At 36.4% G+C, this 121,896-nt stretch overlaps 5 protein-coding genes and 1 long non-coding RNA gene across 6 annotated transcripts; 3 read left to right on the forward strand and 3 right to left on the reverse strand.

The window, feature by feature from the left end:
* Positions 1 to 69,135: 69,135 nt before the first annotated feature.
* On the reverse strand, positions 69,136 to 70,699 carry LOC127967754 (growth arrest and DNA damage-inducible protein GADD45 beta). Its single transcript, XM_052568406.1, has 4 exons — positions 70,512 to 70,699; positions 70,306 to 70,407; positions 69,993 to 70,212; positions 69,136 to 69,888 (listed from the first exon to the last, which is right to left on the reverse strand). Exons 1-4 carry the CDS (start codon positions 70,553 to 70,555, stop codon positions 69,775 to 69,777), a joined length of 480 nt encoding a protein of 159 aa, XP_052424366.1. The 5' UTR covers positions 70,556 to 70,699; the 3' UTR covers positions 69,136 to 69,774.
* A 2,744-nt stretch (positions 70,700 to 73,443) lies between these two features.
* Positions 73,444 to 76,459, forward strand: LOC127967751 (la-related protein 6). Its single transcript, XM_052568403.1, has 4 exons — positions 73,444 to 73,572; positions 73,668 to 73,772; positions 73,910 to 74,123; positions 75,178 to 76,459. The coding sequence occupies exons 2-4, from the start codon at positions 73,669 to 73,671 to the stop codon at positions 76,285 to 76,287; spliced, it is 1,428 nt and encodes a 475-aa protein (XP_052424363.1). The 5' UTR covers positions 73,444 to 73,572; position 73,668; the 3' UTR covers positions 76,288 to 76,459.
* Positions 76,460 to 76,957: 498 nt separating this feature from the next.
* LOC127967753 (vimentin-type intermediate filament-associated coiled-coil protein) lies at positions 76,958 to 81,423 on the reverse strand. The gene is made up of 2 exons (XM_052568405.1): positions 80,875 to 81,423; positions 76,958 to 78,748 (listed from the first exon to the last, which is right to left on the reverse strand). The coding sequence occupies exons 1-2, from the start codon at positions 81,063 to 81,065 to the stop codon at positions 78,394 to 78,396; spliced, it is 546 nt and encodes a 181-aa protein (XP_052424365.1). The 5' UTR covers positions 81,066 to 81,423; the 3' UTR covers positions 76,958 to 78,393.
* Positions 81,424 to 82,515: 1,092 nt separating this feature from the next.
* On the forward strand, positions 82,516 to 84,633 carry LOC127967755 (NADH dehydrogenase [ubiquinone] 1 alpha subcomplex subunit 11). Its single transcript, XM_052568407.1, has 4 exons — positions 82,516 to 82,673; positions 83,042 to 83,134; positions 84,215 to 84,337; positions 84,438 to 84,633. The coding sequence occupies exons 1-4, from the start codon at positions 82,595 to 82,597 to the stop codon at positions 84,548 to 84,550; spliced, it is 408 nt and encodes a 135-aa protein (XP_052424367.1). The 5' UTR covers positions 82,516 to 82,594; the 3' UTR covers positions 84,551 to 84,633.
* Positions 84,634 to 87,949: 3,316 nt separating this feature from the next.
* On the reverse strand, positions 87,950 to 120,555 carry LOC127967758 (uncharacterized). Its single transcript, XR_008155821.1, has 3 exons — positions 120,476 to 120,555; positions 120,025 to 120,062; positions 87,950 to 88,362 (listed from the first exon to the last, which is right to left on the reverse strand). It is a non-coding gene; the product is annotated as an uncharacterized LOC127967758 (long non-coding RNA).
* nrtn (neurturin) lies at positions 100,132 to 117,296 on the forward strand. Its single transcript, XM_052568404.1, has 3 exons — positions 100,132 to 101,530; positions 115,255 to 115,525; positions 115,921 to 117,296. The coding sequence occupies exons 2-3, from the start codon at positions 115,282 to 115,284 to the stop codon at positions 116,346 to 116,348; spliced, it is 672 nt and encodes a 223-aa protein (XP_052424364.1). The 5' UTR covers positions 100,132 to 101,530; positions 115,255 to 115,281; the 3' UTR covers positions 116,349 to 117,296.
* Positions 120,556 to 121,896: the final 1,341 nt, after the last annotated feature.

Genomic DNA, 121,896 nt, shown 5'->3' on the forward strand with positions numbered 1-121,896 from the left:
GTGAAATTATGAGAATAACCCAGCAAGAATAACCCAGAATGATAAAAATGCAAACCCACAAATGGTAAAAATGACTCTATCTTGGGTTTTCTCAATAACCCAGCATGCTGGGTTAAAATGTGTAAACCAGCATGCTGGGTTACTTTAACCCAGCATGTGTTCTGTCCAATATTTACCCAGTGCTGGGTTGCCAATTGGGTTATTTTTAACCCAGCCATTTTTAGAGTGTAAGCAAATACTTCTTTGGAAAAAAAAATTAATAAAAAGCCGGACCAACTCCAAAGGTTTCAGTGTAATGTTATCTTATTAAACGCATTCTTCCTGAACTGAAAGTCTGAACATGCATTTTACCAGAACAGTAACAAAACAAGGCTTTACAGTTCTTGCAGAGCAAACAGAACCTCTTCTCCAACACTGTTTGATGGAAAATATACATAACAACAATCTCTCCAGAAACCTTCTGATTATTAGTCCACACATTAAACAATTCAGAATCCAAGTAGAGTAAGATCTAAGATTATGCACTTAGAGACTAAATGAGCAGCCGTGTCAGGTGGATTCCAGGTGTCTCAGAGCAATATTTCATCCTAGAGGCAGATTTTAATTGGCAGACGTGTCATGTGCCACAGTCTGTGTGTAGCTGTGTTGAAATATACACCATCTGACCTTGTCAGTTAATCTCTTAATGCGAGAGGTGAGAGAGACGGCTCTCCTTTGCAGGAGTCAGAGGTGAGAGCATTCACAGCAAAGCTGGTTATTTTACTGACAGCTCACCTGGAGTCACGATGACTGAAGTCTTTATCAGTGCAGTTCAGAGGTGTGAGCATTTCATGTTTTGATCACTCTAATAAGATGCTAACAGTATATATCCTTCTTCCTTTCTTCATGTGGGTCTTAAAGGGAAGAAACTGAATTTGACAACACATTTAATGCACTGAATCCCATTGGACAGGGTTATCAGGACCATCATGCAGATTCATTTGCAATAAGACTAAGCATGCTGCACTTTGCATGGCTTCTTACCAAATAAATCAATTAATCTTAATTAATTAACTAATAAATTAATTCATGTTAACTGTGAAATGTATAGCCAGATCTGAAAAGAAAACGATTGCTGCAGCTTTTTGCATTTAAAATTGTAACTAAAATTTGCAGTAATTTTAATAACTTGTTCGTATTCTAGCTTATTGAAGTACTCAAATCTGTTTTGTACATTAATACACTGACAACCACCAAAAAGTGCATTATAAGTAGCTTTCCCTCAAACTGAAGTAAATAATATATATAACGTGCACAAAATGTCTTGTACACAAACACAAAACAATGCAATTAACATTATTTTAAAAACATAAGATCCAACATAAAAGCCTAATTTACATAAATGATAAAAAAAACTAGAAAGAAATTAAGTAAAATCCCATCAAATGTGAAGTGCCAAAGAAGGAATTTTGGGAATGCTGCCAAAAACTATTTAGTGTTTTATTGTAAAATTAAAGAAATGTTAGATTTATTAGTTTTTCACGGTATTAGGAAACTCATGTAAACCAATTAAAAGTTTTTTTACTGTAGCATTCTCATACCACTAAAATTCTGATAATTTTTATGTCGGAAAATGTATGTTCATGACAATGGCCGACAATACAATTTAGCATTATTATTACACAAAATGCTCCTTACATGTACACAAAAAATAATGAATTGAGATAAGAAACAATACAATCCCTACTACAACATAATTCCACTCTTCAAAGAAGATATTTTGAACAATGTTGATAACCAAACAGTTTCAAAGACTTCCATTATGGCCCAAATAAACATTTAGAATGAATAAATTGATAATTATGTATGAAAAACTATATTTGAAAGAATCAGAATCAGGAAATTGAAGGAAAATAATGTTTAATTGCATACAAAACATCATGAATTTGGATAAGTAGTAATGCAATTCCGGCTACAATATAATTCCACATTCCTGTGGTCAAATAATGATTTGACAGGGGTTCTTGAAATGTTTTTGTGCTGGGGGAGAGGAGAGGTGTGAATGCGGGTTTTAGAGGAGACTTCACACTCCTGCAGCTGAGTGACCGGAGGGGGGCGAGAGCTCAGAGCTGCTCTAATGACACTCAAATAAACGTCTGATGCTGGGAACCAGGAGCCCCTGGGAACTGACTGGCCAGCTGAGGAGGACAATTCAGGAAGAAGCTTCACTATTATTTCTCATGGGATAATGATATGACTTTTATTTTTTGGATGAATTTCTATGTGTTAATTAGATGATTAGTTCACCCCAAAAATAAAAAATCTGTCAGCAACTCAATAATGATTTTTTTTACTTATATGAATCAATCATATGTTTTAAAGAATGTTGGTAATCAAACTTTTTTGTAAGACCATTGACTTCCATTACATTTCATAGGTGTAATGGTTTTAATACTGTACAAACTGTATATTCTGTGGCCCTTCACCAACCCTACACCTAACCCTAACCCTCACAGGAAACTTTGTGCATTTTTACTTTCTCAAAAAAACTCATTCTGTATGATTTATAAGCGTTTTAATAAAATGGGGACATGGGTTATGTCCTCATAAGTCACCCTCCCCTTGTAATACCTGTGTCATACCCATGTCTTTATACTGAGTTGTGTCCTGATATGTCACAAAAACACACATACAAACACACACACACACACTTACATAGCATTATGTGCTCTTAAAATATAATATATTTTGACAAACTGTAATAAAAAGTCTACAGAATTACTTTTCAGGAAGTGTTTACACAACACCAAAAAACATACAAGTTTGAATGCGTTTTGCCAGTTCATTTACACACCAACAACATTTTCAAAAGCATGTTTTTTAAAAACAATTTGTCTACAGCTATGTGTTTGTGCGCGGGCACATACTTTTCTGTACAAAGTGACATCGCCAACTACTGGTCTATCATGCATAATACAGCTTATTTTTTGTTTTGACAACATTGTTCTCTGAATGCAAAACTTTTCAAAAATTTAAAGAAAAAACATTTTCCTTTTTAATAGAACTGTTGTCATATGAATGCATGCTTAGACTTGATGGTTACACCACATGACATTTTATCATGGATGCTCTTGTTTATCACTGTCTCACTCAGCATGTTCTCTTCCACTGTGAACCTCAACTGCATTGAACCTGCAGAACAGGTCACACCCTGAGAGGGAGAGAGAGAGCGTGTGTGTGGGCAGACGTGTGTGTGTGAGTACGAGCAGAGGCGTCAGTGGGCAGGTCGTATGTGTACAGTAGCGAGGTGAATCAATCCACCGATCTGCTTGTACACTTATCTCCATAGCTGCGGTCTCCATGGTGACTCAGCCGTGTTTCAACTCCGCCAGCCGGAGTGACACACTCACATGACGCCGCAAGCATGCACAACCCTGCATTCAAACCCCTCTTCTCTGCACCCACACGGGTACAGGATGCTGTAAAACCACCAGCTCTCTCCTCTCCCCCTTCTCTCACTTTCACTCACTTATTACTCTCCGTTTCTGATAAACAAGACCACTGAAAATTTTTATTTTTATTTGTGTACAGCAGATGTAGAGCACTGGAAAGTATTAAAATATGCAACATTCACACAATTTTTAATGTAGAGATATATGAAAAGACTTCTTTGTTATCATTAGGCTATTTTCAGAGAATCACTAACCAGTCTTGTGTTTGCAAAGTATACACTCTTTTGACGCAATGTAACGAAAACTGCATGAAATCCCATTACCTCATGGTAAAAAAAGAAAAAGAAAAGTTTAAAAGGAGAAATGTTGTCACATTGTCAGATATAAAGGACAAGAAAAAGGTCAAAAAATGTGAGATCCCAATTCAGTTTTTAATAATTAAATAATCTTTATTTAATTGCAATAATTGCACGTTTTAATCTCACAATTGCAGCTTTAAAATTGAGATGCACAATTATAATTAAATTTGTTTTAAATATATAAATTACGTTAACGCATAACCGAAATTAATCAGCCTAGAAAAGTAGTTCAACATCAAACTGAAAATTCAAAGAACATTTTAATGTATAACTGCTTTCATACAAACACAAAAAAACAAACACCTCAGTATTGCTTCTACACCCTCAGGAACGTCCTGACCCATTGAATTTAATGTAAGTGCACTGCAGTACAAGTCATAGTTGTTTTCTGTGGTAAGTGACAGCATGCCACAGATGCTGTTGAAAGAATGCAGGTCTTATTCAACCCAGAAGTTGCTTTAAAATATTTGAATCACGCTGCATTGTTCTCAGTTTGCCTAATCTGTGGTTCCTGCTACTGAAGTTAGGTTTGGTTAAGCACCTTGTTTTTCCCTGACATTCACTGACACAACATCATAGATGACATTTTCATTATTACGGGAACTTGGGGGCCTGGTCATTTAAAACATCTCATTTCAAGAGTAAATCTGAATGCATCGCTGAGACAGAATATCACAGCCTTCAAAAAACTGAGAGTTGTAGAATTTTCAGTCTTACACATCAAAGAACCCGAGGACAGAAAAAAAAAAAAAAACGCCCATTATGTGCAGTGCTCAGGGGCTTTTCTTTATCTTGGAAAATGTTAAGTCTCAACATCACTCATTAGATTTGTAAAGGGAATTTCCAATCAGGAGGGAGAGATTTGGCTTTATTGATCTCTCTTGTATGTTATCATTGCTTTACATTCAGTGCATGAAAACAGAGATTCGGTGATAATATGACAAGAATATAAACTCATAAAGAAAACAAATGTAAAATGCACAGGTGCCAATGAATGACAGCTCTCTCTATAATTGGAATTAGATGTTATCATCACTGGGAGTGAATATATAAACAAGTATTCAAAACAGGCACTTGTTTTCACAGTACAAACCTGACCCAGTGTCCCATTTCTGCAGGTGTGTACCTAAACACTTGACAACTGGCATGTTTGCAGTTCTTTTAAGTTTACAGGTATTTAACACCGGGTGCTAAGTGAAGTAAAAGGGGCCAAATTTCGACATTTACTCAGACAGATGATCTCTTCTGTTTGCCTTGCAGGATAACTGGTAATTTTCACTTACTTCCTAATTGTTATTTTCCCTCAATCTTTCCCACCACCTGCCAGCTCATGATGGTTTTAGACTATGGTTTTAGACATATTTCTGTCCATCTGTTTCCCTCTATTTATCACTTTTTCCCTCCAAGATGCAGTTCAGGTTACCTGCCGAGTTAAACATATATTTTTTTTTAACTACCAGGCTGTTCCTTCAGAGTGATTTATTCCAATGAGATTTGAAAATATCATTCAGACCTTTGTAACAGCAATATTAGTAAACTCAGTTTATCACAGCAGGTGCATACAAGCAGAACAGTATCACTGATGATTCACGCTTATATTATTGCTAACTGGGAACTTTAAATTGGAATCTGTTCTGCCCCTCATTGACGTCTTTTCAGAGTGCCGTTAGTGATGATTCAGTGAGGGAGAGCAGTTCAGGCCGTCATTCACTCTAGGAATTAATAAAGCTTATCTTTGAAGTATTGAGTTAATGTGCAATTATTTTCCCCATGTTTGAAATTCATCTGAGTGATCATTTCAGTTTGACTAACATTTGCATATTTATATCATAATGATGCAGAAATGGCTTCCTGTGAGCTAGTAGCTCACTTCAGTCATAATTTTTAAGGGATTAGGTTCTTCAGGCAATTTTAAAACCATAAGACTAAGATAACATTATGCATACTCTTCCATAACTGTAGCGCCATATTTATGACCTTTGAAAAACGCACAGTAGTCTTTCTCTATGAACATACTGCAGCTACATACTGAAGTTTGTTTTCAATTCACATATCAGTACTTAATTATGTTCTGTACACACAGTTCAGTAATTTACACCACATTCTACGACCGAATTAAAAAATTCCAGTAGTGACCACTATATTTTCAGAATTTAAAAGCGATGTGTAGAAAACTAAATCAAACAACTAGATTTTAATGATTCATTTAAATCAGAGTTGTGTCTTTTATGCACAGTGCAAGAAATTACAGGGTATGTTTTGACTCATTAGTGTTGCCAGATCTTGCTAGGAAAAAAACTAAAAAAAATCTAAACAAAAAAACCTAGCCCGTTATAAACTCAAATCAAATGCGATATCTTGGAAATAAGCCACATACCACATTATAGCGACCCACACCGTCCCACATAATTAACTCCATAAATTAGATTGCTTTATGTGCCAATGCCCGAACAACAAGCTCAAAGATGCTTAATAAATGTCTCTTATAATAAGTGGACATGGCAACCCTTCAAGAGTGTGTGCTCTGCGAAGTAGTCTTCAGAACATAAACAAACCATGACAGCTCTAGGTTTAGTTAAAGCCATTGAACATAATGAGTCTTTGGTTGCTGTATTATTACTTTGGACAAAAGTCCCTCCCTACATTTTTGTTGCTGTTGTCCTATATCTTATATAAGATTGACTGTGTACCACTTTTACATTGACTTCATATTCTTTTGTTATTTTACTTCCGAAATTTATGTTTGTTTCTGGGAGTAGAAGTGTCCTCAGGTGTGAGTCATACTCACTGCAGGCGAACAATAAAACAAGACTCAAACACAATCACACATGCAGTGATGACATCAGAGCAGGCCTGCTGACCTCATCACAGCAGATCTCATGAGGCATGTGGCTGATTGTGTGTGTCAGGGTTTAAGATGGAGTAGGAGGGTGTATGACACCCCCTTTCACCCCCAACCCTTCCATACCCCAAGGGTCTTATAGGATTCATCTACTGTAGCTGCTATGGAGTGCAATGGGGTTCCACATGCTCAAAGAAACACATTTCTGATAAACTGTACATTTAAATCCTATTAAAATCTCCGCGTGTAAATGTAGCCAGCAGAACCCTGGTGCCTGGCTAATTGCAGTGTTATATCAGAAAGTCATACTACAGACAATTATGCAAATTGCACCAGAGAGCAATGTAATGACTGGGACCTTTAGGTTTTCATTGGCACATGGGCCTCAGCCCTCCAATTCAGCTTAGTAACTCCTTTGATTTGCCACATTGGTAGTAGATGAGCTTTAATCAGCATGTAAATGGCACAGCTGACTGAACTGTGATAACAGACTAAGGCTGAATTCTCACTGTAACCCTGACAATAAAACAGAACAAAACCTTGAGTGGGTACCATAGCAACTGCCCTCCTTACGCATTATTGATGTTGTGCATGTTTAGTGAAACTTGCAGAGATAACAGTAGCTATTCACAGCTACACAGACACAGACACATAAATATGCATTTTCCATAGACACATATATACGTTCTATAGGTGCACACCACGTATATAGTTGCATATGTAATCACATGCATGCATTCACACTTCAATCAAATACTAATACGCTTTAATGGATTTTTAGTCCCAGTTTGAAAAATGTACCTCCATTCTTACCTTAGCAACTGTTGTCATTCAACTATTATCTGACAAGCATATTTTCTCCAATGGGATTTTAAGGGAATTCTGTGTGTTTGCAATGAAATGCAGCTGTTCAATGCAGTTACTGTAACCATGGGTCAAATAACAAGTGTCAGAAATTGTCTGTATTCATTCATTTATTTTTATTTTAATGTACATGGATGTGCTGCAGCTGTCATATCAAAACCCAGAAGACTTATTCATGGATTCCCTCGAGAATTTCCTATGGGTTTTTAAATGGGCCTTTTCTGTTCATTAATAAAATAATAAAGAGAACTTGACAATACTTTGTTGTTTTGTTGCACAATGTATATTCCAGTTGGTATAAATTGTATTAAATGCAACTGTTTAATGCAGTTACTATTACCATGTCTCATATAACAAGTGTGATAAATTTGATACATTTTTATATAAATAAAAGGAATGGATATAGAGTGCTGCAGCCATGGGTTCCCTCAAGATTGTCCTCAAGCTTTTATAATGGGATTTTAATTCATTAGTAAAACAAGGTCTGTGGTAAACATAACTTGACTATACTTGACGTTCTGTTGTATAACATAAACTACAAACACTCCCACCCAAACATCCTTATTACAAACATATACTTGTAAAAATAAACTGCTTTCCGAATTCATGTTTTCACAATGGGTTTGTGTAATTTACATTGTACAGCAAAATGTCCAAGTATCGTCCATTCATATTTACCACAGACCACATATACATAAATTAAAATATACACAAAATATAATTCTTGCAGGTTTTGATGTCACAGCTGCATACCTATTGAACATATATAAAATTTCTGTATATTTCTGTACATTTATTATTATCATATTTGACACCCTTGTCTGCAGAAGTTTATAGTTTATTCTGATATGATAAATGTTTGTAGTGAATATATGTGACTCTGGACCACAAAACCAGTCATAAAGTTCAATATTTTAAAATTGAGATTCATACATCATCTGAAAGCTGGATAAATAACTTTCCATTGATAGCCTATGGTTTGTTAGGACAGGACAATATTTGCCCGAGATACAACTATTGGAAAATCTGGAATCTGAGGGTGCAATAAATAAATACAAATAAAATAAAAATACTGAGAAAATCGCCTTTAAAGTTGTTCAAAAAAGTTACGTTTTGATAAAGGCTATTTAAAGTAGGACATTTACCAAATATATTCATGAAACATGAGCTTTACATATCCTAATGATTTTTGACATAAAAGAAAAATCTATAATTTTGACCCATACAATGTGTTGTTATTCATATACTATATCCGTGCTACTTATGAGTGGTTTTGTGGTCCACTGTCAGCCGCAGACACAGCGATGGTCAGCTAGCTCTGTTGTAAAGACTGAGGTGAACAGTGTGTCTGTGTCAAGTTCACAGTTTAGCCCACTGTATTGCGTGGCGGAGAATCTCTCTGTGTTCAGTTGTAGTGTGGGCGTAGCTGTCACACTGACGCTTGATCGTTGCTGAGGGGGATTGCCTCGCGAGTGGGCGGGAAACTGAGACCGCGAAAAAGCAAACAGTCAAGCGCGCTCTGTAGCGGAACGTTCTCGTGCGGCTACCATGACGCTGTGAGTGGGTAAACAACGCCCTGTCGCGCTGCTCTGACCTCTGGCTTGGTATTTGTTTGGTGAACGGAGAGATTCCTGAGGTTTGTGTATGTCTGTGTTGTGGGTGCGAGGGTACTGGATCTTTATGATCGTGACGTGTAACTTACCTCAAGCAGGGCGATAGTGTCAGAGGGTTTTCCTTTTGACCGATGCTTTCAGTCAGTTATGATCGTCCAGTGGCGCTCACTAAATTCAATTACATTTTTAATGTACAGTGTAAAAGATACGTTTTGCCATTCCAATGCCATAATCATAAATACAGTGTTGTTATCATTCAACTTGCTTTAAACATGTTGACTCTAAAGGCCGGTGTTATGTCGATTTGTCCTACACTGTCAGATTTAGATACCTCCCATTAAAACAGTGTACTACAATTCGACAACAAAAAAAATGCTACATGTATGGTTTATTAATGTCTACACTTACCACAACCCTAAACCTACCCTTAAGGTAATGTTGTAGCTAGAAGGAATGCAGCTACAAAAACCAACAATAAATAAATGTTTCTGTCTATTAAATTGTGTTTTATTAAAGTCTACACCTACCCCAACACTAAACCAGTAATGCAGATACTTTAAATATTGTTATTCAGCTTGAGAAAAAGGACACAACATTAAATTTAAAAAATAAAAAATTAAATTTATGCATTTAGCAGACGCTTTTATCCAAAGCGACTTACAGTGCATTCAGGCTATCAAATTTTAACCTGTCATGTGCTCCCGGGGATATTGATGTGCGCATGCGAAGTAAAACCTGGTGGGAAAATCTGACGAGTAGGATAAAATGTCAGGACACTGGAATACACTTCACAACTGAACAATTTTACTATTAGGCACCAGAGACTTATTGACTTTGTGAATAGTTACAAAGGGAAAAAAACTGGCCATCATATTCTAAACAACTGAGAATCAAACTGTACCAATGTTTCAAGTTCAAGTTCATCTCTTTATGCCAGATGAAGTGTGAAAATTTTAAACGATACATGTTCTAAAATCAGTTCAAAATATCTGTATTTTATTATCTCGGATGACTGGATAGAATCATAATCTAAAAGTCTGACTTTCGGCAAACATACTTTAGTATCAACTTCTCCAGACTGAGAATTTCTGTAGGGTATACCCAGACGATAAAGGTAATCTGCAATCTGACACCGCTAGTTATGATTCAAAAAATCTGATAGAAAATACACATGACATGAATGTTGTGAAAAATGTTTCTCATTTTGGTATACAATGATCTCCTGAAACATTTCATAATGAAACAATGCATTAAAGTGTGCTTGTGAAGAGTATTTTGGGCCAATATTAAGTAGATTCTCAGCAATGTAGTATAGAGTGAATTCAGGTCTGCTTGCTCAAATTCACAGAACATGTTTCATTTTATGCCAAAACTGTTCTGTATGCTTGCATGCATTTGGTCCAAAAGTGCAACTCATTTCAATATTGTTATTAAGTTGCAAGCTCTCTATTCCTCAGGGCCTGAATCTGGCACTAACTTTGTCTACTTTTTGTTGACAGGCTGTATACTTGCAGCTTTTTAAAGACAAAATTTCACATATCACATATACACACATACACATACTGCATATAGTGAACTAACCACACTAAACCATTCCTTGATGTTGTTAAATAACCACAGTGATCACAGAAAAACTAAATGATTAACAGGTTTTTTATTGTAAGCAGGTATATAAGTTTAGAAGAAGCAGCTGTGTTCTATTGTTTGCATCAGTCTCATTTACCAGAATGTGTATAATGAACCTGTTTGCAAAAGCACTTGCTTGCACAATGTTGTTGCTGCAAATGCCAGTAATCAGATTACGGCATTTGTTAGCTTAGCGATTAGAAGAGTATCTCTTGCTACACATTTGAACTCATCAATAAATGCCCTTATGACACAGAAGAGGGCATATTTTGTTAGACAGAAAAACAGAGCAGAAGGGAGGGGGGAGTGGAAGATATTTCAAGACTGTACTGGAAGTCATGTGGGTCATGTGGTATTTCCACTAGAGGACCCTCTACTTCCTGGTTTCTGCCAAAGCCCAGCCCATGCCCTAATATGGTCACTGTTGAGAGTAGCATGTATGCTGTGTCACTGAAATTATGCAGCTCCTTCCTTCTCACCCCCTCCCCATCTACTATCCACACTCTTTTTGTTCTCAGAGCATTTGGCTGTCCTCTTATGTACTGCCTTTACAAGCGACTGCTTGTTCTTTTGTACAGGCCATCCTGACCTTTCATATTACTTAACACATTTGAAAAGTGTTATTGTTAGGAGAATTCAAATATAGATGTAACACAAAACAAAGAAAATCTTTTTTTGCACATTGAGGAAACACACAACAGTAGTATAAAGGGAAATGTTTTTTATTTCATTATATTTTTTTGCTTTTTTTCTCATGAGAAAAGTTGAGTTCATCCCAAAGATCTGGTTTTTATATTTGCATTAAAATGTGAGATCCGTATTCGCATACAGAATCTTGTTGCACGTGGGGAATTTCTTGTCTGACCAATGCAAATTGAATAGTTTAATTTATAACTAATATTCATATTTAGAGATCTAGTTGATATTGTAAAATAGTATTTCAATATATGAGTTGCACATGGAGTAATTAGGCCTAGTTGGGACTTAATAATCAAATTGCATATGCATTAATAGCAATTAAAATTCAATGCATTTATTACAGATATGCCTTTTATAGTATATTTTTAATAGTGTTAATGTACTCACATGACCTTCAACAAAAGAAATGAGCAAATAAGAGAAGATGGGATGAGTATTTCATGTAAATCATGAAGATCGTTTGAAAATCATTTTTTTGTAATCTGTCTCTGGTGTTTTCCACCTGTAGATTTCTCTTCATGGTGAGAGTTATTTTAGAAAACCACAATTGTACTACTCTTAAAATTTATGCTTGTGAATGTGTCAGAGGACTCTGAACTGTCATTATAAGCCAGGCTGTCACTTCGCCGTCGGAGCTCCATTGATGTTTTTGTGCGTAACCTGCTTGTAAACACTCCTCACCTACACTGACCGTCAGCATCGCCCACATGTATGTAAACAGGCATGCACACACACTGCATTTTCAAACATCTCATTTGCACAGCTGATGTTTGTTTTCTGATTCAAATGAGATAAAAATGATTGAATATGAAAATAAGATATATGAGGAAGAGGCTTTTATGGTGAATGAGGTTGTTTTGGTGTTAACTCTATTTTCCTCTGACTTATAGTTGCAGTTTGCAGCCTCAGAGATGCAGTAGACAGTAAATGCATGCTTTAACATGACTCCTATTTATAGCCCCGAGTGCATTGAACTCTACTTGTTCCCCCTGCTGCTGCATTGCACACCGATCAAGCAGTCAAACGCAGTGTTCAAAGTTCACACAATGTCATCTTTTACTCCATTTAATGACCTTTCAAAGTGCAGCCAACTATTACCCAATGGTTCACATGATATATTATTCTTTTCATGTGAAGGTCAAAGCACTGTAATGCTTGCATTGAGAACTTTATAAGTCTTTTTTAAGTTCATGTTCAACCTTTTTTAAAATAATTATTAAGATTATTTTGTATTATATAGGGTTTGAACAAAATACTGTGAAAACCTAGGAAATAGGCAGGTGCTTTACCACCGACAGGTTCCAGCCTTAGAGTATATTCATTCAACTTTTGCATTATTTTCAGGGGAATAATGACTATAAATTTATCTGCCAGTTGCTTCAGAGATGGAGAGAATATGCTTCTCTTCTCTTTAAAACTCCAAACAGTGGTTTAATAATACATTAGGATTAGATTAATATGGTCAGGGTAGATGCTGTAGTTGATCTTGTTGCTCCAACTTGCTAAATATTATGATCATGACACCAACTTTTTTTTTTTTTTTTTTGCAATTTTACATTGGTGTCTTATTGAAGTTACAGCAATTGTATCTCTTTTGTGGATTTTGGCTTTGTGAAGATGGGTTTTTGTGGTCTTCAATGTGAATATTGTGATTTGCTGCAATAGTTCTGTGTTGTTTTAGACAGATCCTTGTGTTTTAGGGTGCTTTCACACTTGGTTCACTTGCCTGGAATTCATATTGTATTAATTGTGTCAGATCCACGGTTTTGTTTGCGTCATAAGACAGCAGCTGTTTACCCCGTACAGACTCGGTACGGTTTGCAGGTGCACACACGAGACAGCGTTCACGTCATCCAAACGAACCAAACTCTGACATCAGTTGAACCCGGTTATGCACCAAAAGTGCTAGTGTGAAAGCACCCTTAGAGTCCTTATCATTCACTTTCGGTTTTCACCACTATCCTAAAGTCTTGCCATACTTTGTGTACGCAGTCATAATCGCAAATACTGTTGTTTTTAAAAGACCATTCAGTTGGGCTGTTAAGTTTGCAGATGCTCCTGCTAAACAGGCCCCCAACTTATACTACACTGATAAACAATCTTGATATTATAGACAATGTAGAGATAAGTAAAGAGATTTGTTTTCAGGGAGTTTTCAGAGTTATGCCCTGTTGACATCTCTAGTTCTTAGACATTCGCTGTCTCTCACCTCCTCCCATTCCACCTGTGCTGAGCGTCTGGAGTCTGGCAGCAATCCTGGGCGCTCTGCCCGGGTCAACACTTCACAATATTACAGACTCAGAGTGTTCCCAGAGATAACTGCTGCATGGTAGATCTGTCTACATGAGCTTGTTTGAAGGATTAGCTCCTTAGTCCTCATGACCAAATAATCCATGTATAATTTCAAGATAAATTGCATTCATTAGAAAATAACTATAAATATGTTTTCAGCAGAAACAGCAACTGGATTCATCCTCATTTTTGGTAAATGCAGCATAACACATCATGATAACAGTCCATTAAAAATCAGGCTAGGAATTGCAAGCACCAGCATGTTCTTCCAGCCTCTGTTCCCACACTTTTATGGAAGTACATTTTCACACACTTTTTTTTTTCTCCATAGGGAACAAAGTTTTCCCTGAATCCCAGTATTCTCTTTCTAGACAAGGACATGCAGTTTTTGCCTGCGGGCGAGATTTCTTCATCAACCTGAGATGTTTTCTTTCTCTGCCTGGCCTGCTTGACCCGTTTCTCTTGCTGCAGTCCCGGAGGAACTTGTTCCTGTTTGTGAACTCCTGTGAGGAGCTGATGACTGATGTGTGTGTGTGTGTGTATGTGTGTGTGAGAGAGAGGAAAAATAATTAATTTCATTCCTGCTGTAACAGACAGAAAGTTCTCTGTCTACCTCAGCAGGCCTATTCTGTTACCCTACTTTAAACAAAACTGTTGTCATTATTTATAATGGATATTAATGCTTAGATATGCTTGGTATTTGTGCCTAATCCCATGCACACAATGTACAATTCAGGTGCAGTTTCTGTAAATTTGTCAGTCTTGTGATTTAAGTCTTTTATGGAATGTTGTTTATGGAAAATGTGAGTGCTGCTTACCAGTGCAAAAGTTGAGACCACAATACTAGGGTGTTATGGTTGTTAAGTGACTGATCTATGTCCAAATAGCCCATCCAGTTCCTAACTTGAGGACCTTTCCCAATCCCACCCCTATCTCTCTCCCACTTCTTTTAATGCTAGTTCTGATCTGTCCTATCCCAGTAAAGTGGAAAGAATAAAATGTAGCATCCCATTGGTTGACAATATATAAACATTCTCCGCGCTGATTTGTCAGTTTGCCTACAATTCTGGATTTTCAGTCAAATACATGCTTATTTCACCATTTATAAAACATACAATATGTTTCAAATGATTGTTCATACATAGCCTATAAATACCCTACTTTAGCGACAAGACAAAGTGATTGTTATGACAATAGCATTGACGGCAGAAATGGTTGTCCCCTCCACCATGTTTAAAGTTTAAGGCCGACCCAACTCAGAAACTCAGGTATCAAAATTATTTCAGTTTCCCAGTAGTAAATATGAATTGAGAGATGTTCACGTCTAATTTCCAATTAGGAAACTCATATTTACGATAACTCAGATACTAAAGATACTAAATGAAGGCAGCATTATTCTGGTTTTTTAATATGGTTCCTTCCTTCAATGTCAAGTCTGTGGGATTTTTATAGCCTGGCAATCTTAGTTGTGGTTACATTATTGGATTTCGATTGAATATTCCAGGGAATTTGTAAATGTGACCTTCCTTTAGTAACCTTACATGATTTAATGTATCATGTATGTAGCTTAAATAAAAGAAGTTGAATATTAAGGCTTTAAAAAAAAAAAAGTGAAGTGACATTCAGCCAAGTATGGTGACCCATACTCAGAATTTGTGCTCTGCATTTAACCCATCCAAAATGCACACACACAGAGCAGTGAACACACACACACACACACTGTGAGCACACAACCGGAGCATTGGGCAGCCATTTATGCTGCGGCGCCTGGGGATTCGATGCCTTGCTCAAGGGCACCTAAGTCGGGGTATTGAAGGTAGAGAGAGAACTTTACATGCATTCCCCCCACCCACAATTCCGTCCGGCCCGAGACTAGAACCCACAACCCTTCAATTGGGAGTCCAACCCTCTAACCATTAGGCCACGACTTTAGAATGTTTTAAATTTGCTGATGTGCACACATTGTCTAAAATCTGAGATTTAAGGTAAGTATTGCTTACAGGTAGATGAAGCATCTGACCCTATCAGTGGAATGGAGAAAATGTATTCAGCACATTACTGGTCTTCTAAGATCAACAGCAGGTCAAACTGAACATCAGAAACTGTTTTTCTTTGTGAAAGATTCCCTTTGAAAAACCAAAGCTCTACACTCGGTCCAAAATATCCAAAAGAGATGAAAATACTAATTTCAAGGTCGGTGCTGTCCAGGCTGCTTATTTCTGAATCATTCGCTTTCATCTGTGTTTCCTGTTTTGAGTGAGGCTATGTTGCATTTGCAGGTGGTGGGAAATCTCACGCTCACTCTCTGGTTTCACACCACTGTGTGCCCCTCAAAAAACACTGCAGAAGCAAAAACATCTGCTGCAGTCTGTGGGAGAACAATGAATTAAAATTCAAAACTCAGAGTCCAACACAAATATACAATCTTGGGGGTTTTTTTAGGGTCTTTCCTTTCCTGTTGCTGCATGAAACTGCTGTCAGCCACTCTGTGTGTGAAGACCGTGAGAGTTGAAATTATATAAGAGCTCATATGACTCAGTCTTTGAGAGGGTGTTGTAAGGAAACAAGCATGGGCCTGATGGCTGTGCCTCCATAAGATCTGATCACCACCTTTTGGATTATGATTGTTCCAGTGATGAAGGCTGATGATGCAAACCTCAGTAACAAGTAGAGTCCAGGCTTACTTTTGGAGGGCTAATGTCTGCAGAGTTTACCTCCAACACACTCTACCAATGAGCTGATGACCTGAATCAGGTGTGCTTGACTAACAAGACATGCAAAATGTGGAAACCACTGTCCTATAGGGCCTGTTTACACCTGGTCATTTCATGCATTTTCTCTGATCAGATAATAATCCGATCATAAAAAAGACCAGGTGTAAATGCCCTCTGAAACACTTTAGAGACAAATTTAATTCTGATTGCTCAAACCACCAAAAGTGTAAATGCATCTGGTTGTTGAAACCACATATGCAAATTTTACTCCTGCCAAAATATTAAAATAATAAATGTGTGAGAGCATTTTATAGGCTATATGGCATGTTATAGTCAGTGCTTTAAGTGGACCGGTACTCAGTACCGCCACTTCCAAATATAGCTCTTGAGCATACTGCCACCTCTCCGTGCACCCAGAACGTGCTTTTAGCGTACCGCAGCGGCGTAGATATTACGCGGGGATGTTGAGTTAATTATTTCTATTAATTAACATCAGTATTTTTATAAAAAATTACTTAATACAAACATTTTATGAAACTACTTTGTTGTAAATTACAGATTTGATTTTAATATGCAAATAGCACATTTACAAATATATTTTTAAATATTTTATTTAAATGTACAAGAATGTGTAAAAATACAACTGACATTTTCAAGATGTACAAATGTGTCAATTCATATTCATATCAAACACACAAATGTGCAAATACCGTTCACAGCTGTGGGCTAATGTAAGAGAGTTGGACCTGTAACCCGAAAGTCGCAGGTTTGAGTTTCGGTGCTGGCAGGAGTTGGAGGTGGGAGGGAGTGAATGAACAGCGCTCTTTTCCACCCTCAATACCCATGTCTGAAGTGCCCTTGAGCAAGGCACTGAACCCCCAGTTGCTCTCGGGACGCTGGATCTATAGCTGCCCACTGCTCCAGGTGTGTGTTCACTTCTCACTGCTGTGTGTGTGCACTTGGATGGGTTAAATGCAGAGCACCAATTCCGATTACCACACTTGGCAAATGTTACGACTTTCAAATGAACATAACATATAATAAATATAGCTGCAAGCAGCAATTACGGGGCCAAGCAAAACAAAAAATAATCATAAAATCAATATACTATAGCTGCTGGACCTACTGATCAATAGAATAAAAAAGTGTTTTACTGATTACTAAATACAAAGTTTTTAAGGAGGAGACAGTGTGCAGAAGAAACTATTAAAGACTGTGTCTTCCAAAAACTCTCAAATGAGAGCAGAGGGCTTTAGGTAGTAGATGTCATATACAAAGAAAATTTTGAAACACAGATCAACTGCTTGTAGTATCGTCTTCTGTTCCATCGCCTCCCCGTTTAAAATAATAAAATCTTGGGAGGAGTTTTCCTTGTCACCAAGCACCAGGACATGTGGATTCTGACTTGTCTCGTGATTCAAGTGCAGCACTAATTAGTGCCAACCTTAGAATTAAAAAAAAAAAAAAGGTTCAGTTAACATGCATTGTGATGATTTTCATTAATACACTCACTTTACAAATGAGTGAATTTAAATGAGTTCAAATCTATAGTGAATTTAAATTGGTTAAAGTGATAATTCACCCAAAAATGAAAATTCTGTCATAATTTTTTTTTCAAAATATCTTCTTGGAACGATTTGTGTCTTATACAAAATAAATTAAGGTGACTTGACTACACAGGGCACTGTAATTTTAAGTGTTGCTTTTACTTACAGGTTGAATGTCAGTGAAGGGCCGCTTCATTTCCGTGTATGATGTGCACACCATTTTTCCATAATTTGTGTGGTATGGTGCAGATGGCAGGAAGGGTTTTAAAGACAATTTCTGCACGAAGGCCCTTAAATGACAAAAGTACAGAGAAAGCACAAGTAAAAAAAAAAAAAAAAAAAAAAAAAACTAAGCTCACAGTTTACATTTTTACAGTCTTTGTGGGGATCTACTATCATTTGCACTAAGAGACAGACTAAACCAGTTTTCACTTCCTCCAGAAAATTTGTGGCAATGTTTGCGGCTAATGAGAGTAAATTCTAATGATTTCGTGAAATGTTCACATTTCACCAGACATTTTTATTAACTTTAAGTAATACTTGTATGAAAAGTTTTGCAGCTAATCTTTTAATTCATGCTGGCAAACAAACAGGAATAGCATTCATTTAAAATCGATCTGATTCTCTGGGGGAAACAAACGGACTAAAGGGAATTAAAACTTTTTTTAACTTATACAAAATAATAATTAACGTATTGGACACATTACTTAATGTTATAACAGTTATATACATCATACGATTATATTAACAGTTACTTACCCTTCATAATCAGGCAGGCTGCCACTGATGTCCATGCAGAGTATCTGACTGAGTTCGGAGCGGAATCGCGAATCATTAAAGTTAGTTCGGGAGTTCAAAGCGGATTCACGAATCATTTGAGTCAGTTTGGGGATCACGAATCATTTGAATCAGTTCGGGAGTTCGTAGCGGGTTCGCGAATCATTTGAATCAGTTCGGGAGTTCGTAGCGGGATTGCGAATCATTTGAGTCATTTTGGGGATCGCAAATCATTTGAAACAGTTCGGGACTTCGGAGCGGAATCGCGAATCATTAAAGTCAGTTCGGGAGTTCAAAGCGGATTCACGAATCATTTGAGTCAGTTTGGGGATCACGAATCATTTGAATCAGTTCGGGAGTTCGTAGCGGGTTCGCGAATCATTTGAATCAGTTCGGGAGTTCGTAGCGGGATCGCGAATCATTTGAGTCATTTTGGGGATCGCAAATCATTTGAATCAGTTCGGGACTTCGGAGCGGCTTCACGAATCATTTGAGTCAGTGTGGGGATCGAAAATCATTTGAGTCAGTTCGGGAGTTCGGAGCGGAATCGCGAATCATTAAAGTCAGTTCGGGAGTTCAAAGCGGATTCACGAATCATTTGAGTCAGTTTGGGGATCACGAATCATTTAAATCAGTTCGGGAGTTCGTAGCGGGTTCGCGAATCATTTGAGTCAGTTCAGGAGTCCAAAGCGGGTTCGCGAATCATTTGAGTCAGTTTGGAAAGCAGAGACTACATCACCCATACACCCTTGAGCTTTATAAGTGAAAAGCGTATGCGTCGCTTTTTCCGCTGTCAGCGTTATTATTAAGGTCGCCTGTTGACTGCTGTTTATAAAAGCCCTTCAATATAGTTGTTGTTACCTCAGGGGATGAAGGGAGTCATCAATAAAAAAAAAAAGCCTATAATAGAGTACCGGCAGATCACTAAGGCTTTCAAGTCCCAGCTGGCATGGACCTCACTGCTGGGAGACACTCATCCTCATAACCAGGCTACAGGATAGATGCCCACTGCCACATCGACGTGATTACCACTGTTTGTTTTTAAAGACATTATTAATAGTCTTAATTGTCATGTATTTCCAGGCTGATAGAATAACTTGCCAAAATGGTCCTGTTTGAATTAATAAAATACAGCGCTTATCCGTTCGTTTTGCTTTTGCAAACACACATTTATGTGGCAAGTGTAAATGAAAATGTTTTAACAAATCATAGCTATCCGATCAGAGAAAACGAATGAAGTGTCTGGGTGTAAATAGGCCCATACAGTTTTCTTGCTGTTATCACAGGCATCCAAAACTTTGGACCAGAATATATGTGTTGGGCCATGGTTTCAACTTTAACCTGCAATTCATTCCTAAGGCCATGAGAGGCAGCCTATTAAGTCAAGAAGTAAAATACAATTGACTTATTCTTCACTGTGGCTGTGAAGAGTTGGTTGGGCCAACTCAGGAGGGAGTTGAGATGTTGGGTAATTAACCTCTGACAAACAAATGCGTGTGCACCAACTCCCTTAATTTTTCAAATACTTATGGAAATTAGGCTAATTGGAAAAGTGGTTAGTGAGCTAGTGCTAGCTTCTGAAGATCTGAGTGTGTTTGTGATTAACCAGCCCTGCTGAATGTTTAATGTACTGCTTCAGCTTCCATTGGACCATCATCATTGTCACCTAAACCTGATTCCTACCCTCCAGCTCTGGAATAAACATCTGATGTCTCATCCACAAGATGATGATTTAGGATCCAAATGAACCTATTTATGATCTTAGTCATAGTATCACCCATAAACAGGTTTGAGGGTAAGTAAGAAGCATATTTTATCCCACTTATGTACTGAACTTTAAGTTAACCTGATGAGAGGTAGTATTCTTTTAACTGTGACCTAGTTTGCCTTGAGAGTTTGTGTAGTGGCCCGTCCACCTAAATGCATGTATCCTGATGCGACCCACCCTTTTTAGCCACCTGGAAATATAAATCTCCTCAACACGGCTTTTCAGTTACTAATAATCTCCACAGGAGCCCTGCTTCACAACACGGTTTGATTTCAGGCAGGAATATCTCATTTCATTTCTCTTCAGAGTCTGCATTAATGCGGCAGCAATGTCCTTAGTTGACTCTTAAAGTCTTGAGAAGGACAGCATGTGTACTTATTAAAAACCTGATGGGTTTCTAATGGGAATCTGATCTGATGCATGCATTTCAGGACATAGATGCTCCTGCAAGACTAACCTTCAGCTTCCATTACCATGATGATCTAATTTCCAATAGCTGCGATGTGTGATACACTCTATCAGATTTGGTTGGCATACAACTTCAAGTAAAAGTGCCAAACCCTTTTTTAGTATTTCCTCTGGCTGGCACTCTACAAACTAAGAGTTTGCCATGTGCATCCAGCTGAATCCTATTGTTTATTTTGAAGGAGAGATGGTGTAGTTGTGCACAGCTGAAATATCATCCAGGCTGCATCTATGACACAGCACTTCAGAGAGCTGTTATACGGTGACCTCACTATCACTGTTTAAGTGAGATGGAATATTAATGATAGTGCTGCACCACCTTTGTTTTCAACTCTTCTCCCACGGTAGAGTGCTTACGCAGGCAGCTGGCTGTGTTTGTGTTTGGTTTTTGTGATGGCTGTTGAAGGGGTAATGTGCTGAGGATCTGTTGTATAAACATTGCATTGAACATGATGTGCAACATTAATGTCAAGGAGAAACTGGGAATCATATTCCTATCTCTAAATGCCTACGCAGATCATACACATGCAAACATATGTCCAAGTTAAAGATAAATGTGCAAACATCTAAGTTACATACCAGGAGTGAGTTTTGCTCTTCAACCCACAGTTTTTACCTTTTTGAGAAATTCACACTATTGCACATTGCTATTACCATCAAAGATTGAATATGTTATTTATAGTGATTTGGTTTGATACATTTTTTTTATTATTATTGATTTAATGTAAAAAAATATTTTGATAAAAATACTACATTTTAATGGCAAACAAGAAAAATTTAAACAGTCACAACTTGGTAATGCCCTAGAAACAATACAGAATTTTATAGCAATCACAAAGCACTGTAATTTCTTCAGAAAATGAGAATATCTAGTTTTCCCACAAAATACAACTATGAATCATATCATAAAAAACATATTTTATAAATATAACATATGTATAACATATAAATAACATACACAGTGAGCATCAAGTTAAGCGTAAAACATCTGAATTCATATCATTTTCAGGATAAAACAAAATCACTATTCTGCACATCTGTGCAGATATTTGCTACTTTAATAACACACTCATATTTCCTTCAGAAAGTTTTCCATTGAAATGGCATAAAACCCTATTAAATTAAGCATAATCATATTTGCCGGTATGCAGCTAGTTATTATTCCTATGGGCTCAGCACATCCCTGTCCTGATCGGATCAGCACATCACTGTCCACCAATCAGGAGATCTTGTGTTGCACTGAGCTCATGCACTGCCACTGACTCACCAATCACATGATTTAAAAGGAACCCCTCATCTGTTTTTACTCCTCCCTTTCCTGCTTTTGCTTTGCTCTCTCCATTTCCAATAACACTGTATCTTCCGGGAAAGAGAGACGGAGCAGAGATTGAGGAAGAGTGTATGTGTGCGTGTGTGTGTGTGTGTGTGTGTGTGTGTGTGTGTGTGTGTGTGTGTGTGTGTGTGTGTGCAAGAGAGCCAATTCCCTCTTTTTCCTCCATGAGGTCAGACTAGATTTTGTGATGCTGATCTCAACTCTGGAAAAGTAGGTGGTCTGAGCCAACTAAGTCAGAGAGTGAGGGTGTGTAGACCTCTGAAGTGACTTCATTGTCTACTTCACTGGACTGCTGCGATTACACTTCATTGTCATGCGCTTGTTTTCCATTTATGGTCATTTGTTGTGCAGCTCTTTGTGCAAAGATTACAAATCATTCCAAGTGGAGGGGCTTTCCAGCACCGAACACAAAATATACTGAAAAGAAAGTGTGACATCAGTTCTGAGGAATTGGCAGAAGCTGCTGTCATGTGATGCTGAGTCGAGATGAGCTCATGAAAAACAAAGCACCTGACATGCATACTGTCTTTCTCCAGATGTCTGAACTTTATGTTTTAACTGATCTTCTCATCACATTTATGCTGATGAAATTTACAGGAAAGTCCTCTTAAATGCAATAACTGGTGGTGCTTGCTAAAGCCCTGTTTGCACTGACACTGATTAAGTCACTCAGTGTTGCTCTTTGCTTCTAGGAATCGTTCCTACTGCAGCATCTGTCTGTTTCTAAGAATTCTTAGGTAATCGATACTTCACATCACTGTTCATTTGCATAACTTTGGACTAGGGCTGTAAATATTAATTGCATTCTTTATTTTATGATTTTCTTTATGATTCCATCAAATACCATATATATATATATATATATATATATATATATTTATATATATTTATATATATATATATATATATATATATACATCATATATTTAATATAACTTTATTTAGATATTTAAGAGTTTTTGCATGAGCTGATAATTTTTGCAGTTCCGTTTGGTGCCACTAGTGGTGTGGAAATCACACACTGCAGCTTTGAAAAGTCATGCCTCAATGTATTACATTGCGGAAACTAGAGATCTGCGGCAAACTGTTGATGAAATATCCTCTTTCTTGTAAACATGTTAGTGCTAGAGGAGAGTGTGATTTCCTTTTTCTACCCGTGATAGACATGTGGAACCACAGACATGCACACATCCACTGCTTCCTGTATTGGAAAGTAAGCCAGTTCACAAGATAGATAACTACTGGTCATAGTGACCTTGCAAATCCAAGTCACAGCAACACCATGTGTGCCATGTCACTCTGCCCAGAGCTCTGGAGTGTGTGTGACAGTCACAAATCACATGAGCACGTTCACAGTGTGAATAATTTACTGAGCACCTGATGTTGGATGAATACATTTGAATATATCCAGCCTCAGGAACATCGTCTCATAAATGAACTTTGAGGTACAGACCAAAACTGACGGTAAATCATCTGCTTTAGTGATTCATTTTCTAAGATGGGGTTAAATGTGAAAGTCACATATGACAGCAGGACATTCAAATCAGCGGCCCCACTTAGTCAGATTTAGAGCGATTCATGCAGAATTTGATTTAAACTTCCTAAGATCTAGAAGAACGAGATTCGCAATTAATTATTTATCATACAACTTGTATTCTTATCATAATTTCAGTCATATAGAGTGATCATATGATCACAGGCTGATTCAACAAGGTATTGATCTACCAGAAAAAATAGCATCATCATCTAGACATCTTTGGCATACTGAAAAACCTGAAAGAGCTGTACACTAAAACATGTGAAGTCTTGCTTTCTTTTTTCTTTTTTCTGTCGTTCAAATTAAAATTCTGCATATATATATATATATATATATATATATATATATATATATATATGTATATGTATATGTATATGTATATATGTATATGTCAGTGTTAGTCAGTGTGACCACAATTTGACTCGCAATTTATTATTTTTTTTTTTATTATTCTATTTATTGAACTTTTACAATAATCGGATAAAGATACAGGAGAATCCTGAAAAAATACCTATACTTTTTTATATCCCTTCCCACCCCCTAGAAGAAAAAAAAGTAAATAATAATAATAAATTAAGATAAAAATTATAATAATAAAATAAATTAAAATGTAGCTAAACCAAATAGAACATAAAAAACAAAAACACAATATCTACTGTAATATAGAGAATGTCAAGCATTATCACAAAAAATAAAATCTTAATCCTTAATTTGACATTCTAGAAGTAAAGTTAAATTCAGAAAAATAAATAATAAAGGGATTCCAGATCTCAGAAAACATACCAGTGTTACCCTTTAACGTATACCTAATTTTTTCCAAATGAATGAAACTCATGACATCTCTCAACCAGTCATCAAAAGATGGAGGGAGTTTTTGTTTCCACAGCAGGAGAATGCGCCGTCTGGCTAATAATGTTAAAAAAGCAAAGGACTTTGCAGTATTTCCAGGCAAATCAGTGACATTTGACGAAAGTCCAAAAAGTGCTACCAACGGGCAAGGCTCAATCTGTTTCTTTGTCACTAAAGAAAAACAATTAAAGATTGATAGCCAAAAAGAATTTAGTGATGGACATGTCCAAAACATATGCATTAAGTCTGCCGGGGCCTGATGGCAACGGTCACAGAGAGGATCAATACCAGACTTGATTTTTGCCAATCTCACTTTTGTCCAGTAAATTCGATGAATAAATTTTAACTGGATAAGACTATGACGTGCACAAATAGAGGAGGTATGAACACGGGACAGAATCTGGTTCCAAGTGTCATCATCAAATGTACGACAAAGATCCGACTCCCATTGTTGTTTAATAAAAGCGAGAGAGGAAGTGGAAATGGAGGAAATTAGCTTGTATAGCGTAGACAAAACACCTCTTTTATTTAAGGCTACTTCAAGAATCTGATCGAGTGTAGATTTTGGGGGAAGATTAGGAAAATCAGGGAATGAGTTTTTAACAAAATTTCGAAGTTGCAAATATCTAAAAAATTGTGCACTAGGGAGAGAGAATTTTTGGGTCAATTGAGAAAAACAGGGAAAAATATTATCCATGTAAATATCATTCACAACTGAAATCCCTGCTCTCTGCCAAATGTTAAATGCTTTGTCATTTAGTGAAGGGGGGAATAAGGGGTTACGATTTATAGGAGAAACCAATGGTAAGCGCTGAAGACCAAAATGGGTTCGGAATTGGAACCAAATTCTTAATGATTGCCGGACAATAGAATTACCATAAGGGCAGCGCGAGATGGCAGTAAGAGGGCCGCACAATAGTGCGGCAGGCGAGGCAGGAAAACAGGAACCCTCTTCAATACTGACCCAAGACGGGACCCAATCACTGAGCCCAAAATGACTTTGGAACCAGAATAATGTAGAATGTATATTAGCTGCCCAGTAAAAAAACAGGAAATTAGGAAGGGCAAGCCCGCCTTCAAGCTTTGGTTTCTGAAGTATTTCTCTACGAATTCTGGCTGGTCTTTTGTTCCTAATAAAAGATGAGATATTTTGATTTAGAGTCTTAAAGAAAGATTTGGGTATAAAAATTGGGACACACTGAAATAAATACAGAAATCTTGGTAAAACGTTCATTTTCACTGAACTCACACGTCCAGCCAATGAAAGGGGAAGAGCTGACCAACGAGTAAAATCTTTCTGAACTCGTTGGAGGAGTGTAGTGAAATTAGCCTTGAATAAATCTAAACACTTACGTGTAATTGTTACTCCTAAATATTTAAAACTATGTGAGGCGACTTTAAACATTGAAGTATTCATTGGTACATCAGAAACTTTAAAATTTATTGGAAATAACTCACTTTTGTTTATATTCAATTTATAGCCAGAAAAGAGGCTAAAGGAGTTTATAATTCTCAGAGCTTCGGGTAAAGAAACAACCGGATCAGAGATAAAGAGCAGCACATCATCTGCATATAATGAGATTTTATGAACAGCACCAGCTCTCCCAATTCCCTGTATAGCCTTCTCACTACGAATGGCAATTGCCAATGGTTCAATTACCAATGCAAAAAGCAAAGGTGAAAGTGGGCAGCCTTGTCTAGTGCCACGTTTTAAGGGGAAAATAGAGGAGGATACACCATTGGCCCGAACAGAGCATACTGGGGAAGAATATAAAAGTTTTATCCAGGATATGAACGTGAGGCCAAAGCCAAATTTCTGTAATACATAGAAAAGGTAATCCCATTCCACCCGATCAAAGGCTTTCTCCGCGTCAAGCAGAAGAAGAGCCTCTGATGGATGAGAGTTAGAGGAATAAATTATATTAAATGCCCTTCTAATGTTATGAGACAGTAATCTATTTCTAATAAACCCAGTTTGGTCACCGTGTATGACTGCTGGTAAAACTGATTCAAGACGCCTTGCAAGCATTTTAGCAAGAATCTTTACATCTACATTCAGAAGACTAATTGGCCTGTATGAACCACATTCGTGCGGGTCTTTGTCTTTTTTCAAAATCAAAGAAATACAAGACTGACGAAGGGTTGGAGGCAGGCAACCGTTATTGAGTGAATCTAACAGCATGTTTAGTAGTGGTGTTTTAAGTGTTTGAGAAAACATCTTAAAAAATTCAACAGGAAACCCGTCCGGCCCAGGGGTCTTGCCATTCTGCATGCTCTCAATTGCTAGTACTACCTCCTCTGTGGAAAAAGGTAATTCTAGCTCTTTTCTCATTGCATTTGTTATTGTAGGTATGGATAATGATTCAAAGAAATTTTCCATAAGGGACCTATCTGTGGGGGGTTCTGACTTGTATAACAAAGAGTAGTAATCTTTAAATTGTTTAGTAATACTAACAGGGTCAGTGAGCAAATGGCCATTGGAGGACCGAATCTTAGATATTAAATTTTGAGCTGACTTTTCCTTCAACTGAAGTGCAAGAAGTTTACTTGGCTTGTCACCATGTTCAAAAAATGCATGTTTGGCCTTCAGCAATAACTTTTCAGCCTGATGGGATGATAATATATTAAAATCAGATTGAAGTTTGAGTCTCTTTTTATAAATTTCAGGAATTGGAGAAGCTGCATAGGCAGAATCAAGCCGAGTTATCTCCACAGATAATTCTTCTTGCTTCTTCCTTCTTTGTCTATTTACACAGGCGGAGTATGAAATAACTTGACCCCGAGCATATGCTTTAAAAGATTCCCAAATTATGGAAGGTGAGGTCTCAGGGATGGTGTTTATCTCCAAAAATATATCTAATTGATTTTTTAAAGTATCACAAAAAGCCTTATCAGAGAGCAGTAAAGAATTAAATTTCCAACTTTGAGAACCTGACATCTTATCCTGAAACTGAAGAGAAAGTAAAAGTGGAGCATGATCAGATATAACAATGCTGGCATAAGAACAGGCCTTTACTTTAGACAGCAATTTCTTGTCTATGAAAAAGTAGTCAATACGGGAGTAATTGTGGTGAACATGAGAGAAAAAGGAGTATTGTCGTGCTGTGGGATATAAAAAACGCCATACATCTGCCTGACCACAAGTCGTCAAAAGCGATTGGAGCATAATTGCCATTTTAGAGGGTTGGGCAGATTTAGTAGATGAACGATCTAGAGAAGGGTTCAAAGAACAATTAAAATCACCTCCCATAATGAGATAGTGTGAGTTTAAGTCGGGGAGTAAAGAAAATATTTTCTGGATAAAATTTTCATCATCATAATTTGGTGCGTATATATTTGCCAGAGTCACTGTTAAACCATAAAGAAGGCCTGAAACAATAATATATCTACCACCGGAATCAACTAAAGTTTTTGAAGGAGAAAATGGTATACATTTATTGATAATAATTGCCACCCCTCTAGATTTACTGAGAAATTTGGAATGAAATACTTGACCAATCCATTTCTTACAAAGTCTGGCATGATCTGGGTTTTTTAAGTGGGTCTCTTGCAAAAAACCAATATGAGTATTTAAATGTTCTAAATGTGATAAGACCTTGTTGAGTTTAATTACATTGTTTAAACCTTTGACATTCCAGCTGGTAAAATTTACACATGAATCCCCAGACTGAGCCTTGCTTAACCTAGTGGTCATTGGTTATAATAGCCACCACAAAAATATATAAATGAAAAAAACATGAATACGGCATTTTGTCTTGACACATATGAAATAACATGTAAGAAAAAAAAAAAAAAAGAAAAAAAAAAAAAAACAAGGAAGAAGAGAGAAAAAAAAAAGAAAAAAAAAAAAAAACCTCCCATGTACATAAGTAGAACGAACATCACCCATAATACAAAACACAAACCTTCTCTCCGCTGAACTTTCGGAGAGAGCTCCGTAACATATTGTAAATATATAAATAAAACGGGAACAAAAGGTTCACAGACTGCATAGCAAAATAATAATAATAAAAGATGCAAGGTCTGTACATGTTTATAATGCAAAAAGTCCATAAAGTCTGCTGCAACGCAGTGCTACAGTACCACTACTGATCAGGCCGCATACCTGGCTCAAATAGGACTTATACACCTTGTCCAATACAGGTTATTTACCTGCGTCCACAGCAGCTACTTCGCTTGACTGCTTAGGTTTAACAACGGTAACAATGAACGTAGACACAGCCTCGGGCCTGTCAAAGCTGTGCGATTCGCCGTTGAATGAAAGCAGAAGTCTGCAGGGATACAGCATCCTGAATTTGACACCAGCTTCATGTAATTCCGCCTTGACTGCTTTAAACTGATCACGTCGTTTCTTGAGTTCCACAGAAAAATCAGGAAAAATCAAAATCTTGCATTCCTTGTAGCGCAACTCTCCGTGCTCGCGTGACAACCGTAAAATTTCTTCCTTGGTTTGGAAACGAAGAAAGCGTACAATCATGGGTCTCGGTGGTGCGCTCGATCGTGGTTTAGGTGCGAGGGACCGATGTGCGCGCTCAATCTCCGGCGTCTGAGGTAATTTATCCCCGAAAAGTTCTGCGAAGAAGGATGCCATGAACTGAGAGGGTTTGGACGTTTCAACATTCTCGGGGATACCTAATATACGAAGATTGTTCCGACGCGAGCGGTTTTCCAGATCATCCATCCTACACTTTAGCTCCTCGTTATCTCTTTCCAGGGACTGACATTTGCACTCTAAAACGTCGAGCCTTTCGTCCACGCTGTTCATTGATGCTTCAATGTCTTTAATTTTGGAGCCATGACTGGAAATAGTAGCTTGGAGGGTAGCTGTGGAGGCGCGTATTTCAGTGAGAAACTCAGTCCTTAGAGACGCGATTTCCTCACGAATTGTTGTGGTAAGCATCTCTTTTAAAAGAGCAGGCGTTAAACCTGAAGCGGCCGAGGCCATGTTGCCTACTTCGTCAGCTTCATCGGGAGCGGGAGAAGCACGTTTAGATTTAGGCATAGCAACGAAAATAACGGGCTACAGCGCACAATCAAATGCTCACCAGCCTTGTATACGCCGTCTTAAATTATTATGAATATGTAATGTTCCCGTTTACTATTGAAAAGAAATAAAATTTACGGAGCAACTCCCGGGCGCGCCTCACTCACTCAACTGCATGCCGGAAGTCCCCTTGACTCGCAATTTATTTTTAACCTACTATAATTTGGTACTACTAAAATTTCAGGCTATTTAGAATGTACAGTATGCAAATGTGCGGTTTATTATTATTATTATTAATTATTATTATTATTATTATTAATAATCTGTGAGTAATCACATTCAGCTGCTTTCTAATGTAATACTGGAATAATTGTTCTACTTTAGTCATTTTTCCCACATGGCAGAAAGGGACTTTTTAGAGTGCACCAAAAAAAAAAAAAAATTCCCACAATAACAGGCTTGTAAGAAATGTACCTATTTTTCCCCACTTTAGCACAAATTCCACATAACCACTATGGGATAAGATTCTACGTAACAAAAATGTAAACGTTTAATTGCAAAGACTCCTAAAGTTGAATTCCACCTTTTTCCATATCCCAAGTGCTGCTGCTTCTGCTTCTGGGTAATGAGACTCACTTGAAACAGGGATTTGGTGATTTAAGCATGTTAAACCCCATTAACAAACAGGTGTTGCTGACACTGCACCGTCAATTGAGTCTCAGACTGTCCTCACCACATTTACCCTCAAAATGTATCCTAAGGTCTTTAGAACCACCCTCCACCCTCTTTACACACACTTGTTTGCCATGTGTGCAAAGGGAAATGTGCAAAAAGTGTTTTAAAAATTCAGTTGCATTGTACATGTGCCCTGAGTGACCTCTGACCTTTCAGAATCCAGTGACCACGTGCAGCGGACAGATTGCATGCATGTCTTCCTGTCCCACCCGGCCACTCCCTGCGTGCCAGTCTGCACTGATACCAGCACATGTCCTTCTTTTTGTTAATAGAGCTGTAATGAGAAGATATCCTGTTCTTAGAGTTCAAAAATAATGTGGGAGAGGAAGTGCGATCAAAGATCAAGTGGTTCAATTCAAGGAAAACAATGATAGCAGTACAAACTAATCTATCCAGTTTGCACAGCATGTACAGTTTTGATGCCCCTCCTGATCAAGTATGAACATTCACTTTAATCTGAAATAGGCTTGAGGGAGTTTAGCGCAGTGCACTGGGAGTATTGCAGGCTAATGAAAGCATGTGCTTCCTTACACAACGCTGGCTCTTGTCCAAACATCTATGTTCTGGAGTTCGTTTGGGGCATAGATCAAGTTTAGATATACACTTGTCCTGCAGCTGTGTGAGTGAGTAGTTTATGGATGCATGTGTGTTTATATGCTGTCTCCTGATAGGGAGAGTTTCTAGGAATCAGTCTAGGGATACTGTGAACTTTTGCACAGTGAGAGGCCTTTACCTGGAAAAGTTTTCTGTGAGAAAGGCATGTTCAAACATCAAACTCCTCTCGCAGACATGATGTACTCGTTCATGAGGGCAGGCAATTAATCCAAAAATTGTTACATGCTGATCTGAGAGCAGTTTTGCCACATTGCTTGTAGAAATTTAGGTAAAGGTAAGGTTTGTTTAACTGATCCTGAGTGCTGCTTTTATTCTGCAGCTGTCTGGCTGGTTATTTAGGCCAGGAGATTGAATCTCTTTTACCGTTAAACACTAATAATAGTCTATGCTGTGAAAACTTACGAAAGAAAGGTCACCAACCGGCTGCGCTATTCACATTTAGCTGAAATGAGATCTGTTGTGTTTACATTGTCATTGCTTTTGTTTTATAATGAATTGCTGTTCTTGTAGTTCAGCAGGCAGAATGTGGCACTAACAATGCTTTTATTTATTTGCATGTATTGTAAGTCGCTTGGGATAATGAATGTTTTCAACTATACGTCTATCTACCTATTTATCTTTTCAGTTCTAGACGTTATATTTTTGCAAAAAAAACATCCAGAGCAATTTGCATTACAAATATTTTATTTTATTATTATTATTTTTATTTTTTTTGCAATTTGCTATTTGAAGTGCATTCAAGTAACAATTGTTATGCATTCACTGGGATTTGAACCCACAACCTTCATGTTGGTAGAATTGCTTGCACCACTGATCTCAAAATACAGCAAATTTTTGAACCCACAAACTTGGTACTGGTAGTATTGCTCTATAAACATGCAATAAGACAATTGTGCTAACATCATGTACTAAAATTTCACAAGAATATGTTGCTAACAACAATTTTATTTATTACCATGTACAGCATGTTGCTTTGAATAAAAGTGTAAATAAATTGTCATCTCCACCTAGCAAGCAACAAACACTGCTTATCTTTTAGGTTAACTTTCATTTGTAGATGCTTTCATATCTATCCTGAGCAATTAACAGTACATACAAGATATGCTTTTTTATGAATGAATTGGGATTTGAACCCACAGCCTTGGTGTTGGTAGTATTGCATGCACCATTGCTCTGTCAGTGTTAAACTTTGAACATGCCAGTTATTGAGTACAGTGAGGAAAATTAATTGTTATTCTCTATGTGGCTAATAGGGTGCTAGTAATAATTTCTGTAATGGTTCATTTAGGTAAGGGGTCTTAAGGGGAACATATTTTGACCAAAGAGCCATTTTTTTTTCATCTTGGTTAATGCATTTTTCCAAAGGAAAATGTAATTTATTTTTTTTATTTTTTTTATTTTTTTTTTTGCAGAGCTGCTGATCTCTAGTGATGTATAATTTTAGATTTTTGTCAAAGAGCCAATTGTGTCTCGTGCCATAGGTTCATGACCTCTCATTTAGGTTCATGACACTCTGTTTAATACAGAGGTCTGCTGCAGTCTGATTATGTTGTCTAGTGTCTGTAAATGAGGCCAGTCAAGCATTGGCCCAGTTACATGCATTTAGCACAGACACACAGACATACACAAATTGGTCATCTGCTTTGATTAATTTCAGACATGTACTGACATGCCTTGCACTTCTAGGCTTCTCAAGAAAAGCTAAATTATTTGGCTTTAGATGCTTTGGTCTTTTCAGAATATATTATCATTTAGCCCTTGAACCGAATTTACCCCAAAGTCAGGTGTAACCCTGCGGGATACAGGTCTGTGACCATCCTCTCATGCACTCCAGTTTTTTTTATCTCTTTCTCTACAGGCAGCATGCTGTCTTTTTTCAGCTCTCCTCTTCTGCACTACTTACATACTTGGGAAAAGATATGAGCAGATTTTTCACAGCGTGTGGTACTAATTGGTAGGTACACCAAGTACAGACTGAGCAGAATGGGAGGCACAGTTTTGCAGGTACAGTAAGTTAACAGTAACACACTCTTCCACCAAAACATGGAACATGAAACAGAAATATGCCTATTAAATAAAATAACATAATGACCTAATAAGATTTGCGTGTGTGTGTGCATATGACACACACACATGCTGTTGAGGGTATAATTGCAATAGGGATATATTAAAATACTTCTGCACAGTCAGATCTCGGGAAATTAACTTGTATAATTATACACCCTATTTTAAGTATCTTTCACACCTATAATCAAATTCCCAACACCCATCTGCAGGTCACATCTGTTCATCATGACTAGTTACATTTTGCCCTAACATACAAACCTCATTAAATGCAATATTAACATTTTAATTGTGTCTGCAGTTACTGAGTACATGTAATGTTCTGATGTGTTTCTGAGGGGACAGTCTCCATGCTGCTTGTATTTGTTGTTGTTGTTTGTTGTTGTTTGTGGGTCACTCTGGGTTACGGGGTTATGCTGAGTAAGACAGGTGAGAAATTTCACCTGTCTTGTGGTCTCTGGCATCAGGTGTTCGTGTGCTGCTGTCGCCCCGTGTGTCATTTTACAGAGCACTGTGGACGTGCAGCTTACTGTTTGGGACACAGTGGTTCCTATGGGATCAGTTTACTAAACACTTGACATTTTTTATTATGCACATTAAATTATATATAATTATAATAATATGATATATAATATTTCTATAAGTATTATTATGTGTATTCTTTAATTATTTTAATTTTATAAAATGAAATGTTTAGATTATTATAATTATTATAATACATTTAATAATTTTAATGTAAATATCTACTTTTAGGTTTTATGTTTTTATACATTTTTATTTTGTTTATTAAAACTACTTGTTCATTTGTGTGTGTTAAAGGAAAAACTTTTTTTTTTAAATACCTTAATTTATTTTTATAAGAGAAGAGAATAAGCTTAGCTGAATTAAACTCAAATCTGACTCAGGTCTCGTATTCTTGTCATTATTTAGTCTAACTTAACATAATTTGCTGTGTCTTCAGAAGGCATAAAATTGTACAGGTACAAGTTATTGAATTAGTGTTATATGATCAACCAAGAGTTCATTTTTAGGGTTGATTAGATTGTGACAAACACAAAATTGTGTTGTGTAACATCAAGGCAGTCTCTCTGGAGGAGCCTCGCTGTCAAAAGGACAGCAGTCAATATATGCTTTATATGTGTTCATGCATGTGTTTCTGTCTGGGAAAGTTGAAATATGAAGGACACTTCATTTGTAAATAGTAGAATACATTAGCACAGCTAAAACTGAAATAAAATGTGGCCTTGGACCCTTGTGCAAACATAATGAGAGCTGCGTGTATAGCTTTGTGGATCCATAGTTCTCAGTGAGGGATGAAATGAGTCGGTCTCATGCTCTTACTATGTCACAGTGAGTGTCACACTGGAGCTTTGTGACCACTTGAGATAAACACACACACACACACCGTGTGTTCCTCAACTGAAGAGCTGCTTCAGCAAAGAGATCTCATCGTCCTTTTTAACTTTATACAAACAGTACATGAGATCTTGTGGGAAAATAACATAACGTCTAGTACAGCATTAAAATCACACTCATTATTTGTTCATCTCGCTTTCATTCTGTTCTTATCATTGTAGATAGATAGATAGATAGATAGACAGACAGACAAACAGACAGACAAAATGGTGATAGATAGATAGATAGATAGATAGATAGATAGATAGATAGATAGATAGATAGATAGATAGATAGATAGATAGATAGATAGATAGATATACAGACTAAATGGGAAAAGATAGATAGATAGATAGATAGATAGATAGATAGATAGATAGATAGATAGATAGATAGATAGATAGATAGATAGATAGAAAGACAGACTAAATGGAGATAGATAGATAGATAGATAGATAGATAGATAGATAGATAGATAGATAGATAGATAGATAGATAGATAGATAGATAGATAGATAGATAGATAGACAGACAGACAGACAGACTAAATGGGAAAAGATAGACAGAATAAAAATAACGTTCTATAATTGTGACTGTTTCCCTGGACACCATATGTGTAATCTTGGTGGTCATGTGACTTTTGTTGTATGTGTGGTTTCCGTGGTTACTGGGTCGGTCGACAGCGGGGTGACTGTAGTGGGACGTCCAGGGGAGAGAGTGCTGACTCACAGCTTACAGTCCTGCTCAAACCATGACCCATAATCCCCTGCTGCAGCCTGTGCCAAGAGGAAACCCCAGTGTAGTGAAACACACCCAGTCAGACCGAGCCAGTCGCCCTCTCCTTCAGACAACCGTCCCCTAACAACACGGTTACCAGGAACCTTTCCCAAACCACGTCAGCCTTTCTGATAACAAACAGGGCTGGCTGGAGAAATACTGGAGTACATGAGATGAGTAATGACTTCCAAAAGCTAACCTTATCCAGCTTCCCGCTGAAATTGAATATATGTTTTCCTGCTTTCATTTCACTCTGTTTTTAACGATTATATTTCCATGGTGACACACACAAGACTTCCTTCTTGTCTTGCCCCGTTGATCAAAAGCTCCACCGAGGGCTGCAGTAATTCCTCTGAAAGAAATTTATCACATGAACTTTCTTTGATAAGCTGTTCCAGTGAAGCTTGATGTGGATGATTGTGCCCTGGAGAGATATGATGAATAAGTTTCTGTTTTTAAGAGATACAGACTTGTGTTTGGGGTTTGGTAGGATTTTTTGTGTTTTGAAAAGGTCTCTTCTGCTCACCAAGACTGTATTTATTTGATCAAAAATACAGGAAATACAGTAATAATGTGAAGTATTATTACAATTTAAAATAACTGATTTCTCTTTTTATGTATTTTAAAATGTAATTTATTTCTGTGATACAAAGCTAAATTTTCAGCATCACGACTCCAGTCTTCAGTGTCACATGATCGTTCAGAAATAATTTTATTATGCTAATTTAGTAACTGATTACATGACATTAACTAACTGCTTGATTTCTTCTTGACATTTCTGCCAACTTGAGATAAGCTGTTACTTAATATAATATAGAAACTTTTTTTAAGCTGCTTTGCACTGATTTGCATTGTGAACAGTACTATACAAATAAACTTGAAATGAATTGGAATATCATGCTGTTTTTCACTTTTTATCAGTTTAATCAATCCTTGCTCAATAAAAGCATTTTAAAAATGCACTTTTAAATTACTTTGGAACTGTACAGTGTATGCAATCTCATTGAAACCACCGATACTGGAGTTTCTAAGATTAGAGAGATCAAGTTGCAAATCTTAGCTGGAACTGATATAGCAGAGTGGCATGTGGCAATGGCTTTTAACAGCTGTGTGATTCACCAGTTTGCTAAATCAGATACATAGTTTAGACTGCACCAAAAAAGACTGCACTGCATTCAGGTAGTCCTCAATGATATAATCAGTAATGTGTGTGAACATGACAGTACTGTATGTACATATGAGAAGGGGGGGGGGGGGGGTTGCATATTCCAACTCCAGGCTGTTTGGGCTGCAGCCAGTAGTGTGTTCAGTATGGTACAGTATGTCTTTCCATTACAAAATGACTATAAACATCAAGCAGAAGAAGAGCATAATGACAACAGAAGAGCTGTGGAGTATTCTAGAAAAGGGTGTGTTTGTTTGGATGTTACTAGATGTGTCTGTTCTCTCCGGGTGTCCCTTGATGATTGTACATAAGTGGTTCGATGATGCAAGACTTAGCATTTCCTCCAATAAAGGAATCTTTTTTTTTCTTTCTTTTTTTTCATAATTGGTTGCATGCTCATTAAATGGTATTTCTTGAACTCTGGCAACATTTAATGGCTTTTGCTTGCATGCATGCATTTAATGAAGGTGCATTACTAGAAAGTAGTTCTAAAAAAAATGTAAAAATGAATGGGAAAAATACTTCAGGAACCAAGGCCACTAAAAAAAGTGGACAGGCACTAAATAGCTCAAACAGTAGCACAAAACACCTAGGAAATCAGGTTTGATTCCTATTAAAATAGCTAAAATGGAAGCCTTGAATACAATGCCAAATACGTAAATATAAATGACAGCTGACAGAATTAATGTTGTGTTAACTGATTGGGATGTTTATTGTACTTACAGTACATTCAATACCATTCAACCAAAATGGCCTGTTTTAGCCAATATTTCTATCAAAATCAATTACATTGGATTCCATAGTAAGTGTAATGCATAAGAAAGCAGCAGTCTGTGTAGTGGATAGCTCAATAGGTTAGTATTTTTTAGACTTGTTTTGTCAGAGTTCCCAGAGAGTTCACCTCAAATGTCCTTGAATAACATGGATGTTGCAACTGACAGAAATGACCGTTAACCTTGAGTGTCAGAATAAATAAATCTTGCCTTAAGGTCTTTCGCTTGTGTTGTCTCTGTGCCTCTCTAGATGGAAGTTAAAACTGCAATGGATGCCGTTCAAAGAGATGCTTATGCTGTCTTCCATTTCAGAACATCCATCTTTGAAAAGTGCACTTGAAGTCAGACTTTCAACTTGGAAATGCAGGATTATACATGATACATTTGCATTTACATTATCATGTTCGTGCATTCCCTGGAAATCAAACCCATGATCTTGGAATTGCTGTAGCAACATGCTCTCCTGATCGAGCTGCAAGAAAATAGACATATGTGTAAGCCCAACACTGAAAATATCATTTTGATTGATTAGCATTGAATAGCACCATCAGCTGCAAAGAGGGCATTATGCATCACCTTTGAAGCATCTGACAGTGAAATCTTTATGCTTGTAGGTCTGGAACATCAAGCTGGAAACCATGAACAGAATGCACCATTACATTCTGTACACACATCAAGCTGTATTTTGCACACCCAATTCTCTCATTCCCTTTATTTTCAACAAATGTTTTGCTTTATTCATTGTACTTCATTGAGTGCCTTGATTTCCAAGAACACACCTACAGGAAGACACCCACCACACCCCAAAACGTGAAAATATCATGAATTCTTGTTGATGCCAAACATTGTTATCAGATAGGCCCCAGCGTGTTCTTCAGAAGCAATAGAACACTTTAAGAAACAGGAATGGAATGTCTGGAGTAAGTATTCTCTGCAGAGCAGTATGATTGGTTCTTAACCCGCAGTAAAGAGAAGCACAAAGAGTGCTTTGATGTGTGCATCTGATACATACTTGATTGCCACAGGCGAAAACACACTGTCCTGTTTTTTTCCACTCACAGGCTTCAAAAACAAAGGCCCATACGCTGAACTGTTTCTGGGAGTGGAAAAATTTTGGAAAAAGAAAAATAACTGTTTCCAAACCCCTCCTGTTTTCCCCATCTCTCTCTCTCTCTTGTTTTCTCACCTTTTCCGGCCTATTTTTTGCTGGTGTTGTTTGCACAATATGTTACTGATATTTTCCTCAGTGCTGCCGTGGACTCTGCACACACACACTACCCACGACTGCTGTCCACCTAAGCTATTAATAGACTGAGCTCTGCATGACTGCAAGCACAAAAAAAATCATGCAATAATCCTGTTTATTGCAGATTTTACATTTATGTTTGCGGTGACTAAACCAAATTACATTAACAGGATAATTCACCCGAAAATGAAAACTCTGGCATCTGAAGCTGTTCCAAATTTGTATAAATTTCTTTCTTCCGCTGAACACAATAGAAGATATTTTGAAGAATGGGTCTACATGGTATGCTTTCCTTACTATTGCACTCAGTGTCTCAGACTTGTCATTTTTGCCTGAAACTGACAACAAAACTTGGCACCGTGACCGACTTATGCACCCATGCTGGTTCACCCTACAGACATGTTCTCTTGGAAAAGGTCTGAACCTGTTGTAAACACATGTTAATTAAGCTCCTCCCAGAACACTTTGTCTCAATTTCTTAGTATTGCTTAAAGGTGAAGTGTGCCATTTCTTTGTCACTTGCATCCACAGAATTGTTTACCTGGCGCTCCCCCATCTGCCATTGGTGGGACAAACAAAAAGCCCCGCCTCAAATGCACGCCATTGGTTGAGCCACTGTTACTACGTCAGGCTGGTTAGGTTCTTCAAAGAAACAGGGCGATGTTTTGAAAACGCTGTGACAATAATATTGTGTGCAAGTCAACCTACAAATGGCTTCATCACAGTAAAGTGTCTTCCAGTCAAGGCAATTCATTTTGGTTACGCATTAGGCAGCTAATTTCTGAACACAACACACATACAGGTACGGTACAACTCTTACCTATCTGAATGGGGAGATAATGTTTCCGAAACATGAGAATTAAACTCTGAGGTCCCATTTAATATTAGGTCTTCAACTGCTGTGTACAAAACATTAATTGTTAGGAACATGTCCTTGTTCATGTTGTAATGCAAAACAAGTTTGCTGCCATGGAGGTGGAATACAGGTAAGGTTAAGACAGGTTTCATAGTATTGCTAGGTTTAAGGGTGGTTTAAAAGAGGAGGGCTAGGGTGTAATTACAGATGTTAACTAGGTGTAATTACATGCACTTGTTTTTAAAAATATGAAAGCAATGGAAAACCATTATGTACACAATAAGGTCACGTTCACAAAGCAGCAGAATACGGCTGTCAGTCCTGCATTTGAGTCCTTAATACGGTTGCGTTCATACACAGTACGGTTATTTATGGGCGTTCCATGCTGTAACCAAACTCACTCCCGTAAATTTTCAGGACTTACAACCACATTCTTGGAACAAACATACTGTGTGAACGGAACAGGAGTGGACAACTTGTTTTCTGTCACGACAGAGTGATAAAGAGCAGATGTTTTTTTTTCTTGGCTCTTTTTGTATGCCATCAGAACAGAATTAAAATAAAACAAGATGAAATTGAAGTGCAGACTTCAAGTTTAAATTCAAGGGGTTGAACAAAAATATAATATAAAATGCTTAAGAATTACAAACATTTTTATACACAGTCCCCCAATTTTCAGGGGCTCAAATGTAATTGGACAAATAAATATAATCATAAATAAAATGTTCAACTTTAATATATTTTTGATAAGCCTTTGCAAGCAATGACTGCCATGACTGGAACATCACCAGAAACTGGCTTTCCTCCTTTGTGATGCTTTGCCAGGCCTTTACAGCAGCTGACTTCAGTTGTTGTTTGTTGTTGGTCTTTCTGCCTTTCTGGAAGCCATGCTTGCATGCAATCACACTGCTCCACCATGTTTCACAGATGATGTTGTGTGCTTTGGATCATGAGCTGTTCCAAGACTTCTCCACAATTTTTTCTTCCTGTTATTCTGGTTTCAGCTGTGCAGAAGTGGTCTGGCTTTTATAGATGTTTTTTTGGCAAAGTCTAATCTGGCCTTGTTTGCACCTCTTGGTGAACCCTCTGTATTTGTTCTTGTGAAGTCTTCTTTTGGTTGTAGACTTTGAGAGTCTGGAGAGTGTTCTTCTCTTGGCTGGGTGTTGTGAAAGGGTTTTTCTTTAACATGGAGATGATCCTCCGCTCATCCACCACTGTTGACCTCTTCTAATGTTTATTTATTTGTTTTCTTGTTTGCTTGCTTGAATATAATTAAAGATATTGTGTAGATGGTAACTAAAAGTTGCTGGCAGTCGTTGATTTCCATTTGTATCCATATTTCTTCAAAATTCCTTCTTTTGTGTTCAGCAGAAGTAAGAAACTCATGCAGGTTTGGAACAACTTTAGGTGCGTAAATTATGACAATATTAATTTAATTTTGGAGTGAACTATCCCTTTAAGTGTCTATTTTGGAAAATATACTTAATATTTGAAGTGCATTGCAAGTGCACACTCAAAACAGTTATCACAAAGGGAACCTTTACTTTTTATATTAATGGGGTAAAATAAGTGTTAAAATTAAGCAAAGCAGTACTCCCTTACTGACGGATATTGCACAATAGCTATGGCCTGTGCACAGATTAGGGTGGTCAGCCCTCCCTACCATGTTGTTTTGGCTGATACCTGCCGTACGACTGGCTGGGACAGGCTGATTGTAACCTCAGGCCTTAAAAGCGAACAGAGGGAGACAGAAAGAAGACAGAACGTTCCAGGATACTATGAACTTTAGTTACTAAATGAAGGGGTGGAGGAGCATGCAGGCACTAAGCTAAAGGACACAGAGAGAGCAGTTTGCAAGAGCGACTTGTTCTTTTGGTGGTTTTGCAGACAAATATCTGATGAAGTCTAACCAGCCTGTCAGTGATTTATCCAGATGAATTTGATGTTTTTCTGCACAGGCGCCATGAGTACAGTGTTCTGCTATTCTGACTGACATTTCCACATTCATGCTTCGATCATGCTTTCTACTAATTGCTCCCATTCAACCGTATTTAAAAATAGATGTATTATTTTTTATGCCGTATGGTGGTCTGCTGATGCATTTTATTGGCAAACGTTCAAGAACGAGAAGAAAAATGGCTCACACTGACCTGTCACACATCTGTTGTACATTTGGAGTGTTGTGGAAATAAGCAAATAGAACAACACTGGCATGCCTCTTATTTACTGTTGCACGTACAGAAGCAAAACAATGCAGTATAAATGCATTTATGCGACTAGGACTATAAGGTATTAGTTCATCCAAAAATGAAAATTTTATGACAATGGACTCACCTTCATGCCATTAAATGTAGATGGAGATTGGAGAAATGTAGCATTCCATCACTTGCTCACCAATGGATCCTCTGCAGTGAATGGGTGCCATCAGAATGAAAGTCCAAACAGCTGATAAAAACATCACAGTAATCCACAAGTAATCAATACCACTCCTGTCCTTCAATAAACATCTTCTGAAATGAAAAGCTGCATCTTCAAAATGTTCTTTCCAGCTAAAATATGAATCCATAATCCATAGTTTCATCTGAATCAGGAAAGAAATATGCACGTGTTTACAAGTGAAAACAGCACAACTAAACTATTAGTGGATTTGGTGTGAGTGGACAACAGATGGACTTTTTCATGTTAAAAAGACCTTAATTATGGATTCGTATCTTACAAACATGCAGCTTTTCACTTCTCAAGACATTAATTGATTGACTGGAGTGCTGTGGTCCAGTGGAGAAATTGTTATGTTTTTATTAGCTGTTTGGACTCTCATTTTGACGGCACCCATTCACTGCAGAGGATCCATTAATGAGCAAGTGATGGAATGCTACATTTTTCCAAATCTGTTCTGATGAAGAAACAAAATCATCTACATCTCTGACAGCCTGAGGATAAGTACATTTTCAGCAAATGTAAATTTTTGGGTCAACTCTTCCTTTAACCAGACTAGAATCAATGCTTTGCAAGTACTGAAGTAAACACAAAGAGTATAAAGTCTTATGAATGCAATGGATTTTGCCCTTTTATTTACACTCATCTTTACTATCTGAATGTGCACATGTTTTTTATAGCAGCACAGTTTGTTAGAATGTGAAAAGAACTTGAATGGAAAACTTTACTAACAGGTCACTGTGACTTTTAATTTAATGCATTGCATGTGCCCAGATAAACTATTAACAGCAGTCACAATGACCTGTGATCACGTTGCATTATGTAGAGGGCAGTGTGGATTTAAGTGAGAACAGACTGATCTGACCACAGAAAGCTGAAGCCAGCCGCCTGGCACTGGACTCTGTTCAGAATGTGCTGGCCGAGTGAGATCACTCGTTCCAACGATCCTGCATTCCTCCGCTGCTTTGTCAGTGCATTCCAGACATGAATGTTGGGACGCCTGTCATACCTGTATTCTGACCTCACTATAACAGAGACAGGACTGAGCTCAGGACTGTGTCATGACCTCGAAATAGAACACTGAGAGCTTCTGTTTCCCTAACCCTGATGGATTTATGTAGGAGTTACACAAGACATATGAACATGATCCTATGTTTATGTATTTGTATTGGTGTTCTGCACAAAATTCAACAATTACTTTATTTAGTCAATTATAATATTTAAATATTACTCAATAAATCTATACTTTCTATCACATAGATAGAGTTTTGCTGTTATTGCTGTTGCTGTTTTTTTATTTTATTTTTTATTTTATTTTTTATTTTCTAAGAAAATATAACTTGCCCTGCGTAGGATGGATGGTATGCACATTGGACGCAGGCTTGGACGTGTTTGCATGATGTTAGATAAATGCATTGAAGCGCTTTTACAGTGGAGAGGAAATAAGCCTCGTCTGTTAGCATGATGTTAGTGATCGTGCTGCAGGATGCGTGAGAACGAGGGTTAAGCGTGACAGCAGAGGGAGGCTGGATCATGGGAACGCAGTGGGATTTTCCATCTGTCTGCGCGTGGAGCAGCGCATTCACAGCTGTTTACTCGCGGAAACACGAATGCGATTGGTGCAAAGAGCGTTACTTATAATCGACGCCCAAACACGAAGAATAATCTAACGACGCCCGTATTAATTTGAGATCAACTGAATTAGACTAATCCCTAGACATTTCATTTGTGCGCTTCTGATACGCGGCGTTGCAATGCGCCCGTCATGTGAAGGATATTCGGGGTTAAACACTGCGCATCGCCGCTGCGCTGCTGATCTGGGATCAGACTCCCCCTCACATCGTGATGTGGCCGGAGATCATTTCCCACATGCCCCCACTCACATCCCCCAACTAAAGGACACTTAATGCTGTTGGTCATGCAGGTTTCATTTGTTTGCACTACATTCATTTGTTTGCACTACAACCCTGAGTGACTTATTACTTGCAAAACAAAATTAATTGCATTTATTAGCATTTTCATTTACACCAGTCTCCTGAGGCGTGGTCAAAATTATTATATATATATATATATATATATATATATATATATATATATATATATTTTTTTTTTTTTTTTTTTTTTTTTTTGCAATTTTTTTGCAATTTTTTTTTTTGCAATTTTTGTGGTGCATAAAAATGTAAAATTAACTATTGTATAATAGACATTTGATAATGCAGTGTGCATGACTGCAAAGGAAAAAAGCATGAGGGGTCACTTCTGCTTTTAGCATATCATGTGCCAGTTTGAAGTCAGAGCCACACTCTTCCAATTAGTCCAGAGGTTGAAATTCATTCTCCCTGTAAAGTCATGGCATGATTCCAGCACACGTATTTAAGGCAGCAACCTTTCTGTCTCAGTTTAAGAATAGCGGCACTTTCTAATCTAATTTATCTTTGTACATTGCATGAATTATAATGCCCATAGATCTGCATGTTATATATATATATATATATATATATATATATATATATATATATATATATATATATATAGTGTGTGTGTGTGTGTGTGTGTGTGTGTGTGTGTATATATATATATATATATATATATATATATATATATATATATATATATATATATATATATAGTACAGACCAAAAGTTTGGACACACCTTCTCATTTAAAGAGTTTTCTTTATTTTCATGACTATGAAAATTGTAGAGTCGCACTGAAGGCATTTTGTGAGTGTAAGGTGTATTGTATAAGTTGCTCATTCCTACCCTTCCCCATAGACTCCCATTGTAAATTCATTACTGTAAACATGTTTGTTTCGTTTTTTAACAAACGTATGAAAAAACCTATATAATATAATATAATATTACTTTTCTCTGACACTAGCTTGCTCTATTCTTTTTTATTCAATCTGTTTTCTTTTTATTTATTATATTATTTAAAACCCATTGCTATGTGTACTGTGTTAACCTAACTGAGACTTGTTATAGCACTTATATATCATTGCTCTTTTTGTTGTTTTTGATTGCTTCCACTGTCCTCATCTGTAAGTCGCTTTGGATAAATGTGTCTGCAAATGAATAAATGTAATGTAAATGAAATTATTTTCTGGGGTTATGCTAATTTAATTCTTGTTCATATCAAAGCTCAAGGTCACTGCGAGGTCATGTGGGAAGTTCACAACTCAAAGCTCCTTCTTGCTCTGATATTTATTGCCGTCTGTCTGCTAGATCAGGTGGCGAGGTAGCATTTTATGTCCTTCCTCCCTGGTTTGCAGCTCTGAGAACAGCCCGTTCCTCTTTCCTGCAGGATGAGGAGATCATAATGAAGTGCAGAGAGGTGGTGTGCTAGCCTTGACTGTGCCTCCGCTCTCTGTTCTTTCTCTCGCCTCTGTGGGCTCTGTGTGGCTCATTGTAATGCCGGTCAATGTTGAGTCCTGGCCAGCCAGTTTGTTCTCAGGTCTTGTTCACTGCTGTGGGTCGGTACTGGAACAATGTGCCTTTGTCATTTGAGCCATGTTCACTTCCTGTCCCGCAGCCTCACTGTAGGACTAGAGCAGAGACAAGTGATTCCCATGTGAAAAAGATCTTACAGCTTCCACTTAACAATGATATTAAAATGGACATGAAGGGCACACAATAGATTAGTGCACTGGGATTTTTTACTGTCTTTTTTAGCTGAATAGGTGACTGTTTGTCCAGCGCTTTCACACATACAATGATATGCAGTGACAATAGTAAAATGTCATTTTTTTGATGAGAGTTTGTGATGTGAAGTTGATGTGAAACAGAAGAAAAAACCCTTTTATGCAAAATTACCTTTAAGCAGAAACCAGATGCATCAACTAATAATGGGCTGTGACACTGTAATTGTGTCAGCAGGATAGAAAAGAATTATATATCAAATGCATGCAGTGTTAAATAAGGTACTTAAAAAAAAAAAAATAAATAAATAAATATATATATATATATATATATATATATATATATATATATATATATATATATATATATATATATATAGCTACTAGTAACATCTTCATCTGTGTAATTAGATTACTCTACTAATTACTCTCTCTAAAAATATTGCTTTACTAATTACTTTCTAAATCCCGTATCAACCTCGACCAGTTGCACACTACAAGGATAGAAATGAAACTGCACTTTTAATTCCTTCAAATAAATAAAATAAAACAAAATAAAACTGCATAAATTATTATTGAACTGTCCGAAATATTTAAGGGGAGAAATTTACTTTAAAAACATACATTTAAATGTTTGTTTAATTCATTACTGTTTTGTATATAATTGTTCAATTACAATTACATATGGGGTAACTCAGTCAATTACTGTAAGTGTAATTAATTAATTAATTAAATAAGTAGTAAAATGAAAGTTATTAATTATGTGATAATTTATTGCACCCATTGCATGCATGGATAAAATAATGCTGTATGAAAATTGTCAGCATTCTATAAGTACAATAAATAGTTTACACTACTTAATGATTTATGCATCATTAATTGCTCACTGGGTTTATCACTGAAATGTATAGAATTGGTTTTAGAAAAGGTTTTTTATTTCTCTCTTTCAATTGCTAATATTTTTTCCATTAAAGTCAATGATTTAAATAAGATTGTTTTGAAAGTGCAGTGAAAAAAAAACTGTTTTCATGATTTAAATAATAAATATAAAAAAAAAACATTGAATTAATAATGAATAATGCTTCATCATGACATTTGGTACTCCTCCAATTTTTTTATAATTATGATTCAATTATGCATGATATGTTTAAAAAAATACACTTGAAAATTATAATTAAACATTTTAAGATGATTTAATTAATTAAATGAGGTATTTTGGAGGAATATTCCTTCATAACATTTGCAATTACTACTAAAAAGCCAATGATGGGTCATTATCACTCATGCTCTTTCAGTAACTCTGGGCCCAACAAAATACTGCTGCCACATTACATTAATCTCTATCTAGGAATAGATCGTGTTTCCAAGTTGGGATTTTCTAAATGGACTCGAAGACCTTGTGCTGTCCAAGGGGAACATTCTCTTATGTCCCTGCCGTGATACTTGTCTTCCAGGAAATCGGGGGTCAGTTAGTACTTTGCTCTTTAACTCAGCACACTTTGTTTAGAGAGAGACTGGGAACCTGTTTGGAGAAAGATAAGGGTGTGTTTACAGCTCTTCATGATGGACACGTGCTGATTTGACTAATCTCAGATCCTCTGGGCACATCTGTGAATATCATTGCATGACGGAGAACTATAGCAATGCTAGACCATGTCACTGTTACTACGTGACTACATCAGTAAGAGTGTGAAATGTGTGAAAGTGATAATAAACCATAAAACATTCAAAAAACTTGTAACTAATTAATCAAATCAACACATTAGAATTCAGAAATCCGGATAGGAAGTTTTCAGAACAATCATCTCTGTTATATGTTAAGTTAATGTTTGTTAAAGATATTCATGAACAGCTTCTCTTCCATGTCCTATTGCTAGGCTGGCAGTTTCTGTTACACTAAAAAGGAGAAGTTAGGATGAAAACTGAAAAATAATGAATCCGCAACATTTCCATTTAAGGATGACATTCCAACCCTTAAATAGATTTCTAGGGACATATTTTGATCTTTATAAAGACACATTTTTCAGCTTAATTAAATGCAAATTTAGCAGGAACAGGAATGCAAATTTAGACATTTATTTAATAAATGCAATTGAGAAACTATGGTTGCTACAATCAAATGCACTTCAGACACAGTGAGCTTTAGGTGGCTTTTAAATGTATTTACACAGACTGCTTGATGCAGCTCAAAGATGGCATGAATGCATTTACACTACAGTTCATTTTAGGAAATTAATGTGTTAAATGTAAAATATACTGAATTTAGAACTGTGAAATAATACTCACTAGTAATGAGTTACTAATTTTGGAACTGCACAGTATATGCTAAAAATATCAAGACTGTTTTGAATTTAACTTGAAGATAACATTAACATGTGCTGATAGGGGACATTATTTTATTGCAATCTGGAGAAACATACACAACTGATAGTGGTTCTCTTGTTTAATGAAGACATGATGTTTTATGCTCCTGAAAGCATTTTTGAGATTAAGTATCAAAGCTAAACATCAGATTTGGGCAATTTTTTGAGGCACAGTTAGCACTCAGTACTGCCAAATCATCACAGCAACAGGCATGCTCAGCGTTTTGCATGTGTGGGTTGTTGGTCAAGAGGGTGTAACTGTTTATAAGATATGCCCTTTAGTAAGATCAGTGCTGATGTGTCAGAACTTGTCCGTGGGAATTTCTCCTTGAAATATGGTTTAACATCCCTGAAACCTTTGGTTGTCTCTCAGCCAACACTGTGGGTTCACAGTCAGTAGGGTTGTGTGGGAAAAGAGTGGGAAATGAGGGCGTATGAGACATGAAGCAAAAAGATTAAATGAGAACGAAGGCATAAAGAATGCAGAAGAAAAAGATAAATATGTTTCTAAGACTTTGGATCAGGAAAGCGGGAAGCCTGAAAGGGAGGAGTAGACACAAACAAACCCTCCTTAAAACCCAAGGTTTCCAGTGGGATTTTTCTAAACTTTAAGATCTGGGGTTTTTCTATATGCCAATGAAATACAATGTCAAATGAAACAAGCTGAACTGAAACCAAAACTTTTCCAGGCTTATTTTCTCAAGGGCAGTTTCCTTTAGATCACATCAGCTGTAAACAGGCACATACTTAAATTTCCAAAGAAAAAAAGTAATGTACAAAGTTGTATACACACCTTATCCCTTGCATATTGTAAACATTAAAAAAGTGTCATTTTCAGCTATACTGAACATATTTGAATGCTCAAACCCATTCAGAAGACTCTGGAGTAGTAAAACTGTTCTCAAGGAACATAAACTAGTAATTTCATTCTTTCAATTCTTTCACTGAATACCATGCACATTGTTTACATTTGTATCAAATTGCTGCTTCAACCGTTTTCAAATTCCACACTGATGAGTCATGAAGGATCGCTAATGCATGAAAATAATTTCCATGGTAGGGAATCCCATCACTCAGTTTCTACACAAGTTACGCCCTGTTTGCTTGAGGTAACACCAGTGACGTTACGTTCCTGCCCTCGAGCTGCTACCTGCGTTAATACACTACTTCAGCCATCACTCTCGGCCTCCGTGGGTGGAACAGAGCATCATTCTGCATACTGTTCTCACGCATTTAGGGAATCCCTCCCTTTTATTTTTAGCAGAAAGCCTGGTGCTTGGGTCTTTAAGTGAATGATTGACATGTAAGGCATTTGAGGATCTTATCTGCTCAGCCACACAGTCAGAGAACATTAATGGACAACAGCACTGTTAGGGCAGGCATCACCTTTATTTCGATACACCCCAGCAACCACACAGCAACAATGCCATAGACCAGTGCCATAAAAACACCCAACATTCTCCATATCATTTTGCCAGAACTACCTAAACACCCTAGCAACCGCATAACCCTGGCAAACACCCACAAAATCCTACAGAGGTTGCACATGGAAGCACTACTTCAGTTTTCTCCGAATATAAAAATCTAGTTAATTTTATCTGCAGTGCTGGGTAGTAACTGATTAGATTGCGTAATCAGACAAGTACTTATAATTATCACCTTTTAAAATACATATAATCAGATTACAGTTACTTTTTATGGATTACATGGCTACATATTCAAAAAATTTATGAAAATGTATTGATTTTCCCTAATTATTATTTTTTTCCTCTCTTTTAATTATTTTTTTAATTAGTGCTGTCAATTAATCGCATCCAAAATAAAAGTTTTTGTTCACATAATATATATGTGTGTGTATTGTGTATAATTTGTTATTATGTATATATATAACACATACACATACAGCATATATTTAGAAAATATTTACATGTATTTACATTTATATATTTAGGTTAATATAATTTATATCATATATTTAATATATAAACATAACATATTTTTCTTAAATATATGTGTGTATTTCTGTTTACATAATACAATATACACACATATATAAACAAAAACTTTTATTTTGGATGCCATAATCGCAATTAATAATTTAAAAACACTAGTTTACAATTTTTATTTTATTTTACATTGTTATGATTTTATGAATTTCTTTTTTTTTTTTTTTTTTTTTTTTTTTTTGCAGCCCACTGCAGTTCATACATTAAGCCCAGTTTGGGAAACTCTGGTGTAATGCAATGTTTGATGCATTTTATGATGTTTTTTTTTTTTTTTCTCATTTCTTTTTCCAACAATATGGTAGTTCAATGGTAAATTTAAGTTTAATAAAAAAAAAAAAAAAGCATTTTCTAAAAACAATTTGGAATACATTACCTAAAATGAGTATCCTAAATTACATTACTAACTACAGTGTTCTTTAATCAGTAACAGACCACTGTGTGTAAGTGGAATCTACCCAGCTCTGCTTATCAGTTTCTATCTTAGGCCTTGTATAATTTATCCCCTGCAAAAAGTACTTTGATTTCCCTCTATTACTGCCTTTACTGATAAGTGAGCGTGCCTGTTTATGCATCTTGTGGTAGGAGACATAGTTGGGATAGTGATTTATATCAGCTGAGAAAGAAGCACTGCTGACAGCTCTGGGAAACCCTTCCATTCTGTTCCTCTTGCAGCAGCTGGAAAAGTGTGTGTGAAACAGAGGGAGAGTCCTGTGTGTGTCCGCTGAAATTAATGGCATGTGCATGGGAAAGTGGATGATCCGTACATTTAGTGCTAGTTGTTCACATAATGAAAACCTCTCTGTACAAATCATGCTGAACTCACATGCCCCGAGTGTGCATAGATCAGCATGTGATACTCGTGAGGAAAGTATGCGCAGAATCCAGCCTCTCCCTACAGCACCCTGCAGTATTTGAATGGTTTTGAGTCTACTGTCACCCATATGTAGTTGTATTGCATTGGCTATATAATGTGCTGTGCTGTAATTGATATCGTTCTCTGTCTTCTCACCCTGCCTTTGATCATTATCGCGTTTCGCACGTGTCCTGGGGAGCTTGATGGATATGCTTTGACCTACACACCTCTAGGCTTTAAATCTGTGTCATATTTACAGGCTTTTAGGTATCCATTCGATGGTCCTTTGATAAAAAGCTCACCCAGGGTTTAGCCAGCAAAATTAAAACTAGCACTGGTAGCCTACTTTGGTACCAAGTCGATAATCATTTCTGCATTAAGATAACCAAGTCGATCCAATAGCCGCTGATATGCAGGCTCAATGAAGAGCATCAGAGGTTTCTAATAACAACATGTTTTGAAGTGTTGAGCATGGTAGCCAATCACAAACATGTTTGTTAAGCGTATGAAAGCGATGGCCAATTAGAGGCGTTTAAGTCAGGATCCACTGAGTTTGTTCCTTGTGAACTCTGTGCGCTCGTGAATCATTTAACTATAACCGACAAAGGATAAACACAATGTAAATAAGCAATCGTTATGCAAAACACATTAATATTTTGTTATTTACTTGTAATTTTTAATAGAATTTAACTATTAAAATAATAAATGTAAAATAAATGTATGCATTTAGCAGATGCTTTTGTCCAAAGCGACTTACATCACAATTCGGCTAACAATTTTTCCTAACATGTGTTCCCCGGGATTCAAACCCCCAACCCTTGCGCTTGTTAACGCCATGCTCTACCACTTGCGCTACAGGAACACAAATAGTTGCAATATTTATTGCTAAGATCACAATATTAGTACAGAGAATCTTTTAATTGTAGTGGTATTGATACCGATCATTGAGATCTTGGTACTGGGAAACAGAAGTTTCAGGATATGTGCATCGTAGTGAAAGTGTTTGGGGGTCATGGCGAGGTGAGCAGCTCTGCTCTGTGACCCTCATAGGCCCCAGTGTCACCACCTTCTTCCTGTTCCTGCTCATTAAAGCACAGGACATGGAGGAGAGTGGGAGGAGAACAGATCAGAGGAGAGAGAATCAAATCCCCCAGTCTAGTTCCTGTGCGTCTGTCCTTCCTGTTTTACTGATGAAATTCACACACACACATACAACACACGTTGTTGCTGCAGATATAGTGCATGGTAACTTATTCTCAGATGTCCATCCTCGGTTCTGCTGGAGCCAGTTGCTAATCTCATCTTTGCACCAAAGAACTAGTTCAGCACTGGCCTGGCTCATAAACATCCAATCTCTGATTAAGTAACTGTAACATCAGGGGCAGATAAATAAGTCTCATAGATATGATATTGACCTGATATTAACATTCATCCTGGGTGGTCTATACAGCAAAAAAAAAAAAATACAAAATTTAAAGTATGTTCCTTGCTGATTTCTATTCAAACATTTGTTCAATGTGTTATAGATAACAAATCAAGTTTGATAAAAAAAATTTGAATGTGTGTTTTTGGATTTGAAATATGTGGAGGGCAATATGTTTTTAAATGCTTTTTAAAATATATATATTTATATTTTTAAAATATATTTAAAAAGATATGGGCAAAATCTAGAAAATATATTTATGTTTTTTTCTTTACTTATTTTAGCAAATTTTAATATATATATTTTTTTTTGCTATATTGGGCACTAAACACACCACTTGAGATGCAATAATAAAAAGGATCCAAAACAAGACCCAAAACTAATGTGGTTCCATGATAGAGACCACATCTGAAGGCTGTCTCTCTCGCCTGGCCAGTTCTGAGAAATGTGCAGCGTGCAGACCCTTTGATCCGGAGTTTGTGATGTGAGAATGTTTGCATTGACCTGAAGCGTAGCCTCCAAGTACTCTATGAGTCAGAGGATCTCTTGAAGTGTGCAGAAGGTGTTTACAGGTGGACTGTTATTCATAAGACACCTGTGGTGGGATTGTTTGCTTAAACACATTGTGTTGCCATTGGTTCATCAGCCATATTAAAGGTTTTAGATCAAACAAAAACAACAATACAAAAAGAACAAACAAGAACAAACATACATCGTATGCTTAGCATTCTAGGCTGGTGACAGCAGAGATCATTTATAAATGAACGAGCGTGTGAAGCTTACAATTCTTCCCTTTGCGTGTCAAGGTTTGCCCAATATGTGTTCAGGATCCACCTTGAAAACCCACCCACAGGTGTACCGGGACAGATCGGTGACTCACATCAGTACCAGGATCCTGGTATCAGGAATGTGCCTTTCTTTGTACACAAACAGGTTTCGGTGAAGTCTCCTGTTTCTTAAGTCTTTTTCCCAAGAAAGTCTTTGGTTTTCTGCTGCAGTTGCTTCACATGACAGGAACCGACAGCTCTGTCTTCGTACTCTAGTGCGACCTCTCACCTCTCACTCTTTCTGACCTGCAGCTGTTTTTGAAATGTCAGAGTCTGCTGCGTGATTCTACGGAAATGTTTTTTTCAAAAGAGAGGATTTGCCATCGCCATTGCAGAACAGGAAAGTTCTTTTCTAAGCACTGAATATCCACATACTTCTCGATTATTTCATGCATTGCAACGGCACAAGAATTCTTTGGATTGTTTGGGCTTTGGTGTGTCTCTATCCACGCAGGTTATGGATAAGTGACTGTACCTCACCCAAACACTCCCTCTTACCACACCTGAATACCTCATGTAAACTGTCACAAATAAACATCTACTAAGAATTGCTAAGCACTGCATGTGTAGCAGAGTTCAGCATCTCAGTTCGACCTTTAGCACAAATAAATTAGACATCAGTCATGATGGCAAAAATATTATCAGTTATTATTTTATAATGTTACTCATCTCAGTCACGTTTGGAATAATTTTAGTGTTGTCAAAAAAGCACTGGCACTCGTGGATACTTACATATCTATAGTACAGTGTCAGTGATGTTTGCCTGTGCATATTTGTGACATAAGAGATTCACTGTGCGGTACAGTTTTTATTTATTATAACAGGAGTTTTCTCTTAGTCAGTGAACTGATAGCTTCACTAAATATAAAGTGAGCGCTTTATGCTTGCTTTCTGTACACATAATACATAATACACATTCATAATTTGAAATGAGGTTTTATCTTTGATATTATGTACACACTGCAAAGTTTCAGCAGAGACAACAGTGTTGACTGAATCTGACCTGTAACTGCATTTCCTTTTGATTTTATTATACTTTTCATTTGATCTTTTTAATGCAATGCTTGCTTAATAGACACGTGCAACATTTAAACTCTTTCATGTCTTGTAAACACTTATCCTGCCTTTGTGATCTAATAAGCAAATCTGTCCAAACCCGGATCAGACGTGTGACTCTTACTTGACTCACACCTGGCTCTTACAGGAAGCCAGAGGGAAACTTACCGGGGTCTCCCTTTCATGCTTCTTTGAACATACTCTCTTCAAGCGCATAGTCTTACTGCACACTATATTACTCACATACACCAGCTGCGCTCTGAATACTCACAATCATGACTCAGTGACAACTTCAATCTGACACTTCTTTCATGTCAAAGGGTTCCTGTGATCTGTACTTAAGAACCGAACTGAGAATGCAAGTTTTCTTCTTCTTCAGTATTTGCAGTAAACCAGCCCACGCTGGTAAGTGTTTTTCAGTAGTGATTAGTCTTTGAGGGTCCTGGCTGCACATCAAGGCTGGGTGTTACCAGCAGACCGTCAGATTGAGTTTGATAAGAAGCTACGAGGCCTCTGTGAATTGCATTAGTCAGAGCAATTTTCTCAATCTAATTCAATGACTGATTTATGAATTGCTAGTTTAAGAAGATCTGCAAATTGTTTTCAGCTGTTCATAAATATCAGTTACACAACTTATGTGTGGAAAGACGTTTGTCACCAAAGCGGCAAAGAATAAAGTCTTAAATTTGAAAGTTGGAGTGCGATAACAGGAAGAGGAACTTTTTGAACGGAATTCTCTGGGGGATCTGTTTATTACCATGGAGTGCAAAGCATTAAACGTGACCTGATAACACATCACTCACTTATTTCTCATTTACCGCAGTAAAATATCAGAATGGATGGATAAATAGATGAAAAAAAGAGATAATGAAAGAGAATGACAAATTGCTAATTAGAAATATTTTCACAAAGTGGGATCCTGGAAGAGTGAATGAACATAAAGATCCACAAAGACAAATGAATTCAAATTGGGGAGGTTAAAATCCCTTAAATCCTAGATATTAGATCAAATCCGGCTCGCTGAGTGTCACATGAGAATAACTCCTTTATGAAATCATAAAGCTCTGAAGAAATGAGACTTTGCGGCTGTATAAATGATTCAAGTTGTTATTCCAACACTCATTACAATCAGTAAGATTTTGAATCCTCTCTCTTTTTCTTGTTTGCAATGGTTTGCAATGCCATATGTCAAGGAATACGTGAGTATCGCTTCTATTCTTAGTGTGTGATGCGTGCATATTTCCAAATCTGACAGCATTGCAGCCAAAAGCATGTATGCTTCTTTGATGTAAATAGCTCCAATAAAATCCGATGAATCATTAGTCAGAGCGCCCTTGCACAAGCTGCTGGTGCTGTTTGTGGGAGGTGATTCATATCTTGTTATACGCAATGTATTTTCTCTTCTCTGCTGCAGCCAGTCCTGTGTAAATTCCTGACTTTGGCTATCTGAATTCACAACAAATTAATTGCACGGTTTATTTTCACAGGGACCATTTAATTCGCTAAAGAAAGTAAGCAAGATAGTGGTGCAAACATTTCCAAAGATGGAAGCTTAATTTATACATCTTTTCTATAAAAACATGCTTAAACAAACCTTAAATGGTTTGCTAGTCTTTGTTTTAGTTGGTTTAAACTGGTCTTCCTGGCTTGCATAGATGGCGTTTAGCTGCTTTATCTATGCAGCTAGTTGAAAAATGCTCAGAATCCCTCTAAAACCGAAAAAGAAATCAACATGACCAGCTAAAACCAACAAAAGATGCTGGTTTAAGAAGTTGCAAGGCATTTCTGAGTGCTACATTGTGAAGGATGCGACAGACCCATATGATCTAGAGCTTGATTATAGGATTGCAAAATACAGCGTAAAAAGTTATAAAGTTGTTATAACGGGTGTTTATGACTGAGATACTTTTAAGAAATCAATACAAGGAAGCACAGCTGCTGATCTCTTGTCTGTAGCAGAGGAAGTCATGTCTGAAAGTCATTAACAGTGAGTCTGTCTGTAGCAGTGAGACCATGAGGAAGAAAGAGCATTAGCACTAAACAGGGTCCTGTTTATACCATCTGGAAAGTAACACCCGTAAGCCATCTTGGCACACGAGCCAGGGTTTTCCCTCTGTGAGTCACTGGTGACTGATAAACTTTCTCTCTAGCCCGCTACTTTTTTAACTTTTCTCTCGCCCACTCTCTCAGCAGACCGAGGTGTGCCCACGAGGAAGAGACAGAGACAGAGACAGAGACGCTCAGGGAGTCGCAGGGCTGAGCTATAGTCTGGGAGACTGGGAGGAGACAGACAGACAGACAGAAAAAATGCACATAGGGTGGGATTTCCTCGTGACTGTCTCAAACCATGCAAAAGCATGCAAATATTTTGCAAATGGCTTTTCTTGTGAATGCAACTTTTATAGGTTTATACAAGTCCGTTCCCCCCAGGAACAGTTGACTGGTAAATTGAGTCAGAGCTTTAAAAGCTACGTTGACTTTCAGTTAATCAGTTGTCATTTGAACATCTGAATATGTTTCACTCTTTATCATCATCCCTGAAACATCCTGCACACCCTGTACACACCCATCTGCCTCAGCAGACCATGACTTACCTCCAGTTTTTACATTTGTGGCATTTATCTAACAGTCAGGAGTTGTTAATTAGTTGTTATTCCTAAATCATATACTATACAATATGCACTATGTGCTGTAGAGTATGGATTATAAAAGGTTATTTTGTCATTCAACATCAGTAGCTGTAGCCTGTATCAATAGTATCAATAGCTGTAACCATGAAGAGCGTGAATTTTCCAACAAGCCACACTGTTTTTTTCTGGTTAAGTGCATCATCCAGAAATTTAAAGTGTACCTTTTTTTTCATTGTGAAAAAAAAAACACAGTGCATAAGTATGTCAATTTGCTAATGAGTATCAGGTCATTCATTTTTCAAAATGCTAATACTTCATGCTAATTAGATTTTCATGTTATGACCTATGGCAACATGTCAATATTTTCCACTAGTATGTGTTTATGCTTATCTGAATGTAACGTCATTTTCAAACAACATACTAATGTCAATTCTGAGTTTCCCATATTTGTGCTTTATGTATTAGAGCACTTTCTTTCATTTGAGTTAGCATGCTGCCTTAAAAGTTAGCATGCTGCCTCTGCATCATATTCAAAGTCATATTCATGTTCATATCAGCCAGTTTAAAATTACAGCATTACCCTGTGCATGCATACCGGTCGTGCATTTTCAAGAGAAATAAAAAATGCACATACAAGCACACAGATCTGTAATTTATGTAGAACTCTGGCAGGAATAGAAATTGAGTAACAGATTTACTGACTGAAGCAACACTTTTTTTCCATAGTAGTCAGTGACAGTAACTGTTAAAAATGTCAAAGCAAATTTTCCTGAAGTGACGCATGTTGTTGCAGTGGTAAAAGTGCTGCAGGCTGTGAGAAAGCTGCTGTCTGCAGGATCGTGTCATGGCTGATCTCGTAGTTTCTGCTGACCTCACAGTGACATCAGTGTGTGTGTGTGTGTGTGTGTGTGTGGGCAGAAGCAGGTGTGTTGGCAGAGTGATGCTGTTAAATGACAACAGCTGCATGTCTTCTTTAAGAGTGGGAGGTAGATTCAGTCACACCTGGCTGTCCTGTTTCTAACTAAACAGTTACACCATGGCTTGACCTCTTCACCTCCTCACTTCCCTAAACACAATCATCACGGAGCTACGGACAGTATTTCAAGGGAATAACAATTTCTGTGAATTTCTGGGTCTTTTCAGGGTTCAGTCTGGTAAAGTTTGACTAGCTCTAATCAAAAGTTATATTTTTATGTTTATTTAGATTTATTAAAAGTTTGTTTTGGGGAGGTGGGGTTTAGATATAACCTGTCCACTGAGTCCTGTATATGATATATTGTGTTTTTTCACAATCTTTTGCTTACACTAGTTTATTTTAAATGGTTCTAGAGATTGACAAATTATTTAAAAATAAAAGTTTTAGATTAAGAGTACTATGCCACACTGCAGGACATGTCAGCTTTCACTATACCTTTGTATTTTATGTTAATCTGTATTAAAGCAATAATAATAATAGTACTTTTTGCAGATGTACCAATCCCTATGCAGTTTAAAAATTACAAACAATGCCCCCAAAATGTATTTGATAACATTTTTCAAAATATATTTTCTAACAATATATATTTTGGGCCTTTTTTCATATTTTAAGAATATATTTTAAAAATATAAATGTATTTTTAAAAGCATTTTAAAATATATTTTGCCCTCCATATATTTAAATCCAATATTTGTTGTCTTTTACACGTGTGAACAAATAACTCCTTTGAATGAAAAAACATAATGAATAAGCCTGAATTATTGCCACTAAAATACATTTTGAAATGTATTTTGTTCAGTGAAGTTTGAAACTAAATATATTTTCCATTTCAAAAATATATTTAATTGAGCTTCACTGTTTACAACATTTATTCAGCATATATTTAAAATACGGTCAAGAAAGAAAAGTGACATTAATTATATACCAAGAAGGCAAAATTGCCAAATTATTGTCCACATTTATATCTAATAATATTTAAAAAATGTGTTTAGTCTTCATGACCCTTTCTGGTCTCTGACTATTCACTATCAGCGTACACACACTGCAGATGTTTAGGACATCTCTCTGTCTCAGTTCTGTTTTCTGTGTAAATCAGGAGACACTCAGATACTTGTAAAACTCTGATACTACAAAACTCATTTTAGGCACTTTCAATTTGAAAGACACATCATGTGTCAAGTTTTCTCAAAGTTCCCAGATTAAACTTTCTCACTTTCATTTGTCTTGAACCCAAGACTGAGGTCAATTGGAGACATCAACAGCTCAATTAATTAGCCATGAACCAAACCAACCAGCTATGAGGAGAATCACAGCATTACATAATTTGATTCAAAGCAAATATATGAAAATCAGTCAAAGAGAAAAAGGTATAAGACAGTAATTAATGGGTTTAATGAGTGAAAGAACTGCAATCCCATGAAGCACTGCGAATTACATAAACCAAAACGTACAGAGAATTATTGCTTGTATCTATAAAAACAATATATTTTCAGTTTATTGCATAACATATCTGTATACAAATGACTTAAGTATTTACAAAGTGTAAAGAGGAGCAACTAGATTAGTGGGCGGAGCTAAACATCTTTGCTCACTGCTACTCTCTGATTGGTGGAATTCTCTGTTCAAAAGTAATGCATTTGTTTCACCACAAATAAATTACTTAAAAATTGTAGTCTGTTACTGATTCCAAATTACACGACAGCAATTGTAGTTAGTAATGTAATCCATTACATTACGTAATTAACTACTCACAGATTCAAATTCATTTATCACACTGATTTAAATAGGATAATCTTGAAAATATGGAACCAGACTCTATATATGTGTGTGTGTGTGAATAAATATAACGAATAAGCTTTCATTATGGTTTCTTGCTTTTAGTGTTGTCACAGTGCACACTGTGTTATTATGGCCATAAATATCCCATTTAACATTTTATCAGATATGACTGTTTCAGCGTGCAGCTTGGTACTAATTTAGAAGGCTGTGACATTTATGTGGGATCAGCATTTAGGCATATTTTTATATTGAAAATGAAGGAGAAGGGAGACGCTCAGCGCCCTTTCGAGGAGTGTTTGACTGTGTACAGGCCAGATAGGCGTATTAGGGTGGTTTGGGTTTAGCCGAAGTCTGTAGACGAACAGAATGATTTAAATATGGAGCTTCTCGCCGCATTTCTAACCTGGGAGGAGGGTTGTGTTGTTGTGGTTATTCTACCGAAGCACCCGTTTCCATTTCAAGCCTCTGTGTGAAGTTTATTTAGTTCCAGTAGTGAGGTGGTCATTACTCCTATGATGAGCGGGTGGAAGCACTTTCTGTCCAGACACTTTTCCCAGCCTGTGGCATTAATGAATCAGCCAGGGATCTTTCTGAGCGTCCATAAATAAGCAGATTAACATGTCTCCCAGTCGTAGCCACTGTACGCAAACCTGTCTGGAATGTTCTGGCCATTCTGTTATGCACATTCTTCCTCCCCTTACTGAGCAGCTCTCCATTGGGAGCCATTGGAAATGCTAAACATATCCTGAAGAATAGAGCAGGATTCTGGTTTCTGGATGCCAGAGTTTCGGGCAGCAAGAGCAATTGTGGGACAATTGAATGAGTCAACTTTCCAGTGCTAGTCTTACCCCCATACAAAACCATGCACACGCACACCCCTCCCGTCTTCTCTTTGTTGGTCAGAAAATAGGGCTAACAAGAGGGTGTGTGTGCATGGCAATGGGGTCGTTTCTATTTTTAGTGTCGGTAAGTTGCATTGAGTCAGCCTTGAGTTTGAGGTCGGGGGATCAGTCTCTTTTATCATAATTATAAGTCAGAAACTCTGGACACATAGCTACCAATTCAAGAGCAAAATATACAATGTCTTTGGAGCAATTTTGTCATCTTGACATTTTATAAGCCTATCCTGCATTTTGCGTTTCTCTACTGTGCATTTAACTATATAGATTCTACAAGTTTGGAAAATACACAGAGCACATGAATCTAACTATTCAGGTTTTGTTAGGCAGAATGACACAAACTTACAAGACTTTGGTCTGTGTTGAGGTGTGAGAAAGTTGGTTTGTTTTGTGTTTATAGTAATGCACTTTCCATGAAGTCTATGGGGCAATATAGCACCAATCTGAAAAAAAAAATTGTGTTTTATAATTGTCAAAATGATTATTTTGTTCAGTTCAGTCTAAAAGCAAGTGCCCATTGGAGTTAAAGTTTAAACAGTATTCTCACTAATAGTATTAGTTAAAGTTTAAACAGTATTTTCATTTGAAAGTAGAGGGTTGATGTCTGGATACTGACTAACTGCAGAAAGAGTTAGTACATAACAGAAAATATGATGCATATTTAAAAAGAAAAAAAAAGAAAAGAAAAAAAACATGAAACATGAAACAGGACTCAATATGACTTTCTAAATTGTCTATATGAGGTTAAATTAACTAAACATTAATAAAGAAAAATTATTTGTTGTATCTAAAGTGCAAATTGTACTGTCATATTATAGCTCATTTAGCTTTTGTTTATGCTAAGTTGTGAAAAAATATATATTTCGTGTAATTAATAAGATGCCTTAAGAAAGATTGTTGATTAAATTGATTAAAAATACATTCATAAATTTTATTTAAAGTAATATTTTTGCTTTTTATGAATGTTTTTGTCTTTGGGAAAGGAAATGTAAGATTTAAATGTAAATATTAATTTATGCACGATTAGTTATATTCACCATATGCATAAGCACATCAGACACAGGTATGCTTCTGCATGAAATTAATCTTCATCTTAATTTTCCATTAATTGAAGTTTGATATATCTTGTAGTCAAGATTAAGTGATTAACAATTAGTCTCAAGTGGGAATACCTCTGCGACGTTAATGACAACCACTAACAGAAACTGTCTATGTATCCTTCCTTCACATAGACCTGTTTCTGCAGTTTGGCTTTAGTCACCACACCCTGCAGCTCCCACTGTCTCTCCCTCTCTCTCCCCCTGTCCCACAGCCCACCCAACCCCTCCAACCACCTATCCACTGCGGCTGGGGCTCGGGATGGGTGAAGTTCAAATGGGCTGCATTTAAAGATTCCTTTCAACTCTGTGGGTCAGTCAGACCTGTTGGCGTGAGTGTAAACCTCACTCTGAAACGTCCACATGAAGGCCTTCTGTCATTAAAGGCTTCCTGCCGCTTTTGCGCGTACCTTTTAATTAACTGCCACCTCAAACAAAGACACATGCACATGGGGCCAAACAATGGCTTCTCTTGTGTTAGTGAAGCCTGAGGTGAAATTCCACTGTTGGTGAATTTGAGTTACCCCGGAAAGACCTCAGCAGAGCATGGAGGACACTTGAAGTGCACAATGTTTGTGGCGTTTATGTGAAAGGCAAGCTGTGCTTGGAAAGACTTCAAAAGAAAAAAAAAGTCATGCATGAACTGAAGGCATGCACTGCATGAAAAACTGCATACAGGCTTATTAGCATGAAGTGGATATTTTTGTGTACTGGTTGTCTTCGGCAGTTTGTATAAAATTCAAACTATAGCAATACTGCTGCAACCCATACTAAAATAAATACATACATGCATGTAGTGCATTAAAAATAGAACGCAGACTTTTTGCATGACGTGTACACTTCTCTAGCAGACACTTGTTGGCTCGTTGCACCAGTATAGTGCATGCGTATGTTGCCTTTGTCAGTATTAACAAAGCTCATGACTTGGAAATACAGCTTAAACTATAGCAGTAGTGCAAAACCTTACCAACTTAATGCACACACACATCCAAAGAAATACAGCATACATGCATATTTGGATGTCTGAGGAGGATGTTTATTGTTTTTGACAACATGGTCATTGTCCATCACTTACAAACACTCAAAAACTCCCTCCATAGCAATTCTGCAATATAGCAAAGCCTTTACCAGAGAAAATGCATGAATGCATAAAAAACAGCATGCAATTTATTAAATATAAAGAGTATAGTCCATGCATTGTTGTCTTTGCCAGAACAAAGCTTATGACTTAGAAATACATAAAGCTCAAACCATAGCAGTACTTCAGCTCTTATTAATGAAAATGCATGCATATGCTGCATAGAAGAGTGTATTGTGTTTTTTTTCCAGCATTAATAAAGCCTAACACTTAAAAGGTCAAATTATACTGCAACTTCATATTGAATATTTAAGACAGAGTTAAGTGTGAAGCCATAAAAGGCAGTGAAATTACCAGTAGAAAACTCTGCCACGTTGTGCTTGTAAAGGCTTTGAATAAAATCTCCACCAGGAGAGAGATTTTGCCCTTGATCTCCCCACTGTAAAGGACTTTAAACAGAACACAATCATTTTATCTTGGGTAGCACTAGCCCATATAAGACTAAATGAGACCACCCATGATCCAGGCTTTATTTAATTGCTACCATGATATCGCTCTCTGTTTCACACTTGCTAAAAACGTAGCCGACTGTAATATATAGGTGTTCTTTGAATGAAAAGCTCTGCCAGATGCATGATTGTGCCACATTTTACACTTATGATGTCTTGTCTGAGTCGGTGCATGCAATTCTAGATTAGATCTGATTTAATACCTTATCTTATAAATGTCTCAGCTGGATGTAATTTCCTTTTGTGAAAGTGATCTAGAAAAGCTATTTTAAACTATATTACGCACCACATGTTCTCCTGATTCATCACCGGTGTCTCCACTGCAGATGGTCTGACACTTCGGATGGCAGTAAAGGCTGAGTCTGTTGAGCTCTGGAGGAGGTCATGACTCATATGAAGAATGGGCAGCGCTCGTTTGTTGTCAGACGTCTGCCTATTCTTCTCGATCCAAGACCAAATTAGCAGCAGCAGCAGCTCTCTCAAAGACGAGACATCAGAGGTGCAAGCTTACAACACCACGCTCTCATCTGTGTTAGCGCAAAAGAACAAAGATTACAGCAGGCCAGATTCAGACAGAAGCACTGACATGACAGTCAATAGAAATAGAACTGCCACGTCTCTGTTTTATAATGTCATTTAGATGTAGAAATATCTAGAATCAACTGTGGATATCTACTGTGCCTAATAGTGCTGTGTGTGTGTTTTACATATACAATAATCATATTAATCATATTGCATATGCATTTCTCTCTCTCTCTCTCTCTCTCTCTCTCTCTCTCTCGCTCTCTATGCATATGCAATATGATTAATATTGGAAATATCGTGCATTTCAGCTATTTGAAATATTTGAAATGCATAAATGCATATGCTTTAGATCAACATGCTCACGCACAGAAAAAATGGTATAGAAAAAAATGACTCCGAAATTGTTTGCTGCACAATTAAACAAAGAAATGGCAAGTAACATTGAATTAAGTGCTTAAGATTGAAGTAAAAAGACTGAAATAGTATTTTATTTTAAAATGTACTTGTAAAGCCACTTTAAACATGAAAGTAACAAAATCATTGATGCTAACCATGAAATACAAGACAAATCCAAATTCTGCTGTAAAGCAGCTCTAAAATATGGAAAGGAAATCAAGAGAATATGCAATTACTCTTCACTAGACAGTTGTTTAAAAAAAGAAAAAAAATTGAATACAAAGATTTTGTTTCTAAGATTTGCCATAAGCATGTTAAGCTAGATTTGTAAAAGACTTTTCCTTATATTGGACGCCCGTATTTGTCACTGACCCTAACACATAGAGGTCAGTATAATAGGTGTGGTTTTATTTAATTAAAGACAGTGGGTTTCAGTGTCAATCACTGCGTTCATGTGGTAAGTTCGGGGGTCTGGATGGACTTTTTGGTTATAGTTTCAGTCTAAACTGGGTGGTGGGGGGCTTAAAACAAGTCTATAATTATGGCTAAGATGCACGGCAATCAGTCCCAACCATCCAGCACTGCACACAACTTACAAAAGAGAGGCTCTGTTGCGCTTTCAATCACGGCAAAAATGTTTCAGGCCAGTTCAGCAGAACCACAGGAGGGGCAAAAGAATCAGTTTTTTTTTCTTTTTCATCCATTACAGAATCAAGAAACCCCTTATTTTATCTACAAGGCCACCACTCCCTGAGATATATATATATATATGTAGCTCCTTTTGTGCTAAAAATACGTTCTATTAATAGCCCTGCCGTCTGAACTAAATACTGTCAGCAACTTTAAATCAGCCAGGGTTTTTGCCAAGTGAAAGAAAAGGCTCTCTGTTTCTGTAACCGCCTCCCTTTTTCTCTCACACACTTTCTGGCTTGACGTCAGCTTTCGCCAGCACTTTCGGCTCCAGTCACCAGTCACGTTCAGGCAGACTTAGTCTTTTAGTCTTTTGCTGCCATTGTGCTGCGGTGTGACGCCTCTAGGGCTGAGTACGCGTGCACGCTTTTTCCAGCCGTCTGGAGAGGAACACACAGCTAGCTATTGTCTGGTCAGCTGCGTTGCGAGCGTGCTGTACAATAGCACATATTCTTAAAGCTCACCCACTCCCTGTTTCCAGCGTGACCTTCAGTTCAGCGCTCACCCAGCTGATTCCTGCAGCAGTCACATTCAGTCCATCACCTGGGGATGGCTTTCATGAGAACAGACTACTGTTCCTACAAAATTCTGCTTGTAACTATATTTGTTTAATTTATAGAGCACAATGCATAAAAAAACGGTATTTCAAAGTGATTTACATAAAAGGATTTAAAATAATCATAATCACGACCGATGAATAAAGAAAACAACAAAGGCAAAGATATTGTTTATTAATAAAATTAATTTATATCTGTTTATTTTTATAATTGTATTTGTGTTTTTTGGTAATAATACCTCTTCTATGAACATATTTTATGAATATTATTATTATTATTAATATTACTCTCCTGAATTAAAAATATTTTTATATTTTTGTGATCAAGAACATTAAGGTGGAAAATACATAATCTTCCTGAATTTAAAAAAATGGAAAGGAAAATGAGATACATTAAGTACTATATTTTATTGAAAAATATTGTATAATATTATCATATTTTATTTATTTATATATCACTTTTAATTTAGATATATCGCTTGTGTGTGTGATATTAAATTTGTCATAAACTGACCAAATACACAGTTTAAAAATTGTTCTATTTTTTTTTTTTTTTTACTTTTTTTTTTTTTTACATTTAAACGTTATTTTTCATTTAATAAATTTTTGCCATTTGTTGTGTTTTTGCAACAACTTCAGATGTAGTAATTTCTCTTTACTCGATGGTCACACCACCTGACATAAATCGAAATGACATACTTTATTCATACATACTTTTATGTAAACCATTTTTCCTCATATTGGATACCCTTATTTGTCAAAGACATTGATACAGTAGCAATGATATGATAATTTCTGGAGTGCATTCAGCAATTTCCTTGTTCTTTGTAAACTGGTGAGCCATAGAGCCCCTTTCTCTAAACACACTGTCAGCATCTGCTGTAACCTAGTAATTGGTCGCTTTAATTAAGCATGAGCAATGTGTTTATAGTGGTGAGATAAAATGCTGATTAAAGGCTTATACAGTGCAATGAAAATGAGAGCATTCACAAGCTGTACTTTTACTGTCTATTTAATTCGGTCTGCTCTGCAGGGTGGGTCATAAACTTGGCCAGAATCACGTCTTGGCTGCTCGTTTGGGTGGAGGTGGAAAGAAGCGCCACTGCAAGCCTGAATGTACCTGACGACCTCAGAGACCAGAGTCAAACAGAAACAGACTGGGTGGTATTTAGTCATTACAGCACACACAGATCAAGGCTTTATGGGAAGGGAAAATTTCAGCAGGGGCCCAGAGTTTCTGCCTATGAGTGCTTTTAGAAATACTGAACTGCTTTTTAGAGTCAGCTTGTGTAGGTGTATCTATTCCTGTATACTTCTCTCTTGGTCATGCTTTTTAAAAGAATTTGGATTTTATAGTAGCACAAATGTATTTCTGTGTAATTTGCATTTCAGTGTTTCTATTACTGCTTGTATATTTATTTTCACAATGTGTATTCATGTCAATTCTGCAATTTGCACTGGTTTGTATGACTTTATTGGACACTGGCATGTTAATTAAAAGATTTTTTCCCATTTTTGCTGTCATGAATTGTGTTATAATTGCTTAATGTTTGCCTTAACCTCAGCACCAAAGGTTGCTGCTTGCATCATGTTTTTGCAGCGTTGAACAATCTAGCCAATCACAGACACAACTGATGATTTCTTGAACAAAACAGCCAATCATTGGCATTTATGTTAAAGTCCCAAAACTCAAAAAAATGTCCAGTGCTGTTTTGCGTGCTCTTGAATCCTGCTATAATTACAAAATGTAGACACAACATAAATAAAAGATTCATTGAGCCATGTAGAGATCTTCATTTATTATTATTACATTTAGAGATTTTGACGAGTGACTAGTGATTATAAATGGAGCAATATCTCCGCACTTTCTAGGGTATAACTATATAATCCATTCAGAATTTGTATAACACATGTCCAGAAAGTTACCAATAACATTGACAAAACAGTCCATTTGACTGGTTCAACTGTAATTTTATTAAGCTACGAGAATTCTTTTTGTATGCAAAAAAACTAAAATAAGTTTATTCAACAGTTCTTCATGTCATTTGGAGAATATGATGATGCATGCACATGCTTTGATCAGCACTAAACAGCACATGCACGCGGTGTTTCTAACATAGAACATGCATGTACTGCACCTTGTTTACATTCAGGGAAACACGTGCATGCATCGTGGTCCTTTCTAAAATGTTGCCAGGGTGATGTGGAGGAGAAGAATTGTTATTTTAGTTCTTTTGCAAAGAGTTTTCTAGTAGCCTCATAAAATTGCTGTTGTTCCACTGATGTCACATGGACTATTTTATTGAAGTTCTTGGTAACTTTCTGGACCTTGATCGTGGTAGGAACCTTGCTGTCTATGAAGGGTCAGAAAGCTCTCGGATTTAATCAAAAATATTGATTCTAGGAATGGTCTTGGTGTATCTATACAAAAGCAGATTTTGAAGAAATAAAAAAATACTGTCATGAAAAATGACAATAAACTAAATGTCCATCATAGTCCAAATTTAGGAAAGTTATAGCATGTCATCGGCATTTAAATGTGTGTTTAGCATTTCATCCTAGACTGTTCCCCTTGTTCACGATAAGATTCATTCGCGCACCTTGTGGGAAACAGCTAGCGCGTTCACGCTGCACATCTATGGAAACACAGCCATTGTTTCCGCATTCCTCACATACTGGCGCAGGAGCGCTGGGCACGATTCAGCCGGTGAGCGGTTAGGAGATGCCTTATTCAAACAAACATGTATAATATGATACTTTATATACTGAGAATTCCGTTTAAATGACTATGTTTCGCCCTGGTTTTGAGTAGAAGAGACATACTCGGCGCTTTCAGATTTGCCCTTAAATGGTCAATGACGTTTCCGGGGTTCCAATGCGTAATCAGAAACGGGCTACGTCAGACGCACAATCAGCTCAGGGAATGCCTGGGGGAAAAAATACTTGATGTCTGTCTTTCATCTCAAATGAGACTAATTTAGGAAACTTTGATTCCTCTTTTCTATTAATACCCCTTAATACAAATCTATATTTAATCATTATTATCAACCTCACTTTGGCAGTGACTGTATAGCTAATACAAGCATTTTGTTACTTCAGATTAGCAGAAAATGAGCAAATGCTCAGAGAATATCACAACAACGTGCATGTGAATGTGAAATCGTATTATAGTTCTCTAAATCCCAGGATGGTGGAGTTTTGTTGGAAGGATCTCATAAGACGCTCTTGTTTGTTTTAACTGTGTGCAAGTATGTAGCTCTTCGACTCTCAAGAGTTCACAACCCTGACCTGAACAGCAACTGGATGGAGCTGGAAAAACAACGCTGAAAAAGAAGTGTGCCAGAGTGTTACTTAAGGATAGTGGTAGCTTAATGGTTAAAGCTTTGTCCTAGTAACCCAGACCAAGCTGTGAAAGGATGAAGCATGAACTAGCATCATCATTTTACCCTTGAGGAAAACATGATCCCAGTCTGCCCAAGTGTATTATGTGTACTGTCACAAGCTGTCTGCTACATAAAGATTGTTCTACAAAGAGTAAGAGACCTGTGATAAGATATAACCTCAAATCACTTTTTGAAAATATTATATATGGATTATGTTGTCAGATCCTTTTCTGGAGGTTATGCAAGCCCTGTACAGTCTCTTTTATGGAGGAGCAGAGCTTGCCAAAGTAGACGGAACTAGACATGAATTACTTGTAAAGTCTTCATTCCTGTCAGTACGGTTTCGTAATTGACTGTGTATCAGTAAGGATATGACGCTGATTCCAGGACAAGAGGATATGTAGACTATCCTTTGGCAAACTGCTGATATGTTTGCACGTCACTTATGGCTCGTTCTTCCTTAACATTTCCACTGAATGCATTCACACCTCAGTGGGGTAGTTCCCTCGCACTCAAACTAAATGTGCCAAGACTTTAAGGATTTGCAAGGATGTTTAACAGGAAAGGTTTTGTTATTTTAAAACTTTTACTAAAGGGGAAGTCAGTCAGTGCATTTGCAGCTGTATTGCTTTGTCATCCATTGAATGGTCTACAATCCCCAACCCCCAAAGCAAAACCAAAAGACAGATGTACAATTCTCAATCAATAATTTATTGAAACAACATTGCATTTGACAAGAGCAGCAATGCATATATTACTCTATTTAAATTACTGTAAATAACTTAAATCAATTCATAGTATGCATTTCTCAATAACTCAATTCACTTTGTCCCACAAGCACGGTCCTTCTCAGTGCAGTGTAACAGAAGCGATTGCAGTCCGTTTGTAGCCTGGCATCAATGCCACTGCAGTTCATAGTCACTAAAGTCCGGCACATTCACAGATCATACACTCGGCATTCGAAAATGTTCGCCCCCTAGGCAGCGATAGTGACGCACACTTCACTTTCCAACCCATTGCACGCCCACGCCGCCCGCGTGCAAGCTCTCCAGCACCGCTTTCGCCGACAGGCAGCCTTTCACAGTTCATGTTTCCACAACTGGTTCCTCCGCTACCACTTTTCTTTTCCCCCACGGAGGCCACGATAAGCTGGAGGGGCAGGGTGGAATGTACCGGTCCCGTGCGCACGGTTCCAAGAGCTCCACTTTTCTCTCACAGCCCCTTAGCATGACGCAGCGGTCCACGGCGGCTCGTGCAGAGCCCTTTTGCTTTCATTCGCAGAGAATGACTCGTTCATCCTTTCATTGCATCAAAAGCATAGCAGTTCGTTCAGCGTTCTTGCAGGGACAGATAAGGAATCCATTGGTTCTTGCAGCGGCTCTCTTCGCAGTAGTTGCCCACGTCCATCAGTGCTTGGCATTTGAGTGGCTGGCATTGAGGGTTCTGTGGAAACGCAAGAAATACACCATAAGTCAATGCCATAATATGATAAGGATTTAACTCTGGATGCATGTTGCAGAAGATGAGCAAATTATAAATCTACTTACAGTGACTATGATGCAGTGGAAGTCCCTCGGCTCGCTGTTGTCCACGGTGGTTGGCTCGCCGAGCACCTGTGCGAGGCGTCTCAGCCCAGACACCCGAAGGATGTTGATATCATTGTCGCAGCAGAACGCCTGAAGGAGCGTGAAGTGGATCTGCAGCGCAATATCATCCTGGTCCTCCTCATCGGTGGCCAGAACGCACAGTACGACACAATCTGGGTCTCTGTAGATCAAATGAATTGCAATTAGTCTCCTGTTTGTTGAGATAACGCAATACAACAGCATGTGTAAAAGTCAGACATAAGTATATACTTACACATTCATTAGTTTTGCAGACTCATAAACGCCGACTGTAAGACAGTCCTGTCTCTGTGCTGCTACCAGCAGCTCTTCCAGTGCTTGGCTCACGGTGTCCATTCTGTAAAAACAGGCAGACTATGGTAAGCAACAGTCGGATGGTTGTCTGTATAGTAAGACACTCATTGAGATTCGTACTTAATGTGAATGCAAAAAAGAACTTACTTTTTATCAGTGATATTGCATCCAACGACTTCTTCCAGGGTCATTTTGCTTCAAATAATAGTAATCCACAAGTCTCCGGAAGGGCTCGCAAACGTTAAAATCCAGTCAAAGTGTGCTGGCCAGAGTATAATCCAAATAACGCTAGGAGCTGCAGTATTCCTTGTCTGAGAAGTTGTATCTGCCGACTTGCAGCGAAACTCTAGTTTTTATACCGTTTTCGAGTGGGCGTGGATATGTGAAACGCTCTCCTTTCTCATTGGCTAGAAATGTTCCACAGGTTTCTCGCTCTCGCTCTGCCATTGGTTATGGGGGAAGCTCCTGCTTAGACCCCACGTGGGCTGAGTCGGGGAATATTTCCCCAAACAGCAAGTAGGCTACAACATGCACCCAGTAGCTTTCAATTTGTTTGTACCGAGTTCGATGGAATTTCCTTATGGAAATGATGGAGTTTCCCTGGTGCTTTCGATGTGCATGTTGCAGTTTTGTCTGAGACCTTTGCATCATGTACAAAACTTAATAAAGCCAGATTTTTACGCAGTTTTCATTTACATTCGGGTTTGAATCGCAAGTATAGCACATATGGGAAAGAAATACTGATTGTATCATGTTTCTGATTTGGGCACATCCTGAAATTGCACAAGCCGGTTGTACGAAACTCCTTTGCATTCGTGGTGTCTCGTGACTCTCGATTCTCGTCCCGATGCAATAGCGTGCATAGTTAGTGTCGAAAATGATGCATTGAATTTGATTGCATCTATCCGTCGAGAAGTCACTATTTTGCTGCAGAGGCTCTAGAAGGCAGTAGAGTCTCCTTGTTACCTGGAACTTTCATCACCCAGGCTGTTCCAGTTCCGCCGGCTAATTATAGACGGTACAGTCACAGGATCAGAGCTGTTGATGTTGTTATGGGACCATGTTGTGCTTTAGTTACGAAACCCGTCTGCATAAACACGGGTCAACGTCTGAAGGGAATTTAATTGTTTCATCGATTTACTTTGCTCAGTAGAAATATCTTCAGAGTAAATTCTGTCATAGCCTAATATGGTTACATAAAAACATAACACATTGTGTTTATGTCAGTGCAGCAACACATTTTTAGACATGGCTTGAATTTCAAGTGAATTTATGCATTTCAAATAAATCTAAATTTACTTTTAAAATCAGTCAAATAATCAATAACTCAAATCAATAATGTCGAACTGAATTGAATCAGTTCACTGTTCCATTGCGCCACCTGCTGTCAAATCTTAAAAGTGATTAAGTGTGCTATTACGAATTTCAACCAAAGCATTTCAGCATTCTGTAGCCTACATCAACAGAACCATCTTCTATCAACGACTGCCACCTGTTGGTGATTATGTGTCTTCACAATTTAAGTGTAAAATGGCTTTTCCACACAGTTGCAGGGTAAATGGCTTATATAAACTTGTAAAGTATTCTATAAGGGGTACCTTTCTGTTCCCTACGGTAATTTAGAAGAACAAATGTTTTTTTGTTTTTTTTTAAACATTTTTTATTTTATTGTGTAGTTACATTTTGGTGGCATTGCTTCACCAGTCAGAAATTAATAATGTGAACGCAGAAACGTTTCTTTTGCATTTTAATGTGCATTAATTATTTGCATCTTCTTTTATGTAAAGTGCACTGGTTGCTTGCTAACCTGTGGTTGTAAAAATCACGAAAATGGTTCAGTGTGGTGTTAGGCTATTAGTATTTATCAGCAATATCTCTAATTCCGGTCACACCGAGTCGCTCAATTCTACAAAGGCAACAGTTACTGTCATTATAATATGCTTGAGCACACATTATCCTGAGTGTGTTTATTGGCTGCTAACAGTGTTAGATAATTAGCAGGACTTCAGAACACCTTCGTGCTCTCTGGTACATACGTGAGGAAAAACTTGTCCTTAACACGAGGAATGGTAACAGTCCTAATATACAGGAAGCCTAGTAGGGGAGTCGGCTCAGTACCGTCTCACGGATCCCCTGTGGTACCTATTCATTTGGAATACACTTTGCACTTAATCTTGGCACCTCATCCCTCACAGTACACACAACAAGTCGGCTCAAAGGTAGGTTTGCATAAAGTCTACAGGGTCTCCAAAAGTCCATGGATCACAAAGTAATTAACACGCCCATTAAACGTTTATTAACGTCGTGGGAAAAGAGGCTACGTGCAGGGGCATCATGCACTTTTTTTAGGACTACTTTTTAATTCGAAGTTTTCCCAAACGTGTTAACTATGTCATGAAATATCTCATTCTCAAATGCATGCAAATGTTTGTGTAATATATTAACTACGCATAAAACCCGTGTTTTTATCTAAATATGTGTCGTGTCATATACTATTCTTAATATTACTGTGTTTTTAACGTGAGTTTAATTAACAACATTCTAAGTTAAAAATGAAAACACTCTCATTGTAAAGAATGAGAGCAAATAACATTTACATTATCAGTGAACATTATCATTGATTTCAGTCTAGCAAGAGTTCAAGAACTCTCAAAAACTTTTAATATAATTGCTGAAGTTTTTTACACTGAAATTACATCTACACATTATTGTTTCTGATAAGATAATTCGTCAGAGAGCGTGATGTTTCAGCGATGACTCACCAGAACTCCTCTGATTGGCCATTGCATTCATAAGCTCAACGGAATTGTGTGTGATTGGTCATAATTTTTTTTTTTTGGAAGCTGCATACAAAACATCAAGATGAGGAAACAGCACCTGCAAAAATACAAAAATACAATCTTTTTCCTACATTGATTTATGCTTCCCAACGTCACTTTGCATCATTCAGTGTATGTGGATATGCAGTCTACTATTTAATATCAAATAATATTTTTTTAAGGATCAAGATTATAGTTTTTATGTATTAAATCTCGTTTTTTTTTCTTATGAATTTATAATTTACCCTCGTTTGTTTCAGAGCAAGCATGACGTCGACCTCGTTTTTAACGGTGACGTAAGGACGCATAAATCAGTATTCTGAAAAGGATCACCTGTTTTCAGGTGATGTGTGGCGGTTTACGGCGAAACATGTAGTTAAAGCCGTCAGGTAGGCTGTTTACAACACCGTTTACAACTAATTAGCACATATTTTCGATGTTTAGTTGTGTCAGTGTTAGTAACATCAAAATAATTTGTCAACAGCATGTCCTCCCCTGGTTTTACTGACATCTTCCATTGTGAAGACATTCAGCAGTCAAAGGGGCCCTTCTCATTCACTGATGATGGGCTAAATGACAGTTTGGATGGGTAGGTTAATGAATAAGTTTGTAATTTTGCTGAAAATGTATGAAATGTCAAAATTATTTTAAGAGTTTCTTAATTTTAATGTAAAATCCGATCTGGGAATTCCACTAATTCCAGATATTTGTTTTTTATAATTTCAGGAGTTCAACTGAGTTGATTGATGTTTTTGAAGAGGAATTATGTGAGGGTGATCTCTGGATTCCTCCAAATGATGATGTGATCCAAAAGATTGCTGCCCAGCTGGAGTACTACCTTTCTAACGAGAATCTGGAAGATGATGCTTTTCTGCTAAAACATGTCCAAAGAAACAAGATGGGCTATGTTAGTTTGAAGCTGCTGACATCTTTTAAGAAGGTGAGATCAAATAACCAACCAGGGTCTTCACGAAACAAACTATAAAACCTAAAAAAAAAAAAAAAATGGTTGTCTGAATTTTACACTTAATGTTTTACAGGTTAAATTAAAATGTAGTTTAAAAGGAAAAAATGACCTTCCCAGAAGACCCAGAAAAAAAAAAAAGATTTGTGAATTTTGTATTTTTTTTTTTTTCATCTTTACATTGTTTAGAACATAAGAAAAAAAAATTTGAAAAAATTTTATTCAAAAAAAAAATAAAAAAAATAAATAAATAAAAAAATATATATATATATATATATATATATATATATATATATAATTTATTATTACACCAATACATTTGTTTCAAGATTTTTTTTTTTATACCAAACTTTGTATAAAGATGACTCTCAACTATGTTATGAAAGAAAGAATTATTTGCTTTACCATTTTCCTTTATGCAGTGTGTGTGTAAAATGGCCTTAAGAGATAAGAGAGATTTACTAAAATATAATGTCGTCAACAGAGGACTCATGGTCCCAGGAAGATAATAATAAAACTGATGTAATATTTAAAGACCAACTAAATCGGTTTTGTACCTTTTATAATTGGCTGACAACCACCTAAAAATATAGTTGGTAAAGAGGAATTCACATGACCCATTTCCAGTAGCTTTTTCAAAGGCTGAGGATGGTACATACTATAAAGAAGGTGCAGAGTGTCATAGAAATACAAGACACGATGTAACGCAACACTAAAATATTACAATAAATGTTAATTTAATAACATAAGATAAAACCTAAAACACAAATTTACATAATAAGAAAAAAATATCAGAAACAATTATGAAAATGAAAAACCCTGGAATGTAGAGTGTTACACTGGGAATTCTGTCACAAACTGTAAGTTTTGTTCTTTTTCACTTCTAGAAATTACAAACTTAACAGTATTTTACAGTATAATTACAGTTTTTGATGGTATATAGTGAAGGAACTAGACATTTACCAGTTAACCATTTCTTATAGTTAACATTAAAGTATTTGTGTCTGTGCTTTGATTCTTGTTTTCATAGATTAAAGATCTCACGCGTGACTGGCACACCACGCTGGCGGCTGCAAGAGCATCTCCGCAGCTGGAAGTGAATGAGATGGGAACCAAGGTGCGCCGAAGGACTCCGGTACCTGACTGGCTCCTGTGCATCCCCACAAGCAAGCTACTTCTGGCCTGGAACTTCCTAGATGGTGTAGGCCCAGACAAAGACGAGGGAACCGGGTCACCGGGTGTGGAGCAGCCAGGCATCATGGAAGCCGCAATGCGGGTGTTTTCTCCCTACGGCACCATCTCATCTCTCCGCATTCTGCGGCCTGGAAAAGAGATCCCTACGGAGTTGAAGTGCTATACTAAGAGACACCTGGAACTGGGGCACAAAGTGTGTGCTGTGGTGGAGTATGAGTATCTGGAAGGCGCACGAAAGGCCTACGAAGCCCTGAAGGCGGAAGAGCAGCAGAAGGGACGAAGGGGCGTTTGCGCGGTCCTGCTGGGAAGCCGTGGAACACATAAACCAGGATGGAGCCAAGGTCTAGCGGAGGAAGAGTCTGAAGAAGGTATTGACAATGAGAGTTTAAAAAGGCCAAACAGAAAGTCCAGGCGCTTCCTTTATTCTCTGGAGGATTCGGCTGTTTGCAGCTCTTCAGAGTCTGATTTTGCCCCGGCTTCGCCTCGGCCCAACCGCAGAGTCTCCCGTCCTCAGGCCCTCTACGGCAGCCCCCTCGCCATCCCACGGATTTCGACTTTCCGCTCTGACCCTTACAGGAATCCCCTTGGCAGTCCTGTAGGAAGCCTTCTTCTGCCTCGTAAGCTTTTTCCTTGCAGTCATGTGACCTCTCCTCTGGCCACACATCCTTTGAGCAGCTCTCCCAATGTAGCTGGTGCGTCCTCCTCCAGCAGGTACAAGGGTTCGGGTGAGCTCTCCCCAGACGACTTGGGCTACACTAGCAGTCCTTGGGTCCAGAGACGTAAACATGCCGCCCAGGTCATTCAGCCTGAGATGGGCGACTCTGTGTCACCCAATCAGATAATGAGGTCTTTAAGTGTCCTGGTTGTTCGCCAGCCTGTCGGCCCTGATGGGACCAAAGGGTTTCATAACTGCATTGGTAGAGGGAAGGTGCTGCTACCACACTGACTCCATTAAACATGCATCATAAGGTTTTCTCTCCACGGAGTCTGTATGAGTGCAATGCAACAGAAGCACTTTTAATGCAACATTATTATTTGTCCTATTAGTGAAAATGGAAATAATGTAAAAAAAAAAGTGTCTGATTAAATATTGAAATAAAGATTAATTTGTACTCCAATTTTAATGAATGCAATGTTATTTAATATAGGAGTTGAATTATGTTCTGCATATCCACCTTTTTTGTAGCAAGACTACTGCGTTTTTAGATTCTAGGTGACACCTCTGGTTTAGGGAAGGACCTTTCAAAGACACCGAAACCAATTCAAATCATAAAGTTGAGCTACAAATGTACTTTTCTAATCCCTTTTAGCAGTGTTTACTGGGATGTTTTTAAAGCATCTGTCAGAATGATGGAAATCACATTGAAATATTACCATTTAATGTTCCATCTGATTAAGTCTGTAAGACTGAAATAATCAGGCTTTAGGAGTTATTCATGGTGTGCTTTAGTAATTAAATGTTTTTAGGATTCCTTTTATTGATTGAGTGAATAAAGTTACCTCATTTTAAGTGGTTTTTAAAAATGTTTATTGCATTCATAGAGCAAACCTTGGCTTTCACCGTAAATTTACTCACAAGTCGCACAATGCATCAGGAAAAAGTACACATTAAGCACTGAAGAATAACAAAATAGTTTATTTGACTTTTTTTTTCAGAATAAATAAATCCATTGAACAAGTAACCATCAGTCTTGGAGGCACTGCTTCATCTGTAGGGGAAAATGTTCACTTCTGTACAGGGCACTAGCAAGATTAATATGGCATGCCCCAATATGTAACATGCTGCAGTTCAAAACCACATGTAACTCTTAAAACGAACATGAAAATATTGTGTAACCATCACATCTAAACAGGACACATGACACGCTGTACATGAATAATGCCCCATCATCAGTGCACTCATGCACAACATTATGGCTCCATCTGGCAAAACATGACAGGCTTGCATAGACTTGATTTTGCTTGGCCGAATGAAATGAACGATAAAATGAATTTGGAGAAAGGCCTACGCCATATCTATATGCATTGGCATCACATTAGAACCGAAATAACAGCGAATAGGTCAGCCGTTTTATGTTAACATGTAAAATGTAACATGATTCTTTCAACGCAGGTAACAGCTCTAGGATATATTCAACACAAACAAGTGTTTTTACACTCTTTATGATTTCTTAACCATGAGCCTGTAAATGCATTTAGCTCACTTGGATTTGCTCGGTTTATCTGGAGAAACTCTTTTTTAAGAACGGTTTCATTAAGGGAGGCTCTCAGAGAACAACTTCACTGCATAGATCACAAATATATACATGCATCTTAAGTTACAGCGTATGTTTTCTACAGCAGCCTCGCACTCCTTTTGTATATTACTCCCTTTATTGACTTTTGATACTTGTCAGTTTCCAGCACAAATTTTTAAACAACAGGGGAGGAAAAACTGTTTTTCAGGAACTTTCTGTTGTATACAAATTGTATCAATTAACATAATATTTATAAACATCATAATTGTAAAAAAAAAAAAAAAAAAAAAAAAAAAAAAATTGTTTTGCATCAAATTGCTCACTGAGTGGCTCCGACAAAACGGTAAGCTAAGCATGCAATGTCACAGTATATTACATCTCTAAAACATCTTTTAAAAATCATGGTAACAAATTAAACTGCATGTAACAGTTCATTTCAACGCAAATTTTAAAGATGTTCTTCTCAAACATTCATGTAACGCAATAAATCCATAAAGGTATAAACAGAGATAAAGCATATGCAAATTTAAAAGTTAAAAAGGGAAGAATAAAGATAAATTAACTAGTTATTTTAAACTGAACCTAAAATTCAGTAATCTGAGGGACAAATCTAAAAGATATGTGGCATGCTTGCACCAATTTGCCCACAGATTTAGCCAGACTTGACCAGGCTTTCACTCTTTACACTAGCCTCCCATTCACACTCCACTAACCTGTTTTATGATACGACAGATGTTCTGACAGACACTGAATCAGTTGTAACCGTAAAACACACAGGCTGCTAAACCTGAGATGAGGAGCGGTTGAACTGAGACTCATACTGTGGTCCCAAACACAACCCCATCTAATTCCTGATCGTCAGAGTCGTCCTCGCTGAGGGAGAAGTCTTTGTGGTTGGAGAGGCGGCTGGGGCTGCAGGTGGACCCTCCGTCCTTGAGAGAGCTGTTGGTCGTGGGCTTCCCCAAGTCACTGACAGGCCCCATCCTCTCGGCCTCGGCCATCTGGGCCAGCATGCTGTCCAAAAATGGACGGCTTTTGCAAATGTTGTCCAACAGCTGACATCGGTGTTGTAACTGTCCGATTAAAGAATCTTTTTCCTTAATCGTTTGGTTGAGTTTATGGATGGATTCCTCCGATTGACAGAGCTTCTCATGGAGGAAGAAAATCTCTCTACATGAAAAATAAAGATAAAAAGTACCCTTTTTAATTAAAGCTGCAGTTAATGCACCATTAGTTGCACCAATCGGAATAGAGCTGTTCAGTAATAACATCAATTTGTAGGCCAATCTGGACAGCTAATTCACCCTTTTTTTTTTTTTTAAGAGTAGCAGTCGTTGATTTGTTTAAAATGAAAATTCTGTCTATAATTACTCACCCTCAAGTTGCTCCAAAACTGTATCAGTTTCTTTGAGCTGTTGAACACAAAAGAAGATGTTTAAAAGAATCTGGATAACCGAACAGTTCTTGGTCCCCATTGACGTTCATAGTATGGAAAAAGAAATTCATGCAATTTTGGAATAACTTGAGGGAGAGTAAACGTGGCGAAAACAATTTTTTTTGGCTGCTTATTACTTGAAGACATTTTCATGTTTTGTTCTGCAAAATTATCTATGACATCTAAAAATTAATTTGAGGCTGATTTCTTTTGGAAAACAGTTGCTATATAAGGACTATAATTGTTCTTTGATATGGCTGTAAAAAAAAAACTTAAAGTTCATAAAAACAATGCCTTTTTAAAATTCATGTTTGAGGCGTGACTATATTGAATAATTCTAACCACAGATCTTATTGTTGAAAGTCCAAACGGCTGATAAATACATCAACAAATCCATCTATACGATGCTTTTAACTGTGAACAGCTGCTGTTGAAACCACAATCCATAATAACGTATCCTCCAGTTAAAATCTCATCTGAATCAGGAGAGAAATATGCACAGGTCAAGCAACTTTCACAATCAAATATAGTTCTGAACAAATATATTTGTTTGTTTTGATGTGAGAGGACGACAGGGACTGACTTTTTCCACTAGAGGAAGCATTATCACAGCCTCATATTTAAGCCTGAAGTGAAAGTTTAAAGTTAAAAACATTTTTATTATGGGTTTGTTTCTTACAAACACGCAGCTTTTCACTTCACAAGTAGTTAACTGGTGGACTAGGGTGGTGTGGATTATTGTGATGCTTTTATCAGCTGTTTGGACACACTGAACAGCAGAGTGATTGAGGAAACATGTTAGGAAACAGTAACCTGTCTGTCTTCCATCTGCATTTTCTAAGACCATCGTATCCAATAATATCTGTTATGTTTTATTTCAGAGGTAGTTTGAATGCAGAAGTTGCTTACAGTAGCTTAATTGAGCTTTCTGATTTAGTGTATACATGGTTTTGACGTCAAATAATGCAATATTATGCATCTACTGCACCATACGATTGTGTTAAAGGGTTAGTTTAAACAAAAAAATTTAATTCTGTCATTAATTACCCACTCTTCGTTCATCTTAGGAACACAAATTAAGATATTTTTGATGAAATCCGAGAGCACTCTGACCCTTCATAGACAGTAACACACAACTGTAATATTCCCAGGTCCAGAAATGTTGAAGATAAATCTTTAATATAATCCATCTTTAATATAATCTTTTTACAAAGCTACGTGAATACTTTTAGTGCATAAAGAAAACAAAAATAACTTTATTCAACAACTCTTATCCTCCTCATCCAGTCTTCATTGTGGAGAGTATCACGACGGATGTGCTTGCTTCTGCATCAAGTAAACAACCATGCATGAGCGTGTTAAGCGCCATGTGCATGCATTGTTTACATGATGCAGAAGCAAGCACATGCATCATGATACTCTTTTCACTAAGCTACTACTAAAATTGTAGAAACTTAATTTCCTGTAAAGTTGCTTTGCAATAAATTGTATAGTAAAAAGCGCTATACAAATAAACTTGAATTGAACTATGGCGGCATGTGGCGGCAAGAGCTGTCGAATAAAGTCATTATTTTTGTGCACAAAAAGTATTCTCGTTGCTTTGCAAAACCCCTGATGTCACATGGACTATTTTACTTATGTCATTACTATGCTTCTTGGCCTTAAACATGGTAGTTGTGTTGCGGTCCAAGAAGGGTCAGTGAACTCTCGGATTTCATCAAAAAATATCTTAATTTGTGTTCCCAAGATGAACATAGGCCTTATAGGTTTAAAAACGACACGACGGCGAGCAATTAATGACAGAATTTGGATTTTTGGATGAACTTCCCCTTTAAGGAAGTAAATATTTTCTTTCTCCTACTTGTCCTTGGCCTCCGTGATTTCTTGCGTGGTTGCTCGCAGTTGCTCGTCTTTGCGGATGAGGCTCTCCGCCTGCTCGCGCACGGTTTTCTCCGCGTCCTCGAGCCTCTGCTCCAGGTCCGTGACGCGTCTGTACAGCGCCGCCAGGTGCGCGTTCGCCTCTCTTATCTGGACCGGCGACGGGGACGACATGCTCGGGAAACGGAAGAAGAAAGCACCGGCACGGTAAGCTCTTTCTCACCCACGGTAACGCCGCACCGCTGGGCTGATCATCTTCCGCGGGTTTGGACTGAATGATGCTGAACTCTCTCTCGATCTCCGCGTGCGTGATGCTACAGCAGTGGCGCGCGACTCTGTAATGCAGCGACAGTCGTCAGTCAGTGCGCGTTTACATGCAGCTCGGAGGTTTGTGACATTATCTTATTCGAGCAGGTGTTGTAGTTTGTGTTGTTTCCAGTCAGCTGACGTGTCATCTGCACCAACTTCGTAGCAACCTGTAGCTCCTGACCCGGAAATGATATTTGGAGCCGCTGGCCAATCAGAGTTAATGAAACCGAGAGAGACAGCAGTGATTACAAAATGCAATTGCGAGGCCCCAAATATAGCTTTAGATTTGGGGGCCCTATTTATTATTAATTATAATAATATGAATGTGGTGATATCTAGTTTTTATAATAATAAAATAATAATTTAAAATATACCCGTTTAATTTAGCGTACATTTTGTAAAATTAGATTGTATCAGTAATTAAAAATAATATCTAAATGATAAAATTAAGTTTTTCAAAGACTAGTTTACATAAATTACATACAGTCACCTAATTCATGGAAATTCAGGTTAACAGTTATTTACTTCAACTTTAAAAATTTAATATTAAGTCACAATATGTCAATACACAAAATCTAGGCTATATTTATGTAGGCTTAAAAGTGTTTATTTTAGGTTCTTTTATCTTTTTTTTTTTTTTTTTAGTGTACCTTTAAGAAGAATCCTTTTCCTTTTCTTTATTTTTTCTCTGTTTTTCATATAAGATGTTACAGCTGAATCGTTAAATAAAACCTGCAATCTGAACTTGTTTGTGCTTAGCTAATACCTGTAGTTATGCATAACATTAAATCACTAAAATAAAGATCACTGTTTTTTTTTAGAATCACTAAACTAACTATTATAGTATTTGTTAATGTTAGGGCTGGAAGTATTTTGTATAGTTTCTGCATTCATGCTGATTTTAATTTTAGTTTTATTATTTCTATTGTGTGTGTTTTTTTTGTCATTTTTACTAGTATTGTCGTTTAAAAATGTCTATTTTTATTCATTTATTTCAGTTGTATTTTTAGACATTTCAGTCGGCCAACATATAGTCAAATATATATATATATTTCCAGAAACTTTTTATGGTTTAATTATAGTTTCTTTTAATAACCTCGGTTTGTATATAATCGGATTGGAGGATGGTGAGAATGCGACTAGATCCACAAGATCATTAGAAGAATGAGATCAAGAAGCAGCTTTAGCTCAAAAGATACATTTTATGGCCTATGACTGCACTGCCTTAGAGAAACTAAATTAAGTGAGAGGATATACTTTTTTAGAGGGAGAAGGAAATGTGTTTCACACTCCATAGCAGTTGGTGGCAGTATTGCACTCTTTTGTGCACCAGCCGCCAATAAACCCAAAAAGAAGAAGTCTCGCGATATTTCAGTCGTGTCCTTGATGCAGAAATGGGCTACTGGGATCTGGAAGAGGGCAAAGACTGCGTTGCCAAAACATGGATCACCACCAAAATAGCCACTGCCATCGGTCAGTCTGCGGTGTTTCTGGATTCTAGGGTTTCTAACGGATCATTTAAGCGTGGTTTCTAACATGTCCATTGTTTATGTACTCTAAAGGCTAAGCTGCTAGCATGCACACTAGCTAGTAATATAGTGCTAAATTCATATTTTCGGCTTAATTCCGTCGGTTAGTTGGTTTATATAACTGTAAAGTGGCATAAGCGTGTATTTTGTGATTGCACAATAACATCAAGGGCTGCTATCAGTTTCCTGTCGTGGATTTGCTTAATGCCTCACTTACTTGTGTTGTTTGTGTGACTCTCATAATGATGCCGACGATGCTTTATTAAAGAAAGCTTCATGTGCTTTACTACTACTTCTGTTGTTGTTCTGCAGGGTTGGTAGGTTCTGCTTACCACATTGTGGCATTTCCACCTGAAACAGCTGTTGAGGCTTTGACCAGAGCAACATCTGGCACTGTCACCATGGGTAAGACCAATAAACTGTGTCCTCATGGTAGGAATGTCAACGCAGACTCTCTCTCTCTCTCTCTCTCTCTCTCTCTTTATATATACATACATATACGCACACACACACTGTCCCTCCGTTGAAAATGTATGTGCAGTATACTGTCCATGTCCAGAAAGGTAATAAAAACATCTTCAAAGTAGTCCATGTGACATCAGAGGGTCAGTTAGAATTTGTTGAAGCTGTTGAACGCTGTTGACGTATGACGCTGCTGATGTGTTTTCTTTGTTATTGGGTACACCGGTCAGCAGCGTCATGAAAGCACTCACAACAGACCCGGAAGAGAAGACAATGCTGAATAAAGTCCTAATTTTTGGACCAAAATGTGTTTTTGATGCTTCAACAAATTCTAACTGACCTGTATTATTTAAAAGTTACATTTCATATTTGTATTGCAAAAAAGTAAAACATTAATCTAATAACATTATTCATGCATTTGGACAGATGGAGTTTGTTGTTACTGATTTCATTTGAATAGTGACAGCCATAGTGTCTTATTATTCTAACTTAATGTATTGATCACATGTAAGAATTTGAGGTAAATGGAGACATGTACATTTAATCAGAAAATATTGTCCTTCATAAAGTTAAAAAGTGTAACAGCAATCAATTTAAGGCAAATATAATACATATGCTGATTAAAGTAATACCTGATAGAGCACTGATGAGACTGCTTCAGAACAAATTACCTACATTTGTGCCACGAAAAAAAAAAAAAAGTAATTTTTTTAAATCTGACAAGTGAATGATTGATTAATTGTCTGAAGGACAAGCTCACGTCAAAGCTTAATGTCGAGCCCTGCTCTGAATAGCTGCTGCTTTTGAATAACTTTTTAGTAACCATTAGAATGTATATTCTGTAATGTATGTACAATGAATGTAATTCAGACGTACTACATTCAGCTATAAAATACTATCTTTACGGTTGCTTGTGTTGGCCTTGTGTCAGAACAGTAGATACATATTTAATTTAAATTTGTTATATCAGATGGCAACACACACTTGCTTCAATAATTTACTTCCTGTTTGCAACCCTTTTAGCTGCCATGGGCGCCATCTTTGGAATGGCCACCTGTCTGAGCGCACAGGCCAGAGAAGCACCTGACGACCCAACCAACTATTTCATCGGTGGATGTGCTTCAGGTATTTTCCTCGGGGCACGAAGTAAGTACAATATAATACAATATATAAGCTGCAATGGTGTCTTGTTGTTGTTGTTAAAGAAGTTTGCTGATGGGTTTGTTTTATGTTTTGTTTTTTTTAGCACACAGTGCTATCACAGGTACCACAGCGTGTTTTGGTTTGGGAACTTTGGCTATGTTCACCAAGATTGGAAAAAAGGAAGGCTGGAGACTAACCGGACCCCCAAAACTGTGACCTGATATGTCCCCTAGTGCTTGATGTGTTTATATTGTATATTGCTCAAATAAATGTATTACATTAAAAAATCTCTGGGTGTACTCTCTGTGTTTGAGTTTTCTGAAGTCTGTACTGTTTTTCTGTACTGTTGTTGTAATTTGGCCGCATCAGAAATGGGTTGTACCATTGATTTATACCAGAGAAGTTAAAGTAAATATGCTAGAAAACTGCACTTTCAAGGATGCAAATTTGATACATGTGCGGCGCAACATAAGTTAGCCAAAGTGTTTAAAACCTATGTGCACAGTTTATCCTCTCTAAATTTGTTGTTATTCGGTTTTGTGTTCATCTGCTTCTACCATTTGCTCTTTTTGATAATCATTCTATTATAGACTAATACAATCAGATACAATAATAATATCTCGAGCCCCTGCCTCTTTAATCACTGACGCCCTTTTGGTCCGGTCTGTGTGCCTCCGGACCATGATTTCTACAGCGGGAGATCTCAAAATATTAAAATATTTACATTTGATTTTCAGTAAATGGCCATCCCTACAGTATGAATTCTGGAACTGGAGGTCAACAAAATACCATGCTGTAAGCCAATTAATAACATTTCTAAAATGAAATGAAATTGACTTCTGTTGTTTCTTAGAAGTCCTTGGACCTCATTTGTTGATGACTCACAAGTCTGCATGCTGACCCTCTGTCTTTAGGATCGAAATCTATTCCTAATGTAGCCTGGAGTACATGTACGAGTTCATGTTGTGTCCACAAGGGGGAGCTATTAAACCATTGTTCCTTCTTATCGGTGGATTATATCTGTAATATAATTTACACAACTCACATAATTACATAATTCATTCACCATTTCATATAGATTTATATTTTGGAATCTGAAACCATTAAAAAATAAATATATTCTTGAAAGACTTAATATAAAGGCCACATGTTAACTTTCTATGAGCAGTTCATATTAGGGGTCTGGGTCTCAAATAGAATTGTGTTAGCGGTTTCCATTTGTTCTGTTCAGGAAGTTTTTCCAGCAATCACTGGTTTCTGGGGTGGTCTTGTCTGGCATGAAGTATAGAGCTATCTATAAGTATATGAGAGTCTCCTCATATATGTGTGCACAGCGCTATTATCGCCACAATGAAGACTTTTCCAAGGTGTTTGATTTTTATTCGAGACGCGGTGAGTTCACTGGACTGTATTTACAGGTGATCAGCACAGAGGTTTCTGGGAGGCCTTTAAATAATTAATGAGATGTGGAAACAGCTGTTTGCAGTTTATTTGGTTTCAACAGTTGGAACAAGCAAGGAAAACGCAAGAATCTTGGAGACTGATTTGTTTGCTTTGGCCTTTTCCCTGTTGACAACAACACAAGAAAGTGTCAGTTGTATCCATGAGGCTAAAAGTCAAACGGTGCAATTAGCAAACATGTCCTCATCTGGACCTCCAATCTGCTAATAATTTAATCACGACACAGAACACGGCAAAACAACTTTTTCTGTAAAGATCAGCAAAGCTGTACAGACTTAAATATGTATGTATTTATACAGAAAGAGAGCATTATTTTTTTATTTTATTTTATTGTAGTCTCATTTGAGACACCATTATGAATTTTGTTAGCATTCTGATAGTTTTAGTTTTTATATTTCTTGTTTTCATTGTAATTTTCCCTGAAACTTTTGTGATTTTTTAAAAATGTCTATATATTTTAAATTATATTAATAATTATAATTAATTATAACTATACAATAGTAATAATTAACTATCTATTAATTGCAATTTCAGTTTTAGCTGTAGTTAAACAAGTATATTTAAAACTAAACGGAAATGAGAAATGTTAACTTTAACACACACACACACACATATATATATATACACGTGTGTGTGTGTGTGTGTGTATAATGGCCCCTTGCAAATGCTTAACACAAACTTTTAATTTAGGTGGCCATTACTAATTTCATAACCTTAAATGAGATAAATGAAAGCATGAATTAAATTAATCAGAGCTGAAAATAAAGAAAAAAGCTAAAGAAATGTTGCGAGGCCTGTCAAACCAGCTTGTGCTCAAGGGACTAATTATGGTTGTTATATGAAATTTGGCTCATGGTGACATCATGTGACTGTACTAATGAGCTGCAAATTATTGAGTGCCAATTTTTTATTGAGCAAATTACAGTTCCAGTAACACTGGCAGCGCCTCGTACAGAGTTCAAACCACTGAAGTGTCAAACACCAATCAGGATTTTAAAAGTGAAGTGTGTAATGTTTCATGGTAAAATACTTTCTCTCAGGATGCTTTTCGAAGCCAGATAGTATAGTTACTTTTTGATGTCAAGAACCCCCAAATATAATGTTCCTTCCATAAACTGCTCCTTTTCAACACACTCATGGCAGCTGGTAACTATTTCACTTTCTGGCAAGTCAGAGGTGAGTATTTATGAACCTACAGTCTCATCAATCTGCTTATGGCCTGCTGAGAGTTATTTTAGGGATGGACCTTCATGCGTAGTTTTTTCTAAAAACCATTCATACAACATAAATCATACATCGGTAGTTTAATTTTTTTTTTTTAAATTAATAAAAGAGTTGACATTTATATTGTTCCAAAACCAATAAAGATGTAACTCAAATCTTAATTTTATTTTATTTTGTCTAATTTATTTTGTATTATTTCATAATAGTTTATTTGTTTCTAAAATACACTGGGGATTAAATGACACTAAATATTGTTTCAACACTATATTTTACAAACTGTAATGTAAAAGATGAAAAATGTGCTGTCAACATTTTTTCTGACCAAAACAAATGCTTAACATATGTTGTAAACAGAGCTTCACTGTTTTCACATGCAAATGTGGATGGAATAACCAATTTATAAACCAGATTTATATTGATTCAGAATGATTTACAATGTGAACGTATTTTAATGGACAGAAATATTGAAATAAAAAGCAAAATATATTTGTATTTTTAAAGTGTATGCATATATATATATATATATATATATATATATATATATATATATATATATATATATAAAATAAAAAAATCTGTTGGCATAGTATATTTGTGTGTATTCTGTGTATATTTATTAGTATATATAAGTATATATAAAAACACAGCCAAAAAGTAAAATTTCTATAATTAATATATATATATATTTTTTTCTAAAATATATACATACATTTGTGTGTATTTATAAATACATAATAAATTTATACATAATATATTATGTAAACAAAAAAGTTTATTTTGTTGTGATTAATTGTTTGACCCCGTGAATTCTAAATAAATAAATGAATAAAGGAATACAAGTTAATAAATAAATAAAATCCTTTTTTTCTTTCTTTTTACAAAACTTTAGAACACTTTGTCAAAAACAGCTGCCAAAAAAAATAATGTTAATACAATAAAATTACAATCACAATTAAAACTCATTATTTCCAGCAAATCTTGAGAAAGCAGAAAATCCGGGAAGTGTGTTAAAACGTGTAAAGCATTTAGCATTTAACTTATATCTTAAGTTTTGGTCTAACCATAATTTGGGGATACTCTTTGGAAACCCTTCCAAAAATCATTATTTATGCAATTTAGATTGCTCCTCATGGTGCAGACTATAATATGAAGCATCAGTCCTGCAGTTTCTTCTGCTCTCTTCCTTTCTAATGAGTTTGCAGGAAAAAGAAGCTGATGTGAACTTTCCTCCTCCACTCTGCTTTTATTGATTCGCTCGCTGGCTCGATTTCCTTCCGATCGAAAGCATAAGTAGAAATTCCGGTTCATCTTCGTCCAAAGTGCTGAATCTCAAATCAAAATACCTGGTTTGGCCAAAGAAAGAAAAAACAACTACTAAAGACTGTATCCATATCCTGGTGTGTTCATACAGCAGCCAATGCATTAACAGATTTGAGCAAGCAGCTCGCTCAGCATTTAACCGTACAAACGGCTTCAGTCTCAGCGGAAGCACATCGACCCAGCGCTCGTGCGTCAGGGGCATCATTCTTCCATGACTACAACAGACTACTGTGATAAAGAGAGTGGCATCGTGGAGCTGCATTCTTCATAAACCTCAGACCTCAGCTTTAATGGAGGCGATCTGACAGAAATGTTTCTGATATCAGAGCCTGTTAAAAGCCTCTCTCCATTAGGGCTGGCATTTTGATGAGTCACTCAAGGGCCTGTTGGACAGCACATGCTTAGTTAGACTGACAGCTGGCTGCTTAACGTCCAAAATGTGACTGTAATGAAAAGTGTGTTGATAAACAATGATGATTTATGTCTGCTGCTGATGGTTCAGAGCTGGTGTGTGATGGACAGCGTTATTGACGTCTTCTATCTAGTTAACCTAATGGACATTATGAACTAGATGCCCAATGAAATGACGTCCAGAGTGTACATTTAATGAAACCATGAACTAATCGTTTTCATTTGGAATAACTTTACACTAAGACTTCTGTACTTACACTGTAAGTGCATTGGGTGTGGGTGGGTGTGTTTGTTAAATATTCTTCAAAAATATACAAAAATGTCCAAAAATATGGGTAGGAAACAGAAAATGTGTTTGATGGAAACTTATTTTAGCAAATTAAAAATATATATTTTGTAGTTGCAGATGCTGTCCATGAACAATATTTACATCTAATTCACTGGGGGTTGAAAAATACATTTTGGATTCTGTATAAATTATCAATATCAATGTCAATTACCTTATTGCATTTTCAAACTTTATAAACTGGTCTGAATATAAAATATCAATTATATTTTATATACATTTAAAAAAAATTGTTTACATTTTTTGTTTTGCAAAAATATGTTCTAAAAATGTTTATGTAAATGTATATAAATATATATTTTGAAACTTATTTTATTAAAATTTGTTCGTATCATTTAAGAATTTAATTTAAATATATATTTTTAAACGTATTTTAATATTTGTTTTCTTCCTTATTGGTTTTGTTTTTCATCCGTTGCATTCTTAAATCAAGATACATTTACTTGAGATGCAAACTGACTTAAGACATTAAGTATTTTTTTTAAATAACTTAAATTTAAAGAAAAAATATACTTTATTTTGCCTCTTTGACAGATATTTTTATCACATAACTTGATACAGTTTGTAGAAAGTAAAACTGAAAAAAAAAATAAGTGTTAATATGAATTTATTTATTTTCTTAATTGTGAAAAATGCTTTGCCATTGACCCATATTTGCTTATGTTTACTTTTAGGATTTAATAATGGTGTTTTTATTGACTCAATAGGTGAGTAAGATAAGATAAGAAAGCACAAAAAAAAAAAAAAAAGCTAAATTAATGATCATTTTAATACAAGCTTAGTTATAAATCCAGTGATTCTGTTTGACGGTATTTCAGCCATTCGTGCAGCGAGTGGTTAAACTGTAGTAAACATTAGCATACTTTCGGCGTTTGTGGATTTATCAGCCTGCGTTCTCCTGTTTTACTTAGTTTTGGGTTCTAGTGTTGCACTACCATTGATTTATTTTTGCTTTTAATTGCACTGCTTATCCAAAGAGCCAAAATCATCCACATCTCAGTGTAAAAGATGAGTTTGTTTAGTGGGAGATAAACTCCAAGTGAGAAATATATGGTGTTGGTCTTTAGCTAATAAAAATCTAAACCAAGCCAGTCCCACAGCTGAATAATTTACTGAGTGCTGAGTAGAGAGAATCCAATACACTCACACCAAACTTCTCAAATTTGACCACTCGCAATCCCCACCCTTCTGAACACACATATCTGCGCATACAAACATCTGGGATGCAACGTCTGCAGAAAACGATGAGGCATAAGTCCCCATGGGTGATATTATGGCTTTGTAAAGCATTCTTGTAGATATTGAAAAAATTGTAGATATTGAGTCGTGAAAGTGAACTCCTCATATCGCTGTCTGTTAACCTTTCTGCAAATTCATTTATGGGAGCGATATTCAGATCTTCAGTCTGTAGGGTGGTTTTCTAGGACAGTCGAATATAATTGGATTCTCTTTTGGCTGCTCGGCAGCGTGAACTTGTGCTTACTTTGAAAATGCCAAGAGGATCTTTTCTGTGTATGTAAACATGAGCATGAACTGAGAAACAAAGTATAAATCTCGGAATATTTGTCAATTAACGGGAGCGGGAATATGCTACAAAATGCTCCTAAAGCAGAACAGATGTTGATTTGAAAGATTCTTTATCATCGCTACATTGGTGTCCAAAAATGGGTTTAAAGATTCATTCGGTCTGAAGAGATGCCTTAATAGAAACGGCTTGCCTTAAGATAATTATAAATCTGTCATCATATCCTCATGTGACAAAGCCATTCCATGATACCAAAAACATCTGCTTCATGCTGTTCACAATAGGACTAACACAGACTGTTTGAACCTCTGTGCAACACAATATCGCTATAAATCCGACTTTATCTCTGAAGACGCCTCAAGTCTGCTGAAGAAGAATAGCTAGAGAACATCTTTAGATATAATCAGCATATTCTGAGAAAGTTCTCATGGTTTTGTATGATAAGTGGTATGTCTCGTTCCACTTATTTCTTTTGGATAGGTTTGTGTACGACATGGAAAAAAAATAGACTGGAAAGTAAAAGTGGTTTAAGATTTACTTTGAAACAGTTTTCACTTAGAAATTGCTTTGCAAAACAATTGTAAAGAAATGGCAAGCAACAATGAATTAAACATGATATTTTGAAGTAAAAAGACTGAAACAGTATTCCATCCATTTGTTAAATATATACTGTAAACACTAAAGCTCAATAAAATTAATTTTTGAAATATATGAAATATATAATCATAAATGCCAAAATGTAAATAAATGTTCAGTCTTACAGAAGCCTGTATTCATTTTTAAACAACAAAATACTATTGTTTTAACTCAACTTAAGAGGAGTTTATGGCTTGATTCATGCATCGTTCACAAAGATTCAGTCTTTAATGTTCCATATATGGATTAGTGTAGTCTCATCATTCATGCTAATGTTTATGTTTTGTTTCTGGACGTTTTGTCTTCTCAGCACTGTACACTGGGTTCACTACACTATCATCCTCGTCTGCTCCATTTCAAGCTACGTTACAGCTCCTTATTTATTTCTAGTTAGGAGAATATATAAGGTGGACTATCAAAATAAAGTGTAACCTCAGAGTAAAAAAACAAAAGGACAAATGTAAATTCATATCTCATGATCTCAAATCGGTCTCGTAATTATAATTTGATAAATCAAAATGTTTATGTTTTGAAACTGCACAAATGATTTTTGTAATTGTGACTTTGTGTTGTGTTTCTGATACTCGCAACATTATATCATTCAATGTGGTTTTCTTGTTTTAAAATGATATATGAAACTATGACTTCATATATCTCTTGTATGTAGTTATTCCTTTTAGCTTGAATGTTCTTTCTTTTATTCTTACAACACATGCTTTATTTGTCGTCATGATATGATGTCCAGAAATGCACCAGAGATAATATTTAATCATGTATTTTATATTACGATGATGTTTGTTTTAACTAAACTACGAACAATGTGACCACTGAGCTCAAATGAATATTTATGGAGACATTTAAATAGGCAGTAAAATAGCCTCCCACTAACAAAAGACACTATAACCAGAATGTAAGTAAATGTAAGTAATTAAATGAATATGAGGTCTAATTAACTGGAAATTGTATGACATGCTCTCTTTCCCTTGTTATATAGAATTCTCTCACTATATTTAAGGAAAGAGACGCCTTACAGAGATATTTCACTCAAAAAAAAACACATTTACTCACTCTCAAGTTATCAGTTTCTTTCTCCTGTTGAACACAAAAGAAGATATGTTGAAGATCATCGGTAACCAAACAGTGGCTGATACCATTGACTTCCATATTCCATAGAAGAAGAAAAACAATACCATGGAAGTCCAACAACTGTTTGGTTTTAACATTCTTTAAAATAACTTCTATTGTGTTCAACAGAAGAAAGAAACTCATACAGGACCAACCCAAGATTGAGTAAATAATGGCACAATTTGGCACAATGGCACAATTTGCGGGTGAACTTTCCCTTTAAATATAAGTAAATGGACATTTTCTTGGCACGCTGCTGGAATGATTCTGCATCTTTTGTTGCTGAGTTTCCAGTTAACACTGGATTGAAGGCTGCATTACAGGTCCAGTGGCTTTCTGTCTCCTGTATACACATCTCCCAGACGTTTTCAAAGTCTAATGGTAACGCTTATATCATTAGCAGGCCATTCGCACTCACGGCTGTGACTCAGTGTACAGTTTCTCTGACCGCAGATGTTAAGAGTCCTGCACAGCTGTGAGGTCGCTCTCGTGTTTATCCTAACCCTCTTCATAGCCTCACCTGCTCCCTGTCCTCTGGCCAGCGCTCAATCTGACCTCCCATTAGAGAGAGGGAGGTCCGTCTCTTCATCTTAATAACAGATGATAAACTGACGGCGCTGATTAAGAGTGTAGGAATGCTACATTTTTCAGTTCTGCTCAGGCCTCCAGATACAGCAGCTCTTTAACAGCTTTTGCTTTAAAAAAAAAATGAAAAAAAAAATGGAACAAAGGTTTGTTTCCTAGAAACCCAAACACAATTTGAGCTATTTAGTGTCATAGACTCAAAGAAGACTGTAGGCTCATTCTGCAAGTGCCTTGTGAAGTTTGTTAAATGTTAAACTATCAGGAAAAAGCACTGTATGTTTAAACAGTGTGGCATCTCAAACTAAATAAATACAAGTATTTTAGGGTATGTTTTCAAAGGTATTTATAAGTATTTGAATTGCATATAAAATTCCATTTAAAAGGTTTTAACATAAAATAATAAACAGAATGTGATGCATATTTTAAATGACTATAAGAAACAGGTCAGTTGTTTCACTCGCAATAATCACACTTTATTATTGACCATTGCATCTATTTCATTTATACTGAACAATTAAAGTGCATTAAGTACAAAATTAGTTGTCCCAGTTTAGCAGACTTCAAGTATACCAGTTTAGCATACTAAAAGTATAATTGCAGTAACAATACAAAGTACAAATGTAAATGTATTTGTATTATACTTAGCATGCATTTTAAATACTCTTTAGTATATCTTTTTTTCACTAGGGAATAGCAGGAACAAGATACACACGAATTAGACGAAATTACTGACAACATGGGCACTATTTTCTCTAATACATTAGAAGCTGTTGCCCCAATCAAATTGAAAAAAGTTAGAGAAAAACGTACTGTACCATGGTATAACAGTAATACTCACTCTCTCAAGAAATTAACTCGTAGTCTTGAACGCAAATGGAGAAAAACTAACTTAGAAGTTTTTAGAATTGCATGGAAAAACAGTATGTCCAGCTATAGACAGGCTCTAAAAACTGCTAGGGCAGAGCATATACACAAACTCATTGAAAATAACCAAAACAATCCTAGGTTTTTATTTAGCACAGTGGCTAAGTTAACAAATTACCAGATGCCACCTGATTCAAATATTCCACCAACGTTAAATAGTAATGACTTTATGAATTTCTTCACTGATAAAATAGATAACATTAGAAATACAATAGCGAATGTAGATTCTACAGCGTCTAACACTTCAGTTTCATCCATCGCACCCAAAGATAAACTGCAGCGCTTTACAACCATAGGACAGGAAGAGCTAAATAAACTTATCACTGTATCTAAACCAACAACATGTTTATTAGATCCTGTACCCACTAAATTACTGAAAGAGCTGTTACCTGTAGCAGAAGAAACACTTCTCAATATCATAAACTCGTCGTTAACTTTAGGACACGTCCCAAAACCATTCAAGCTGGCGGTTATCAAGCCTCTTATTAAGAAACCAAAACTAGATCCTAGTGTACTGGCAAATTATAGGCCTATTTCAAATCTTCCATTTATGTCTAAAATTTTAGAGAAAGTTGTGTCTGCTCAATTGAGCACCTTCCTGCATAAAAATGATATGTATGAAGAATTTCAGTCAGGTTTTAGGCCCCACCATAGCACAGAAACTGCACTTGTTAAAATTACAAATGACCTGCTCCTTGCGTCAGACCAAGGCTGCATCTCATTTCTAGTCTTACTTGATCTTAGTGCTGCGTTCGACACCATAGATCATGACATACTCATAGATCGATTACAAAACTATACAGGTATTCAAGGGCAGGCTCTAAGATGGTTTAGATCCTACCTGTCCGATCGCTACCATTTTGTTTACTTAAATGGGGAGTCATCTCATTTATCATCAGTAAAATATGGAGTGCCACAAGGATCCGTCCTAGGTCCCCTTCTATTTTCAATATATATGTTGCCCCTTGGTAATATTATTAGAAAATACGGAATTAGCTTCCACTGTTATGCTGATGATACTCAGCTATATATCTCAACGAGACCAGATGAAACTTCCCAATTATCTAAGCTAACAGAGTGTGTTAAAAATGTAAAAGATTGGATGACACACAATTTTCTCCAATTAAATTCGGATAAGACAGAGATATTAATTATTGGACCAAAAAACACTACACAGAATCTTGTAGATTACAATCTGCAACTAGACGGATGTACTGTTACTTCCTCTACAGTCAGAAATCTGGGTGTTATATTAGACAGCAATTTGTCTTTTGAAAATCATATTTCCAATGTTACAAAAACTGCATTCTTCCATCTTAGAAACATTGCCAAGCTACGAAACATGTTATCTGTTTCTGATGCAGAAAAGCTAGTTCATGCATTCATGACCTCTAGACTGGACTATTGTAATGCACTTCTAGGTGGTTGTCCTGCTTCTTCAATAAACAAGCTACAGGTCGTCCAAAATGCAGCAGCTAGAGTCCTTACCAGGTCAAGAAAATATGATCATATTACCCCAATTTTACAGTCTCTGCACTGGCTACCTATTAAGTTCCGTATCAGTTACAAATTATCATTACTTACCTATAAGGCCCTAAATGGTTTAGCTCCAGCGTACCTAACTAGCCTTCTACCACGTTACAATCCATCACGCACCCTAAGGTCACAAAACGCTGGACTTTTGGTCGTTCCTAGGATAGCAAAGTCCACTAAAGGAGGTAGAGCTTTCTCACATTTGGCTCCCAAACTCTGGAATAGCCTTCCTGATAATGTTCGGGGTTCAGACACACTCTCTCTGTTTAAATCTAGATTAAAAACACATCTCTTTCACCAAGCATTCGAATAATGTATCTTTTTAATTGTGAGTGTAGTTGCATCTGTTCAAAGTTGCATTTTTATTCATTAGCTTGGGTTAAACTAATTTTACTTTGTTGGATCAGCAGCTATGCTAATGATGTCTGTATTTTGTTTCTATGTTTTGTAACTAGGATTTAAACAAGCTCCAGTCTGGATCCAGAACACCTGAGAAGAGATGATGCTGACCCTCAGAGGACCCCAGATGATGCTAACCTTGAATCAACAAACAGAACTAACAATTATTGCTAAATGTGTGACTGAATCATATAATAACTTAATAATATTGATAGTTCATCGTCTAGCTGACTACGTCTTGTATTATTATTATTATTTTTTCTAAAATCCTGTCAAATGTGCACAAACTACTAGCTACTACTAAATATTGTAGAAACATAATTTTCTGTAAAGTTGCTTTGTAACGATTTATTTTGTAAAAAGCGCTATACAAATAAACTTGAATTGAATTGAATTGAACAAGGAATATTAAATTAAATATATGAGACGGAAATATTTAAGCATGCACTGATGATGGATGTATAAAGCTGGTTATTGTGTATTTAAAAGACATTCCATCTATTATTATTATACTGTCATAATCTTGTGTGTTTCTTTTACCTACGCATCACGTTTATTTGTTTATGTTAAAAATGTGTTAACAAAATGGATGGGAATTTTATACGCATTCCATACATAAATCCTAAATATGCTTTTAAGCGTTACAAGGTTGACATTTAAAATATAAGATTAAGATTCTAAAAGTGCAAAGTACTTAATGCTAATGTGTCAAGCAATATTATATTATGTGATTTATGTATTGGTTGTAAATATATTCATATTAAATGAATAGTCAAAGAAAGGAATAATAATTAACATTCTGTCATCATTTACTCACCCTCAAATTGTTCCCAAACTATATGAGTATCTTGTCTTTCCAGCTGAACACAAAAGACATGGTTCTGAAGAATGTGCATTCCGGATTACCAACATTCTTCGAAATATCTTCAGCAGAAGAAAGAAACCCATAAAGATTCGGAACAACATGAGAGTGAGTCAATGATGACTGAATTTTCATTTTTGAGTGAACTGTCCCTTTAAATATACATCATAGGAGGAAGTTGCTTTTTGGATTCAGTTAGCATGGGATAGCCGTTAATATAATAACGTGCCAAACACTGACGTCTTGAGTAGACCACACAGAAGCTCACATGCGAAGCGAGATTTATTGTACCCATTTAATCCATATCCCTCTTATCCCTCATTCCAAGTTCTCCTTGAGGCGTGTAGTTAAATTTAAATGGTTATTTGCTGAAAATCTCATATTCGGGTTTGACGTCAATGATTCGTGACCGTCACTGATGTCAAAACTGATGCAACACGTCTCGACACGTGTAAATTTCCGTCTGCTCCTCGACATAATCCTAACCGGAATATTGTCAAATGGAGTACGTTAATGGAGATTGACACCCAGGTCAAAGAATATCCAGTTGACATGCGAGTGAGTAAATAACTACAGTATTTTCATTTCAGGGACAACTATTCGTTTCATTCGGAAACTGTTTGTAGATAAAACTAGCTGAAGAGGGAAACATCTGTTTATCCTACTGTGTGTGATTCATGTTATGGCTTGGGCTCTGATATCCATGAACAGGTCTGTGATGTTCCTGCACACACAGCACTCCCAGTACCACAATCATCCCATGGCTTTATAAGAATTTATGAATGAACACGTTTCACAATGGCCTGTGTCGACCAAAATGCTTTAACGGCACACCTCAAAGATCAGTCATGGGGCTAAACTAGTTTCTATGGGAACTGTTCTAAACAACCATGGCTTTCTGTATAGATTGTATCCAATAAATAATGACCTAAACATGTTGAATCAAGACTCGTCTAGAAGAGATTGGTGATTTAATCCGGCTTTACCTTGTTTATAGTGTCTGACAGCATAACACTTAAGCATTTTAGGGATTTGACTGTCCCTGTGTCAAAGTTCGCCCTGATATTACGAGGTTTTCTTGTCGTCCAGCAGAAAATGTGCGGCTTCAGAAAGCTTAGTGAATATGCATAGAATTGCAACGTCCCTTATTTAACTGTAAACATCCTACAGCCTTATGTGTGTTTGTTTATTCAATTATTTCATACACTGCAAAAAAGATTTTCTTGCTCCGTATTTTATCTTGTTTTCCATTACAAACATTCTTAACTCAGGATACATTTACTTGAGATGCAATATTAAGTCTCGCTTTCTGAAAATTTTATTAAAATGAGGTGAGTTTAATCTTAAAACAAGACCAAATACCTAACTGTGGGAGAGGAAAAAATATTTTCAATTCAACAGATAATTGATCTTACAGCACTGGCAGATTCAATTCTTGCATAATTTATATAGATTTTTTTTATATTTGCACTACCTTTCATCTACCAATAAAACTACTTTTCTCATGGTATGCAACATATTTATTCATATTTAAATACAAATTTTGATAATTCCTCAGGTTTTTTTCACAGAAAGTGTGAAAAAGTGTGCAGATTCCAGTCATTAATTCAATTAAGATTTGTTTCACTAATTTAATAAAAAAATAAAAAAATTAATTCTTATCTGCTTATTAGTGATTTAGAAGTGATTTACTATGTTTCATTCTAAATATGAAACATAGTAAAAAATAAAATAAAGTAACATAAAAAATATGAAAAAAAAAATTAAGTCCTAAAAAAAGTTTTAATTTGATTTTGAACCTTAGACTTTTATCATGGGCTATTTTTGTATTCACTTTTTTTAACATAAGATAACTTGGAAAAGAACATAACTTGAATAACTTGAATGTACAGACTTTGTCACTTCCTGTTCATTTACCTGTAATACAACAGGATGTAATGCTGATTAATTTTCACACTGGTATTTGTTAAATTAATGTATTGTTTTAATCATAAACACAGTGGTTTGTGCACTTTAAAATAATTTGACCTATGAAAACAATAATTTTTCTGCTTCAGAATTTCATGTTTAATTCAATGTGTTACTGTTTCTTTGTAATTGTTTATGAATTTAATAATTTCTGAGTTAAAATGGTTTCTACAGAATTTGTATTTATTTATTATTTTCACCATAGCACACATAGTTTTACAATTTACTGCACTTATTCATCTTCTAGTTATTTACTTATAGCCGCAGTTATAGGAAGTCTGGTATATTCATGGGAAATTCACGAGAAAAACACAACACAAAAGGACATTCTCGCATGTTCCAGATCAATGATATGGCTTCAACAGAATTTAAACATTTCCTGATAAGTTAAGGAGGATATAGGCTACACTTTTTTTAAGAGGAATTTCCTCATTTGTAAGTTCCTTTGGATAAAAGCATTTGCTAAGTTAATAAATTTACTGAATTTAAATTAGATGCACTGAAAAGGTGTGTTGAAGGGGTTTTAAAAAGATGATTTATGAGTCTGCAATATGTAACGTGAAATAGTGAATAATTTCCGGCAGCTCTCCAAACATTACAGTTAAATCAACAGCAAAAATACACACATTGTGTGAATCCAGGATTGCTCATTAAACCTGTTAATTTTCTGGTTTCATGTTGTTCACATGACAGCACTAAAACAAGTTATTCAACAAGTCTGCTTCACGTTACCATAATTAACTCAAATTTAATACCTAATGATATATTGGAGCTGTGAGACTTGCATATGCAATATTATAATGCAAACATAAAATATAATGTATATTACAAAGATCAAATAACATGCATTTGTTTAGTATTTTTTGTATAAAATTTCAACACTTTATATAATAGTAGTTTACTTTTTTTTTTTTTTTTATTGACAGTTCAGTACCAAAGAAGACCAGTTGGAATTTGTTATGCAAATATTGTGATGATGCTATCAAGTCAAATTGAGAATTTTAAACTTTTGCGTCTTAAAAAGTGCTTGCCAAAAAAAAAAAAAATGCAATTTTTGAAATTACAAAGCCAAGTTTGACTTTGTTTTGCTGAATTAATTGAACTGAGAAGTGTATGATGGTCACAGACTCCCATTTTTTAGCTTCAGACTATGAATCAATAAAGGATTATATATTGATGCACTAAATAAACTAAAATGAAAACAAAAACTATATAGACATTTAAAACTAAAATGACACGAACGCACAACAATATTGCAAAAACTTTAACTATAATTAACATGCAAGCAGAAAATATAAAAATGCAATTTTATTCAAGATATTAAAAAACATTTTGATATTTTGAGAATGATTTTGAAATACATTGTTTCATTTGCAATGCGTCTCCTAGTAAAAATAAACATATTTCCTCATGAGTTGTGAACGCCTTTAAAAGTCTGGTATGGTGTGTGTGATCTGTTCAGATTTGAAAAGTCATGTTTATTCCAGCCTTTAGGGATTTAGAACAACCCCAAACCACAATGTTTAAGGAATATCAATGCAGCTCGGCACAACAATTGAGAAATAAACAAATTAGCATGACTTTGGCAGGACTTTAGAGTTTTGTTTACATCTCTCATAAAGCGATATCCAGACTGTAGGTAAATGTCCACAGCGGACAGGGGGTGGAGCTGGTGTGTGTGGTTTAATGCCATCCGCCCTCACAATACCCCACCGCACACCCTCCCTCTCCTCCAGTCAGACAGCCCTTTCTCCAGCTCTCCAGCAGCACAGAAACTCATCTCTAACGCCACAGTGCTGCTCTCGATGTCAGACAGTCTCCTCTCGTGGAGTGGAAATCAACACTGTTTAATTCAGTTCAGTTGTCAGTGTTGCTTCAGTGCGTGGCACACCAATCCTCCGGTGTTAACGGGACACGTCAGACAGGTCCTTGACTCTGGAACCAAAATCTCCATCCGTAAGGAGGCGTGGGGCCCACTTTGCGTATTTGGAGATTAACCACTAAAGAGTGCTGGGATTCGATCAGGAGGTGTTCACGCAGAAGGACGGTTCGTGGCAACATGCGTGCGCTCCTCTCAGAGAGAGCATGATGGGATTTTGGCTTCTGTAGGGACTTGCAGTCAGCTTTTCTTCACTTTTATGAATCATTACAGAGGAATCTGTTGGATAAACATCTGTTTGAAGCTGTTTTCCAAGTGATTACTTCTTTCGGAGTTGTGTACATAAAGGATGTAAGACAAGAACCTGCACAGTAAACATTTAAAAGACTGCACATCAACAGCTGCTTATGTCAACAAGTGCTTCCAAATTCTTTAAACATATATGTGTGTGTGTGTATGTGTGTGTGTGTGTATGTGAGTGTGTGTGTATTTTAATGAGTGATAGTTTGCAGGTCTTTTGAGATGGTTGGCATATCCTTCAATTATTCGTTTCTGTGTGAAAGTGTAATGCTGGCTGGGAGAACAGCTAATGGGTTTCTATTCGCAGCGCTCATTGTTTAAGGCTGGTTGCTCATCACCGTACACATTGAGAGGACATTTTTCTATATTTATTTTTTTCCACACTCCTTTTTTGCGGCTGGTTACTTCAACAGTGCAGATTGCGAGAACTTTATCTCCCTCTTTTCCTGTTTTGGCAAAAAGTCTCCAAAGTTGAATGCAGTATGAGGATATTTGGACATTTTTACACCTTTGGCATCCCTGGATTTCTGGAGGAATGCAGTGCGTACCCTGGACGAGCCTCTGATTTTTCATAAACAGAAACTACAGCACTCCTTTACTCTTCTAAAGAGAAAGGGTTGGAATATTGATCAATGCCATTTTTACCCAGAGGTCAGCTGAACAGACGTGCTGTGGAGTCTGGATAAGCCGGGCAGACGGTAAGAACACAGCTTAACTACAGCTTAAGAGCTGAGATTTTCTCAAACACAGTAATGGGCAAAAATCTTGAAAATAAATGCAATGAGGTGTGTGCAGCAAAGCTGTAACACGTTAACTTAGTACAATAAAAAAACAAGCTAAATAATAACAGTTACTCTTTACATTATGGTGCTTTGTTAGTGGAACTGTACATTAAGTAATGTACTAAGGGATAGGAAAAGGCTTTAGTTGCATGTACTTTTCTTGCATTTATTTTTTTAATGTTACTGAAGTAAGTACATGTAACAAGGACACTAAAAAATAAAAAAGGGATTCCAAAAAAAGCACAAAATCACACGCCATACGTTTGTGCATTCAAAACGTTTTAATTACATCTTATTTATACGAACGTGCATTTTGTGTTGGCAAGAGCCACTTACAGATAGGCTTATTTGAGTTTCTTTTGCCATCAGAAGATGCCAAACGAAAGAGAAAGTGACCGATTAAGGTCTGTCTTCTGCATCATTCCTACTAAACATCCCCGAATCATCATCAGCTGTCCTTGCATTTACATCAGGCACAACCTGTCCTTTCACGAAAGCACTAACATGTTCTGTTCTTTCTAAAACCCAGACCCTGTACTTTTAACACTGAATGACAAAAGACAAAGCATCTCCTCTAACCCATCTCTCAGTTGCTCTTTACACCTGGTATTAAGACTTGTCTCAAGTGGACAGATTAGACATATTAACCATTCGAACATGGTAGTCTTATGCATCTACTTATGAAAGGATCTGTTTTTTGAATAGCTTGTTGTGTGTTACTGCAGCTTTGTGAAGATCTGAAGGTCTCCTCTTAGGAATTTCAATATCTTAGGCTCTGTACACAAAAGCTTACACATTTTCAAACATGTATGATTCTCTAATTAAGTTATAACCATACTGACAGATAATCGTAGTTCTTGTAGTTCAACTACACTATTTCAGGCAAGTCCCGCTGCTTCATCCTCTCAGATATGTGGTTAGGCTCATTCTTTCAGTTCTGCTTCAATCACAGAAAATCTTATATTCTCCCATTTTTCATAACTTGAAGCTCACATAATATTTCTGAACATTTATGACATGTCATATGTGTCAAACTTTGTTCTCAAAAAACTTTTCAGACTCTATGCAATTGTCAGTCTTGAAATTAACGAACTGCGTCTGAACAGATCTGTATTTGGACCCCAAACAGGATTGACAATAGTATTGCGCAGCTGTGTGAACCTTAGTTTGCACAGATAGTGAACCATGTAATTGTGTGTGCACTCCTGTGGTTTCAATTCAGACTCATTACATTAATCGTTCATAGAAAAGCCCAACTGAGTCATTTAGGACTTCAACACAGCTTATACATCCCTATTGTCATCATTATCTGGATAAAACAAATCTGCCAGGATACGTTTATGATGGTCTGCCAAAAGAAACACAGCTTCACCTGAATAGACGTCCCTTTAGAACACAAAACAACTACAAAATTACAAGCTCTTTCAAACAAGGGTGACCATTTCTTTAGCAACAAAAAGTAGGACATTTCTGTGAAGGATTTAGTACCAGAAGGAAAAAAAAACTGGAAAATAATCTAGTGAAAGATATACTCTTTTACATCAAATCCAATAATTATCAACAACATGCATCTTTAATAAAACAAATCTGTTTTAAATAGTAAGTTACGATATGTAAAAGAGAGGCTAAACTAAAAATACAAAAATAATATGCTAAAATAATAAGAATAGTACTAAAGAATAGCATCTAGTTCGGACATTTAAAAAATGTGCTGAAATAGCTAGGGTGCAAGTTTGATTTTGGCACTGGTGGGGACATAACAGACAACAGACGTTTAGCCCTTGAAAATCAATACAAGTGATGTCTGACTTTGGGGGCAAAAAACAGTTACTATAGTAAAATTATTTGTGATCCACACTCCAAAGTTTCATTCTGAATCAAAAGACTCATGAACCCGGTCCTAAATTCTGAACTAATGATTCACCATCCTCACATCCTCACACAGAAGTACTAATCTAAATATTGATTCCTGAATTATCATTACAGATCAGGACTCGGTGTGTGAATCATTCAATTTGCGAAGTGATTTGTGAACCTGCTCCGAAGTTCCGATACAAATCAAATTATTCAGGATCCATACTCCGAAGTTCCAATCTGAATCAAATGATTCACGATGTTCCGAAGTACCGAACTGAATCAACTGTTTCGCGAACCCACTCAGAAGTTCCGATCTGAATCAACGGTTTTGCGAATCCTCTCAGAAGTTCCAATCTGAATTAAATGATTCACAATGCTACAAAGTACCAATCTGAATCAACTATTTCGTGAACCAACTCAGAAGTTCCAATCTGAATCAAATGATTCAGAATCCACGGTCCAAAGTTCAGATCTGAATCAACTGTTTCGCAAACCCTCTCAGAAGTTCTGATTTGAATCAAATGATTCAAGATGCAATTAAGTACCAATCTGAATTAAATGATTCATGCTCCACACTCCAAAGTTCTGATTTGAATCATCTGTTTTGAACTACTCGATTCCTTCAAAACACTTAATCATTCAGAAACGAAGAACCATGTTGATCAGAGAAGCAATGCTTGCAATATAGTCTAACAATCTTGTTTAAAATGTAACATTGTGAAAATAACATTAACATGTATTTGTATGACTGTTTAAATTCTATCTAAAATAGCGATAAAAGGAGGATAAATGAGTGTCTGATTCAATATACCTACATTGCATTTCAAAACCAAACTATCTGACCTAAAATCTTCACTTTAATAAATTCTATTGATCATATGGGCATTTCCCTTCACTAATGCCTGTCAATGATCAATAAAAGTCAGCATTAGACCTACAGTAAATCAGACAGACAAATATAAATGTTATTACTAATTCAATTATAGTACAAAAGTTTAAATAAATGAAACAATACATCATTATTTTAATAATCCTTAATATTCTTTTATATTCAACCCAAATAATTTATAGTTCCCACTTCCAGGGAAGGCTGCTTTTAATCAGTTGATTGATGTGGACAAATGAAAGCAATCACCTAAAGGCACTGGAGATTTTCCTGTGTGCGTTAAGGTCCATTGAGAGTTTTTAGTGTCTCCACATCTTCAAAATGTTTAAAAGACCCTTGAGAGCTTCTGAAATTCATAGTGTTAAAAACTGCAGAATGAAACATCTCATTCATGCATGTCTCATGAATGCTTCACGCATTTGCAATTCATAAACACGATCAGCACCAAGCTCTTATGTTACACTCCCATCCCCGACTGCAAAAATAAACAATGTGCTGAATTTGAGCCACTCATAATATAGCTGATAAACATCAGGGTGGTTACGTTTAATTTAAGAGGCATCTGTTCAGTTTCCATGAGTTTTATACTGTTGGTTAGTGTGTGGTGAACAAGGCCATTGAATATAATGCCAGAGATGTGAGAAAATCTAACACAGTTCTGCATATCAGAAGAAGACAAGCCGAGAGTAGCAGAGTGATTGATTTTTCCTGCTTGAAGCACCTCAACTTCCTCTGACTCTGCAGATAAAGAGAAACATCCAACCTTTGAACAGTCATTTGAGTTGGATCTCACCTCGCACTACCTAGGATGGAGGTAGAGCTTCATCAGTCTGAACAACATTGAGCAAACAATACACTAGAACATATTCATCTAAATGCTTCATTTATACATGGACTAATCATAGTATTTAAAAAGTGAGGTGTGTAATTTCTGGGTCACTAAGGTCACCAAACGCAATTGCAAAAGCAATTAAAGTTTCCCAAACACTCCTCCCACGTGCCATTGGTCAAACAAAAAGATAGTCCCACCCCAAATTTACACCACTGATTGCCAGAGATGGGCTGGTTGAGCACAATGACTTTCAGCAGCACAGGTAACCTGTAAACAGACATAGTTGTCTCAGCATAAGACGTTTAAGTACAATAAAGTATTTTGTTCCAGTGAAATAAAAATTGTGGTAGCTTTAAGGCCATCTATATTTGCCTTTACGTTATCTGCTAGCAAAACCTTAAAAAAATGTAACACAAAAATTATAGTATTTAATTTCTGAAAATATATATATATTGATGACTCATGCTGCACTGCTTAGATTTCTGTCCAATCAGATGCTTTCTAATGAGACTGTCCCAACCCATAATAAAGCCTTCAGGCAACTATCAAGGAACATATCATAGTTCATGGCTATGATGCAACTAGAACCTATTGGTTCTTTAAAAACAAAGGTAAAAAACATTCAATATGTGCTGACCATTTCCTACTGAAGCCTGCAACCTAGTTTTATTTCTGCAATATGATAAAACGCTGCTTCTAGCACGTTTTACTACACTTTCAAAGGGAAATGTCCAGTAAGTGGCGCTCAAAGTATAATCTGTTTCAGATAAAACTGAACAACTTGAATCTGGTAATGTTTTACTACGATGGTTGTTGTACATACATCAGCTGTTCAGAAATAAAATGTCTGCTGAGTGGGGATAAAAAGTTAATGCTCTGTTGTGTTCAAAAGTAACGTACCACCTACACTAAACCTAACTGGTAGTGTTAACAAAAGCAAACACGAGGCACTGAAGCAACCATGCTATTTTAGCTTCTACAAGCCCTTGAGTTTTTTTTATTGTGACTAAGGTTTCACAGACTTGTCGCAAATTCCTCCACATTGCATGTGCAATGCTGTATCAGGTGCGCTACCGAGCAAGTTTACTACATCAGAAGATCCATTCATATGGAAATGTTTACCGTCAAAATGAGTTAGTCCACAAATTATCCACTATGGTGCAAAATTGAGGTCGGAACATAGTATTGTACAAACAACCCGGCAAAAAATGAATTGTTTAAAAGAACATATATAACATAAACAATTTTAATTTACTGCGACTTAAATATCTGTCTTAAATATTTGTAGTAAAATTATAAATCCGATAATTTCGATAATAAAAGCATCTCTGATATTGTAATTATGGATGAAGTATATGTAGTGCACATCTCTGCCAAAAATGGGATGCAAATCTTAATTGTTTTTTTTAATGGTTTGTTATTGACATTCATGTGCAGTTGAAATTAAACCCCTAAAATGGTGATTGTAATATTCATTAAAATGGTAATCTATCTTAAAATTAGTTTAACATTAATAAGTGTTGTTAAATCTAAATGTATTAAAAACATTTCCAGTAATTGAAATAAAGTATAAAATATAATAAAATATAAATATTCAAATATTCATATAAATTCAAATTAGAATTGCTGACTTTGCAACAAAGTGAAATCGATAACTTTCAGTTGAAATACAAAAAGTACTAAATAAATAAAAAAATTGAAAGTGACATATACTTTGTAAATATTTTCATTAATTATTTCCATTGTTGCCATGAGGATTTTAAATGACAAAACCTTATATTTTATTTAGGACATAGGAGCTTGTGGATATTACAGTACAAAATATCTGAGTATATAATGACTATAGAGCAGAACTTCAGCAACCCAACAGACAGAGTCTGAATATCAAAACGTGATTAGGGGATTTCTATTTTCTCTGAAGCCTGAGAAACTAGTTCTTAGGAAAGGTGGCTCTTGGGATGCTATTGTAGCCATCTTGTCATTTCTGAGTGCCCACTTGACTAGACAATTTGCTTTTGACTGTTCTGTAAACACAGATCTGATCTGCCCAAGTCCACTTCCCTTGTAAAGAACACACATTTAGAATGCTATCCCTCCAATAGGGCGCTCAGAACAATCGTCTGTTTCCTAATAAGGAGACTGTGTGCTTAATAGTGTGATTTGTGTGGGGTGTATCCTGGCCGGAGACTGTGTCTGATGCCTGAGAATAAAACAAAGAGGCAGTTTTTATACATTTCATTTGAGGGTTATTAGTTTTGGTTTGTTTCCATGAGACTGAAACAGTAGTCTGTCTGTCACTGTTAAGTCAGTGAGTGGAAGCAGTCTCATGTAGACTTTTTCCATTTCCATTTAGTGCTGCTAAAGCCAAAACATAGATGTGCAGTCTGCTTTCATAATAAAAAAGTTTTATTACTAATTATATTTGTGTGATCATAACTTGAATAAAAAAAGAAAGTATTTGGATCTTTGATAATAATATTCATCGGCACTGATAATAATAATAATGCTAATAATAATAACAATAATACATGTTTCTTGAGCAGCAGATCAGCATATTAGAATGATTTCTGAAGGATAATATGAAATTACACTTAAAATATATTCACATAGAAAACAGTATAAATTGTAAATAATAATATTATGTCACAATATTACTGTTTTTACTCTTTCAAATAAAAACAGCTTTGTTGAGCATCAGAAACTTCTTTCAAAAACATAAAAAATCTTACTGACAACAATGATGGGATTGAACTTGTATTCCAGACAGAGATTATGAATCATCATTACTCACATTTGAATTTCACATTTACACACGCACACACTAACTAGTAGCCTATATTTTTTTTATGAAGACCTCCTATTAACTTCTGTTGTTCTTGAATTATGTTAATTATAATCACTATAGACAATGGTCTTTATATGGCAGAAATAGTTAGGTATATGTTATTATGCTATTTCGTTTTGTTGCACCGTGTTCTGACATAAGCATCCGCAGGCCAATGAGAGTTAAAGAGAGGGCGCCCACTGTATTCCCAGCTGACCCGTCTCTTTCCTCAGCTCAAAACAAATTCATTCACATACTCAAAGTGCCTTATACCTGGACCCATGAAGCTAGATCAAACAGCTAACAAATTTTGGCATTTTAAAGAGATAGTTCACCCAAATATTAAAACTGTAATCATTCACTCACCTTCAAGTTGTTCCAAACCTGTATGAGTTTGTTTCTGCTGTTGAGTATATTATGAAAAATGTGCTCAACCAAAAAAGTTGCAGGTCCCAACAGCCTTTCATACTATTGTGTAAAAAAAAAACACTTAGTCAATGTGCACCCAAAATTGTTTGGTTACTTGCATTATTCTTAATATCTTCTTTTATTGTCAACAGCAGAAAGACACTACAGCTCTGGAACAACTTGAGGATAAGTAAATGATCACCATTTTCATTTTGGGGTGAATTAACACTTTAAAATTAAAATAGATATGTCTCTTTTTAGAATTATGAAACAAAGTCCATTTACCTGCAACCGTTGATGGTAATTCAAAGCGACTCTTTATTTATGTTCTGGCGTGTTTTGCTGTTACTGGACCAGAAGCAGAGTGTAGTATTGCCCAGTGCACTCTTATAACGTCTGCTCAAGCGTTTGAGTCAGTGTGGTCTGGTTTAGTTCTTAGTCTCTAGAAGACCGGTCTGGGCATTTCCTGATTTCAGCTGCTGAATTGTTTGGTTCCCCCAGCAGCTTTTCTTACAGAATCATATGGGAATGAAATCAATAACTATAATTCCTGTAAGAATTTAGGGTTTTAAAGGCAAGACAAGCAAAGACACATCCACTGGCACAAACACTTACAAGCATGTGAAGTTAATGTTGTGTCTGGTGATGTTAAATAACAAAAAATCAGAGATGTATAAAGTACTAGAGAACCATACTTGAGTAAAAGTACAAGTGCTCTATCAAAAAAGTGACTTGAGTAGAAGTAGAAGTGCTCTTTAAGCACCACACTTAAGTAGAAGTACTAAAGTATTCAACATTTTTTGTACTTAAGTATTGCAAGTAGTCTATTTTAAAATTTACTACTCAAGTACTGAAAGTAAAAGTAGAAGTATTGTGTTATGTAGCTATTAAAAGGGGGGTGAAATGCTCGTTTTCACTCAATATCCTGTTAATCTTGAGTACCTATAGAGTAGTACTGCATCCTTCATAACTCCAAAAAGTCTTTATTTTTATTATATTTATAAGAGAAAGATAGTCTGTACTGATTTTTCCCGGAAAAACACGAGCGCCAGTAGGCTTTTGAGTTGAGAGCGTTTGGAAGCTGTGACACAGATCCAGAGGCTGAAATTTAACAAGAGCAGCATCAGCAAAGGCGGTATGCTATGTGGTATGTACTGAAACTGTATATATTTGCTTAGCGGTTTTGGAAAATGACTAAGTTCCACTTTGTGTTTTAAGCTGTACATGTGGAAACTGCAGTTTGATGACAACATCGCATGTTGTTTACTTGATAGAAGTAACTTGGTTACTCGGTAGAAGAGCGTGCACTTAGGACCCATATAAGGAAATTCCGCTCCATCTAACGTAACACAGAGCCATACTCGAAAAAAACTTTCCGAAACTTGTGACAAACCGGAAGAGGTTTTTTTGGAACAAAAATACTCTTTCAAACGTACAACTTAATTTTTGAAACTTTGTCCATGTTTAGCATGGGAATCCAACTCTTTAGCAGTGTAAAAAAACTCAGTATGCATGAACTAGCATTTCACCCCCCCTTTAAAGAAAGTAGTCAAAAGTTTGAACATATTGTTTTTACTATTTCAAATGATTAACCTAAAGGACAATCACAATTCCTTTGACTGTAACTTCTTGTAAACAAAAAATGGTTACTAGGGTTAGTTAGCCCAATTTGCAAAATGATGTCATTAATAACTTACCCTCATGTTGTTTCAAACACGTAAGACATCAGTGGGTCATTTAGAATTTTTTGAAGCATCGAAAATACATTTTGGTCCAAAAATAGCAAAAACTATGACTTTATTCAGCATTGTCTTCTCTTCCGTGTCTGTTGTAAGACAGTTAAAAACAAAGCAGTTTTGTGATATCTGGTTCGCGTACGAATCGTTTGATGTAACCGGATCTTTTTGAAACAGTCCACCAAATCGAACTGAATCGTTTTAAACAGTTCGCGTCTCCAATGCGCATTAATCCACAGATGAATTAAGCTGTTAACTTGTTTAATGTTTCTGACACTCCCTCTGAGTTCAAACAAACCGATATCCCGGAGTAATTCATTGACTCAAACAGTACACTGACTGAACTGATGTGAAGAGAGAACTGAAGATGAACACCGAGCCGAGCCAGATAATGACTCGTTCACGAGTCAAGAACCGTTTCTGTCAGACGCGTCCGATTCGTGAACCGAGGAGCTGATGATACTGCGCATGTGTGATTTAGCGTGAAGCAAACCGAAGCACAGAGCGTCTGAACCGAACTGATTCTTTTGGTGATTGATTCTGAACTAATTCTGTGTTAATGTTATGAGCCAATGTGCAGTCAACGCCAATGACGCCATTGCATCGAGCGCAAAAGAATCGGTGAACTGTTTTCTTCAACTGGTTTATTGAATCGAACTGTCAGAAAGAACTAACGTTACTGGTCATCCGAAAACCTATGCAACCGGTTCTTGACTCGTGAACGAGTCATTATCTGGCTCGGCTCGGTGTTCATCTCTCTCTTCACAGCAGTTCAGTCAGCACGCGCAGTCTCGCTTGATTCGCTCAATGATGTGCCAGCGTCATCAAACCTCTCATCTACAGTTCTGGCAGTGGTTTGTAATGGAATGATTCGTAACATTATTATAATTGTAACGAGTAACGATGCAGCACATAAAAAAAATATCGGAGTAAAAGTATTAAACTCAGCAAAAATATGTACCGAAGTAAAAGTGGAAGTAGGAGAAAAAAATAATACTCTAGTAAAGTACAGATACCGCCTTTTAGTACTTAAGTACAGTAGTGAAGTAGTTCTACTTCGTTACTATACATCTCTGCAAAAAATACATCTGTGTATTTATGATTTGACACATTTACATCAGAAAGAGAGATGTTTCAAGATCTCAATTTAATAAGAACTCATGTAAGAACAAATCATGTTCTGCACTGAATTTCTTTGTGTGTTAATGGAAGCTGGCTAATATTTTTTTTTACTAACAATGGCATCATGTCTTTTAGACAATAAACATGGCAACTGCATGGTTGGTACAATAAATTACAAATTTAGTAAAATATACATTATGCATAAAAAATGATTTATAACAACAATAATTTTAATACTATTAATTGTGTGTGTGTGTGTGTGTGTGTGTACATACAGACTTATTGTTTACTAACTAAAGAACATGTTAAGTACTTGATTATAATTTCTACTGTAGTGTGTTATTTGATACAGAATAATGTTAAAAGTACTAAATTGCAAATTCATCATTACAATATCTATCTATCTATCTATCTATCTATCTATCTATCTATCTATCTATCTATCTATCTATCTATCTGTCTGTCTATCTATCTATCAATGACAGTTTTAATAGAAATGACATTCAAGTATATTTGACTTTTTTCACAAATGCTTGTCACTTGTGACTACATTTTATAGATAAACAAAGATCTACTTAAGTGCATCAAAAGCATCAGAGTTCAGCTGACTGCAGTAATACAAATCCCTATCACTATAATACATCTTTATTGAAATTGTAATTAGGCATCTGAAAACATTACATTCAGTTCACATTTAAGTATATTCTTTTAAAGTATATTATTTCCATAAGTTCTCTTCTAAAAATCTTTTTCATGATTACTAATGTATTAAGTACAGAAGCCTATTGTTTAAAAAAAAAAAAAAAATAATAATAATAATTTTTTTTTCATTTACTGAAGTGTAATACCTAACAAGGTAATCGTTAAATACAACTGAATAAATGTACTCTGTATTATTAATTTGATACAGAGTAATAAACCTCGGTACTGCCACTGTACTGATTATAGTCCTGTAACAATAAGGCTATGATATTAAAAACTTCTCACTCAGAAATAAACAAACCTGGCAGATTTAACATGTGTTTAAGAGAGCAAAAAAAAAAAAAAAATTAATGTGGATGTAGAGAAATCACTGAAGAAAACCTACTAATATACTTCTCATGTGTGCTGTGAAGTTGCCAAAGGACAAGCTTGTGATCAGTGTAACACTGCAGCTCGAGTGAAAACGCAGCCTGTTTTGCTTGGAACATCCCAGTTTATCCCCATCTGATAGATTGAAAAATAAAAGATTAAACAAGAGCGCTTTGGGAGCATGTGGCAGTTTTTGTATGTTCTGGATACAGACGATTTGGGCCACATGACGCAGCTGGACAGTCCACACCTGTGCGCTCCGAGACCTGTGTCCGTAACGAGATCAACAGAGGAGCAGAGAAGCTGCGGATGGCCAAACCGTTTGTGCAAACATCTGTGAATGAAATATTTGGAACAACTCGGCTTGCACGAGGCCACTCGTACGTAGATGAAAGATTCTGAATACACAATCGAAGATGTTTTCATTTGGTTTGGCGTTTGTTAGTGCTGCAGTTCTGTAATTGTTGGACTGCTGTCCTTGGAACGTGTTTGAGAATAACAGTTGTGTCAAACATCAGCATCAATCATCGATGCATCTAAAAAAAAAGTCAAAGCAATAAAAACAAAAAAAGAAAAGAAAAACTGTGCTTGTTTGAAAATTATGTTAGCAATAACAATTACAAATTACATGACAAAAATTGTAGTTAGTAAATAAAACCATTACTTTACACATTTTAGGAAATATAATCAGACTTCTATTTGAGATCTCATTCATCACATTGGATAATCTGGTATCATATTGATATAAAAATACAGTAAAAATACAGAGTAAGAAAAAATACTGTTCATTGTAATTAACAACATGACATAACAACAAGGTTTCCTAAACTGAAGGAACTACAGGAGGTTTGTGAAACCAAATAATTGATTAAATCATAAAATTTTTTAAATTAATGTAAATCATTTTAAAATAACACCAATCAAAATAAAACACTAAAAATATAATATTTTATCTGTTTACCTGGGCATCATGTGACCAATGTCACAGAGCCGTGAACATGCAAATGTGATAATTAACTATCATAATATTTATTTTAAAATCTCAGGGGTGTGGATTACAAGGATGCCAAAAAAGTTTGGGAACCACTGCATTATATGCAGTAAATTATAAATAATAATTTTAATGTCTATAAAAGACAAAAACCTTCCAAAGACATAGAAATACATTGAGTGTATTTCAGAGAGATGTGTTCATCAGTAGTTGCAATGTTGAAACATCTTAAACCTGAACTGATTTGTGTGAATCCACTGGTCGAGTGCAGTGTAGCCTCATGACTAATGTCTGCTTATTGTGTGAATTTATTTCTGAGAGTAAATAAGTGGTGAGCTGTATAAGACAGGAACATTTAAAAGATGAAAAAGAGCAGGAGAATCAATAAACTATGGCTAGTTTATTGCTACTGTAGTCTTGTAATCAATAAAAAAGTAACTGTATTCTGATTACAAATATTTTTAAATCTAATTTAATCTAATTACAAGTACTCTTGATCAATCCGAATCACAGAGTGGAATTAAAATCATATAGAATTGATTTTATAAATGGAATTTGAGGAACAAAATCCAGCAAGTACATGAATTATTGCTTTCCTAAAATGTGTCAACACGGTTTCATTTTCATGTTTCATTGCACATCTTTAGTAAATCCTGACCCGCCAAAAGAGCGTTTGCGCTGCTACAAGCTAATAATAAATCTAGGTCTTCCATGGTCTCAAGTCAATCTGATCAGTGCAAAATCAAACAAACTCACACACAATGGTAAAATAATCACAGTGAGCAGAATCTGTGTGGACTTAAGTTCAAAATCTGCTTCAGGTTTAAACTTTGTCATTTCTGCGCTTGACTGTGCTCTCCAAACCAAACTGACAAAAAAGATTTGGCTAATTCTCACACTAATGGTTGAACGAATGTTGCTTAAAAGGGTGAAAAAAAAGAACATTAGTTACTTATTTATAATCAATAATGCATGTAATTTATAAAAACACAATCTACCCAAGTAGAGAAATAAGAAGTTTTTGAGTGACACAAGCTTTTCTTCTATCGTTGACATACAATTTTTTAGCATTGCCACAAGGGGCGCTATAACGGTCATTAGCATTAGCACATGACATCTTTTTTTCGACTTTTTTAAATGGGTATGTTAACCAGGGAATCTAATTTATTAATTATGTTAGACTACAAATAAGAAGCACCATGGCATGTGTCGATCTTCAGGTTGATTAGTTTGCTCAAAAATGTTGTTAAATAATGCGTACCTTCAATATACTGTCTCTATGCCAAAGATCAAGATATGTTTTCAGTGGACTTTAAGAATGTGCTTTTTGCAACATTAACAACCTCACACCCAAATTCCCAATATTTTATTCTGTAAGCTTTATACCACAAATAAAAAGGCAATATACTAATACTAATATACATAAGCCAGCTCATTCTGTCAAATGGCTTGTGTACGTCGAGCATTCAGTTTATATGGACTAAATTATAGGCCTGATTTTATCAAGGTCATTTTTCAATCAACTGTGCATTATGGGAACAATAACCAGGGTTACACTTTATTTTGATAGACAATAAGCAACTTTGCAATTAACTAAACTCTCATTAATTTGCCATTACATGTCAACTAACTCTCATTAAAGTATTAGCAGACTTTAGGGTTAGCATAAGTAGAGAAAGTTTAGATAAACTTGCAAAGTTGGTACAAGCAGTAGAATGTCTTTTGAGGGAGCATCAAAATAAAGTGTTAGCAGATATTTAGCAGATCGTCTACTAATACTCTAATGACTCCAAAACATCTTTCTCCAGTTGTAGCTTATATTCTGATGAAATGAAAATTCTATCTAATGTTTCTGACTTCACTTTTCCAAATGTGTGATGGCTTTGAGTGATGGATGTTTGGTTGTTTTGCAGGGACTCAATGCTTCTCCTCATTCTAAGATGAAGTTATGGAAGTTTGCTGCCATCGGCCTGATTCTCTGTGGTGCTGCACTTCCTCTGCTCGTCCTTAAAACCGCTCCTTCTTCCCGAGCCCCGCCCCCTCCTCCCCACCGCAGAGCTTCATCCTCATCACTTTCACCTTCATCATCTTCATTCACAACAAGCAATTCGTCTACTGTTGGGGCAGGTGGGCGGCAACGGAGGGTCAGATCAGCTGACGGAGGAAACTCTCTCGTATCAGAATGTAAGATCAAGCCCTTATGTTCTCGTGTTGTGACAGTCCTTCTTTATAGCGTAGCCTATCATTGTTTACATCAGAATGTCACCAGACGTCAGGCTAGAGTCCAACTTCACAGAAGTTCACAGAATTCCATTTGAATTGAACACTAAATACGATAACCATTGTTCCCTGAAGTTTCAATTTTAAAGTTTGTACGTTTATGCAATTGTGCTTACCAACTACAACTGAAAAAAATTGTTTTCAAACAGCTATTCATATGTATTTCACACTAAAATATTGACATGCTGACTGTTTTGAAAACACTTAATCAGCGCCACTAGAAAAGTGGGCGTGTACAATTAAAATTAAGTTTTTGCCATGCTAAACACTGCTATATTTAACCCTCCTTTGTTCCTCAGTCATGAAGATGTTCCAGAGCTTCACAGAGGGCGAGCTGAAGCAGGTCATTGGGACACTGGTGGAAAGAAAAGCCCGCAGAGATGCCCAGAAGAGCAAGAGGACTAAACGGGCAAAAAAGCGATCCAAACCCTGCTCGCTACAGGAGGTAGAGGTGACGGTCAGACAGCTGGGATTGGGATACGAGAGTGAAGAGACTATACTCTTCCATTACTGCAGCGGAAAGTGCACAACTAGCCGCAAAAACTATGACCTGGCGCTGGCGAAACTGAAGCACTCGCAGCTGCTAACAAGGGAACAGAAGGACAAAGCGCGCCACAGCCCCTGCTGTCGGCCCACCGCATATGAGGAGGACATCTCCTTCCTCGATAACTTCAACAAATACCACACAATCCAAGAGTTCTCGGCCAAAGCATGTGGATGTGTCTGACCTTGAGGGTCAAAACTCATCGGAGTTCTCAAAACTTTTAGGAAACATAACATTAATCAGACATTAATCTCTGAAAAAAACAGACCCTTGATTCGGAGAAGAAAATCTTCTGGGCTTAAAGCAGAAGAGACGGAGCTTATATCTTGCATCGCCTTCACGAAACATACTCAGCTGACAGATTCTCCTCAGATACTTCTGCAAGTCCCGATGAAGAGAAACCAAAAATATGTTAAGCAAAAAAAATATTCTCATGTTCAGTCATTGCTAATGAGATGCTGCTGTATATCTCGTTTCTATTGCCTTCGTGGGTCGATTTCAAATAGCTTGAAATGTTGGGTGGATGCTCAGATCTTCAATGTCAAAAACCTCTAGAAAATTCATTCAGGCTTCAGTAAACAAAGCAAGTGCACAAAGGCACACCCAATGCTGAACAAAACTTCCTCATTGTGTAACTGGGCTGTAAATGATCCCAGCAGCTCTGGAAGGTTTCATCTCTGACATTTCAAAAGGCAAGACATTCCCACAAATCAAATTCAAACAGACATTATACTAAACATCTACCTCAGCTTTGCTATAGTCAACATGGTAAAAGAAAACCCAATATTTGATCCAAATATTGACTTTTATTAAATGTTATAATAATCAAACAAAAAGTCTTATAAAAGAAGGATTTTAAAACGCTAGGTATCACAAACTGGTTTCAAGTCGTTCCAAATACAACTATGTCACATCCTGTGAAATCTGTCAAATCCGATTGGCCAAAATATGCAGACAGGTTATGATTTTTTTGGCAAAAAAATCTGGCCAAAAGTAGTATATTCCAATCTTCATAACCTGATGAATTGGATTGTATAAATTGGTTCAAATTCCATGCATTTATGAAACAATACTACAATTTCCAAAACAATACTACTATGCTTTTTTGGCAAATTGGTGGCTTATACTCATTCGTATTAGGGATGCACCGAAATGAAAATTCTTGGCCGAAACCGAAAACCGAAAAAGAGAAAACCAAGGCCGAAAACCGAAACCGAAACACCGAAAGAAATTATGCCAATTATTAGTACCATTGCATTTATTCCTATGACCGTGTACTAACTTTACTAAAATTAAGACATTGCAATTGCATAAATTAATATTAAAGTTTCAAAGATAATTACAATTACATAACTTATTAAAAAAAATACATAAAAATACATAATTACAAATGATGCAAATATTTATTAAGCACATTGCAACAATGCACAGTATAAAATAAAATACAAACTAAAAATGTATCCCACTCATGTGTTTAATAATAAAGTACAGGCCTACTGGCCTGCAGAAAGGTTTTAAAATGAACAGTTCTCTCATAAAAACAAAGTGCATTTAGGTGAAGTGCATTTGAAATTGTTCTCTGTAGGACTAGAAAGTGCATTACTTCTCCAGTTGGCAAGACTGTTATCACTTCTGGGGATGGGGACTTCAGACAGATAACCATCTAGCTGTTGAGCAGTTGAGCTTGTCATCTGCCTGACATTTGAGAAATATTTGAGAGAGTGTATTTAAATAGGGCCAGGGCATAAATAAACATTTTTTATCAAATTAAAGCAGAAATCTAGCAGAAAATCTAGCAGAAATATGGCTACAATCTGATATTATGTATGTATATATGTTTGTGTGTGTGTGTGTGTGTGTGTGTGTGTGTGTGTTTGTGTGTATATATATATATATATATATATATATATATATATATATATATATATATATATAAGAACAAAATATATATATATATATATATATATATATATATATATATATATATATAAGAACAAAATAGCCAACGTATTATTATTATTTGAGGCACTTTCTTGCAGAATTCCACTGAACATATCAGACAACGATGGTGCATGCCACTCATCTGGTGCAGAGACCAGTCTTTTTTTCTGCGCTCTGATCTGTCTCCTGCGCTTGCCGCTTCTCCGTCTCCACGCGGGTTCTCCGCATCCAGCGCGGCCTGGATCATTTGTGCGCGCTGCCTTATTTCCGCATCCAAGTAATGGTTTTATAACGCGGATCAAGCACATTCGCGATGAAGTGCAGAGGATCCGACAAGATCTCAGTGAGACGTGTGCTAACAGACTCTATAAGACTGTACTTTTCTTTGTTTTTACTTCGTGGTCCGTCTTAATCTCTTTGTTAGGAGACGTTTTAGTGCTGCGAATAAAGGAGTAAGAAGAGAGAGAACGTTCTCACTGGTGTTAAGTGAATGTCCCGTGGAGCTCGTGGTCGCGGTTTCTGTTTGCGTCATCACAACATTTCGGCCGTGTTGTTTCGGTGATAAAAGTCTATCGGCCGAAAACCGAAAAGGCCATTTTCGGCCGAAAATTTTCGGTGGCCGAAATTTCGGTGCATCCCTAATTCGTATGCTTTCACACAATCTACTCATTCACAAGTGATGGTTACATTTAGGGGTTATTTACATTCATTCTTATTATTTTGCGACAAATCATACATTTTTGTACTTCACATTGTGTGAATTCATATGAAATCGCCACCTTGTAAAATAGATAGGGTTGCAGTGTCTCCACAAGGTTCTCCGAATCTTCCAGTCAGGTTCTATACAGAGAGAAATTTGTTGATTTTTGTGCATCAATAATATCCAAATTCTGCTTTGCCCAAATTATGCTCCTAAAGTCAATTTGCACTGCTCTTCAGAGAAAAATGTATTTCATACTTCTAGATCCTTGTAAATGGACTGAACTTGAAGGCAACCTCTCGGCAGTAGCCGGTGTCAGTCTTCCCTTAGTTAACCTGACCAAATCTACTTTATTTGTGTAAATCCTATAACAGAAGAGTCTAATCCACTTTAGCTCCTGTCAAGCCTTGGCCAAAAATACAGAGAACTAAAGAGGGAAGAACCTACCTGCACAAGCATCGAATAAGTCTCTAAATAAAACCGTGTCCTGATTTTAGCTCTAAACTCCACCAAAATAATCTCAGGCATTAAACAAGCACAGATACTAGAGAAACTAACTCCTCGTTTCGACTTTCTGTAGTCAATCATGTTTGCTTTGACATGAAAAGAACTCTTTAAAATAATATTATATAATACTATACTTAGTGGATAACAAGTGCAGTAAGAAACGTACACGTGATGTCAACAGACTGCGAAAGTAATTGCATGCAATATTAACTGGAAAAAGAATTTGGAATACAAATGAAATACAATGAATCGAGTGTTGAAAACACTGTCTTGTGCTCAGGAAGCAGACGAGTGTCCCTTCAAGCCACATGTAAGTCTGATCAGTTCATCAGCACTGATGTAATTACAGGAGAAGACTTAAGCCTGGCCTTTAAACTCAAAAACCATGAGCTTGCAAAGGTGTGCAGACTTTGTGCTACTATAACGACTCTTTTGATTTCATTTTGTATATATATTTTCACATACGGACAAAAAAATATATAAAACCAAATAGAAGATTTATGCAATACACTAATACAGTAATGTGCATGTATATGGTTGTAAGAATCTATTAGCATGCTAAACTAGAACAATAGAATCTAATTTCACATTCATAATCCAAAACCATATGCAAAAAAAAAAAATGTTTCATGGACGATTTTCAGCATGATATTGCTTTTATGCAATTAATAGTTCACCCAAAAAATGAAAACTCTATCATTATTTACTCACCCTACATGTTGTTCCACAACTGCATGACTTTCTCTCTTCTGTGGAACATAGAAGATATTTAGAATTTTTTTAGAAAATACATTTCTTGGGATATTTCTAAAATATCTTCTTCTATGATGAAAGCATTCTCATTTTCAAGTGAACTATACTTTTAACTGATATTTCAGATTAATTATGGCTATCTTTATACTGATACACCTAAAAACAGAACCATTTAAATTGACTGATTCTGCTACATTGTTACAAACAAAAATATAAGCGTCTGGTCTGATAAAAATAGCTTGCTGATGTATTTGCTGCACAGTTATACTTTTTTAGGTGAACAAATATTTCCAAATGATGTCAAGCGAAGTTAACAAAACATCAACACTCCTGTCAAATAGAAATGGTGCTGTATATCCATTCATATCTAAATCTGTCACTCTGTGGTTAATCGTATTTGTTCTTTTACTTTTTCTGGAGTAACTACAGTCTCTGAAGAGTTTATCCATATGGCCTCGGTCTCTTCCACCTGCTGCAGTGGGATGTCCTGTTAACCCACACACACACACACACACACACACACACACACACACACACACAGTCTTTCAGTTTAAGCATTGTTGGACCCTGTTGACCAACTGCAATAAACATTGATGCAATGCATCTACATAACAAATTACGCATATTTATTGAAGAGTAAGTTATGGTTCATTAATTTATTTAGATGTAGAGTCACAGACTTAACAAAAACATATTTATTATTTTTTGGGGTGCCAAAAATATCTCATATGTATTATATTCGATATATAACATGTTTAATAAACTGTATCAGCTTTAAAACCAACCCAACCCTGTGTGATTTATTATACTGTCATTGTTTCACTTTTTGGGTTGCATAAGCACAAATTAAATTCAGATAACATTGCTATTTAATTAAAAACCATTGATGAACGTTTAGCATCTGATAGAAACAATTAACCTGTTAAATACACAAGATGCAGGTGCTCTACATACATTTTCCTGTTTTGTCTGTTTGTATTATTTTATTAGTTTGCATTAAGACAACCAGAGAAATTTTGTATGATTATATTTTCACAGATGAAGGAGAGTTTAAGTTAATGTGGGAGTTAAAGCTCCACTTGTCTCATCAATGTTATTAACTGCACAAGTGTGCAAATAAGAGCATCCGTTAGTGTCATTTATGCCAAAGCTGTCAACAGTAACCCAAGCATTACAGCCAAATGCAACTTTAAAAGCATGACGAGTTAAAAAAAAAGAAAGATTTTGTCTGTTTGGATTTTTATTTGTCTGCTGAAGGTCTCTGAATCTCCATAGAGGTACCATATCATGAAAAATGATAAGCAAATTCTTTCCTAGCCTCTTGTCCTCACTCCTGGATGATAGATACTGTAAGCTGAGAAACATGCATCTCCTGAGGACAACATATTACCCATAATCCATCCACAGTGAACGGCCTTGACACGCATGCATTACTGTCAGCAGCTCTGTGTGTTCAGGAATAAAAATACAGCAAACTTGACTCAGTCCTGACTGAGGGAGAAACTGCTGCTTTAGTTAAGCATTTTGAAAAATGACATGCATTTACAGTACATTGTGTGCGGTCATTCCTAGGAAACTGTACCATTTGCCTTCGTGACTTGGGTAATTAACATAAGTCTGTCTTTTTAAATAAATTGGCTAAATAATATCTCAATAGGTGTTCAGTGTGGTTTTGGATCCCAAGTTTGATTTTTAAAGGGATAGTTCATTCTTGTCATCATTTATTCACCTCAAGTTGTCCCAAAGTTTCTTTCTTCTGTTGAGGTCCCCACTGACTTCTACAGTATTTTTTACATACAGTACTCAATGGAGACCAGCAACTGTTTGCAA

This window comes from Carassius gibelio, chromosome B11 (genome assembly GCF_023724105.1).
Source record: "Carassius gibelio isolate Cgi1373 ecotype wild population from Czech Republic chromosome B11, carGib1.2-hapl.c, whole genome shotgun sequence".
NCBI lineage: Eukaryota > Metazoa > Chordata > Actinopteri > Cypriniformes > Cyprinidae > Carassius > Carassius gibelio.

What these genes read in the sequence shown, in the direction of transcription:
- LOC127967751 (XM_052568403.1), top strand. Translation starts at nt 73,669, where the DNA reads ATGTCCTCCCCTGGTTTTACTGACATCTTCCATTGTGAAGACATTCAG. An exon ending in CTAAATGACAGTTTGGATGG is followed by an intron (nt 73,773 to 73,909) that starts GTAGGTTAATGA and finishes TTATAATTTCAG; the next exon opens with GAGTTCAACTGAGTTGATTG. An exon ending in TGCTGACATCTTTTAAGAAG is followed by an intron (nt 74,124 to 75,177) that starts GTGAGATCAAAT and finishes TTGTTTTCATAG; the next exon opens with ATTAAAGATCTCACGCGTGA.
- LOC127967754 (XM_052568406.1), bottom strand. Translation starts at nt 70,555, where the DNA reads ATGACCCTGGAAGAAGTCGTTGGATGCAATATCACTGATAAAAA. An exon ending in TGCAATATCACTGATAAAAA is followed by an intron (nt 70,408 to 70,511) that starts GTAAGTTCTTTT and finishes CTGTTTTTACAG; the next exon opens with AATGGACACCGTGAGCCAAG. An exon ending in TCCACTGCATCATAGTCACT is followed by an intron (nt 69,889 to 69,992) that starts GTAAGTAGATTT and finishes GCGTTTCCACAG; the next exon opens with AACCCTCAATGCCAGCCACT.
- nrtn (XM_052568404.1), top strand. Translation starts at nt 115,282, where the DNA reads ATGAAGTTATGGAAGTTTGCTGCCATCGGCCTGATTCTCTGTGGTGCT. An exon ending in AAACTCTCTCGTATCAGAAT is followed by an intron (nt 115,526 to 115,920) that starts GTAAGATCAAGC and finishes TTTGTTCCTCAG; the next exon opens with TCATGAAGATGTTCCAGAGC.
- LOC127967755 (XM_052568407.1), top strand. Translation starts at nt 82,595, where the DNA reads ATGGGCTACTGGGATCTGGAAGAGGGCAAAGACTGCGTTGCCAAAACA. An exon ending in CAAAATAGCCACTGCCATCG is followed by an intron (nt 82,674 to 83,041) that starts GTCAGTCTGCGG and finishes GTTGTTCTGCAG; the next exon opens with GGTTGGTAGGTTCTGCTTAC. An exon ending in ATCTGGCACTGTCACCATGG is followed by an intron (nt 83,135 to 84,214) that starts GTAAGACCAATA and finishes CAACCCTTTTAG; the next exon opens with CTGCCATGGGCGCCATCTTT.
- LOC127967753 (XM_052568405.1), bottom strand. Translation starts at nt 81,065, where the DNA reads ATGTCGTCCCCGTCGCCGGTCCAGATAAGAGAGGCGAACGCGCACCTG. An exon ending in ATCACGGAGGCCAAGGACAA is followed by an intron (nt 78,749 to 80,874) that starts GTAGGAGAAAGA and finishes TTTTTCATGTAG; the next exon opens with AGAGATTTTCTTCCTCCATG.